We start from the raw sequence: 144,179 nt of genomic DNA, 5'->3' as shown, positions 1-144,179 counted from the left end.
TCAAGCCTTATCACATCAGCCATTAAGTATTAGTTTTAGTTGTTTCAAAGCAAACAGCTTATGTGGTTTGACTTCCTCATTCATTGTGGAACACCTGTAAGAATTTGCACTGTAAGCTTTCTTGGCCTCTCACGCCATCTTGGAAATAAAACTGCAAGGCTCAGTATTTGCTAACTGCAGAGCTGCTCTTGCTAATTTTATACAGTACATTTTGAGGCATAGTCTGTAAATGTCTTGTTGCTAAATCAAACTCTCAAATTCATTTTCATGGTAATTGTCACATAAGACTGGAATAGAGCAAAGGTTTTGAATTTGGCGAAATACATGTTTTCATATTAAGGGTATCATCATCATTTGATTGGTCAAAGTGGCATTTTAACTAATACCATTCCCCTCTCCCTAATAAATATATTCATAATTTGCTAAAGTGTTGAATGGTTCAAATCCTGTCAGCTGTCAAATAAATCAACAGGAAATATTTGGCTGTTTCAGCTATACATGAATATACCTTTTGAGGAAAAAAATAATGTAATATTTGTTGATTTTATTTTCTTAAACAATAAAAACTAATCATAAACTGGTGATTTCCATGTTAATGGGAGCTGTCTGCAATCCTCAAGGTGAAATATAATGCTTGGCTTTTTTCCTTTCAGCCTTTCAGTATTCAATGAATTTAAAGCCGTCCTAGTTTAAATCAAAGAGTAATGAATCAGAATATGTACCAGAAAGTCCTATCTTTTAAGAAGTTCATCGTATCATCAGGATTTTTACTGAACACACGTACATTTCCAAGAAAAGATTTTACTAAACTCTTGGAATTATCAGTAAATATTAAGATTATCTGCAAACCACAAATAGAAGTAAGATTTAGGTCCTCTACACAAATGCTTAAACTCCTACATCCCAGAAAATGAATAACTAAGTGTTTCATAAGACAATATAAAATATTCTCCAGCTTTATCTTACTGACAGATTAATTTAAATCTAGGCTTGAATTTGAAGAGTCCCATTCTTAGACATAAAAAGGGAGCTTTGTCATACAATTGGCCCAATTTAATAAGGTGTATTCAGAAACATTCATCTGTAATTTTGCTCAATTTTTTTCTAGTATGCTAAACAAAGTATTTCAACTCTCTGTCAGCTCATTTACATATTTGTAGATACTTTAGTAATTTATGTATGGAGTAATGTGTTTATAATAAAAGTGTTTGGTTAATACCCATATATGCCTAGAAGCAAATAAACACTATCACAGGAGTTGAGATTCTTGTTATTTGTTAATTATGAAAATGATTTGAATGTGCGTGCACAAGATTGATCAGTAAATTTGTGGATGATACAGAAGTTAGCTGTTGTTGATAGTGAAGAAGACAATTGTATATTATAGGGGTATTTTGATCATTTAGGGAAGTGAGCCGAAGTGTGGCAAATGGAGTTCAATACAATTTGAAGGAGGAGATTCATTTTGGAAAGTCAAAACAACACAGGACGTACATTGTGAATGGTAGGGCACTCAGGAGTGCAACGGATGTTTGTATAGAAGTACAATTGCATGGTTCATTGAAAGCTGCATCACAGGTTGACAGTACAGAAAAAAAGCATTTAGCATGTTTGCCTTCATCAGTCAGGGTAATGGATATACAAGCTGGGACATTATGTTGCAGATATTTAAATCACTTGGGAGTATTACATAAAGTTTTGGTCTCCCTGCTATAGGAAAGTTAAACTAGAACGACTGCAGAAAAGATTTACAAGGATGTTGCTCGTACTAGGGGGCCTGAGTTATAGGGAGAGGTTGACCAGGATAGGTCTATTTCTTACAGCATATGAGAACGAAGGGTGAACTTATGGAGGTTATTACATCATGAAGGGCATAGACGAAGAGGATGTTAGCAGTCTTTTCCACGGGGTGGGGGAAATCTAGAACTAGGGTGCATAAATTCGGGAGTGAGGTGAGAAAATTAAAAGGGAATTGAGGGGCATTTTTTTACACAGAGCGTGTTGACTAGCAGCCAGAAGAAGTGGTTGAGACAGGTACAATAGTATTGTTTAAGAAGCACATGGGTAGGTGCATACAGGGGTAGAACGTAGAGGGATATGGGCCGAACACAGGAAACTGGGACTGGATATGTGGGCACTACGGCTGAAGGAGCTGCATCTGTGCCACATTACTCTATGGTGTGTACCATATTTTTGTTGAATGCCTACCAGGGGTCCCTATGATTTGCGAAATGATAAGAAATAGACTGATGGCAGTTGGTGTCTGTGCGGGGCTGCATGGCAGTTTTGCATTGTGGCATTCTGTTGAGGCAGTCGGGTAGCATGATTGGCATTTGGGTGACTTGTACGGACACTGAATGGGCTTAAAAAAACACCAACAACAAGAACGTGCTAGGCATCCAGGTCAGCAACTGCACCAGTCTTGTTGGATTGCCTCCGCTCCTCCTCATTCCTTGAAGAGCTCAGCTATTCTCAGATTTGTACTTCCTACAGATCCAAATCCTACTATTGTGTGAAGTAGCAGAGAGTGCTGTATAAGGTTATCACGCTGCAAATTGTATTTGGTGCACACTGATGGATGGCTTCAGATCTCTCAGGACACCTGATGTTCTCCTCAGTGTGCTAATGGTTTGCACCGTGATGAGTCTAGCTGTCAAATGGATTTGACTATGCTACTCTCAGACCTTTTTTGATGTGCATCTCACAGAAGCACATCACCTTGTGCTCATCACTTGTCTCTGAGCTGAGCTGATAAGGCTGCTTCAAAGTGAAAAGAAATCAGGGAGAGTGGACTGCAGCTGGACTGCAGTGTCAGGGCAGCTTCCTGGGAATCTTGCTCACACACTCTCAAGCCTGCATATCTCTCAGCTTGCTCCTGTTGTTGCAGGAAACCTGAGTCCATCGAGTTAAACCTCAAAGGTCCTCTTGAAGTTTTTCGAAATGTTTTGTTCAAAAAGTCAACATTGCCAATAAGACTTTCTGTCAGTATTGTTCAACCTGCATATGGTCAGCGTATATCTGCAAGAAGATAGATTGGAGACAACTTTCTGAAAAACTCTCACTTAACTGTTGACTCATTCCCAAAGACACCCACTCAGAGAGGCAAATTCCAGAGTATTGTAGAGGAGCTGACAAGCTTAACAATTCTGAAGGCATCATGGTTAAACAAAATATCATCTCGCCATATGTTCTCAGAATCAATAGTAATACAGAAAAATATGCAGTGCCTGTCAGAAGTATTCACCCCCCCCACCCCCCGCCGGAAGTTTTCGTGTTTTATTGCTTTACAACATTGAATCACAGTGGATTTAATTTGGCTTTTTTGACACTGATCAACAGAAGAAGAACCTTCCGTGTCAAAGTGAAAACAGATCTCTACAAAGTGATCTAAATTAATTACAAATATAAAACACAAAATAATTGATTGCATAAATATTCAAGCCCTTCAAGTCAGTATTTAGCAGATGCACCTTTGGCAGCAATTACAGCCTTGAGTCTGTGTGGATAGGTCTCTATCAGCTTTGCAAATATGGACACTGCAATTTTTCCTCATTGTTCTTTACAAGACTGCTCAAACTCTTTCAGATTGCTTGGGGATTGTGAGGGAACAACCCTTTTCAAGTCCAACCACAAATTCTCAATTGGATTGAGGCCTGGACTCTGACTTGGCCTCTCCAGGACATAAGCTTTGTTATTTTTAAGACATTCCAATGTAGCTTTGGCTTTATGCTTGGGGGTCATTGTCTTGCTGGAAAGCAAATCTTCTCCCAAGTCGCAGTTGTCTTGCGGACTGCATCAGGTTTTCCTCCAGGATTTCCCTGTATTTTGCTGTATTCATTTTACCTTCTACCTTCACAATCGTTCCAGGGCCTGCTGCAGTGAAACATCCCCATAGCATTTACAGCTGAGCCATATTCTTTCCATTTCTTGATGATTGACTTAACTGTACTCCAAGGGTTATTCAGTGACTTGGAAATTTTCTTCCATCCATCTCCTGACTTCTGATTTTCAATAACCTTTTGCAGAGTTGCTTGGAGTGCTCTTTTTCCTTCTTGATACTGACTCACCAGGTGTACTTTTACTACAATTAACTGAAACACCTTGACTGTGCACAGGTCTCCAAAAACAGATCTCCCTTTAACCACTTATGTGACTTCTAAAACCAACTGGCAGCACCAGGGATAATCTGGTGTGTCATATTAAAGGGGGTGAACACTTATGCAATCAATTATTTTGTGTTTTATATTTGTAATTAATTTAGATCACTTCTTAGAGGTCTGTTTTCACTTTGACACAAAAGTGTCTTTTTTCTGTTCATCAGTATCAAAGAAGCCAAATTAAATTCACAGTGATTTAATGTGAAACAATAAAACATGAAAACTTCCAAGAGGGTGAATACTTACGTGAATTTTTTTTTCTGAGGCATATTTGCTTCTCATGAATCATAAAGTGTGCATACTAAGAAGTGAGGATCTAAGCACAAAATAATAACATTTTGTGATTTGACAGAGACAAAATACCAATGGTAACAAAGCCAATAATGCACGGAAAAAGTATTGTTAGTAAAACAACAACATACAAAACACACAAAAAAAATTTCTCAAGGCTATTCACAAAAAAAAACTTAGAAAGAGCAGGAAAATAAAACTTATCAAGAGCAGAAGGTCAACTAGAAGAAGAAAGTGAACTGAAGCCAAAGATGCTTTGGAAGATGAAAATAGATGAAACAAGGAAATGAGCTTGAGGATCCAATATTCTGTATCTATGACGAAAGTCTACCATTGAAGGGGTGGAGCAGAGGATTGGATGATAGGCCCATACATAGTAGAGTGAAGCACGTGGTGAGTTCCAGGATTATAATTCTCTATCTGTGTTGGGGGTGGGGGGTGGAAGAGTGCAGTAGGCAGTGTGGTAAAACCGATGAAGTCAATGCATACATTTCTAAACATGGGGAAGTACTTGCAAGTGAATTCATTGGAGATGGGGGACATAGGGAAAATGAAAACATTTCTCTCATTTCCTTAGGTGTTGTTATCTCCTACAGCTATAATTATTTTCTCCTATTTTAATATCAGGTGAGTCTGCAGATTGTGGGATCAAGTACAATACCAGGCACTAAAATTTTTACAACCACTCCAGTGAGTGTTGACAGAGTACTGCACTGTTATTGGTGTTATTGAGATATTAAGCAGGAAAAACATAAATAATCTATTGCATCCTGATCAGTATTTAGCTCTCAGTCAAATTCACAAAAATACCTATATTATAAGATTTCACTATGCAGGTAGATTGGGAAAATCAGGTTGGTGCTGGATCCCAAGAGCGGGATTTTGTAGAATGCCTATAAGGTGGCTTTTTAGAGTAGCTTGTGGTTGAACCTACTAGGGAAAGGGAAACTCTAATGTGAAATGAAGCAGATTTGATGAGGGAGCTTAAGGTAAAGGAAACCTTGGGAGGCAATGATCATAATCTGATATAGTTCAAAATCAGATGTATCAATATTCCAAAGGAGTAAAGGGAAATACAGGGGCTTGAGAGATGAGCTGACCAAAGTTGATTGGACGAGGACGCTGGCAGGGATGACGGCAGAAAAGCAAAGGCTGGTGTTTCTGGGGGAAATTCGGAAGGCACATGAAAGATACATCCCAAAGATGAAGAAGTATTCTAAAGAGAGGATGAGGCAACTGAGGCTGACAAGGGAAGTCAAAAAAGGGAAAAGAGAGGGTATATAATATAGCAAAAATTAATGCGAAGTTAGGGGATTGGGAAGTTCTTGAAAAACAGATGGGTATGAAAAGATCTATAAGGAAAAAAAAGATGAAATATGAAGGTAAGCTAACCAATAATATAAAGGAAGATACCATAAGTTATTTTTTTCCAAATATATATAGAATAAAGAGAGGAAAGAGTTGTTAGACTGCTGGAAAATGATGCTAGAGAGGTAGTAATGTAGGATAAAGAAGTGGTGGACTGTGGACAAACTTAATAAGTATTTTGCGTCAGCCGTTACTGTGGAAGACACTAGCAATATGCCAAAAATTCAAGAAGGTCAGGAGGGAGAATTGAGTGTAGTTAAACTTACTAAGGAGAAGGTGCTTGGGAAACTCAATAGTCTGAAGGTAGATAAATGGACCAGATGGCCTACATCCCAGGATTCTGAAAGAGATAGCTGAAGAGATTTTTGAGGCATTAGTATGATCTTTCAAGTTTCACAAGATTCTGGAATGTTTCCGGAGGACTTGAAAATTGCAAATGTCTCTCCACTCTTTAAGAAGGGAGGGAGGCCAATTAGCCTGACTTCAGTGATTGGGAAGATATTGGAGTCCATTATTAAGGATAATGTTTCTGGGCACCTGGAGGCACATGATAAAACAGTCTAAAGTCAGCATGGTTTCCTTAAGTGTAAATCTTGTTTATTTTGATGGCTCTGAGCCTGTGCTCACTGGGTTTTAGAAGAATCTGTTGTAAATCTTTGAGGAAATAACAGGCAGAATAGACAAAGGAGAGTCAGTGGAAGTTGTTTACTTGGATTTTCATGAGGCTTTTGACAAGGTATCACATATGAGGCCATGGTATTACAGGAACAATACAAGCATGGACAGAAAATTGGCTGATTGGCAGGAGGCAAAGAGTGGCAATAAGGGAGGCCATTTTTTGGTTGGCTGCTGGTGACTAGTGGTGTTCCATGGGGTTTGCTGTTAGGACTGCTTCTTTCCTCATTATATGTCAATGATTTGGATGATGGAATTGGTGGCTTTGAGGCCACGTTTGTGGATGATACGAAGATACGTGGAGAGGCAGGTAGAGTTCAGGAAGCAGGGAGTCTACAGAAGGACTGACAGATTTGGAGGTGGTAAAAGAAGTTGCAGATGGAATATACTGTAGGAAAGTATATGGCCATGCATTTTGATAGAAGAAATAAAAGTGCTGACTATTTTCCAAACGGTGAGAAAATTTAAAATTCAGAGGCACAAAGGGACTTGGGAGTCCTCCTGCAGGATTCCCTAAAGGTTAACTTGCAGGTTGAGTCGCTGGTAAGGAAGGCAAATGCAATTTAGTATTCATTTCAAGAGGTCTACACTATAAGAACAAGTTTGTATTGCTGAGACTTTATAAGGCATTGGTCAGACTGCACTTGGAGTATTGTGAGCAGTTTTGGACTCCTTATCTAAGAAAAGATGCGCAGGCCTTGGAGAGGGTCAGAGGAGTCTCATGAGGATGATTCTGGGATTGAAAGGGTTAACATGTGAGGAGCATTTGATGCTCTGGGCTTGTAGTTGCTGGGGTTTAAAAGAATGAGGAGGAGATCTCATTGAAACCTATTGATTATTGAATGGATGCATGGATGTAGTAACACTTAAAGTCCAGCAAGGTAGATGGATGACTACAGGTGATTCTGCAGATGCTGGAAGTGCAGAGTAACACACACAAAATGCTGGAGGAACAGCAGTTCAGGCAGCATCTATCTGAGAGGAATAAAGAGCTGATGTTTCGGGTTGAGACCCATCGTCAGGACTAGAAAGGAAGAAAAGGTAGATGGGTGGGGGACGGACGATGCCCTGTCTGAAACAGGGAGGATGTCCTGGTGGTCAACCATTTTAACTCCACTCCCCGTTCCCATTCTGACATGTCGGTCTATGCCTCCTCTATTGCCATGGTGAGGAGTCTCTCTGGTTGGAGCAGCAACACCTCATATTCCATTCAGGTAGCATCCAACCTGAAGGCATGAACTCAATTTCTCCAACTTCCATGAATTTCATCTCCCCCCCCCTCCCCTTTCTGTCCTTTTCCATTCCCTGTTCCGGCTCCTCCTTATCCTTTCTCTTTTTCACACCTGCATATCACCTCCCTCCTCCTCCTCCCCTTTTCCCCAAGATCCATTCTCCTCTCCTATCAGAATACTTCTTCTTCAGCTCTTTACCTTTTTCAGCTATCATCTCCCAGCTTCTCACTTTATCCTCTCCACGATCTTCCCCCTCATCTGGCTTCAGCTGTCACCTTCTAGCTTGTACCCTTTCCCCTCCTCCACCTTCTTACTCTGGCTTCTTTCCCCTTCGTTTCCAGTTCCAATGAAGGGTCTCAGTTTGAAACCTTGACTCTTTATTCCTCTCCATTGATGCTGCCTGACCTGCTGAGATCTTCCAGCATTTTGTGGGTGTTACTGCCATGAAGGGTCCACATAGGAACCACCTTTGGCTATCCTGCTCTCAAACAAGTATACCACCTTAAATACTATTGTTGGGGGGGGGGTGGAAGAGGGGAATTTTCTCTCAAGGGAAAACATCAGTATTTGCCAGATCAGCTAGCACCACACTTACTCTATTGCACAACAGAATAGACTGAAATGAGCAAACAGTGATGATAAGTCTGCAACCAGCAGTGGTTGTCAAGGATCAGTGCTGGGTCCTCAGTTTAAATGACCTGAATGAAAATGTAGCTGGCTCTGTTTAATAAGTTTACAGATGACACTATAATTAGAGGAGTTGTTGGTCGTGAGAAAGGTTATCAAATGATACAGCAGGTAATATATCAGCTGGAAATTTGGGCAGAGAAATGGCCATGTGAGTTCTTGCACTTTGGGAGGTTAAAAGCTAGAGGAAAGTATACAGTAAATGGCAGGACTCTTGGGAGCATTGATATACAAGGGGATCATGGAAAGGCCCTCAGATTGTGCAACATGAGTGGTAGTAAAAACCCACACGGCAAGCTGGATTTCATCAGTCAGGGCACTGAATATAAAACTTGGCAGGTAATGTTGCAGCTGAATAAAACTTTATTTAGGCAACATTTGGCGTGTTCTCTGCAGTTAGGAACTGGAGACTTTGGAGAGGATGCAGAAGAGGGTCACCAGGTTGTTGCCTGAATTACAGAGTATTAGCTATAAGGAGAGGTTGGACAAACTTGTATTTTTCTCTGAAGCACTGGAGGCCAAGGGACATCCAGAATCTACTATACACAATTATGAATGGCATTGACGGTAGGTAGCCAGAGTCTTTTTCCCAGGGTGTGCAGTAAACGTCAAATATTATAGAGCATTGGTTTAAGATGAGAGGAGAAAGTTTAAAAGAGGTTTGTGAGGTAAGATATTTACATGGAGAGTGAGTGATACATGCCTGGAACACACAGGTAGAAACAGATATGACAGCAGTGTTTAAACGGCATTTATACAACCATATACACAAGCAGGAAAATGAATGACTTAGACCATTTGTAGACAGATGCAATTAGTTAGATTGCTATCATGGTCAACATAGGGCATGTTCCTATGCTGTACTCTTCTATGTTCTACGTCATTCTAAACTACCCTGCCACACTCTTTTGAATTGGCATAGTTGACCATATGATGTGCCATTAACATTCCATAGTCATCAGTTGGTTGGAACTGTCTATTTCTAGTTTTCAGTATTACAGTACTGCATTCTCTCCTCAACAATCCATCTCCATTCCTTTCCTCTCCAGGATCTGCATACTTCCCCCTCAGTACAGTTCCCTAAGTACACAAAGTTAGAATCCTCAGAAATGCTAATGACAGTTAACTATATCTCACAGTACCTCTTGATTGCCAGGACCATTCTCCTCAAAAATCCTTGTTTCTCAGCTAACAATCTGTCCAACCTCCCTGGCTACTTCAGAAGCTGAGCAGATTGTTGGAGTTCTGTCATTCTAGTTAACCCTGTGTTAGGTTTCCAAATGTGTTCACACTTGCTCTTGCATTGTTAAGTTTACCCATGTCCAGACCTGTAACAAAGCCTATATCTATCACTGCATTGTTTAAGTCACATCTAAACTTTCCGGTATTCTGCTGGCTATTTTCCTCTCTTCTTTCGAACATCCAAAACTCTATTTACTGTACTAAACAATACCAAGTCTTGACCATTCGCTACTATTGTGCTCACTGATTTACACTGATGCCCAATCCAATAGAACCTTAATGTCAAAAGTTTAATCCTTGTTTTCAAATTATTATGTAGCCACTTCCCTGCCATTTTCTAAAGGGTTTCCCAGTCCTCTACATTCCTCTATTTCTGCTTTACCCTGGTGTCTAAGCTCCAAAGGTCCAGGATGAGTAGTTCTGTATTGGAATTATTTCCTTAAATCTCCCTACTTCTCTTCCTTCAATTCACCCCACCCTTTCAGTCCGCTGGAGACCACGTCTTCCCATTTTCTCCAACTGTGGGGCTTTGTGTGGAAAAGGGCTGTCTGACAGAAATCAAGTGCCCTAAAGGTGCTATATAAATGCAAGCTATCGTCGTCGAAGCCTTTTTTTTCAAATCGTCTCGTTTTGAACTTGCCAATTCGTTTCTGACAATTAAAAGCAGGCATGTTTATTTGCTCGAAGTTCGAAGTTCTGTATGAAGGGTGTTTCAAAATTCGAATAAACTATCACGATGCGGCGCAGCGGCTCAAAATCTCGGCCAGATAAATCAATAGTTCTGAAAGGCTGCAGTAAACCACACTCGGGTCGGTCTGCTCATATTTCCTGTGGCGAACAGTCATGTCCCTCGATCTAAAGCAAAGGTTGCCTTTGAACATTTTATTTTTCGATAACCATTTCTGGAAGAACTATTTTAAGAGGACCTTTGGCGCTTTGATTAAAAATCGGCCGGTGTAAATACGATTGAACCTGTATCTCATCGATCCTCCCACTTCAAAGGGAGTTTCCTGCTTGGCGTTAGAGTATCCCGTGTTGACTCGACCTTTCAAGAGAAATCGACACGAGAAGGGGTGACTACCCTGCCTTTCCATGCGATTTATCGAGGAAGGCAGCAAGTGGGAGAATGGATCGTCTTTTTTTTTCGAACAGATCGAGGTACGGCTGGTATTTACCAATGTAAGCGCGCATGTCTGTACACAATACCTGCAATCTGTTGAAGAACTGCTGTCTTTCTTTAAGTGTGATTCTCGTTCTAAAAATATTAGTATCATCGTGCGAACCGTGAAAAGAATATTATTACCATCGTGAGAACCGAGACATTGCATACTTTAAATGCATCTAAGAAAGATTCTGATGCTTATCAACAAGAGGAAAATCTTTAAAATATCTTCGGCAGGACTCACGAATTCCAGCGATTTGGCACCGGGACAGAATCCGATCCCGAAACGTCACATTCTTTAATCAGTGAGAATGATCAATAGTCTGGCGACGTCTCCTAATGAGGTTCCAGTGGCGTCACTTGGTGGGGTACTTAACCTTAAAGACTAACTGCATAACCTGATCGCCCTGAGAATCGCTGTGATCAGAATGACAGTGCCTGAGGTGAAGAGTGGGAAAGAAGGGCGTGCGTGCGACCGGCAAGAGACTGGTAGGAACGACACAGCTCAGACCACAATCCTTGTTCGTGAGACTCGTGATGTTAATATGTGAACCCAAATGTTATTTGGCAAAGTATTGACAACGTTGGACGTATGGTAGGTGCATGGCGATTCTTCAAAGTATGTAGGGATGTTGGGTCGTCAAACATTTCGAAAGTTTTAAATTGGTATTTACGTTGGGGGTAATGTCTAAAAGTGTTCTGAGTTTGGTAATCTGTTGCTAAATCAGATTTGCTGGGCTGTTGTGATAGTGTTAACTGGATAAAATTAAAAGCAACTGGGACACCTGCGGTTTTGCAAAGAAATAATGTTATGTGTTACTTTCTTGCTGAACGCTGTCACTCAGCTGGCAATTTGCTTTGGGTGAACTGGTTGAAGCATGTCTAACTTTCCAACGTTGAACATTTGCTCGTTTTAGATCGAGGGCTTCGATCCAGCCGTTCTCGCCATGGGCTCGAGGAATTCGTTATGAGAAAGAGAAAATTCTGGGAGCATTCGTTTCAACTGGCCTGGAGAATGGAAAGTGAAACGACGTCCACTTTGCTGCCGGCTGTAGACCCAGCCCACCATGGCATGACTCTCGAACAGAAAACTACCTTCGCTTTTGTAATCTTCCTTTTTATCTTCTTGGGAATTCTCATCGTAAGATGCTTCAGGATCCTGCTGGATCCGTACAGGAGCATGCCCACGTCCACATGGGCGGACGGGCTGGACGGTTTGGAGAAAGGACAGTTCGACTATGCATTGGCTTGAAAAGGAGCTCGTAGTGAAAGTGGCTGCTGGATTTTAGAGATAGTCGTTCCCACTGTGCGACTGCAAGAACGCATTGCCAATAGGATTTTTCGCCAGCTGTTGGCTGTGAACTATCTTCAGAATGGACAGCTGATTTAACATTTGAAACTCTCATTGGTACTATGCAGTTCTCTGATCGGACTGGTTGCTCGCCAAGAGCTGTGCACAGTCAGCCCACAAAAATCATGTCTTAAAAATCTGGAGATGTGTTTGACTCTCTTCTGTCGCCACATTATTGCCTTTCCAGCGCCGAAAGGGCGTCAGTAAAACGTACGTAGACGCTTTATATTCTGCAAGAGTGAATGATAAAATCGTGGACATCTCGATATATTTGGGTCGAGGAATCCATAACTAAACGTCGTGGCATAATTAAGAGATTAATACATGTCATTTTAGGAGAGACTTATGCGGGTTACGTAAACGCTTTTGTTCGCAAATTTGAACTATTTACGTAAAAATCTCATGAACACATTTGATGTAACTTAGTAACACTCTTAGAAGCTTCTTTATTCTTTCCTAGTGCTGGTCTTGAAGTTGACCAAGGTTTTGATGAAGCTTTTAATAAGATCTAGTAGGAGTTATGCATCACTCAATGAAGAGAAAGGATGAATTTATTTCAGAATGCCAATTTTGTTATTTCCCCCATGAATCAATAAATAAAAAATAAAGCCTACCATTGTTTGCTTAGGGTATTTAGATGGCGTCTTGATTCTCAGTGTCAGATCGTGAATTTCAGTGAATTTCCCTCCTCTAGTAACCCAGCAGGTACAGAAACACATAATCTCCATCCAAGCTGATAATCTCACACGTCTCTTTGAGTTTATTCCAAGCAGTTTAGACTGGGTTGGCAGTGCAAACATATGAGCTGCTCCAGTTTACCTGCCAAAATTTGCAGTCTACCAACACAACAGAAAGATTTTTATAATTCTTGATGCAACTCAAAACACTCCTTCATTGGATTTTAGGTTATTCATAGTCAAATAGCAAGAAACACACCTTCTTTGCCATACCTAAACCTTAGGTATTTTAATTGTGTGGTCAATCATCAACCATGTGCTTAAAAATAACTAATTTACAAGTTCTTGTTGACTGATTTGTTCTGAAGTTCTGTTGCATCTACAAGCAAAAGGGTTTTTTTTAAGAGACTCTTAGATAGGTACATGGACCTTAGAAAAGTAGAGGGCTATGTGGTAGTGTAATTCTAGGGAGTTTTTAGAATAGGTTACATGGTCGGCACAGCATTGTGGGCTGAAGGGCCTGTAATGTGCTGTAGATTTCTATGTTTTATGTTCTAAACTGGGAGTTACTTTCCCAAGGAGACTCTGGAAGACACCATCTCCACTTACCCAATACCTAGCCTCCACAACCCCAGGAATGAATTGGCTAACAAAGAGAAAATTCACAAAACAAACCATGTACTTCATGAGGTATGAACATGTATCACTGTAAATAATAATGCAATATTATATTACATGATGAAGGGTTTTGGTCCAAAACATCGATAGTTTATTTCCCTCTATAAATGCTACCTGACCTATTGAGTTCCTCTGGCATTTACTGTGTTGCAAATGTAATACAATGTACTTCCATATTGTGATGAACTTATGGATATATCTCACACAAGCAATGGAAATTTTAAACTGTGATGATCCCAAGATCTGTCTAACTTCTCCCATGAAAGATTCTCCCTTTCTTAAAAGTTCAAAACAAGTAAATTGTAATTGATTTCTGTAAATTGTTAGTTGATGAGTTTGTCGGTGTTTATGTTAGCAGACGAATATATAACACAATAAATAAAATGACTTTCTGTAAAAATATAGCAGGCTTTGCTCCAGGCTACATACTTTTTGATTCTTCTGTAGTTCTTAGAACAATAGCTATTAACAGTCCAATAGGTAGGGAACTAATATTATGAACGCAAACACGAGGAAATCTGCAGATGCTGGAATTTCAAGCAACACACATAAAAATTGCTGGTGAACACAGCAGGCCAGGCAGTATCTATAGGAAGAGGTACTGTCAACGTTTTGGGCCGAGACCCGAAGCGTCAACTAATATTATGATTTTAGTTTCTTAAGACTAAGATAAATATATTGTAAAATAAATATTGAAGGTGGATAATTTGCACATCTGATGTTGGCAAGTAATGCGTTTAATCTACTTATAATTACAGAAGATAACACTCCAGTCAGAGCAGCTAATGACAAGTGGTCAGCACAGATTATTGGTCTGCAATTTGTAGGCATAACAGCCAATTTTCTGTCTATGCATTGAAATTGTTTACAAAATGTATACAATAGGAAACAATACAATAACAATACAAATTGTTTACAAGAGGATAAATCTACATTTCAGTCCATGAAGCAAACTACTTTCGTTCTGTATTTTCTTCAGCATTTACAGTTCACAGATGGCCAAATGTGTAAGAAAAACATGTTATTATGTGATATTTTGCGACTAAAAGAAATTTCTACATGGTAGATTAAATTAGAAAACATTGGAAATTTTCACTGAGTCAGGTAATATCTGTGGACAGAAGTAAGCTGAGAAAGTAGTTAATAGTCTTACATTAGAAATGACCGGTTCCAATGTAAGATCAGAATTTATGTTTAGTTATCTGAAGTATTTGAATTCAATATTGTGTCCTAATAGTTAAAACATGCATAGATGGAAATGTAACGCTTTTCCTTGAACTAACTCTGAGCTCCATTTTCTTTAAATGTAGCAGCCCTGCTACCACAGTTGACAGGGCATACACTCCATTTTCGACACTTCTGCTCTCAAGCAGTCTCCTCCTATCCCAACTATGGTTCCTACTGTCCTTAACCTCAACTTCACCAGCCTTCATATTCAACAAATCGTTATCCATAATCTCTACCAGCTTCTGGATCATTGCACACTGACTTTCGTAAATCACGGCATTGAATACAGGAGCTGGGATGTTATGCTGAAGTTGTATAAAACATTGGTGAGGCTGAATTTGGAGTATTGCGTGCAGTTCTGATCTCCTACCTCCAGGAAAGACATCAATAAGATTGAAAGAGTACAGGGAAAATTTACACGAATGCTGCTAGAACTTGAGGATATGAATTATAGCTAAAGGCTGAATAAGCTTGGACTTCCTTCACTGGAGTGCAGAAGAATAAGGAGAGACTGTATCGAGGTAAGCAACATTATGAGTGGTCTAGATAGGTTGAATGCATGCAGACTTTCCCCCTCGGGTTGGCTGAGACAAGAACTAGAGTTTAGGGTGAATCGGAGGGGGATCACCTTCACTCAGAGGGTGGTGTAAGTGTGGAATGAGCTGCCAGCAGAAGTGGTAGATGTGGGTTCAATTGTAACATTTTAAGAGAAGTTTGGATAGGTACATGGATGAGAGAGGTATGGAAGGCTACAGTTTGGGTCTAGGTAAATGAGTCTAGGCAAAAGACCATGTTGATACAGAGTATGTCGACAGAGGGGCCTGCTTCTGTTTTGTAGTGATCTATGACTCTAAGAGTAACACCGACAATAATAGTGTTAATAGTATTACTCGGATTCTTGGTTCCTGTCCAATTACGGACATTCCCTTGCTGTCTTACTCCTCCCCCTTATCAACAACTTGAAACACACATGTTTTCTCACTTTTTCTGTTCTTGTAAAAGGTCACAGACATGATATGTTAATTATGCCTTTCACTACACAGATGCTGCCTACCTTGCTGAATGTTTCTACCACTTTCTCCTCTGACTCTCAGTGTGAACAGTTATTTTTTGCCTTTCCTAAATTAGAAGTAAAATAGAGACAGATAATTAGAGCATGATGCAAATGAAATTTGGAAGAGGGTAAGAGGAAGGAACGTGGCAGAGATAAGAGGTGGTATAGTGAAAGGAATAGGTACCATTCCTTTGAGACATGGTTCCTTAAAGTTGTTATAGTGGGGAGTAGTTATAAGGATATGCTCCCACTACCTATTAAATGCTCCCAATCATGTGCACATCCGATAACTATGTCTAGCTTCTGAACTTGATGTGTGGTTTGGTTACCAAGTCTGGCAGAACCATTTCTACTCACAGAAGAAGGGCAACATTGGGTTACTGGTGCCTTAAAACCAGTCACTTCAGACAGATGGGCTTGACAGCTGTGGCTGGCAGCTCATCTAGGAGAAGAAAAACTCTGATCTCAAACCTCTGCTGCCTTGCAGCTATACTCACTTAGGGGAAAGGCTTCGGGAGTAAACCCTGAGGCAAAAATTCAGAGCTGGAGTCCCTAAGGCAATCCTACATTGAGCACAACACCGACTGGCAACTCCTGCAACGCTCCTGGTGCCAAACTGTATCGGCCCCTGCCATTCCTTTGGGTTAATCAGCTGCATGGAGAGGGGAAGCTTGCTACATTGGCAACAGCTTGCTCTTCACATTGTACTGTCCTAGCCTGCATATCTAGACAGCTGGGACACAACATCCCTGCTTGACCCTGACCTCGAAAATTTTGAGACATGATTGTGAGGAGATCCAATTGTCATGGATCATGTATGAAAAGGCAATAATGCAATGAAAAACCAAGTGTGAACAGTGTACATCAGAATGGAGCAGGGTGTATAAGCCTAAAGAACACAGGCAAGTAAAGCCAGAGTAATGAAGAAGATAAAATCAATGCCAAAAAAAGCAAAAAAAAAAGAGAAAGACAATTCATACTGGATTTGATCAGCAAAATTATTTCATTGGGGTGAAAGGAAGGTATTTTTTATGTGAATGTAGAGAGTGTGGTGAACTTTAAGTGCAGTAGGTCACATGGGAATTTGATATAGTTGTGATGACAGAAACTTGTCTACATGGGATGGGATTAGGCAATACGTATTCACTCCAGAAAGGAAAGAAATTAACAGAGTAGTCATACTGATGAAAGAGAATATTACAGAGCTGGAGAAAAGGGTGGCACAGTGCTCAAATCAAATTTTGTTGGTTAATATTAAGAAAAAGTATGCAGAAGAACCGTTACATTATTGGATTCTATAATAATAAGTAAAAGAGATACAGGGGAGGAAATAGAAAGGAAGGTTTTAGTGAATGAAATGCAAAATCTATGGGGTAGGTATTTTGGGGAATTTTAAATATCCCAGTGTAAATTTGAATTGCAATAGTGTTAATGGAAGAGTGGGCAATTTCTAAAATGTGTCCAGAATATCTTTCTATGAAAACATTTATCGTCTGATGGGGAATGCGGCATTGCTAAATCAGGTTCTGGAACGTGAGCAGGGTGAAATGCACCAGAATCAAAATCAGAATCATGTTTAATGCAGTAGCAAAAACTAATCCAAAGTCAAAACAATCATCACTAGCCCGTGACCGCCACAGGGCTGTTAACTTGCACGTAACTTCTTCCCTTTGCTTTTACCACACCCCCCACTCATGTGACTAGTTACCATAACAAACATCCTAAACGCACAACACAGAATACATACCAACAGAGAACAGATTCCTGGCTCCTACATTCCAGCCCCCTAATAATTAAACTATAATAATTACAACTACATGCTACTAAGACTTTGGAGACTTGAAATCTCAACATTTATACAAATGTCCTCTTTTGATAAGCAGCCTATCCTGGATTGTGATTTTCTCCTGCCAAACCAGGTTGTCCCTCTTGACTGCACTGAGGAAAATCTGTCTTGAAATGCCGCAGCCAAAGTTCATCCAAGCACAAAACTGAAGTCCCATTAACTGTCAGCTCTGGCCGAGTGTAGTCTCTTCCACCATCACAGTCTCCTTTCAATGGTCCATTCACAGTCCAACCTAGCATTGGTCTGATTGCGTAGGTCTATCATTAACACTGCAAATCACTGGCAACATCTCCAATGCCTGAGGCACGCTCATCCCTACCAACAGTTCAACTTCCTAATTAATTTCTGGCAGATAAACATGCTTCAGGTGAGACTATCCCTGAAGATCTTGCTGACAAGGAACGTTCCCATTGCGGACAGGCATACATTTCTGTGTATAGACTTTAGGCAGTTCACAATAGTTTTCACGATTTAAGCCAGACATTCCCAATGCTGAAATGATGTAGCTACTCACAACGTTCTCTTGACCCATGGAGTGTAAGAGAATGCACGTTCCATTTCCCGTCAGGTTGAGCTTGTTCATGGAGCCCACTGTGCAGAATACTGCTGTGTCTCCTTGATCTATGAAAGCATAAGTTGCCACTGTCTTGCCACCCCTCTTAGACTTCACCTGAACTGGAATTGTAGGAAGTTTACAATCATGATCACCAGCCCCTATAAGACCATTAGATACTAGAGCAGCTCTCGCTGATATGTTTGCTTCATTCACGGCTTGTTTTGAAATCTGCACCTTTTCATCAACTTTGGGCTAGTTTCACTTTCCACAGCAGCTACAGTGGACTATTTGACACTGTTCGATGGCTGCCAAAATCTTCATTCTTGACTTCAATGCTGTTCTTGAAAGCCCTCATAAATTAATGATCCTGCAATTGATTGCCATTGAAGATTTGAATCTCTCTTTTAGGCAGCGATGTAACGTGTTGTTGTTGCATCACTATGCTTGTTATTTCCTTTTGTCCTCCAGTGTGGCACTTAGATCTTTATCATCTGAAAGACGAGCACCACCATACTGTAAGCTAATGTCCTCCGAAGCACCTTGTGCCATTGGGTATGGCATAGGTTCAGAGTACCTCCTTGGGACAGGCTGAGAGTGAGCACCCAAGCACCCTGAAATACCACTGGCGGTTCAAACTTGTGATCAAATACTTTTGATTCTCAAATGTATCCACCTTGACATTGAGCATGCTGGATTTTCTTCGTTCCATGTCAATATAGGAACTCTCACCAGAGAACTGCTCTGCTGGAGCATGTTTAGCATCCATGGCACTTGACACCCTCAGTACTTTAACCCTGGCCATCTTGGCTGCTATTTCCTCCTGCGACTTAAGTTGCTCTATCTGCCTTAGAGGCTGCTTTGCCTGTTCTTCCTGGTCTTTTTGAAGCTGTTCCATCTTTTCTTCCAAAGCGTGTTTATCCCTCCACACCTGTTGCCTTGCATATAACTCAGTGTAGCGATGTGGTATCAGATGCACGGGAAACCTTGCTGGTAACAGAATGTGCTGCACGTACGTTATGCAGGCTCTCCTCAGAGTGTACATCATCCTATAACTCATCACCTTTATACATAGTGACAGCCCATTCTTTGTCTTTGTAAATATCATTATTTCCTCCAGGGAACTGACCTTCAACATCACATGTTTGTTTCAACCTTTGTTCAGCCTCTGCTGTGACTGTACCAGTAACCGTATCAATGTTTACAAAGTCTTCAACCTGTTTATCTCACTTAGAGATAGACATTAAAGAAAGCAGCAAGTTATGTTGCCTAGTAGCATCTTCATGAAGGGATTTTAAATCATCCAAATGAGACTGCACTCCCAAAATATCTGCTTGTTCTTCCTGCAAAAGATTTCTAATTGATGGTATTAAATCTTTAATCCTCTTAACAGATGTATTATAGTCAATTCTGTTCGCTAAAGCTTTCCCAGTAAGTTTAATTTCTCTCTCAGTCCTGCCTCCAAGGTTAACTCCAGCCTGATTCATTTTGTCTTCCAATGCATGCAAACAAGACAAAACCGCGGCAGTCTCAATTCAGTTTTTCCATAATGGAAGCAATTTTTTCACTTCTTCAGCGTTTCAACAGAATGAAGGGCCGAACACTTCAGGCATACATCACTATAGAGTTGTTCAGTTCAACCTAGTTGGACAACAATGTTGACCACTTCAAAGCTGCATTTCACATCCAAACACACAGCGTGAAACAACAAACAAGGTCGTTACTTGTCACAAGCCGCTGCAGGATGTTGCTTCCAATTTCTTGGGCAAGTGTTGATGTTCATTTGGTATAAGTGTCAAAATCTTTGCTGACAAAAATGTATCAGCAAAAACTAGCACAAGATCAAAGCAATTGCCGCTATCCTGTGACTGCCTCGGGGTTGTTATACTTGCATGATGCACCCTCAGCTCCAATGAAATGATTGTTCCAAAGACTCTTTTTCCTTATTTCAATCCTTTATTAGCAATTAACAAACTTGAAATGACATTATGTGGGCAGCAAAAATATGACTCCTGCCAGTCCCAAGCCACAAATTGCCATGAAGTAAGCAAGAATATGTAACTTATTTCCTTTGCTTTACCACTCCCCCACATTGTGACTAGATACCATAATAAACTTGATAGACGTGCAACACAGGGTAGATGGCACATACATTTAATATCATGTGTCATGAAATGTCTTGCTTTGCAGCAGCTCTATAGTGCAATACATTAAAACTATAAATTACAATGGTAAATATATAAAAGATTCTATTCAGAAATCTTTTGCTGGAGGGGAGGAAGCTATTCCTAAAAGATTGAGTGTGGGTCTTCAGACTGCTGTACCTTCTCTCTGATGGTCGTAATATGAAGAGAGCACAGCCTGGGTGATGAAGTTCTTATTGGTGCATGCCAGCTTTTTGAAGCATTACCTTTTGAAGACGTCCTCATTGCTGGGGAGGCTAGTGCCCATGTTGGAGCTGGCTGAGTTTGCAGTTCTCTGCAGCTCTCTAATATTCAGTAAGGAAACATAACATGGTAAGATTTAAGAAAAGAAGAAAGAACAATTCAAATTAAAAATAATTCACTGGAGTAAGGCCAATTTCAAAGAGAATGCTCTAGTCCCTAGAAAATTGGCACCAAAAGATGCAAAAGTATAACAGAGTAATGGTCTGGCTTTGATGAAGAGTCACTTCAGTGAGAATTGGGGCATATTCCCATGAGTAGAAAAGGAAGGAGAAACAATTGCAGGATATAAGAGAAGATATAGCAAAAAATAAGTCTACTTATGACAAGTTTTGTGTTGTGTGGAAGTGAAAAATAAAAGAGGGAATAAAATAATAATAAAAAAAACAACTAGCTGTCAACTTAAATGGGAAGCCAAAGATATTCTGCCCTGTTCTGCATCTGTCTTCAGCAGAAGGAGATTTCTAAAATATTAATTAAGGAGATAGTTGAGATACTAGATGCGTTAAAAATTGTTTGCATGGATTTATTAAATATGGTGGTTAATCTTAAGGTGGATAACGCACCAGCATTGGACAGAATGCATACAACGAATGTGAAGGAAGCACAGGAGGAAATCTCAAGTTTACTGGACGTAATCTTCCAATGCTCCATGGATACGGACGTGATACCAGAGGAACAAAGAATGGCATAAAAAGGAACAAGGATAAGTGCAGCAATGACAAAGCAGTCAGTTTATCCTTGGTGGTGGAAACATTTTAGAAACATTGATCGGTGACTAAAATGCTACACAATACTCCTAGTGCAGTCTGACCAGTGCTTTATAAAAGATGTCAGCATGATATCATTTCTCGTATATTCTAGTCCTCTTGAAATGAATGCTAACATTGCATTTGCCTTCCTCACCATTGACTTAACCTGCAAGTTAACCTTTAGAGAATCCTGCACATGGACTCCCAAGTCCCTTTGCACCACTGATTTTTGAATTTTCTCCTTGTCTAGGAAATAGTCTACACCTTTGTTCCTTCTACCAAAGTGCATGACCATACACTTCCCTACACTATATTCTATCTGCCACTTCTTTACCCATTCTCCTAATGTCTAAGTCCTTCTGCAGACTCCTTCCTTCCTCAACATTACCTGCTCCTCCACCTATGTTCATATTGTCCACAAACTTGGCTACAAAGCCATCAATTCTGTCATCCAAATCATTGACACATAATATGAAAAGAAACAGTCCCACAATCAATTCCTGCAAAACACCACTAGTCACCAGTAGCCAACCTGAAAAGGTCCCTCTTTGCCTCCTGCCAGTCAGCCAATCTTCTACCATGCTACTTTCTTTCTGGTAATACTCTGGATTCTAATCTTCTTAAACATCCTCAGGTGAGGCTCCTTAACAAATGCCTTCTGTAAATCCAAATAAATAACATCCACTGGCTCTGCTTCGTCTATTCTGCCTGTTATTTCCTCAAAGGATTTGAGCAGATTTGTCAGGCAGAATTTCCCTTTAAGGAAATTCCCTTTTATCATGTGCCTCCAAGTACCCTGAGACCTCATCCTTAATAATGGACTCCAACATCTTCCGAACGACTGAAATCAGGCTAACCAGCCTATAATTTTCTTACTTTTGCTGTCTCCCTTCATAAAAAGTGGAATGACATTTCCAATTTTCCAGTCCTCTGCAACCATTACAGAATCTAGTGATTCTTGAAAGGTCATTACTATTGTCTCCACAATTTCTTCAGCGTGCTCTTTCAGAACCCTGGGGTGTACTCCATTTGGTCCAGTTGGCTTTCAGCTTCCCAAGCTCCTTCCCCTGAGTATTAGCAACTACACTCACTTCTGCTCCCTGACACTCTTGCATTTCTGCTATACAGCTTGTGGTCCCATGATGAAGTCTGACACAAAATACTTATTAAGTTTGTCCCCATTACTACCTCTCCAGCATTGTTTTCCAGCAGCCTGATATCCACTCTCACCTCTCTTTTACTCTTTATATATCTGAAAAATCCTTTGATGTCTTCTTTAATTTATAGGCTAGCCTTCATTCATATTTCATTTTTTTCGCTCCTTATGGCTTTTTTAGTTGCCTCCGTTGGTTTAAAAAGCTTCCCAATCTTCTAACTTCCCACTAATCTTTGCTTATTAAACACCCTCACTTTTAAGCTGTCTTTGACTTCCCTTGTCAGCTACGGTTGTCTCACTCTCCCTTTAGAATACTTCATCATCTTTGGTATATATCAGTCCCGTGCCTCCTGAGGTTCAAACTGCAAGGTAAATTCTATCATATTATGATCACTGCTTCCTTAATGGTTTAATATTGTGCTATTGGATATTTCATCTCTGATTAGCAAACTTACTTTATATTTAAGCCTTTATAAGGATGCTTTTATGTAACATATTACATCTGAATTAAAAACAGACATAATGAAAATTTATATGCACTCTTCAGCAGGATTTATATTGAAAGCTTGCCATTTCCTATTAGCCGTAAATGTATAGATTCAAAGTATAGGGAAGGGAGGGTCTTTCTAAGATTTTATCCTTGCCTGTCATGCAGGAGAGTAAGGTTCACTTCTGTGACGGGGAGACAATTCTTTGAGGAAATAACAGGCGGATAGATGGAAGAGAAAAGATGTTGTTTACTTGGATGTCCAGAAGACTTTTGACAAGTGCTGCATATGAGGCTGCTAAACAAGACGAGGGCCCGGGCTATTACAGGAAAAATGGTTAGCATGGACATAAGATTAGCTAACTGGTAGGAGGCAAAGGGTGAGAATAAAGGGTCATTTTCTAGTTGGCTGCTAATGACTGGTGGTACTTTGCATGGGTTGGTGCTGGGTCTGTCATTTTTCACGTTATAGGTTAATGATCTGAAAGATGGAACTGATGGCTTTGTGGCCAAATATAAGAATGATACAAAGGTAGGTGTAGGAGCAGGTAGTGTTGAAGAAACAAGATCAGGAAAATTCGCAGAGAAGTAGCAGATGGAATACAGAAGGGAAGTGTATGGTCATCTGCTTTGGTAGAAGGAGTAAAGGTATACACTATTTTCTAAACATGGAGCAAATTCAGATTTGGAAATGCAAAAGGACTTGTGAGTCCTAGTGCTAAATACCTTAAAGGTTATCTTGTAGGTTGAGTCGGCAAAAAGGAAAACAAGTGTAATGTTAGCATTCATTTCCAGAGACTAGAATATAAGAGCAATGATGTAATGCTGAGGCTTTTAAGACATTGGTCAGACTGCATTTGGAGTATTATTTACAGTTTTGGGCCTCATGTGTAAGAAAGCATGTACTGGCATTGGAAAAGGTCACAGAAGGTTTATGAGAATGACTCCTGGAATTAGAAGGATTAAAAGGGATGAGGATCGTGGAGTGTTTGATGGCTCTGGGCTTGTTCTCGCTGGAGTTTAGGAGAATGAGATGAGATCCCATTGACACCTAGTGATTATTGAAAGCCCTAGATAGAGTATACATAGAGAGAATGTTTCCAATAATGGGAAAGTCTAGGACTGGATGGGACAGGCTCAGAATATAATCATCCCTTTAAAACAGAGAGTGGTGAATCTGTGGAATTCATTGCCACAGACAGCTGTAGAGGCCAGTCATTGGATATATTTAAAGTGGAGGTTGATAGTTTATTGATTACTTAGAGTGTCAAATGTTACGGGGAGAAGGTGGGAGAATGAGTTTGAAAGGGAAAGTAAACAGCCATGATCAAATGGCAGAGCAGAGTCAATGGTATAAATGGCCTAATTCTGCTCCAATGTCTTATGTTTTACAAATGAATAAGATTGGTGTGGAGTCCACTATGATCTGCTGCATTTGACTGCAGTACAGCCTGGTATAACTGGCTGCTGCAGAGACATCTGCAGAAGGTCCTGATACAGGATGTCTTCCCAAAATATAGACTATCTCTCCACTGCCATCATTGCTGCCTGACCTACTGAGTTCCTCCGGCAGTTTGTATTTTTGCTGCTTCAGATGAGAGCATCTGCAGTTTCTTGTGCTTCCATTTGCAAACGTTCCATGATTTCATTTAAGAACTATAGCAATTCTGTTAATATGGAGACTTTAAGTGAAGGATGGCAGACTCTCAGTGCCAAATAGCTTGCCAGTATGTAGGGCAGAAATTCAGAGAGACTGGAGAGTGTTTAGTAACTGCGTCTCAATGAGTCATCTTACTGGAGTGAGGTAGGTCATCTAGTTGAGTGGTGCCATAGAAACAATCTCTTGCTCAACATCAGCAAAATTAAAGAGCTGATTGTAGACTTCAGGAAGGGAAAGGAACATGTGCCAGTCTACCCTGGGAAATAGGTGGTGGAGAGAGTCAGCAAGTTTCAGGGCATTGACATATTGTATGAGCTGCCTGTGTCCAGCGCATCATAAGGAGAGGGTCGTTAATTTCTTTGGAGGTTATGTTGCAACAAATGAGGTGAACCCAAGCACAGGACACAGGCACGGAGATTTAGTTAGGATGCAGATGCAGGTGTGAGCGTTGAACGGCAAATAGGAGCGAGAGCGGGAAGGCAGGAGACAGCCAGAATTTATCTTGACACAGAGAGACTGGGTTTCACAGATAAATCTCGGTACTGAAGCAAAACTTAGGACACACAATCCTAAATAGCCGGGAAGCGTTAATTACCACACTGGCAAAACCAACGATCTGGCAACTGGTGGGTGTAAAGCCGGGGTTCTTATGCTGCAGGTCTTGATGAAAACCAGGTGTGCCGTCATCAAAGGGAATTAGGAGAAAATCAGGAATTAACGGTCAGGACTGTGACAGTACCCATCCCAGCCCCAAAGGGAGCTGCCAGGCGAACCACCAGGCTTGTCTGGATTGTCTCAATGAAAGTCACGGATGAGGGAGGGGTTTAAGATGAAGGAGCGGGGAATCCAGGTGCGCTCCTCAGGACCGTAACCCTCCCAGTCGACCAGGTACTGGAGACCCCTGCCTCGGCAGCACACATCCAGTATTCACCGGATGGTGTACGCTGGGTAGTCGTCAATGATCTGGGCGGGTGGAGGAGGTTCAGCAGATGGGCACAAAGGGCTGTCAGAGACAGGTTTTAATTGGGAGACATGGAATGTGGGATGAATGTGCATGGATCTGGGCAGTTTAAGTCTGACCACCGAGGGGTTGACAATGCTCTCAATCTCGAGGTAGCGAGGGGCAAGTTTCTTGGATTCATTCTTGAGGGGATGTCTTTAGAAGAGAGCCAAACCTTCTGACCAGGCTGATAATTAGGTGCAGGAATTCGATGGCAATTGGCAATCCTCCGGTTGCGGTCGGCTGAGTGGAACAGGGCTGCGTGTGCATCCTTCCAGATCTTGTGGCACTGGCGGAGATGGGCCTGAACTGAAGGCACAGCAATGTCATCCTCATGTGCAGGAAACTGAGGGGGTTGGTAACCGAGGGAGCATTCGAAGGGAGACGTTCCAGTGGCGGTGCTGACCAGGGAGTTGTGGGCGTACTCGACCCAAGTGAGATGGGTGCTCCAGGATAACGGATTGTTGGTGGTTATGCAGCGCAGTGCTTCTTCCAAATCCTGGTTTGCTTGTTCTGCTTGACCATTAGTCTGCAGATGGAAGCCAGAAGACAGGCTTACTGAGGCTCCAAGGGCTTGACAAAAGGATCTCCAGACTTGAGAGATGAATTGGGGGCCCCGGTCAGAAATGATGTCAGAGGGAATTCCATGAAGGCGGAAGACGTGATAGACAAGGAGGTCGGCTATTTCAAGGGCTGTAGGGAGTTTGGTAACACACAAGAGGAAGATGTTAAAGAGCACTGCCTCTAGTACACACCCCTGCCTCACCCCTGTGCGTACAAGGAAGGGCTCGGACTCTTGTCCTCCTATGGTCACCTGAGCAGTCATCCCATCGTGGAACTGGCGGAGGATGTTAAGGATGTTAACATCTTCCTCTTGTGTGTTACCAAGCTTCTCCACAATGAGATTGAAGACAGTAGCAGTGTGGCAGTGGACGTCAAATTAGATGGCAACCTCTTTGACATCAGGAGGCTCCACGCAACCACCAAACTCCGTAGAGAGCGGGTCCTGCAGCTGCAGTATGCAGATGCCTGTGCTCTTGTGACCCATACTCCGGAGGATCTTCAGACTGTCCTTGCTGTGGCGGTGAGAACATACAGCAGGATGGGGCTGACTGTCAATACCACCAAGACAGAAGTGGTTTGCCAATGGAGTACCAGTGTCTCACCCACTCTACCTGTCTTCACTGTTGGTGATGAAAAGCTGTCAGTAGTGCCATCTTTCAAATATCTGGGGAGCATTCTCTCTGAGGATAGTGGTATTGACAACGACATCCAGAGCCGCATTAAACAGGCATCAGCTGCCGTTGGGAGATTTCGGCGTAGAGTCTTTCAGAACAGGAGCCTTCGTCCCTCCACAAAGGTCACTGTAAACCAAGCGGCCTGTGTCACCACCCTCGTTTATAGCTGTGAAGCTTGGGTAACCTACAGCCTTCACATCAAGTCCTTGGAGCGCTTCCACATAAGCTGCCTCCAGCGCATCCTGGGAATTACCTGGCGTGAGCGGGTGCCTCACACTGAAATACTTGTAAAGACCAACTGCAGGAGTATTGAGGCCATGATCACCCAGCGTCAGCTGCTGTGGCTGGGGCACGTGATAAGGATGCTCCCATGTCGGCTACCCTGCAGAGTGTTATATGGCCAGCTACATCATGGTCGATGCTCAGCTGGTGGGCCGAAGAGCGCTATAAGGATCAGATGAAGAATGCTTTAAGGAAATGCAAGATCAGACCCGAGGACCTGGAGGAGGTTGCTGCTGACCGTACCATTTGGCGACAGCTGTGTAGGGACAGGATTCATATTCTGGAGGTGGAAAGAACAACCAGAAGACAGCAGAAGAGAGCCAGGAGAAATGCAGCCATGGTTTCCACCACTACCACCACCACTAGTCATCAAAGATCTCACCGTTGAAGGAGTGGACGTTGTCATCAGATTTTGATGGACAACCGAAGAGGGAGTTTGGGAAGGGCTACGAAGTGCACGGCTTTGGAGAAGAGGTCCACCACGGTGAGTACAGCAGTGTAACCATGTGAAGGGGGTAGTCCAGTAACGAAATCCAGAGCAATGTGAGGCCAAGGACGGCTAGGGACAGGTAGGGGACAAAGCAACCAGCAGGTGGTCAATGGAAGGCTTTTCCACGGGCACACACAGAACAGGCAGAGACGAAGGAGTGAGTGTCAGCATCCATGGTGGGCCACCAGAAATGTCTCCTCAGAAGGGACAGAGTTTGATTGATTCCGGGATGGTAGGGGAAACGAGAAGTGTGCCCCCACTGTAGAACCCGAGACCGAACCAAATCAGGCACGAAGAGGTGATTGGGGGTCCATTGCCTGGGTCAGGTTGAGTCCGTTGGGCCTCTTTGACTATGGATTCGATCTCCCAGCTGAGGGCAGCCACCACACAGGATGGTGGAAGGATGGTCTGGGGGTTCAGAAGACCCTCCTCAGAGACGTATTGACGAGAGAGTGCATCGGGCTTCCCGTTCTTGGAGCCAGGACGATAGGTGAGTGTGAATCTGAAACGGCCAAAAGAAAATGCCCAACGGGCTTGGCGGGAATTTAGGCGTTTGGTGGTTTGGATGTATGCAAGGTTTTTGTGGTCCGTCCAGACGATGAATGGATGTTCAGCTCCCTCCAGCCAGTGCCTCCGCTCCTCCAAAGTGAGTTTGACGGGCAGTAACTCCCGGTTCCTAACGTTGTAGTTCCGTTCGGTGGGGGATAGCTGACGAGAGAAGAAGATGCAGGGATGGAGCTTCTGGTCTGGGCCGGGGCATTGGGAGAGGACCACTCCCACCCCAGAGTGGGAGGTGTCGACTTCCACAATGAATTGACGAGAGGGGTCAGGTTGGGCCAGGATGGGAGCAGAGGTGAAACACCTCTTCAGCTCCGAGAAGGCTGAGTCCGATTAGGGGGTCCAGTGAAAAGGGGTCGCAGGAGAGGTGAGTTGAGTAAGGGGTGCTGCCACCCGGCTGTAATCCCTGATGAAGCGATGGTAGAAGTTTGTGAACCCCAGAAATCGCTGGAGTTTGAGCGCCGTGGGTTTTGGCCACTCCACCACCGCCCGGATCTTTTCGAGATCCGCCCTCACTTGCCCACTCTCAATGATGTACCCCAGGAAACTGACAGAAGGGACGTGGAACTCGTACTTCTCTGCCTTAACGAATAGCTTGTTCTCCAAAAGCCTCTGAAGAACCTGACGGACATGGTGGGTGTGTTCCTGAAGACTGTGGGAGAAGATTAGGATGTTGTCCAAATAACCGAAAATGAAACGGTTAATAAAGTCCCTGAGGACATCGTTTACTAGGGCTTGGAAAATAGCCGGCGCATTGGTGAGACCAAATGGCATGACCAGATATTTGAAATGACCAAGAGGGGTGTTAAAAGCTGTTTTCCACTCATCTCCCTCCCTTATCCTGACCAGGTGATAGGCACTCCGCAGGTCCAACTTAGAGAAAATGATGGCTCCATGAAGGGGCTCGAAAGCAGAGTTGATAAGGGGCAGTGGATAATTCCTCTTTATGGTGATGCTATTCAGGCCATGGTAATCAATGCAGGGGTGCAGTGAACTGTCTCTCTTCCCCACAAAGAAGAAACCTGCGCCTACAGGGGAAGATGACGGCCGCGAGAGAGTCATTTAGGTAAGCCTCCATTGCTTCCCTTTCTGGTCGGGACAGGTTACACAGCTGACTGGTGTGTAGGGGGGCTCTGGGGAGAAGGTCAATTGCGCAATCGTATGGGGTGATGTGGAGGCAGGGAAAGAGCCCATTGTTTGCTAAACACTTCTCCCAGATCGTGATACTCTGCTGGAACCTTGGATAAGTCGGGGGTTCAGAGGCAGACAAGGTCGCGGTGACTTCCACTGGGGAAAGGGCAGATTGTAGACAAGTGGAGTGACAGAACGAACTCCAGCTGACTATCCTTCTGGTGGATCAGTCAATGTGGGGGTTATGACGGCTTAACCAGGGGTAACCAAGAACTATAGGAGCTTGAGGAGTGGAAATTAAATTGAATCATACCTGTTCCCGATGGTTCCCAGAGAGAAGGAGAGACAAGGGTGGTGTGCAGTGTGTGACTTGGGCCAGTAGTGTACCATCCATTACCCGGGCTTCTGGGGGGGCACTCAACAGCTCACAAGCAATTCTGGCCCAGAAAGCTAAGTCTTCATCCAAAAGGTTTCCCTCAGCACCGGAGTCTACTGGAGCTGACAGAGGCAGGGACTGTTTGTTGTAACGTAAAGTAGCTGGAAGCTGCATCCGGGTTCGGGGAACGGAAGGAAATGCTGTCTGGCTCACCAGGGTCCCCCTTTCCACTGGTGAGTCTTCCCTTTTTGGCCGAAGGGGACAGGTAGCACGGAAGTGGCCGGACTGGCTGCAATATAGACACTCACTCGCTCTCAATCTCCGTAGTCGTTCTGTGGGGGAAAGGCGGTTCTGTCCCAGCTGCATGGGTTTCTCTCCCGGGGCAGTGGAAACGGCCAGGCTGGGAGATACTCTAGGAGCAGGAGGAGGAGAGGTGCTTGTTGTTGCGGGAGGTGGTAATGAATGCCGAGGAGTGGCCAAAGGCGGTGGACGACCAGTTCTTTCTTTATGACGTTCTCAGAGACGATTGTCCAACCTGGTGGCTAGGGAGATCAGGGAATCCAGGCTGTCGGTGTCATCTCTTGCCGCCAACTTGTCTTTTACCATGTCACTGAGACCATTCTGAAATATTCCTTGGAGTGCCTCATCGTTCCACCCCAATTCGGCTGCTAACGTCCGGAACTCCACGGAATATTCGGCAACACTGCGTGAGCCCTGGCAGAGAGTGAGTAGACACTTGGCGGCATCTTTACCATGGACATGGTGGTCAAAGATCTTCCTCATTTCCGCGATAAAGGTGGCGAAGGAAGAGCAGATATCAGGTTGGTTATCCCAAACAGCTGTGGCCCATGCTAAGGCACTTCCTTGCAACAACCCCACGACGTAAGCAATCTTGGACTTATCCATGGAGTACGTGGACAACTGCTGTTCGAACACCAAGGAGCACTGAAGAAGGAAGGCCCGGCACTTCCCCAAATCCCCAGCATAGTGCTCCGGTTCAGGTACGCGAGGCTCTCTTGGTGGGGGGGGGTTGCTGAAAAGTAGGGGGTTGCCGCTACAGGCTGTCTGGGCTGGTTAGACAGGGTCCCAGCAGTGGATGGGGTAAAATGAGTAGATACACGGTCCACCTGGTCACCGATGTTCGTTACATCAGCAGACAGGGGACGAAGGTGCTCCATGACCTCCCAGGGGAGTTGGTTGTGCAGACCCAGTAGGGAACCCTGGCTGGCGAGGGCTTGTTGAAGGTTATTCATGTCCGCTGAGTCCATAGTGGCCAGATCGTTCTGTTGCAACGAATGAGGCGAACCCAAGCGCAGGACACAGGCACAGACATTTAGTTAGGATGCAGACGCGGGCATGAGTGTTGAACGGCAAATAGGAGGGAGAGCAGGAAGGCAGGAGACAGGCAGAATTTATCTTGACACGGAGAGACTGGGTTTCACAGGTAAACCTCGGAACTGGAGTAGAACTTAGAAAACTGATCTTGACACGGAGAGACCGAGTTTCACAGATAAATCTCGATACTGAAGCAAAACTTAGGACATACAATCCTAAGTGGCCGGGAAGCGTTAATTACCACACTGGCAAAACCAACGACCTGGCAACTAGTGGGTGCAAAGCAGGGGTTCTTGTGCTGTAGGTCTTGTTGAAAACCAGGCGTGCCATCCTCAAAGGGAATGAGGAGAAAATGGGGAATTATTGGTCAGAACCGTGGCACAATCAAAGGGAATTAGGAGAAAATGGGGAATTAACGGCCGGGACTGTGACAGGTTAAGGAGATTCAGATTGTTATTGACCACCCTAACAGGAAAGGAAGGACAGGAATGTTCAAAACTGCTGAATGCATCACCAGCACCTGCCTACCTGCCGTTAAGGACATACGTATATACAGAAAGGTGCCAGTAACATCATGAAGGATCCCATCCACCCTGCTCATGGACTGTTTACCCCACTCTCATCAGGGAGGAGGCTACCCAACTCAAAAGCAGATAGTTTCCCCAAACAGTAAGGCTGATCAACACCTCCACCCACTAACTCTACCACTGCTTTATCATTTCCTGTCAGTCACCTTATGTACAGTCTTGTGTCACATTATGAACATACTGTACAATCTATCTATGTATATAAGCTATTTTATGGATTTATATTTATTGTGATTTTTATTATTGTAGTGTCACAGACCCCGTGACGGGGATAAAGAACCAGCAGAGATGGAAAACACTTTGGAGTCTTGTATTGCTAAACTAATAATATTCATTAGTAACTACGCAATACAGTAATATAAATGTAAATAAATCAAACAGGTTAGCAATGATTATATATAAAAGTAAGTGTGGAATATATATGTATGAAAAACCAAGCTTCTTTAGGTCTAGGGGTAAAAAGATACAGTCTTACGATGTTGAGTAAAGTTCAGTTCAGTTCAGTTTGTGGTATTCAGTTGAGTAGTGATGGAGAGAGAGAGAGAGAGAGAGAGAGAGAGAGTGAGTTGAGTCTTCAGGTGAGCTGATGCCATCGATCTTCTCGCTGTCCTCCGAAATCTTTTACAAGTCACCGACTGTGACTTTAACCAGGGGACCGGTCTTCTGTGGTGGAGCTATCACCCAGTCGAGGGTGGACACATAGACAACCTCCCACCAGTCAACCCCTTCTTCACCGTTGGAATAGCAATTTGGATCGATCCGCCTGATCGATCCTCCAAAACCCACTTTCTCTGCGGGCACAACAATGCTCAATCAGTGTCCAGAACATGTGTCTGAGGTCTGTACCATCTGACCTCCCATTTATTTCACCAGGCTGAGCATCACCTGTTATTCAAAGAGTCCCTCCTTCCTTTGTCTGTAAAGGAGTGCAAGCAGGCAACAAGTTCTTGAAAGTAACATCAACGATGTGCTGAAAATCATAACATCGAGTGTCCATTAAATAACACTGCCTTCGGTCACCATAGCAACTTTCGAGCTGCTCGGTGCTGTCTCCAACTCCAAACTCAGTAGAAATCCAAAGTTACTTCCAATGCCTTAAAGTGACAGTCCACTGTTAATCTTTGTCTCTCTCTCTCTCTCTCTCTCTCTCTCTTTTCCAAAAGCAACATATCGGTGGTAAATAACTCTGTCTCTCTCTCTCCTTTCCAAACAAACCATCAATGATAAATGTCTCTGTCCAAACAGTTAATAGGGGCACTCCAGGATCCCCTCACAGTAGGATTTTGTGAATAAAATATATGAGAGTCATTTTATGTGCTTAACAAAAGCCGCAGCACTTTACTTCCATTGTGAACAAACCAAAAGCAGTCGCCTGACATGGATGTCAGACACTGACTCAAAGTGAACACAACTCAATGACTGTGTTTGTGATTTATGCAGAACAGTTCCTATTATGAACAATATGTGTCAGCTGTCAGCCATTACATTACCCTACACAGGCTCCCCCAAGAATTCACCAAAATCAGCATGGTGAGACTGTCTGGAGCTCACACAGGCCACCCAACTCAGGTCCTTGGTTAGAGTAACAGCAGGTGCCTCTCGCTCGTCCACACATATGGTCATGCCTGAATTCAGGTCTTGCTGGACCAGTTTCTGGGCCAGAAGTACATTCAGGTTTACCCTTCCTATCTACAATAGAAGTGTTTTCACCCCGTTCCAAAACACAGAAAGGTTTATTGTAAGGGGGTTTAAGGGGACGTTGATGCGCATCATGGTGGACAAAAACGAACCGGATAGAATACAGGTCAGCTGGAACCCAAGACTGCTGTACACCATGATGGGAAGTAGCAGTAGGTGAAAAAAAGAATTGAGTTTACTGAAGAAGGTGGAGCACTGCTGAATTACTGACCAGGCAGTCATGGCCTCAGGAATAAAGTCTTCCAGCACACGCACTCTACTGCAGAGGACTGCAGGTCCTGTTTTGAAGCCATTCTGAGCCCCAGAAAGAGCCACAGGAGGCAATTGTGCCAACACTCATTCATCAGGAAGGTCCTCAGAGCAGGCTTTAAGGAACGATGAAACTGCTCACACAGGCCATTGGACTGCGGGTTATACACCATGGTGCGATGCCAAGGTTCCGGGCCATGTGGTCCAGGGGTCTGATATGAATTGGGGGCCGTGATCGGAAGCAATATCAGATGGGGTGATGAACCGAGTGAGCCAGGTGTTGATAAACATCTGAACCACGTTCGCAGCTGTCGTTGATGCTGGAGGGACAACCTCTGGCCACCTGGTGCTACGGTCCATCATGGTAAAGAGATACATGAAACCACAGGAAGCGGGTAGAGGACCAACCAGCTCCACATTGATGTGGTCAAACCATTGCCCAGGGACTTTGAAAGGTGCCGATGGCGCCTGAATGTGACAATTAATTTTTTGCCCACTGACACACAATACAGGCTGCAGTCCAGTCTGGCACGTCCTTCCTAAGGGGGTGCTACACAAACTTTAAAGCAACCAGTTTCTGTGAAGCCTTCCTGCCCAGATGTGAGAGGCCGTGACTGGAGTCAGGACAGTATGCCTCCAGTTTGCAGGCACTAAGGGGCGAGGGTGACCGGTTGAGACATTGCATAGGAGAGAAACTTCTGTGTCCCCGAACCTGATGTTGGCCAACTGCAGGCCCGTGACTGTTGTCCTCTAAGCCTGGACCCCTGGGTTGCTAGCTTGGTTGACTGCTATGATGGCTTGGTCAATCCCATTGTGTATGACTTCGATGGTGGGTCATGAGTGGCTATCAGCCACAGCATTATTTTTCCTTTCAATGTGCTGCATGTCAGCCACGAATTCTGAAATGGAGGCCAGGTAGTGCTGCTGCCGTGCAGACCAAGGGTCTGACACTTGGGTCATTGCATGTCCGAGGGGTTTGTGGTCAATGAATGCAGTAGAAAATGAAAATGGCGGATGGCCAGATGGAGATCGAGAAGCTCGTGGTTAAATACGCTGTACGTCCCCTCAGGGGAGCGGAGCTGCCAGATGAAGAAGGCGGGCAGCTGCTACACGCCCCCAACCAACTATTTGTGCACAGCAGCCAAACCATAGTCTGAGGTGTCAGTAATGCTGGCTATAGGTGTGTTGAGGAGTGGGTGCATCAGTAAGGTCGTGTTTGAAAGAGCTCATTCGGTGTCATCAAGTGCTCTGGTTATGTCCACTGACCACTTCAGCAGGCGATTAGGGATGGTGATTAGAGGTGATTAGGGACAGTGCCTCTAAGGGAACTATACAAAGGGAGCATAAGTTCGGCATCTCATGGAATGAAATGGTGAGAGAAATTCGCCACACCTAAAAACTCTTGCAGAGCTTTGGTAGTGCAGGCAGTGTATAGTCCTTAACGGCGACGACCTTTGATGGCAGGTAGTTGCATCTTCTGCGGAAATGCGGTGGCCGAGAAAGTCAATAGTAGATAACCCAAAATGGCTTTTAGTGGGGTTAATAATCAACCCATGTTGACTTTAGGACTTGAAAAGTGTGCAGAGTTGTGATAAGTGTTTGGTTTTGGATGTGCTGGTGACAAGTATGTCATCCAGGTAAACATAAAGAAAATCTTTAAGTTTTTGACAGCGCATGAGTCGCTGTAAAGTCTGTACTGCATTTTTCAGCCCAAACCACATGCACAGGTATGCAAATAAGCCAAATATGATTATAACAGCAGTTTTGGGAACGTCCTCAGTGCACACAGGCACCTGGTGTTAGTCCCTGACTGTCTATTTTTTTAAAAATTTTTCTTTCTAGTCAAGTGTGCTGAAAAGTCTTGAATATGTGGGACCGGGTAATGATTGGGATTGGTGGCTGTGTCAAAGTGGCGGTAATTGCTGTATGGACGGCAACCACCATCGGGCTTAGGGACATTGTGGAGGGTGAAGCCCAAGGGCTATTTGACCTGCATATAGTGCCAAGCATTTCCACTTCAGCAAACGTAGGCTTCGTGCTGGCCAGCCTTTCTGAGACCAATCTATGTGCAGGGATGTGGATCGTTGAGCTACTTGTGGAAATGTGGTGCTCGACCACATGCTTTGTGATGTCATGGAATATGTGGGCTTGGTGAGGTTTGGGAATTCACTCAGCAGGCGAGTAAAATTCACATGTGGTGATACATGCGCTAGACAGTCGTCATGTGGAAATTACTGAGGAGACAGTGCAACGATCCAAAGTCCTGAAGAAGGGTCTTGGCCCAAAATGTGGACTGTTTATTTATTTCCATGGATGCTGCCTGACCTGCTGAATTCCTCCAGCATTTTGTGTGTGTTGCCTTGGATTTCCACATTTGCAGAATTTCTGACACAAGGTCTTTTGCGTCCACAAACCAGCAGTTCTTAAGTTCTACTAACAGTCCTTTGGCATGCAGGAAATCCCTGCTGAGCAGAGGTCTAGCAACTTTAGCCAAGGCAAAAGTCCCATGTGCAGTATTGACCACTGAACCAGAGCATCACGTGGCGTATCCTGTAAGTCCGGATCCTACTGCCGTAGGCAGCCTCCAGCGAGGATCTGTCGCCCTGTGCTTTATAATCAATGGGTGATGCTGGCACCAGACTCACTTGGGCGATGCTGGCACCAGACTCACTCGAGCGCCCGTGTCACCCAGGAAGCATCGCCCTGAAAGGGTGTCCATAATAAATAATATACAACCCTGGTAGCTGGGACCCATAGTGTTCACAGATCTCCAATGTCCCAATGCACTGGCACTGTCGAAGCTGCATAGTGGCCAACTCTTCTTGGTGCTCGTGCCGAAGATTGCATGGTAGAAACATGGACCTGGTGTTGTCTGGTTCAGAGCCACGGGTGTGAGTCTGCCGACAGGGCTTATTGAGACAGGGAAAGAAGGAGGAACGATGCATCTCTGCCTGACTGAGTGTAGACTATCAGCCATTTTAGCAAGCTCCCTATAGTCCTTCATGGGTACATTAGCAACGGCTGTGTGAACTTGATCAGGCCTTTGTCTGCATAAAGAGTTCTTTAAAAATAAAATAAGGATGGTGATTGCCCCGGAGAGACAGCATGTGGTTCATTTGTTCTGAAGGCCTATCATCAGCCAGGTCAGGCAAGGAGAGCAACCGTTTGGCATACTCAGACTCAGACATTCCAAGTCTATCATAGGAGTTTTCAGAGTGACATGTTTATCATGTGCAGGTGGGTATTCTAGTAAACTCACCGCTCAGGCTGCAGTGGAACTACATAGTGATGCTACAATGAAGTAAAATTTGGTAATGTCTGCAGTGATCTCTTACAGCATGAACTGGGCTTCTGCCTGTGCAAACCATGTGGGTAGCATGGTGCTCCCAAAATTCCGTTAGTTTCAGAGTGACTGCATTGGTCGACGTTTCATTGAGTAAATCTGGAATCATCCAAGAGCATTGGGGTCACCAATGTAGGATTTTGTCATGGTCCCGACCGTTAATTCCCCATTTTCTCCTAATTCCCTTTGATGGCGACACACCTGGTTTTCATCAAGACCTGCGGCATAAGAACCCTGGCTTTGCACCCACTAATTGCCAGATTGTTGGTTTTGCCAGTGTGGTAATTAACGCTTCCTGGCCGCTTAGGATTGTGTGTTCTAAGTTTTGCTTCAGTACCGCGATTTACCTGTGAAACTCAGTCTCTCCGTGTCAAGATAAGTATTCTAAGTTTTACTTCAGCACCGAGGTTTACCTGTGTAACTCCGTCTCTCTGTGCTAAGAAAAGTTTTGTCTGCCGTTTTCACTTCTATGCTCCATGTCAAGATAAGTTCTGCCTGCCTCCTGCTTTCCTGCACTCCCTCCTGTTTTCCATTCAACGCTCACGCCCGCGTCTGCATCCTAACTCAATCTCCATGCCTGTGTCCTGCATTTGGGTTCATCTCGTCCATTGCAACAGATTTTGTGAATAAAACATGTGAGAGTTGTCTCATGTGCTTAACAAAAGCTGCAGTCCTTTACTTCCATTACAAACAAAGCAAAAGCAGTTGCTTTACACTGATATCATTACGTCAGACACCTTCCATAGGACGGGCTCTGTGTCTATAGGACACACAAAGATGCTGCGCAGATTGACAGTGTTGTTAAGAAGGCATAAGGTGTGTTGGGCTTCATCAACCGTGGAATTGAGTTCAAGAGCCGTGAGGTAATGTTACAGCTATATAAGACCTTGGTCAGACCCCACTTGGAGTACTCTGTTCAGTTGTGGTCACCTCACTACAGGAAGGATGCGGGTACTATAGAAAGAGTGCAGAGGAGATTTACAAGGATGTTGCCTGGATTGGAGGGCGTACCTTAATGAGAATAGGTTGAGTGAACTAGGTCTTTTCTCCTTGGAGTGATGGAGGATGAGAGGTGTATAAGACGATGAGAGGCATTGATCGTGTTGATAGCCAGAGGCTCCTTCCAGGGCCGAAATGGCTGACACAAGGGGGCACAGTTTTAAAGTGCTTGGAAGTAGGTGCAGAGGGGATGTCAGGGATAAGTTTGTCACACAGAGAGTGGTGGGTGCATGGAATGCACTGCAGGTGACGGTGGTGGAGGCAGATATGGTAGTGTCTTTTCAGAGACTCCTAGATAGGTACACGGAGCTTAGGAAAATAAAGGGTTATGTGGTAGGGAAATTCTAGGCAGTTTCTAGAGTGGGTTACATGGTCAGCACAACATTGTGGGCTGAAGGGCCTGTAATGTACTGTAAATTTCTATGTCCTATGTCTCTTAGAGTGAACACAACAACTCAATGATAGTGTTTATGAATTACAGTATATAGAACAGTTTCTATTATGAACAATATGTGTCATCTGTCACCCATTATATTTTCCTACATTATTATTCTGTTCTTTATTTTATTTTGTTATTTTTGTGCTGCATTAGATCTGGAGTAACAATTACTTCATTCTCCTTTACACTTGTGTACTGGAAATAACATTAAGCAATCCTGAATCCTGAATAATAGGAAAAAATGCAGAGGGAAATCTAGACCTAAAGATGACCAAAAATATAACAGGAAGCATTGCCACAATTAGCAACAATTAAACCGTTCCAAGCAACCACAAAAATATGCTTCTCGGAATGACAGGGGTCCTTGCTACCACACATTCTGTGGTTATCTTGGATCATATGCAATATTTGAAATATTGTGGGACAGTGCAATACTGATGGCACCACTAACAACACACACTTAAATGGCATTACCATTGAAACGTGACCTTAGCAGTCAACAGCTGAGGATAACAGGTTGTAATTTACAATGCACTTCCATATCCAGATATGTTCTCTTCATAAAAATAAACAATCTGCTGAGGTTGTTGTTCTATGTATATGGACCTAAATTGATTTTAATCCAGAAATTAGTAGCTTTAAATAGCTAGATGTTATTTTTAATTCTGCTACATTATGGGTTACAGTTGATGAATGATGAATTCTTTATTTTAGAATGTTTACTTGTTTGCAACTGCAAGAAAACTTAAATTGGAGTATTATAGGCATTATTTATAAATCTTTCATTGTTATCCACATTGCCTACGAATTTAATGTGCCCGGAAAAGTATGTTACAATAGCACTGTGAGGGTGTTCTCTGGCTTTGAGAGAGATCTCTAGGTAATAATACACTATCTGTGCATAAGGCCCAATGTGTTGTATTTCATCAAGTCAATCTGGCATAAAGAAACTGGAAAAAGTTTCCTTCCTCCAAATATCTCAGCATTGCAGGAAGTGAAGTTGATGAAGGAAATGACTTGAGGTGTAGAATAGGGTTAATGAGGGACTTTTTAATGAGGGACTTTGTGGCTTGAGAACTTGATTACAGGGTCAAAGTGCAGCAACTGGATACTGATGTGGACATGGTGGAGGAAGGGACATAAACTGGTGTGATGGTTGGGTAGTTGTAGGTCAAGGGATGTTGGGTGATGATTACAGGAGATAATCACAAAGATTTATCTTGGGCCCAGTACATAGAAACAACCATGATGAAGGCATGCCAGAGGCTATACTTCATTAGGAGTTTGATGAAATTTGGGATCTCACCAATGGACTTGCTGATTATATAGATGTGCAGTGACTAGTTATATCACTGTCTGGTATGGAGGCTCCAATGTGAAAGATCTCAAGAGGCTGCAGGGAGTTGTAGACCCAGTCAGCTACATCATGGGTACAACCCTCCCACTATCGAGGGCACAACCCTCCCACCATCGAGGGTCAGCCCTCCCACCATTGAGGGCACAACTCTCCCACTATCGAGGGTCCAATTTCCCACCATCGAGGGCACAACTCTCCCACCATTGAGGGTCCAACCCTCCCACTATCGAGGGTACAACCCTCCCACCATCGAGGGCACAACTCTCCCACTATCGAGGATCCAACTCTCCCACTATCGAGGATCCAACCCTCCCACTATCGAGGGTACAACCCTCCCACCATCGAGGGTCAGCCCTCCCACCATTGAGGGCACAACTCTCCCACTATTGAGGGCACAACTCTCCCACTATCGAGGGTCCAATCTTCCCACCATCGAGGGCACAACTCTCCCACCATTGAGGGTACAACCCTCCCACTATCGAGGGTACAACCCTCCCACCATCAAGGGCACAACTCTCCCACTATCGAGGGTCCAACCCTCCCACTATCGAGGGTACAACCCTCCCACCATCGAGGGTCAACCCTCCCACCATTGAGGGCACAACTCTCCCACTATCGAGGGTCCAACCCTCCCACCATCGAGGGCACAACTCTCCCACCATTGAGGGTCCAACCCTCCCACTATCGAGGGTACAACCCTCCCACCATCGAGGGCACAACTCTCCCACCATTGAGGGTCCAACCCTCCCACTATCGAGGGTACAACCCTCCCACCATCGAGGGCACAACTCTCCCACTATCGAGGGTCCAATCCTCCCACCATCGAGGGCACAACTCTCCCACCATTGAGGGCACAACTCTCCCACTATCGAGGGTCCAACCCTCCCACCATCGAGGGCACAACTCTCCCACTATTGAGGGTCCAACCCTCTAACCATTGAGGGCACAACTCTCCCACTATCGAGGGTACAACCCTCCCACTATCGAGGGTCAACCCTCCCACCATTGAGGGCACAACTCTCCCACTATCGAGGGTCCAATCCTCTAACCATTGAGGGTACAACCCTCCCACCATCGAGGGTCAACCCTCCCACCATTGAGGGCACAACTCTCCCACTATCGAGGGTCCAACCCTCCCACCATCGAGGGCACAACTCTCCCACCATTGAGGGTCCAACCCTCCCACTATCGAGGGTACAACCCTCCCACCATCGAGGGCACAACTCTCCCACCATTGAGGGTCCAACCCTCCCACTATCGAGGGTACAACCCTCCCACCATCGAGGGCACAACTCTCCCACTATCGAGGGTCCAATCCTCCCACCATCGAGGGCACAACTCTCCCACCATTGAGGGCACAACTCTCCCACTATCGAGGGTCCAACCCTCCCACCATCGAGGGCACAACTCTCCCACTATTGAGGGTCCAACCCTCTAACCATTGAGGGCACAACTCTCCCACTATCGAGGGTACAACCCTCCCACTATCGAGGGTCAACCCTCCCACCATTGAGGGCACAACTCTCCCACTATCGAGGGTCCAATCCTCTAACCATTGAGGGCACAACCCTCCCACTATCGAGGGTCCAACCCTCCCACTATCGAGGGTCCAACCCTCCCACTATCGAGGGTACAACCCTCCCACCATCGAGGACTTCAAGCGGCAGTTCCACAAGGAAGTGGCATTCATCATTAAGGGCCCTCACTTGCCCTCTTCTATTACTACCTTCAGGGAGGAGGTACAGGGGCCAAAAGACACACACTCAATGATTTAGGAACAGCTCCTTCCCCTCCACCATCAGATTTCTGAACAGTCCACAAATACATAGACACTACCTCGTTAGACCTCTTTTGCATTTTTTTTGTAACTTATAGTAACTGTTATGTCTTGCACTCTACTGCTGCCACAAAACTCAAAATTTCATGATGTATGTCAGTGACAATAAACCTAATTCTGATTCTGATTTTGACTATAATTGTTATGTTCCAGAAGACCCCTAACAGAATTGGCAATGCTTGAGGATAGGATTGTGTGTGAAGGTGTGCAGGTTCTTAAAAAAAACATCTGTCTAGAAGAAGATGGAGCCCCTGATGCCTAGGCCCAATATAGGCAGGTAGCTTGTTTCTGTATGCAAGGCTTGCTTTATAAGAACGTAAGAAGTAGAAATAGGAGTACATTTTTGGACTCTCATTCCCAGTCTGTCATTCAGTAAGAGCATGCCTAATTATTTACCTTAAACCAGATTTCCTTCACCAAAACCAAATCACTTGATTCACATTACTAGATTATCAGATTAGATTATTAGATTATGAAGACACGCAGTCCTCTTTTATTGTCATTTAGTAACGCATGTAGTAAGAAGTGATACAATATTCCTCCGGTGCGATATCACAGAAACACAGGACAGACCAAGACTGAAACACTGACAAAAACCACATAATTATAACATACAGTTACAACAGTGCAAGCAATACCATAACTTGATGAAGAACAGGCCATGGGCATGGTAAAAAAAGTTCAAAGTCTCTCGAAAGTCCCACATCTTACGCAGACGGGAGAAGGAAGAAAACTCTCCCTTCCATGCCCGACCACAGTCTGACTCTGAGTTGTCCGAAAATTTCGAGCCTCCGACCAGCTCTCTGACACCAAGTACCAAGCACCATCTCTGCCGAGCGCTTCGACTCCAGCCCCGGCCGCCAGCAGCAGGCAAAGCCAAGGATTTTGGGGCCTTCCCTCTGAAGATTCTCGATCGTACAGTAGCAGCGGTAGTGAACTGGGCATCTCAGAAGTTTCTCCAGATGTTCCTCCATGCTTCTCACGGCTGTCTCCATCAAATCAGAAATGTGCATGGTACCCTATTTAACAAATACAATATCATTTTCACCGGAGAGGCTGCGCACGCTTCATCGCGTCGCCATCTTCTCCTCCTTATATCAAAATATTGAAATCAAAATATCTATCGGTCCCTGTTTTGAGTATGCTCAGAGAATGATGTTGGTATGCTAGCTTCTGCTTTCTAACCAGAGGTTTCCTATCTCTGTCCTAAAAGCTTGTATTCTTCTTAAAAGACATCAGTCCTTAATACAAGATACTCAGGCTGGGGGAAATATTATCTCCACATCTCTGTTCAGCCCTTAAGGGTTTTGTACTTTTCAATGAAAGCAGCATAAGATCATTAAGATATAGGAGCAAAACTACGCCATTCAGCCCATCAAGTCTGGTCCACTATTAAATTATGGCTAAATTATTTTCAGCCTTTTCCCCTGCCCTCTTCCTGTAACGCTTAACCCCTCCCCCTTAACCAATCAAGAATCTATAAATCTCTGCCTTAAGTACACAAAATAACTTGGCCTCCACAGCCATCTTCCAAAGATGATTTATCACCTTCTTGCTGAAGAAATTCCTTCTCATCTTTGTTTTAAATGGATGTCCCTTTACTCTGAGGCTATGCCCTCAAATTCTAGATGTTCCTACTAATGGAATATCCTCTCTATGTACGTCCTATCCAGGTCTTCAGTTTACCTCTCTCATACCTTTGCAGAATGCTCTCTCCTATATATGGCATCTAGATCCGTATATAATATTCCAGATATGCTCTTGTTGGGACTCTATGTCATTGGATTAAGATCTATGACATTTTTTGTATCCAAATATTCTTGTATTAGATTTGCCATGTCTTTTTGTTAACTTTCAGTGACATGTGCATTATAACACCCAGTGTGAGCACAGACTTTTCAGACTCTGACCTTTCAAAAAATTCTCTGCTTTTCTTTTCATTTTAGTTAAAGAAGCCGATTATGACGTACTACTCAAATCCAAAACCTTGGTATATATTGTGCACAGCTTGGGCCACACCAATTCCTGTGATATCCCAATAGTAACAATCTTACAATATGAAAATGACATGTTTATTCCTACACTTTTTCTGTCAGCTAATCAGTCTTCAATTCACACCACCTTACCATCCAAAGACTATGCGCTTTAATTTTGATTCAAGGACTCTACAACTCGTAATTTATTTATTTATCTATCTGTTTGTTTGTTTATTCTATTGCATTTCTCTAATCTACTGTGAATGATAGCAAGAAAATGAATCTCAAGGTGACATGAAGTATATGTACTTAAATAACAAATTCACTTTGAACTTTAAACTTTAATTTTCAGTGTTGAAGACTGTTTAAAAGTCCAAATACTCCACATGAACTTGATAATTCTTATCCTGTCCAAGTTTTTTTAAGAGTACATGTGAAGTTATGCTTCCCAATTGCTGCAAACCCACAACAATAAGTATTTTAATGTAGGTTCATTTCAAATCATTTTCATTTTGAATACCTGCTGATTGACAAGCTATTTGATTAAAAAGGAGAAAGGAGAGTTACATTGCCCACTTGTGATCTTTGTTTTTTATATTGGAAAACAAAGTCCAGAACAGAAATTTGTCATCAGCTAAAATTGTCAGAAATGACCATGTTGATACTGGAGAGACCTACAGAGTCTTTAGAGTTTCAAAATCAAAGTAGCATTGGTCTAATTTTCATGTAGATTAGGTAAATGAACATTTTTCTTGTTCTTTCTATAACCTAGAGATTAATTTTGTCAGGCATTGTATGGTATATGTATTTTTGTCTTCTGGGATTTCTGGAAAAGTGGGTAAGTGTCACATATGTTCCCTGATAAAAGTAATTTATTAAAAAATGTACTGCTAAAAGGAACTTGCTGAGATTCTCCAGCATCTTCTATTTTCTTTTTCACTCCAGATTCCAGTATCTGCAGTTTCCTGCGTTTCTATGGTAATTAGTTAAGTTATTATAATCAGCATTTAATTTATAAACTTGCATTAAAGTTATTATGCTGATGAGATTAAAATACAGTAGTTCATCCATATTGGACTTTGTCTGCTTAAGAGAGCTGTAATCTCACTGTGAGTTCAAATCCACCCAAAGCTTAACATTTCCTATCCCTGCAACCTTTATTTCAATAACCATCACAGAACTGTACTTCAAAGTACTCTAATTGACAAAATTGCTCATCAAACCTGCGTTAATTTAGGATTTAACATTAAAGATACAATTCCACATTGATTGTGATTTCTGCATTTCCTTTTGCTCCCCGTGACCAAAGATATTACTTACCCTGGCCTTGAACCTTTCCAACAATTTATCACTCACATCACTCTGGATAGAAAACTCAAAACATTCACAATTTTCTAAGTGAAATCCGCTTCTCATTTTGGTGATAAATGTCCGACCCCACTTTTTTAGACCATGGTCCCAGAAATGAAAGCATTTTCCTGTTAGGGCATATTCTGGAGTTAGAGTATATAACAGAGTTAGAGTTCAACAGCAACCAATCTTCAGACATGAATTCTGTAGATAGAATTTAAAATGCAGCCCTGTACAATAGTTTTCCGGAAGCTGTGGACTGGAGTTGACTGCAAACCAGACAGTGCCGATTAACATTAATTTCGCGTGTCTGGAATGTGTGTGTGAAGAAGGAGGTGTATGAAAATCATATGTAATTCAAAGGAAGCATTGTAGATACATTGCAACAATAGAATTGTCCTGCTGTTACCTTTGACCTTTAGCACATAAAAATGTCATGTAATATTAGGTCAAGAGGCCTCTTCCTCCAAGAGTGTCTCAATATGATGCCGGTTGCTTGTTTTTGTTAAATAAACACTTCTAGATCCACCAGCTTCAGTGTCTGTCCTGTGACTTTGTTCATGTTACAGCATATCCATTTACTCTGTCAAGTCCGTGAGATGTGATTATGCATATATTTCAATGAGATCATAATTCACTTCTAAATCCGGAGAATATAGACCCATTCTGCTCTATCAACAGGGTTCTCATTCCAGGAAACAATTCAGTGAGCCATTGTGGCACTCTCTCTGTGATTGCCATGTAACTTCTGTATGCAGGAACTACCTTTCTAAACCTTTACACCTCTCCACCTTCAGACATAAACCAAGTTACATCCCCTTCTTAACTTGGAGAAATTTTTACCTGCTTTGCACCTGTTACATATCTTGGGATATTTTCCACTGTTAGATGTAAGTTATTGTTTACCTAGCTATAAACATGAGATACATTTAGAAAAACAATCCCACACTTAGCCACAAGCCACTAATACTTTCTTGTTCCATCTTTAGCATCCTATCAGAACAACAGATGGCAGGAAGGAAGAAATTAAAAATAGAGAAAGGAAAAGCCAAAGGGAGGAGACACACAGCAAAGAGAGAAAACAAAATAATCAAATGAAAAACAAGAGAGGAACGAAGTTGGAAGAAAATACTGTTGAATGAATTATAAAGAAACTTGGAAAATTACTAGCGATGAAAAACAAAATCCAGGACAAGACAGGAAAATAATCTTTGAATCAAAAAGAGGAACAAAGATAGGATAAACAATATGGACCGTAGTTCTGGAAAGTGGTGAAAAAAAATGGCGTTAAGATATTTACACCCGACCAGAAACTTGAAATTCCTGTCAAGCCTCACCCTTTATAAGTATACCACAACCTCTGCAAACATGACAAATGACAACATAATCAATCAGATTGAAGAATCATGTTGAAAACAAAGAACATAGAAGAGTACAGGCCCTTCGGCCCATGATATTGCGCTGACTTTTTTAACCTACTCCAAAATTAATCTAACCCTTCCCTCCCACACAGCCCTCCATTTTTATTTCTTTCATGTGCCAATCTAAGAAACTTTTAAATATTCCTAATGTATCTGGCTTGACTACCACCCTGGCAACGTGTTCCATGCACCACCACTCTCTGTGTAAAGAACCTATTTCTGACATCTCCCCTAATTCTTTCCTCCAATCACCTTAAAAATATAACCCTTCACATTAGCCATTTACACCCTGGGAGGAAGTCTCTGGCTGTCACCCTGTGCTTCTTCTCATCTTATACACCTCTATCAAATGAACTCTCATTCCCTCCGCTCCAAAGAGAAAAGCCCTAGCTTACTCAACCTGTCCTCATAAGACGTGCTCTCTCGTCCAGGCAGCTTCCTGGTAAATCTCCCCTGCACCCTCTCTAAAGCTTTCACCTCCATCTCATAATGAGGTGAGCGGAACTGAACATGATATTCCATGTGTGGGCTAACCAGTGTTTCATAGAGCTGCAACATTAACTTGTGACTTGTGAACTCAGTCCCTCGACTAATAAAGACTATACACCTTCTTAACCACCCTATCAACTTGTGCGGCAACTTGGAGAGCTCTATAGACCCCAAGGTCCTATTGTTCTTCCACACCGCTAAGAATCTTGCCAATAACCCTGTACTCTGCCTTCATGTTCACCCTTCCAAAGTGTATCACTTTACACTTTCCTGGATTGAACTCTATTTGCCACTCCTTAGGCTAGCTCTCCATCCTGTCAATGTCCTAGTTTAACCTACGACTACTTTTTACATTATCCATAATACCACCAAACTTTTTGTCATCTGCTAGCCGATGAACCCACCCTTCCACTTTCTCATCCAGGTCATCATGTCAAATAACGTAAGGAGAGCAGAATCAATGGAGCTGTAGTGGAGTGTGTATCAAGCTTCAAATTCCTTGGTGTCCACATTTCTGAGGATCTCACCTGGTCCCTGAACTCCTCCATCCTGATCAAAAAGGCACAACAGCACCTTTATTTCCTGTGGAGCATCAAGAAAGCTCACCTCTGTCCCAGGATACTGATGGACTTTTACCGCTGTACCATTGAGAGCATACTCACCAACTGCACCTCAGTGTGGTATGGCAATTGTCCTGTATCGGACCGCAAAGCACTCCAGTGTGTGGTGAAAACTGCCCAGTGGATTATCGGCAGCTAATTGTCCACCATTGAGAACATCTACCATAAACGCTGCCTGGGCAGGGTGAAAGACATTATCAAGGATGCATCTCACCCTAACCATGGACTTTTTACTCTCCTCCCATCCAGTAGGTGCTACAGGAGCCTCTGCTCCCGCACCAGCAGGCACAGGAAGAGCTTCTTCCCTGAGGCTGTGACCCTGCTGAACCTCACATCACAGCGCTAAGCAGTATTGCATCCGTATCGTACTGTCTCAGTACTTTTATATTTGTGTGCTGTAGCACTTACTGCTTATTCCCAGTTATTTTGTAAATAACACTATTCTTTGCATTTCTGGTTAGATATTAACTGCATTTCATTGGCTTTGTATCTGTACTTGGCACAATGACAATAAAGTTGAATCTAATCTAATGATTGGATTAAGAGAGTGGAGAATAGGCTCAAATTTAGGGAGCATGTGAAAAACCGAGACCATATGGTGAATTTATTCAGAATGTTAGAAAAATTGCTAGATACAAAATACATTAGACATGAGAGCAGGGATGTGGTATTGAGATAGAGAATGGCAGGGCAGTTTTGAAGGAATAGGTGGCTATTCCCATCTCTGTTATTGATGTAGAAGGCATTGTAAGTGTCCATGATGGAGATAGAATAATACAATACTCCAGTGGTAAGTGAATCTATTTAGGTATTCTATTTAAGAAAGCCCTAATGAAGGGCTTTGGCTGAGAATAAGGAAGGACTTCATTCCTTTTCATAGATGCTGCCTGACCTGCTGAATTCCTCCAGTATTTTGAGTGTGTTACCCCATTTAAGAAAAGCAACACACATCAAAGTTGCCAGTGAATGCAGCAGGCCAGGCAGCATCTCTAGGAAGAGGTACAGTCGATGTTTCGGGCCGAGACCCTTCGTCAGGACTAACTGAAGGAACAGCTAGTAAGAGCTAGTAAGAGACAGGTTTAACAGTTTCCTTCTAAGCTCAATCATTTTATGATGCTAAGAGTGGTCTTCACTTTTCCATCAGATAGTATCAAGTAAAACAATAATCTCGTTTGCCCTCCAGCTCCTTTTGCGACCAGCTCCGGGGCGAAGAGATACTTAAAGCTTCCAACAGAGGGAGCCCTTGGGACGCGTAATTATTGACCGATGATATCACCGCTGTGCGGAGACTTTCGTTCCAAAACAGGAGCAATTCTGCAGATGCTGGAAATTCAAAGCAATACTGTACATACAAAATGCTGAAGGAACTCAGCAGGTCAAGTAGAATCAATTGAAATCAATGTTTCGAAACGAGACCCTTCTTCAGGCCTGGAAAGGAAGGGAGAAGACGCCCGAATAAAAAGGTGGAGGGAGGGGAAGGAGGCTAGCTAGACGGTGATAGGTGAAGCCCGGTAGGTAGGAAAGATAAAGAGCTGGTGACAAAAGGAATCTGATAGGAGAGGAGAGTGGACTATGTAGAAAGGAAAGAGGGTGCGGCAGCAGGCTGCGCCGATAGGCACGTGAGAAGATGTAAGAGGCCAGGGTGGGGAATAGAAGAAAGCGAGAAGGGATTTTTTTTACCTGAAGGAGAAATTGATATTCATGCCACAGGCTGGAGGCTACCCGAACGGAATATGATGTCATGCTCCTCCACCCTGAAAACAGTCTCGTCGTGGTAGGAGGCCATCAAAGTTTAAGTGCAAAGGAAATTTATTACCCGAGTATATATATATCACTGAGATTAATTTTCTTACGGGCATACTTAATAAATCCAATAACCACAATAGATCAATGACAGAACGTACCAAAAGGGCGGACAACCAGTGTACAAAAGACAACAAATTGTACAAATACAAATAATAAGATAAAATAAGCAATAAATATCGAGAATATGAGATGAGAGTCCTTGAAAGTCAATGGACCGACACGTCGGAACGGGAATAGGATTTAAAATGTTTGGCTGCCGAGAAATTCCGCTTTTGGCGGCTGGAGCGGAGGTGCTCGACAAAGCGGTGCCGCAGTTGCCGACGGTCTCACCGATGCAGAGGGGGCCGTGTCGGGAGACCCGGACACGAGAGACGACCCCAGCAGATTAGCAGGTGTCCACACCTGGAAGGACTCTTTAGGGCCCTGAATGGAGGCGAGTAGGCACTTTGGCCGCCGGCAGGGAGAGGGGCGAGGAGAGTGATTAGTGGGGGTGGACGGGTGGACGAGGGAACGACCGAGGGAGCGATCCCTGCAGGAAGTGTTGAGGTCATTCCTGTTGCCGGGCAACGCTCTGTAGCAATAAACAAAGGTGGCTGCGGCGAGCACTCACGCATGCGCTTGGCAGTGAGTGCGGTGCTATGGACGGCAACAGGCAGCGGGCAGATGGGGAATGCAGTCAGCGGGCAAGTTAAAGTGATATCGGTTAAACCTGATAAAAAGGAACGTGTGTCAAACAGCGTCACACGTCTAGAAGTGCACAGGTAATACATTTCAGCACGGCCCCTTTCTCGATTGGGGCTCAGTGGAAAGTTACTTTGATGGATTGAGATAAATATAAAAGCGACCGGATAATGCAAATCTCTAGTGTAGAATCAGTGGCAGCAGTTTTCTTTGATGTAGAGGAAGCTTACGATATGTTATGGATACAAAAAATGCTGCTTAAACTGTAAAATATGGGAAATGATGGTCGAATGGTAGATTCAAGTTTCTTTATGTACAAAAGATACAAATTAAGGTGGAACAACATTCTCTGAGAGGATTATGAGATAGTGAATGGGACTCCACAACGGAGTGTGTGTAGCTCACTCCTTTTTAATGTTATGATTAATGACATGTTCTTAAATGTTGGCTCAGACAGACATCGTAAAATGCAGTGTGGAAGAGAGGGAGGAATATAAATTATATAGTTATAAAATGCAGAAAGCTATTCATGAGGTAAAGGAATAGAGCCGTCGGTGGGAGTTTAAATTTTCTGTTGCAAAGACTCAGGTTATTTGTTTTTTCTAAAAGGAACATTACGCCCACAATGGTTCTCAAGTTATATATTAAATCTCTTAAAGAGGAGTCAGTGGTAAAGTTTCTAGGTATGTGGATAGACACATGGCTAATGTGAAAGGTGCATGTAAATAAAATTCTAGAGAAGTGTGAAAAAAAAGCTCTTAATGTGCTCAGCTGCTTACTTGGGTGTGATTGGGGTGCAGGCTCACTTAAATGTTGCTTTACTCAGATCTGTCTTTGTTTGTGGATGTGTTGACCATAAGATATAGGAGCAGAATTAGGCCATTTGGCCCATCGAGTCTGCTCTGCCATTTCATCATGGCTGATTCATTTCCCTCTCAGCCCCAATCTCCTGCCCTCATCCGGTATTTCTTCATGCTCTGACTAATCAAGAATCTATCAACCTCTGCCTTAAATATTACCCAGTGACTTGGCCTCCATAGCTGCTTTTGGTAATGAATTCCACAGATTCACCACTCTCTGGCTAAAGAAATTTCTCCTTGTCTCCATTCTAAATGCACATCCCTCTATTCTGAGGCTGTGTCCTCTGGTCTTAGACTCCCCCACCATAGGCAACATCCTCTCCACATCCATTCTACTGAGGCCTCTCACCATTTAATAGGTATCAATGAGATCCACCCTCACTCTTCTGAATTCCAGTGAGTACTGGCCCACAGCTTTCAAAGGCTCCTCATATGATAAGCCTTTCAATTGTGGTATTATTTTTTATGAATCTCTGTTGAATGTTCTCCAATGTCAGCACATCCTTTCTTAGATGAGCAGCCCAAAACTGCTCATGATACTCTAAGTGAAGCCTCACCAGTGCTTTGTAAAGCCTCAAAATTACATCCTTACTTTGATATTCTAGACCTCTCAAAAGGAATGATAACATTGCATTTGCCTTCCTCACCACGGACTCCACCTGCAAATTGACCTTTAGGGAATCCTGCACGAGGACTCCCAAGTCCGTTTGCACCTCAGATTTTTAAATTTTCTGTCCAAGTGTGAGGTGTTGCACTTCAGTAGGTTAGGTCTTACATAGAGAATGGGAGGGATTTGAGGAGTCTAGTAGGGCAAAGGGATTTGGGAATATAGCTCCATGATTCATTGAAAGTGGCATCACAGGTAGATAAGGTCATAAAGAAAGCTCTTGGCACATGGGCCTTCATAAATCAACGTATTGAGTACAAGAGATGCGATATTATGTTGAAGTTGTATAAGATGTCGGTGAGGCCTAATTTGGAGCATTGTGTGTAGTTTTGGTCACCAACCTACAGGAAAGATATAAATAAGGTTGAAAGCATACAGACAAGATTTACAAGGATATTGCTGGGTCTGGAGGACCTGAGTTATAAGGAAAGTTTCAATTGGTTAGGAATTTATTCCTTAGAGTGTAGAAGATTGAGAGGAGAATTGATAGAGGGGTATAGATGGGGTAAATGCAAGCAGGCTTTTTCAGCTAAGGTTGGGTGGAACTACAAACAGAGGTCATAGGTTAAGAGTGAAAGGTGAGAGTTTAAAGGGAGCATGAGGGGAAATTTCTTCACTAAGAAGGTCGTGGGAGTGTGGAATGAACTGCCAACACAAGTGGTGCATCCGAGCTTAATTTCAGCATTTAAGAGAAGTTTGTTTGGGAAATGGATGGCAGGGGATATGGAGGACAAGAGTCCTAGTGCAGATCGATGGGAGTGGGCAGCTTAAATGGTTTTGGCATGGACTAGATGGGCTGAAGGGCCTGTTTCTGTGCTGTAAAATAGTCCACGCTTTTATTTCTTCTACCAAGGACACTGTATTCCATCTGCCACTTCTTTGCCCATTCTCCTAATATGTCTATGAGTCCTTCTGTAGCCTCTCTGCTTCCTTGATACGACCTGCTCCTTCACCTACCTTTATATTGTCTGCTTATGGGTCAGCCTCACTGTGGTCTTAAAGCCCCGAGATAAAGTTCAAGCTTGAGCATTGAGATTATGTTGTATTTCTATTAAGTCATTCCCAATTTCGGCATTATTGGTAGACATGGGTGAAGTCCCTTTACACCTACACAGGTTATAGTTAGCAATGGTTTATTGGTTTAGCTTCAGAGAACATCAAGTCGGTCATCTAATATTGGCAACATTAGTAGAATATTGAGAGAACTACATTCATAAGATCTTCAGTTTTGGATTAATAGGACATAAATGGGCACAAAGTCTTGGGTTGTTTAATGTGAAGTATAGTCCCAGTGTCAGTCCTCCACAGTTTTTCTTTTGCCTGTGATTGATTTGGGCCTTCTAGAAAAGATCAAGATGAGGATTGATTGTATCTCAGTGGCACAGGAAGTTCAGCAATGTATGCAAGGCAAATATTATGGATTCTTACATATCTACTCAGATGGATCAAAAGATCCAGAGACAGGTCATTGAAGCCTTTCTGTTTATATTCCAAAGTTTCAGGTGACTGTTAAGAAAAGATAGTCAGATGAAGTATTAGTATTCATGTCTGAGAGGTTGATATCATTTTAGCCTTGGAATAGGTTGAAGGAGTACACCCTGATTTCTGTGCTCGGTCTTGCCATCTATTAAAACAGGTATTTCAAATTGTAGGCCAGACATTCTTCTTGAGGTTGGACAACATCTGTTGAGGCTGCAGGGTCCAGGCCTGTGTACACATTTCATATGGGCTCCTGCCCACGTTGGGTTGAAGGAGATGAGGTGCCAGACATGCTTACCAAGCAATCACTTAAAATTAACGATAAATTTGCATAAGGTGGAGATGAAAGTCATAATTAAAAAGTCTATTCAGTCACTGTGGCAACAAAGTTGGGATCAGGAAAAGAAAAGAAATGGAATTTATATAAAATTCAGAGGAGGGGGGGAACTCAACTCAGATAGGTGTCAAAGGAGGGAAGAAGTTAATGTATTGGACAAACGTGGTTGCATAATTCCTTGTTCAGAATTAATATGCATGATACGGGCATTTGTAGGGACTCTGCCTTTCAAGAAACGGTGTGGTATATGTCATTTGAATGCAGTTCCTATAAGAGGCAAAGGAAACATCCAATTGCTAAATTGAGATTTTAGGGACAGACATGGTTTAACATGAAAAGTTTGTTAGGATACCACTGGCCATTGTAATGTATATAAGTGCATATTTGACTTTCTGAAAAAACATTAGGCTTTTTGATATTTTTTGAGATTTTTTTGCCGGGGGGGGGGGATTTAGTGAGTATATTTCCTGTCTCTTTGTTCTACACAGTAACTCAGGAGGTGCTGGTAATGCATCTGATGTTGGTCTGCCAAACACCGTTATACCTTAGAAGAGGATGAAGAATAAATCTCTAGTCAATTATTGCAGGGGTTGGAATTATCATTTATTACATCTGATAAGATTGCTTTGCCCAAGTAAATAAAGATCACTGGTCACATATTATTTTCTATTTTCAGCTTAGCAAAGACCAACAATAATGCAGAGGAAAATCCAAATTGCATTAATGACATGGTAAGATCAAAACTATCACCTTTCGAGCTATTTCAGTTTAGCTTCAGTGTAATTATTACAGAATATGTAATAGTTTCACCACTATATTGTGTTGAAGCAAGGACAAAGAACAATGGCTTGCATGCACAATATATAGACTTATAAAAGTAGCAAGCATGTATAAACACAAGAGCTTTTGCAGCTGCTGGAAGCCCAGAGCAACACACACAAAATGCTGGAGAAACTCAGCAGGCCAGGCAGCATCTGTGGAGAGGAATAAGCAGTCAACGGGACTGAAAAGGAAGGGGGCAGAAGACAGATAAAGAAGATGTGGGGGGAGGGGAAGGAGTACAAGTCGGCAGGTGATTGGTGAAACCAGGTGAGGAGAAGAGTGGATGAGTGGGGAAGGGGGATGGAGTAAGAAGCTGGGCAGTCATTGGTGGAAGTGGTAAAGGGCTGAAGAAGAAGGAATCTCATTGGAGAGGACAGTGAACCTTGGGAGAAAGGGAAAGAGGAGGGGTATCAGATGGAGATAATGGGCAAGTGGAGGGTAAGAGGGGAGCCAGAATGGGATATGGAAAAAGGGAGTAGGGAAGGGGGGGGGGGAGAAATTACTGGAAGTTATAGAAATCAATGTGCATGCCATGAGGTTGGAGGTTACCTAGATAGAATATGAGGTGTTGCTCCTCTGGTCTGAGAGTGCCCTCATTGTGACAGTAGAGGAGGTCATGGACCGACATGTCAGAAAGGGAATCGGAAGTCAAATTGAAATGGTTGGCCACCGGGATATACTGCCTTTTGCGGTAGACGGAGGGAAGGTGCTCGACAAAGCAGTCCTCCGATCTACTTCAGATCTTGTTAATGTGGAGGAGGCTGCACCGGGACATTAGATACAGTGGATGACCCCGAAAAACTTGCATGTGGAGCATTGCTTCACCTGGAAGGGCTGTTTGGGCCCTTGAATGGTGGTGAGGGAGGAAACGTAGCTGGTGTAGCACTTGTTCCACCTGCAGGGAGGGAGTTTAGTGGGGAGGGACAAGTGGGCAAAGAAGTCCTGTAGAGGGTGATCCCAGCAGAAGGTGGAGAGTTGGGGTGGAGGGAAAGATGTGCTTGGTGGTACGATCCCTTAGAAGATGGCAGAAATTTACAGAGAATGTTGTGGTGGACATGGAAGCTCATGGGGTGTTAGGTAAAGAAAAGGGCAACCTGTTACAGTGGTGGGAAGATGGGGTGAGGGCAGCTGCATGGGAAATGGAGGAAATGACTGAAGAAGATAGTCTGTCTTGGGGTTACAGGACTGCGTGTGAGTTGGGGGGAGGAACAGGGTTTGTCTTCCTGTGGTTGTTTTGCTGCTTGTTGTGTTCTGTTTTGTTGTGTCCTGTGTCCTGCCAAGCAATGTGCAACCATGATGGAATGGCAGAGCAGAATCAATGGGCTGAATGGCCTAATTCTGCTCCTATTATTCTGTCTAAGATCTTATGCTATGTTGGTGCCGGAATGCGTGGCGACACTTGTCGGCTGTCCTTAGCTGTGTTGGCGGTCAACACAAATGGTGTATTTTACTGTATATGCGAAATGTTTCAATGAATGTGTGATAGATAATCTTGCATTTTGAGATGAGATTAGGGCAGCATAGATGATAACAGAAGGGAAACATTTTTTTTCAAGTAGTAAGATGGGAGGAGGTATAGTCAAGATGGATGTGAGAGTCAGTAGGTTTATAAAAGATTTCAGTAGATCTTAGAGGTATTCAGAGAAGGTTAAAAAAGGGGGAGAGAGGTGTCAGAGATGGACCAAGTAAATATGAGAGGAGGGTGGAAGTCAGAGGCAAAGTTAATGAAATTAACAAGCTCAACATGGGTGCAGGAAACAGCACCAATGCAGTCGTCGATGTGGCATAGACCGAGTTCTAAAACGTTACCAGTGTAGGTGGAACATGGACTGATCCACATAGTTAACAGTAAATTAGGCACAGTTGGGGCCCACACGGGTGCCCATGGGTGCATCTTAGCTTTGGAGAAAAGGGGAAGAGGCAAAAGAAAAATTATTGAGGTTGAGAACCAGTTCCACCAAACGGAGGAAGGTGGTGGAGAATAAGTTTTTCTCAGGCTTTCGGCTGGGTATGGGCATCAAAGACAAACACTGCCATCTTCTTCAGGGATGATACCTAGGCACATCTAGTCCGGTGGTATTTATACCCCCATAGTCTGTCCCTCATGATTGGTTAGTCCTCGTCTAATCAGGTTTTCGCTCTCCCTCCTTGTTTGCAATTGAATTTCAGTTCTTACTTAGGTAAGACCTTCATCTTTGTTAAAATTCTTTTCCTCTGGTTTTATTTCAATGGCTTCCTTTAAGAGGTGGTCCCAAAAGCCATTGGCATGGCACAGTAGTTTGGTGCCATCGAAGTCAATCCTGTGGCTGTTGCGAATACAGTGTTCTGCTACCACCAATTTCTTTGGGTAACCCAAGAAAGGATACACCTCCTGTGCTCATTGATGTGGGTTTCCACCGTGCATCCTGTCTAGCCAATATATGCTGCTCTGCATTCACAGGGAATCCTATGAGCGCCAGCCGAGCCAAGTACCGGGTCACCTTTGACCTGCATGAGCTTCCTTACAGGTTTGTGGATGGTCTTAATCCAGAATTCTGTCATTTTCCTGATGATCCTTCCAGAAACCATGGAAACAGGCAGTAGCAATAGGTTTCTCCTCCTTGTTAGATTTCCTGGGTTTTCTGTCATCCCTTTTAAGGGTCCAGTTGATTTCCTTCACCTTGTAGCCATTCTGCAGGAACATCGTGCATAATTGTCTTATCCTCGGGGAGACTCTCCGGGTCTGAAATAGTTTTTGCATGGTCAATCAAAGTAGAAAGAACTGCTTTACATTGGGAGGCGTGTTGGTGGTTGTTATTGTTGAGGTACAAGTCCGTGTGAGAAAGTTTCCAATTGACGCCATGTCCGAGGCTACCATCCGGTTTGTGTTGTATTAGAATGTCATGGAGTGGGAGGCAACCATTCTTCTCCATCTCCATCACAAATTGAATATGTGGATGTCTGCTGTTCAGACGGTCGTGGAACTGTTGGAGTGCCTGGAGCCCACGAGGCCACACTTTGAAGGTGTCATCGATGTATTTTGGGGGGTAAGGGCTATGAACTCGGAGCTCTCTCTTCAAGGTCTTCCATGTAGAAATTAGCAATAGCCAGCAACAAAGGTGGTCCCATGGCCACTCGGTCTGTTTGTTCACAGTAGTTCCTCTTATAGAGGAAGTACATCGATGTAAGGGTGTGTTCAGAAAGGTCAAAGGTGCCCTTATCAAACCTTGACCACAGGGGGACCAGGCTGTCCTTAATGGGAACTCTCGTGAACAGGGGCGGCACGTCGAAACTGACTGTTAGGTCCTCCAGGTTCAGCTGGATGTTGGTTATTGTTTTAACGAAGTTGGTTGAATTTGTGATGTGATGTTCACAGCCTCCAACAGGGGGAGAGAGCATAGTCGTTAAATGCTTAATGAGGCAGTAAGTCGGAGAATCTATCCTATTGACGACAGGCCTCCTTGTGTATCCTGGAGAGTCTGTAAAGTCTTGGTGGTACCGGTGCCTAAGGCAGAACTATCCTCGTATGTCTGCTGGCAATCCGGATTTCTTCAGTAAATTGGAGGTCATCCACACAATCAAATCCATGGGATCCTGCTGAGGAACTCTGTAGGCAGGATCATTGAGAATCTGTTGGACTTTCCTGTGGTATTCCTCAGAGGACATGAGGCCGGCTGTATGTCTTTTGCCTGCTGGTAAAATTGTGATGTCTGGGTTTCACCATAGTGCCTGGAGGGCCAGTAGCTCCCCTTTTGTAATGTTCAGTTTCGGTAAAGCAGTTCTTTTGAGGGCCATGCAGACCTCTATCCTCACCTCCTCCGTGTCTGCTGCGCCAGGATCCACCAGAGCCTCCTGTTGTGTAGAGCCATCAGGGTGTGAAGAAGGACAGGGAGAGTAAGTCTGTCCATCTATCTCAGCAACACATACAAAATGCTGGAGGAACTCAGCGAGCCAGGCAGCATCCATGGGAAATGTACAGTCGATGTTTTGGGCTGAGAATCTTCAGGAGGACTGGCCCGAAACGTTGACTGTACTCTTTTCCATAGATGCTGCCTGGCCTGCTGAGTTCCTCCAGCACTTTGTGTGTGTTGCTTGGATTTCCAGCCTCTGCAGATTTTCTCCTGGCCATCCATCTATCTTTTTCTTTTTTATACTGCCAAGCCTACTAACTTAATTACAGAAACTCCATCTGAATTTAGTTAAATGGACAAGGACATTTTTTCTGTGATAACATGTTTTACTCACTGTATTAATGACCTGAATGCCACGGAAAATTACCCCTTCAGCAAGTATGCACAATTAATGATGGAATGGATTGTCTTTGCAATAAAGAATACCATGAAGAAGCATAAATGATGATCTTCTTGTCTTAGAAGAATGGGGGTAGATTACGCTGAGCAATGACAAATGATACGGAGAAAAAAAGAACTTGTGGGAATAGTTCGAGAGAGCATTAATCAAATGACAGGAAGTCATAGAGAATGTTAACTTTTTATTGACTGGTGAGAAGAAATTGGCAAAATTTAGCTCATATAAGTTCGTGGGGTGTATTGAACGATTGATTTCCAACTTTAGATCTTATTTTATGTAATGAAGTGCTTAATTATTCTTATTGTGAGGGATACAGAAGTGAAAAACAGTCATAATAAGATGCTATTTTATATTCCGTTTGAGAAGGACATAGCTAATGTGGAAACTTGAGTCCAATTTATGTAAAACCAATTACATAGGTATAAAGAGCAAAATAGATATTGCGAATTAGATTAGGTTTGTAATTGCATCAAGAATGGCAAGCAATAAATCAATATTTATAATTTCAATGAATATGTAGTCCATTGAGAAATAAAAGTGTTCAACTAAGCAGTTCCAGATATGCGTCATACCTGTGCCCAAAGCAGTTCTCACTTCAGGATGCATAGGAGGGTATTGTGCAACACTCCACTTGGAACATTACACAATAAGTAACTGTCATTAGTTAGTCACAGGATTTCTATCTTTCTAGTGCACTGTTGGATTGGGACCCTGCTATTTAAGTCCTTTATATCTTTGTATCCCACCCCATGCATTGTGAGTCACCTTCCCATGCAGCCACTAACCCCTGGTCCTCTGAACTTGGGACCTCAGGACCCAGGTGGAAGCCTCATTACCAATGCTTTCCATTCCCACCTAAATGCTGACCCAGTTGTGGTCTTCCTTTCCCAACCAAAATTCAGAGTGTCAATCATGATCAAATAATCATCCTTCCTTCACAATGCAGACAAGAGCAAGTACACAGAGCGTACCACTCCTTCCCCATGCATTATGTCCATGCCCTGTCAATTGTTGAGGGTACATTGCACAGAGGTAGGAAACAGGGAACAGAAATAATGGTGTCATTTTTCATGCTTAAAGACTGTTTCTTAAAGTGCACCACGGAAATCACTACTAGGCCCTTAGGAATTTACCATTTACAATAATGACAGATGAAAAGATACCCACACCTGCTGTTGATATGATACTAGGTCAAAAGTTTGTAGCGGATACAAAGGATGCCTTGTAGATGTGCTATGCAATAATTATACAAACATTACACGATAGACCTTTATGATGTTCTTAGTATGTTATAAATGAGAAAATTACTTTCTTGAAGGCAAAATGTGTAATGTAGAAATGCTGATCAATTTATTTTTTTCAGGTAAAAGGTTTGAATGTCCCGCAGATTAGTTCAATACTAGATAGATCAGAAACTGATAGCAGGCTTCATGAAGCAGAGGAAAAAGCAAGGACACTGACAAAAGAGGTAAACAATGCTGGAATTGGTTAAATAGAATTTTGTCAAAACGTAATTAATCTAGCTTCTCTTTTACTGTGTTACAGAAGATATAGTTTTTTACAAGCTGAATGTATTGCTACAGCAATCAACCTAAAAGGGTGAAAATTAAAGTAAGATCTAAACAAAGGGATCAATTGGCCACTTGGACTTAGGTTATGTAGTGATGTCATGCCAAACCTACATTACATTTCAATACTAATTAATTTTGAGCTGATTGTTCTTACTTTTAAAATATAATGTCCACAATGAGATCAAAATCCCTTTAAAGTCAGATTTACAATTTGAACATCTGCTGTTCACCATCACTCTGATTACAACACCTTTTTGCCTTACAATTAGTTTTGACAATGAACAAAGATGGGACTGTGGATGTAGTACAGTCCTTGCTGCTTTTACAGGCAGTGCCTAGTTGGATATTTGCCTACAATGGCACTAACCTCTTTCCATTACCATTAAATTAAATAACAAAGGCACCAATTATGTTACAGTTTACAGAGTTGCGGACCTAATGGTAGTTGTCACTGTTATGATATTGGATAACCGGAGGAGAGAAAAGATACAGCTGTATCGTGAAATTTTAATAATCTGGCCTTTTTCCTGTTCTCTTTTCACTATACCTTTCAGGGTTAGAGTTCTTACAGCTGAGGAAAACATCACAAATATCTTCCATTTATTGTTAGGGTATTGTCATTTATAAGCACATTTACAATTGGGAAAGGCAATAAAGATGTCGTACAATCTGGAAGTAGAACAGAGAACACCTATTAATCAAATTAATTTTCAATGATTAAAATCGTAGTTAAAATCTCTATTGCTAAACAGCTTATTAATGTTGTGTTTGTATTGAGTTGATTCAAGTCAAGTTTTTCTGGTATGATCGCTCATAAATAACACTCCACTTATAATAGTGAGGCAATTTAAGACCAATTCATTTACCGCAAGCGGTCAGTGCTTTATTGCATTGTGATAAGGTAGGGTTGTGTTACTTGAGAGAAGATAGTAAAGTTGTCTTGTGAGTGGAAAGTTAATGTGAAGGAGCTAGTACTGATCAGCTCAATTTATTGATTTAGAAAGTCAAAACTAAATTGATTGAAACATTCAGCATTCTTTTGTAGATTACATAATAATGACGTTAATGTTTAACTATTTATTCATCACAATTTTCTAACTACTTCCAATTTAGTAATTCATTAACATGTTAGGATTTTTACTTTGAGGCCAAAAAAGATTTGTATTTTAGTTCATTATATAAATCGGATATGTAATTGGATTTACTTTATGAAGATTTAATTCTTCAGCATTCTTTTTGACTTGACATTGACTTGCTTGTAATGAAGGTGCTGTGCAGGACAATTTCATACTGTTTACAGGAAAATGTGGATGAGGGTAGACATCAAAGGTAGATATCATTACTGTCTTCACAATGCTATCACAGTTTTTCGTCAATAGAGGAAAGGGGTATTTAAAGATCAAAATCTCAGACCGTCCCCTCCTTCTGAGACTTGGACTAACCATACCAGTCACCTCAAGGCTCTGGTAAAATGCCACCACACTGACTCTGCAAAATCCTGTAAATTCACTGGAAGGATAAGCAAACCAATGTCAGTGTCCTTCCCCAGGGTAACATATCCAACAATGAGATCCTAGTTATTCTCAGTCAGCTACATGGGACAGGAAATGTCATTCACAAACCTAACAATGGACTTCTGAAACAGACACACTGTTCCTACCTCTGACACGGGAGGAAATTACTGGTTGAACAGAAAAACAAAATATTCAGCACGTACTCAAAGTTTCCTTGAAGTACAACATCCCCACTGCTGAAAATTCTCAGATCCAAAATTCTGTTTTCCTTACATCGATAATGCCTGTTCTGCTGAGTTTTTCTAGCATATTCTGTTTTTATTTTGGATTTCCATCATCTGCAATATTTTTGACTTTTCATCTCTGTTCATTCCTGTGGAGAAGGAGCAACATGAAGAAAGAATATTAGTGATGTCATCGAGAAATTTGAGGCCAGGCACTGCGACACAGTAAAATCCTGCATATGTGGCAGAGGTAGACAATGCCTCAAAGGCTACCCACCTGCCCACCTCAACACCCAGCACTGTCCAACTGTGAAGAAGATGTAGTTCCCACATTAGCCACCACAAAACCCATGCTAGAGGGTGGAAGCAAAATATCCTCAAACTTGAAGGACTTCCAAGAAGAATAAAACTTCTTGATTTTTGTGTCAATGAACAGTCACAGAGCATGAGCTTCAACAATTGCCAGCTTGATCATGGGATGTTTTCCAATTAATATCTCTGTAAGAAGACATAGATTAATACATCAAGGAGAAGTGCAGCTTTTTAATCAAGAGGTAACTTTGACTGGTATTTTGATGAGCAAACCCTCAACATACAGAGCTAAAGGGTCATTCTGGTGAAAGGTCAGGACTCTTTCCCTTTGTCTTTGGATAAGAAAGTCTGAGGCAGACACAGATTTACTCCTCAATATGAGTAGTCTGTAAAGTCTGTAACAAAGAAAATCAATTTTTGTCAACCACTTAATTCTTTGATGGTCTAACGATAGACTTAGAGAACAGGTATACACCACTGTAAAATGGCATCTATTCCCTTATGTAATTGATGGGCTTGGTTTACCAGTTTGAAATAAATTTTAATGAAATATTGAAAGATATAGTTCTCACAGCCACACTAAAGATTCATTAAATAATGGCCAGGTCATTCTAGATAATTAACTAGGTAATGCACTGTAGCAATGGGCTTTAAGTCATAGAGAGCAGTGAGATTACCGGCTGTAGTGACAGTGAACCAATTTACTGGAGAGACGTTGAAGCTAGTGATAGAAAAATCTTCATTCATCATGACAAGCAGGCATTTTTCTAGAGACCTTTTTGGTAGAGTCTCACAAACTAACTACATCACATTTTTAGACTCTTAAAGACCAAGGTAACAGCCCGTGACTCAATGCAAATTCAATAGCTGCGATGACTTTGTTCAAACACCTTTGCTAGGACAAACCAATTCACGAGGATAGTTTAAAACTTAAGGACAGAGATCCCAACCACCCAGAATTAAACGCAAACAACAGGAATTCTGCAGATGCTGGAAATTCAAGCAACATACATCAAAGTTGCTGGTGAACGCAGCAGGCCAAGCAGCATCTGTAGGAAGAGGTGCAGTCGACGTTTCAGGCCGAGACCCTTTGTCAGGACTAACTGAAGGAAGAGTGAGTAAGGGATTTGAAAGTGGGAGGGGGAGGGGGAGATGCAAAATGATAGGAGAAGACAGGAGGGGGAGGGATAGAGCCGAGAGCTGGACAGGTGATAGGCAAAAGGGGATACGAGAGGGATCATGGGACAGGAGGTCCGGGAAGAAAGACAAGGGGGGGGGGTGACCCAGAGGATGGGCAAGAGGTATATTCAGAGGGACAGAGGGAGAAAAAGGAGAGTGAGAGAAAGAATGTGTGCATAAAAATGAGTAACAGATGGGGTACGAGGGGGAGGTGGGGCCTTAGCGGAAGTTAGAGAAGTTGATGTTCATGCCATCAGGTTGGAGGCTACCCAGACGGAATATAAGGTGTTGTTCCTCCAACCTGAGTGTGGCTTCATCTTTACAGTAGAGGAGGCCGTGGATAGACATATCAGAATGGGAATGGGATGTGGAATTAAAATGTGTGGCCACTGGGAGATCCTGCTTTCTCTGGCAGACAGAGTGTAGATGTTCAGCAAAGCGGTCTGAACATCTGAACATTTGCTGAACATCTACGCTCTGTCCGCCAGAGAAAGCAGGATCTCCCAGTGGCCACACATTTTAATTCCACATCCCATTCCCATTCTGACGAGTCTATCCACGGCCTCCTCTACTGTAAAGATGAAGCCACACTCAGGTTGGAGGAACAACACCTTATATTCCGTCTGGGTAGCCTCCAACCTGATGGCATGAACATCAACTTCTCTAACTTCCGCTAAGGCCCCACCTCCCCCTCGTACCCCATCTGTTACTCATTTTTATGCACACATTCTTTCTCTCACTCTCCTTTTTCTCCCTCTGTCCCTCTGAATATACCTCTTGCCCATCCTCTGGGTCACCCCCCCCCTTGTCTTTCTTCCCGGACCTCCTGTCTCATGATCCTCTCGTATCCCCTTTTGCCTATCACCTGTCCAGCTCTTGGCTCTATCCCTCCCCCTCCTGTCTTCTCCTATCATTTTCGATCTCCCCCTCCCCCTCCTACTTTCAAATCCCTTACTCACTCTTCCTTCAGTTAGTCCTGACGAAGGGTCTCGGCCTGAAACGTCGACTGCACCTCTTCCTACAGATGCTGCTTGGCCTGCTGCGTTCACCAGCAACTTTGATGTATGTTGCACCCAGAATTAATCTTGTGAGGGTTGACTCTCTGAGTACACAACTATCCCTCTATTGATAGAACAAATATTTCTATGACCAGGACTGCAAATTCATTGAACTTAGTCACAATGGTGCAAAATAGCACAGCCAATGTTGCCTGGTTTGTTGGCAAGTCCTTCGGCTGATACACAGAAGAACATTTCATGGTCGCACCGCTATAAAAAAAATGTTTTTGCAGTATCAAAATATTTGCAAATGGCTTACATAATGGTGAAAAAAAACCACAAAAGCAGAATTGAAACATCCTTTATATTATTCAAAATTTTACTTTTGGTGTTCAATCTACAACCTACCACAACTGAAACATTGTAAATCGATTTTGATAATCAATAACATCATGGTCACTGTAAAGCTTGTGTGTTTGCCCTAAATCTGTTGCAAGCTTTCTGAGTGGTTTATATGTTTTATTTCATAACTGAAGAGCATGGAATCAGGTGTAACCACTTACTCAATGAAGAAATGAATGATATGTATCTTCATTACCTGCCCAGCTAACAAAAATCTAATTGTCAAAGCTGAAATTAATAACTGTGCCACAAACAATTATATCTTGTGATAAAGAATTCTACAGTTTTCTCAGTCTGTGCATAAAGGATTGTCTCCTAACTTCTCTCCTAAATAATTACGTGCCCTTTCCCTGGAATTCTCCATCAACAGAGAATCAAATCCTTTCAAAGTGCCGAGATCAATCTCATAATCCCTATTCTAAATGTCAGGGAATACTGTACAAGCGGGGTTTATAATCCAGGGTGTTAAAAAGTTATATTCTTGAAGTTCTATCAATAAGCTAGTCCCATCTGTGGTAAATAACCAAGACGCTCACTGAAAAGTGATTCTGGGAAATGTAAGTGCTATGTCAATTCTGCACACCTGTTACTACATTTAAGTGACACTTGGACAGGTACTTAAAGAGACATGGAATAGAAAGATACATACTAAGTACAAGCAAATGAGATTAGTGTCATCTGGCAAAAAGTCAGCATGGATGTGGTGGGATGAAGGACTTGTTCTATCGGTCTGTGACTCTATAATTACATCAAGGTTAAGTTATGGGTAAGCCTTGCATAAACATGGTTTTATTCCAATTTGGAAGTTGAGTTACATTAAGGTATATAGTTTTTAAACTGATAAGGCTTCGATAAACAAGATGCCAATAAATTATTTTTTCTTATGATGCTATAATTTTCCATTGGAAGTTAAATAATTGAACCACTTAATATTTATTCAACGTCTATTTATTCAAAATATTTTCATTTGCTGATAACATTTTCCCATGTAAGAATCAGTGATATTTCTCCATTTCCATTGTCAATGAAAGCAATCTATAGTCCTCTGAACAAGTACTGATGCCTGGTTGAATCAGGTACATTAATAACATTTAAAAGGAATTTGGAAGGTAGATGGAAAGGAATATTCAGAGGGATATGGGTCAAATGTGGCCAATTGAGATGAACTTTTATGGGAACCTTGGTTGGCATAGACTACTCGGATGGAGGAATCTTTTTCTGTGTTGTATCATTCTATGATTAGACTATATGACTCTATTTACTTAAATCAGCAGTGCAATTAATGCTGGCAAGATGCTGAACCTTTATAATGATCAGACAGCTGAATTTGATTTGAATGGTTTAATTGAATGTGCATATCTTTCTTTGTGATCTAATTTTACAGCCATATTGTTCCATTTTGTGAATGTAGAATTCTCATTTATGCCGAGAAACATTTTTGAGTCTTTTTTATGAGTGACCAAATACTTTCTTTCTTTCTTTCTCTCTCATAGATGAAAGAACAATGTTTGCTTTATTAAGAAATCTTGGACTCTTCAGTATCACTTAAGCATCACTTACATTCAGACTTCTATGCTTGAAAGCACTAAAGCTTTCTAAATCTTCCAGACGCATTCCTAAAATATCCTTGAAAAGATTTAATTTTGAAACATAGAAGTTCTGGAAAAGATCACAAATTATTCTATTGGTCATTTCAGTTAAGTTTCTGGATGGCTTCTCCTTGAATTAATCCGCAATATACACTCCTTGAATTAATCAGCAATATACAATTGTCTCTTTGGTAGTTCATTACAGTACACATATGGCAATGAACTATTCCATTGGCCTGTTTGCTTGATTTATCAGACTCTTTAATTTTGCCCCCGGTATCTAGCAACAACAAATTGACTCAGTCTTCCTGCCATTACACTCACTGTTTAATATCTCTTATATTTTCAAAGTCATCTAGCAATTATTTTGACACAATTATTTTTGTGCTGTACCTTGGTGATTTCCTTCTCTAAAAGTAAGAATTAAAACTTTTTCCTAGCATGGCATAGGAGAAATATTCTTTTCTGTAAAAGAAAATTGCCATGGGACAGACAGAACACTCCTTGGCTCTCTGACTATGTTAAGTTTTCTTGATTTATATTAGCCTCTGTATGGGACGTCACTTTTTTTATCACTGTCTGGTATGGAGGGGCCTCTGCACAGGATTGAAAAAAACTGCAGAAAGTTGTGAACTTAGCCTGCTCCACCATGGGCACTAGCCTCCGCAGCATCCAAAACACCTTCAAAAGGTGATGCCTCAGAAAGGCAGCATCCACCATCAAGGACCCCCATCACCCAGGACATATCCTCTTCTCGTTGGGACCATCAAGGAGGAGGCACACGAGCCTGAAGAAACAGTTTCAGGATCAGCTTCTTCCCGTCTGTCATCAGATTTCTGAACAGACAATGAACCCATGAACACTTCCTCAGTATTTTACCCTCTCTTTTTGCACTACTTTAATTATATATCTTCATGTCCAGTCTCGAGTTTCCTGAAGGCCACATACCAGATGCACAGGACAGCTACAAATATTTGGGGATCCTGCAGGCACATGGAAGCCACAATGAGGACTCAAGGAAGGCTGCAACATCCAAGTATCTCCAAAGAGTGAACCAGGTCCTAAAAAGCCAGCTGAATGGGAAGAACAAGATCAAAGCTGTCAACACTTTCCCCCTACCAGTCATCAGATACCCAGCTGCAATAGTGGCTGGCCAAGGAATGAACTGGAAGCCGCTGACATCGAAACCCGGAAACTACTAACGATACTTGGAGGATTCCTTCCAAAGTGCAATGTTGAGCAACTGTACACCTGTCAGAATAAAGGAGGATGGAGACTTGCAAACGTCAAGCTCACAATCCCGGAAGAAATGCGAAATATCCATGAGTATGTCAGGAAGATGGCCCTTAAAGATGACCTGCTAGGAGAATATCTCAGACAGTAGGCAGGGGATATGGAAATGGAAGCGGGTGAAGCAGAGCCAGAGGACCAGAGGCCACGGCAGGATATGTCACTGCACAGGACGTACCATCGCCAAATATCAGAGGTGGCTGACATCAGAAAGTCCTACTAATGGCTGCAAATGGCAGGGCTGAGGGACAGCACAGAGGTGCTGCCCACGGCTGCCCAAGAACAGACGTTGAGCACAAGAGCAATAGAAGCAGGGGTCTATCACACCAGACAAGACCCAAGATGCTCTGTGTGTGGAATCTGCTGAAACCATCCAGCACATTGTAGCAGGTGCAAGATGCAGGCAGTGACAGCATACTCTGAACGGCACAACCGAGCTGCAGGAATTGTGTACAGGAACATCTGTGCTGAGTATGAATTGGACACTCCCAAATCCAAATGGGAAACATCCAAGAAAGAGAATGACAGAGCTGATACCCTATGGGACTTGCAAATACAGACTGATAAGCACCTTCTGGCCAATGAACCAGATATAGTAATACTGGACAAAGGACAGAAGAAAGCAATAGTAATAGACATCTTTGACCTCTCACTTTGGTAGTCTAAGGTATGAACCTGCATCAAGCAGGCCTCACTCATACTGGTGCCCAAGGAGAATGTGGTAACCAGCCTCAATGACTATTGTCCAGTAGCACATCCACAGCGATGAAGTGCTTTGAGAGGTTGGTTATGGTGCGTATCCATTCCTGCTGGAGGAGGGACTTGGATCCACTCCATTTCGCCTATTATCGCAACAAGTCAGCAGCAGATGCTACTTAATTGTCTCTCCACTCTGCAATGTCTGGATAGCAAAGATGCATACATCAGGATGCTCTTCATTGACTACAGCTCTACATTTAACACTGTCATCCCTTTAAAGCTAATTATAAGCTTCAGGAGCTAGGGTTCAGTTTTCCTTTTGTAACTGGATCCTCAATTTCCTCGTTGGTAGAACCCAGTCAGTCCAGATTGGCAACAACATCCTCTCCACAATTACTATCAGCACAGGTGCCCCACAAGACTGTGTGCTTAACTCCCTGCTCTACTCGCTTTATACTTATGACTGTGAGGCTGTACAGCTCCAGCGACATACTTAAGTTTGCTGACAACACAACTGTCATTGGCCGAATCAATGACAAATTGGCATATAGGAGGGAGATTGAAAAACCTCTCACTTAAAGTCCTCAAAACCATAGAACTGATTATTGACAACAGGAGGAAGAAACTGGCAGTCTATGAGCCAGTGCTCATTTGTGGATTGGAGATGGAGAGGGTCAGTAACTTTAATTTCCTGGGCATTATCATATCAAACAATTTGTCCTGGGACCAGTGTGTAAATGCCATTTCAAAGGAAACGTGGCAGTGTCTCTACAGACCAAGTCAAGATTGCCACCATCATCTCTCTCTTTCTCAACTGGGCAGGCTCTGACCTTGTGAGACAATAAAACCACCATTTGCAATAAGTATGGGGACTTCACTGCTGAGATGCACCAGGGTTTTGATCACCTGGGATGTGGTGGGGGGCAGTGAATCAGATACTTCACCTACATCAGGACTCATGCTCGGAGCTCGATTACACCGTGGAGTGGAAGACCCTTGATGCTGGGACGTGGAAATGCTGCTGGCCGATTAACATCAAAGCGGATGAAGGACATACTGCCTACCTGGGAGATGCACATTGACCTTAAAAATTTCACTCTGGCTGACCGACTTGAGAAGCTTCTTAAGGAACAACCCGCCAGGTCATCAGTCAGAACCCCAGATCCATCCCTAGAACAATATCAGGCTGCAGGACCTCATTGTCAACACCTCCGGAATCCATGCAGTTAGGGAGAGATCGCTTAATCCCACCCCCCACCCAAGAGCATGAACATCGGTAGAAAAACAACTCATCACCCATGCATCAAATGCCCACTGTACTTGGGGACAACAGACAGAGACAAAGGGCCTTTTATCTGGTAGCTTCCCTCCATCCCCCTCATTCCAGCACCATAGCTCAATTCACTCTTTATGGTCTCCACACCCCCATGGCACATTGTGCATTTCTTTAGTCTTCGACTATAAGCACTGAACATATGGAATTCAAGCAACACACACAAAATGCTGGTAGAACGCAGCAGGCCAAGCAGCGTCTATAGGAAGAAGTATAGTCGACACTTCGGGCCAAGACCTTCATCAGGACTGACTGAAAGAAGAGATAGTAAGAGATTTGAAAGTGGGAGGGGGAGGGAGTGATCGGAAATGATAGGAGAAGACAGGAGGGGTAGGGATGAAGCCAAGAGCTGGAAAGTTGATTGGCAAAAGGGAATCAGAGCTGGAGAAGGGGGAGGATCATGGGACGGGAGGCCTAGGGAGAAAGAAAGGGGGAGGGGATCCCAGAGGAAGATGGAGAGCAGGTAAGGAGTGATTGTGAGAGAGGGGCAGAGAGAGGGAAAAAAGGGAGGAACATAAAAATAAATAAATAAGGGATGGGGTAAGAAGGGGAGGAGGGGCATTAATGGAAGTTAGAGAAATCAATGTTCATGCCATCAGGTTGGAGGCTACCGTCTTTGACCCTCCTCTTCTTCATGGACACCCCGCTCTGGTCTTCTGCCTGCTCTGGATCTCTTTATTGCTAACTGCCGACGGGACATCAACCGTCTCGACTTCACTACACCTGGTTCCAATTCCAACCTCACTCCTTCCAAACGCTCTGCTCTCCACTCCCTCCGTACTAATCCTAACCTTACTATAAAACCCGCTGATAAGGGGGGTGCTGTTGTAGTCTGGTGTACTGACCTCTACCTTGCTGAGGCACAACGACAGCTCACTGATACCTCCTCTTATTTACCCCTCGTTCATGACCCCACTAAGGAGCAACAGGCCATTGTCTCCCACACCATCACCAACCTTATCCGCTCAGGGGATCTCCCATCCACTGCCATCAACCTCATGGTTCCTGTACCCCGCACCTCCCGTTTCTACCTCCTACCCAAGATCCACGAACCTGCCTGTCCAGGTAGACCCATTGTCTCAGCTTGCTCCTGCCCCATTGAACTCATTTCTGCATACCTCGACACTGTTTTATCACCCCTTGTTCAATCCCTTCCCACCTATGTTCGTGACACTTCTCATGCTCTGAATTTTTTCGATGATTTTAAGTTCCCTTGCCCCCACTGCTTTATTTTCACCATGGATGTCCAGTCCTTATATACCTCCATCCCCCAGCAGAAAGGTCTCAAAGCTCTCCGCTTCTTTTTGGGTTCCAGACCTAACCAGTTTCCCTCTACCACCACTCTCCTCCGTCTAGCGGAATTAGTCCTTACTCTTAATAATTTCTCCTTTGGCTCCTCCCACTTCCTCCAAACTAAAGGTGTAACCTTGGGCACCCGTATGCACCCCAGCTATGCCTGCCTTTTTGTTGGCTTTGTAGAACAGTCCATGTTCCAAGCCTATACTGGTATCTGTCCCCCACTTTTCCTTCGCTACATTGATGACTGCATTGGTGCTGCTTCCTGCACACATGCTGAGCTCGTTGACTTCATTAACTTTGCCGCCAACTTTCACCCTGCCCTCAAATTTACCTGGTCCATTTCCGACACCTCCCTCCCCTTTCTTGATCTTTCTGTCTCTATCTCTGGAGATAGCTTATCTACTGATGTCTACTATAAGCCTACCGACTCTCACAGCTACCTGGACTATTCCTCTTCCCACCCTGTCTCTTGCAAAAATGCAATCCCCTTCTCACAGTTCCCCTGTCTCTGCTGCATCTGCTCTCAGGATGAGGCTTTTCATTCCAGGACGAAGGAGATGTCTTCCTTTTTTAAAGAAAGGGGCTTCCCTTTTTTCACCATCAACTCTGCTCTCAAACGCATCTCCCTCATTTCACGCATATCTGCTCTCACTCCATCCTCCCGCCACCCCACTAGGAATAGGGTTACCCTTGTCCTCACCTACCACCCCACCAGCCTCCGGGTCCAACATATAATTCTCCATAACTTCTGCCACCTCCAACGGGATCCCACCACCAAGCACATCTTTCCCTCCCCCGCCCTTCTGCTTCCCGCAGGGATCGCTCCCTACATGACTCCTTTGTCCATTCGTCCACCCCATCCCTTCCCACCGATCTCCCTCCTGGCACTTATCCTTGTAAGTGGAACAAGTCCTATACCTGCCCTTACACTTCCTCCCTTACCACCATTCAGGGCTCCAGACAGTCCTTCCAGGTGAGGCAGCACTTCACCTGTGAGTCGGCTGGGGTGATATACTGCGTCCGGTGCTCCGGATGTGGCCTTCTATATATTGGTGAGACCCAACGCAGACTGGGACACCGCTTTGCTGAACACCTACGCTCTGTCCGCCAGAGAAAGCAGGATCTCCCAGTGGCCACACATTTTAATTCCACGTCCCATTCCCATTCTGATATGTCTATCCACGGCCTCCTCTACTGTAAAGATGAAGCCGCACTCAGGTTGGTGGAACAACAACTTATATTTCGTCTGGGTAGCCTCTGACCTGATGGCAGGAACATTGATTTCTCTAACTTCCATTAATGCCCCTCCTCCCCTTCTCCCCTTATTTATTTATTTTTATTTCCTCCCCCTTTTTTTCCTCTCTCTCGCTCTCACAATCACTCATTGTCTGCTCTCCATCTTCCTCTGGGCTCCCCTCTCCCTTTCTTTCTCCCTGGCCTCCCGTCCCATGATCCTCTCCCTTCTCCAGCTCTGTATCCCTTTTGCCAATCAACTTTCCAGCTCTTAGCTCCATCCCTCCCATTCCTGTCTTCTCCTATCATTTCAGATCTCCCTCTCCCCCTCCCACTTCCAAATCTCTTACTATCTCTTCTTTCAGTTAGTCCTGACGAAGGGTCTTGGCCTGAAATGTCGACTCTACCTCTTCCTATAGATGCTGCCTGGCCTGCTGCGTTGCACCAGTATTTTGTGTGTGTTACTTGAATTTCCAGCATCTGCAAATTTTCGCGTATATGGAATTATTGACCCATTTAACAAATATTTTGCTTTGTTTAGCACAGTACATTGTTGGTTAGTTTTATCATCTGTATCCTAGTGTTTTGCAGATCTACAAAGTTTATAGAATTCACGTACATAGACGTACACAAACACACACACATGCACACAAACACAGATATGCACACAGTAATAATATTAAATTCCATTGGTATTATTATCTGTATAGATGAAACAAGTTTAATATTTTCCCTGCACTGCCAAGGAAACTGAGTTGTTGATATCCCTCCAGCAGTTGATTTTGCATCTCAGCATTGTACTAATGTTGAGTGGGAGTCAATGCTAGTAACTATCTTTAAGACTGGTATCAAGGAGGCTGCTTTGTCCTTCATTAATTGAAGTTTCTATGTCTTTTGAGCTTTGCTCAAAGAGGCAAATAAAGGTGTCATTTCTTTAATTCACTCCCTGCCTAATGTCCCTTCTTTTTGCTCCTTCTGCCGGACAATGGATTAACCTTTATTATCACTAGATAATAGGGAAAGCAGCAGGCTAGAAGTCCACAGGAGTTACTGCAGGGCATTCTATCATTCCTTCATTACCCTGTCAAGCCCATTTGCATTTTGAACATTTCATTGAGATTGAAATTTTGACCATTCTTCTAAAGTCAAGGAAACAGATGGGCAATTTGCCTATTCCTTGCTCTTATAACAAATTCACTATCCCTAGAATCAATCATCGCAGCAGCCAATATTGGAAGTGTAATCTCCTTCTGAGATCACATCTGAGCATAGTATTCCAGGGCTCTACATAGTCAGTGTGTGGGCACGTGGCTAATTAGTTAAGGCGTTCAACTAGCGATCTGAAGGTCGTGAGTTCGAGCCCCAGCCGAGGGAACGTGTTGTGTCCTTGAGCAAGGCACTTAATCACACAGTGCTCTGCGTCGACACTGGTGCCAAGCTGTATGGGTCCTAATGCCTTTCCCTTGGACGACACCGGTCTTGTGGAGAGGGGAGACTTGCAGCATGGGCAACTGCCGGTCTTCCATACAACCTTGCCCAGGCCTGCGCCCTGGAGAGTGAAGACATTCCAGGCACAGACCCATGGTCTCGCAAGACGAACGGATGCCTTTTACATTGTCAGAACAAAATGCTATTGCTCTCATGCTCAAATGCTTTAAGGCATTTGACAAGGTCCCCCACAAGAGACTCATCCAGAAAGTCATGAGGCATGGGATCAGTGGAACCTTGGCTGTTTGGATAAAATATTGGCTTACAGGAAGAAAGCAGAGGGTAGTAGTGGAAGGAAAGTATTCTGCCTGGAGGTCAGTGACTAGTGGAGTGCCACAAGGATCTGTCCTAGGACCCCTGCTCTTTGTGATTTTTATAAATGACCTGGATGAAGAGGCTGAAGGATGGGTGAGTAAGTTTGCGGACAACACGAAGATTGGAGGAGTTGTGGATGGAGCTGTAGGTTGTCGAAGGTTACAAGAGGATATAGACAGGATGCAGAGTTGGGCAGATAAGTGGCAGATGGAGTTCAATCTGGATAAGTGTGAGGTGATGCATTTTGGAAGGACAAACCAGAAGGCTGAGTACAGGGTTAATGGTTGGTTACTTAAGAGTGTGGATGAACAGAGGGACCTTGGGGTTCAAATCCATACATCCCTCAAGATCGCTGCACAGGTTGATAGGATAGTTAAGAAGGCCTATGGGATGCTGGGCTTCATTAATAGGTGGATTGAGTTCAAGAGTAGAGAGGTCATGTTGCAACTCTACAAATCTCTGGTGAGACCACACTTAGAGTATTGTGTTCAGTTCTTGTCCACTCATTTTAGGAAGGATGTGGAAGCTATGGAGAGGGTGCAGAGGAGACTTACCAGGATGTTGCCTGGATTAGAAAATAAATCTTATGAGGCAAGGTTAGCAGAGCTGGGACTTTTCTCTTTGGAGCGTAGAAAGATGAGAGGGGGCTTGATAGAGGTCTGCAAGATTATGAGAGGCATAGATAGGGTGGATAGCCAGTACCTGTTTCCCAGGGCATGAATAACAAACATCAGAGGGCATATGTATAAAGTTAAGGGAGGGAAGTTTAGGGGAGACATCAGGGGTAAGTTTTTTACACAGAGGGTTGTGGGTGCCTGGAAGGACTTGCCAGGGATGGTGGTGGAGGCTAAAACATTAGGGGTATTTAAGAGCCTCTTGGACAGGCACATGGATGAAAGAACAATGGAGGGTGGGTTTAGTACTTTTTTAAAGGAATATATGGGTTGGCACAACATCGAGGGCCGAAGGGCCTGTACTGTGCTGTAGTATTCTATTGTTTAGTGTCAAATCATCCCGCGTTGGAGTCCAATATATTTGGTAACTTTCCCAAGGCTTGTGCTTCTCTTTTATCATTTCACTGACTTTTCTTGAATGCTCTTTTGTCTTAATTTTGATTTGTTAAATATCTACCATACTATTGGACCTTACAGAGAGAGGGGGTATTTATTCTTATGAATTCATTGAAAACAGGTAATCTTCCAATTTTCTACATCAACAAATTGGGTGAGTTGTTAAGGTACTACAGGTTTCCCCCGCCATCCGAAGGTAGAGCATTCCTATGAAACGGTTTGTAAACTGAAATGTCATAAAGCAAAGAAGCAATTACCATTTATTTATATGGGAAAATTTTGTGAGCGTTCGCAGACCCAAAAATAACCTACCAAATCATGCCAAATAACAATAAAACCTAAAATAACAGTAACATACAGTAAAAGCAGGAATGATATGATAAATACACAGCCTATATAAAGTAGAAATACTTTTCCACAATCATTACTGAACTGTTCTCCGAAGCGAAAATCTCACGCAAGCGCCGTTGGCAAGAACACTCTCTCCAGTAACCTTTAGGCTATGAAGCTGCCAAATCATAGCAAATAACACGTAAAAATACACAGCCGATATAAAGTCGAAATAATGTATGTACAGTGTAGTATCACTTACCGGAATCGGGACAGCACCGAGCACACAGATGATGGTGTGTTAGACTGAGTTGTCGCAGGCTGGGTCGGTGCAGTGACCCCCCACCCTCCAGGTTGCTGAGCGATACATTGCCGCGAAGAACGCAGGGGTCCAGCCGTAGCCGGGAGGTACACAGCACATCTTTAAGAAAGAAGCCGAAACAAACATGCTAATTAATTAGGTGCCGCCCCTAATTGTCGGCCCAGATCGGTGCCGATTTCAGATTGCGTCGTCTCTGATCTGGGCCGATAGTTACGTGTTGGCGGCACCTAATTAGTTAGCATGTTTATTTCGGCCTTTTTCTTAAAGATGTGCTGTGTGCCTCCCGGCTACCTTTGCATTCTCCGCGAATCGGTATCTGTCCTTGGCCTGGGGGTTGGGGTGGTGGGACACTGGGGTGTCTTCTCATCGTCTGTTTCCATTAGAGCAGGCAGCTCATCTTCTTCTATCTCTGCCCGCCTCGATGTCGAAGGTCGAGGTTCGTCGTCTGCTGTGGCTGATGTGGAAGGCTTGCTTGACTGCTGAGCCTTGCGCATTTTTCTATCACACAGTTCTTTAATAAGGACTCAAACCATCCTGCAAATATCCCCTAAACCGATGTACCCTTTCAAAATTAAAGTCATACTTTATCATTACTCATTCGTTTCGATTGTTATCCTTTTTTCTTCCAATTGCATCAGCTCTTCATCTGTCAGTTCTTGGTAATGGGATACCAAAACCTCTTCAACATCATGGTCGTCAGCTTCCACAAGCCAAACTCACTTTGTCCTTACTTCGTTCACCACGATCAAAACGCTTAATTATGTCTAGTTTTACCGTAAGTGTAACACCCTTACAAGCTCTTTTAGGCTTTTCCGATACCATAGAACTCATCTTGCAAACGGCTGCTCACAGGCTCGTGTTAAAGCAATGCCATTCCAAATCCGGGGGAGAGCAGCTGCTCGGAGCGTGCGCTGTCTTTTATCGCGCGCTGAATTTTTTTTTCGTAACAGTGAAAACACCCTCTGAAAGCAAAAACAGGGTACTAATGTAGGTCTTTTGTAACAGTGAGGTTTCGTAAAGCGAACGTTCAAAAAGCGGGGGATACCTGTATACAGTATTGCACCTGAGGAAAGGTAGTGTAGTAATTACAAAAGGGATGAATATTTTTTCAGCCTCACAGTTTTGTTTTTTAATTTCTAGTAAATTGTTTCAGTAGGTACATTCGATGTCAGAGAAATGTATACAATATACATCCTGAAATTCTTTTTCTTTGCAAACATCCACAAAAAAACAGAGGAGTGCCCCAAAGACCCATTGACAGGTTTTGGAATTTTTCTTTTGATTTGAGATGATGCACAATGTTTTGTAGGTAAACTCAAAAAATCCTACTTCGATATATTTTAAATTTAGAAAATGGGACAGTAATAGATGAAAATAGTTATGAATACTTTTTGAAGGCACTGTGTATTTATAAACCCTAAATATTTCAAATTTGAAGAGAGAATAAAAAAATTTAAACCATGAACATATGACTTTGGCCATAATTTTAGGGAAAATAATATAATTATTTCATTATATTGGGAGTATATTAAAGTGAAAATAATAAGGCTGTGAGGAATCCCCATTATTAAAAACTAAATTTAAATTTTGATGCTTCCTGGTTTAGGCTTTTTGTAATTGGTTTATTTTTGTCTTGTGTACCAAAATAAAGAGCTTTTATTTACATGTCATCCAGACAGATCATTCCATGCATAAGTACATTGAGGAAGCAAAGGGGAATAAAATAGAAAACAGAATATAGTATTGCAGTTACTGAGAAAGTTCAGAGAAAGTAGAGAAGTGTCAGGACCATGACGAGGCAGACTAAGAGATCAAGAGTTTATCTTAGCGTAGATGTTAATTCAAGAGTCTTATAACAGTGGGACAGAAGTTATTCTTGAGACTGATGGTATGAGTGCCCTGGCTTTTATATCTTCTGCCCAATGGGAGGAAAGAGAATTGAGAATGACTGGGGTAGGAGATTATTTGTTCCTCAAAAGGAAGGTTCTGCCTGGGTTATACGGATCCCGGATGCTCTGTGTTACACTAAAATGAATTTCCATTCAAGACAAATTACAGTACAAAACTACACAGAAGAGCAGAAGGCATTTGTCATTGTAAAGAAGAAGCGATGTCATTTATTCCTTGTTTATTGTAAATCTTGGATCATTATATCATATATATTTCACAGGTCATTAGAATTCATTTTCATCATTGATCTGTAGTCCACATTTTATTGTAAACCGTCAGTGTGTATTGTAGTCTCAGCAAAATAACCTGTGCATTTGGTTCAGAGAAGTATGATTTATTTGCAATGCTTACTTTGTTTCATTTCTGCATTAGGACATAACTGTAGTTTTAAATTGAACTACATGAAATGCAAACAGAAGCTTGCTATAAATAGGTCATTATAATGATAGCATGTTGATTTAATATTTGCTTTCATAAATGAAAGAGAATTATTGTGAGAAATGAAGCTGTTATTACGAAAAGGAAAAAACAACTAGGAACTATTTTTGAATTTTTGTTTGTATTACAGCTGACTGAGATGGAAATGTGCAAAGTAGAGCTCAGTGACCAGGTCATATGGTTGGAAGAGCAGCTGGAAATCATGGGAAACAAATTAAGTTCTGCAGGATTATATGAAGAAACATTAATTGCCAAGGACAAGGTATAGTATACATTTATCTTCTGTGAAAATAACTTACCTTTGCGTGCTTTTTGTAATACGGGTCCAGCTGGCACGTGAAATAGCGTTCTGTAGAAATCTATCATGTATGTGCAAGCTGAAGCTAAATTGTCCATTGCTATTGAAAAGTTAAAGAGATACTTACTCTAAAAATGTTTAAACTGACCATTTATTAATTTTATATTCTACACCAGTGGTCCCCAACCTCGGGGCCGCGGATCGATACCAGGCCGCGAAGCATGCAGGGGTGCAGCAGTAGCCGGAGTGCATCCAGCACATCTTTAAGAAAAAAAACGAAATAAACAAGCTAATTAATCAGGTGCTGCCCGGCATATAAATGTCAGGCCAGTTCAGAGGCAATTGCTGATTTCACTTGTTCTACGCAATGTTCACTCCTCTTCTCAGGGCGCTGGAGCCTTTAGCTGTTCCATTGTTTGGTCAAGTTAAACGCCAGCCCAGACAGGCTGAAAAGACAGAGCTGTCAGGATCGAGGTGACATGTTGAATCTACACAAACTTCTAATAAAGTATAGGCGCTGCCGTGCTTTCTTTGTAATGACAGTTACGTGCTGGTCCCAGGCCAGATCCTCTGACACCTTTCAGAGAGAGAAACGTCAATCCTTAATGCCGAAGAATTTAAAGTTATTGACCCTCTCCACAGTTCCTCTAATGAATACTGGCTTCTGGGCAGCACCTAATTAATTAGCTTGTTTATTTCAGCTTTTTTCTTAAAGATGTGCTGGGTGCGCTCCAGCTACCGCTGCACCCCTGCATTCTTCGCGGCCCTGTATCGGTCCGCGGCCCGGAGGTTGGGGACCACTGTTCTACACACTCAAATACTAGAAATAAAAAATATTTGCTGTTTCAACAAGGTACTTATCCAATGAATACTACTATAGAATTTTGCACAAGAAAGAATCAAAATCCGAATCAAAATCAGGTTTATTATCACTTACATACGTCATGACATTTGTTGTTTTGATGGCAGTAGTAGAGTACAAGACATAAAAATTACTATAGGTTACAATAAAGAAATAAACAAAATATTGCAAAAGGGAAATAGTGAGGTAGTAATCATGGGTTCATGGACCGTTCAGAAATATGATAGTGGAGGGGAAGAACCTGTTGCTATAACGGTGAGTGTGCCTCATCAGGCTCCTGTACTTCAATCCTGATGGCAGTAATGGGAAGAGGGCATGGCTTAGACAGTGAAAGTCCTTAACTATAGCTATCACCTACTTGAGGCACTGCCTTTATAAGATGTTCTTGATGGTGGGGAGGATTGTGCTTTCTGAGTCTACAATCTTGTGCAGCCTCTGTCGGTCCGGTGCTGTGGAATTTCCATACCAGTCAGCAGTGTAACCAGTCAGAATGCTTTCCACAGTATATCTGCAGAAATTTGCTAGAGTCTTTGGTGATGTACCAAATTTTCTCAAACCCTTAATGAAGTAGAACCACTGGCATGCCTTCTTTGTAATTGCATCAATATGCTGGCCCAGGATAGATCCATTGAGATGATGAACTGAAACCGTTCTCCTTTTCCACTGCTGACCCCTCAGTGATGACTCGTGTGTGTTCTCTGGAATTCCTCTTGCCAAAGTCCACAATCAATTCCTTGGTCTTGCTGAAGTTGAATGTAAGGTTGTTGTATTAACAAGCAAACTTCCAATCTCTCATAGTCTGTACACCCCCTCATTACCATCTGAAATCCTGCCAACGGTGTGGAAATTTCCTTCCCCCGCCTTCTTCTATTCCCCACTCTAGCATCTTATCTCTTTTGTTCACCTGCCTATCACCTCCCCCATTGCCTCTCCTCCTTGCCTTTCTCCCATTGCCTGCTCTCCTCTCCTACCAAATTCCTTCTTCTCCAGCCCTTGACCTTTCCCTCCCTTCTGGCTTCACCTATCATTTTCCGGCTGGTCCTCCTCTGCCTTCCCCGACCTTTTTATTCTGGCATCTTTCCTCCTTCCTTTCCAGTCCTGAAAAAGGGTCTTGGACTGAAAGGTTGACTGTTTATTCATTTCCAGAGATGTTGCCTGACCTGCTGAGTTCCTCTAGTACTTTGTGCATGTTGCCCTAGAAAATTACTCTGTATGCTGTCAGTGGGATGACACTTCTCATGTTAATTTATCATGAAAACATAAAGTGCAGAGAAAATTTAGCAGGTCAATCAGCGTCTGTGGAAAGGGAAACAGTTCCATTTCAGGTCAAAGGCCTTTCATCAGTACCCTTCATCAAATCTTCAGCCTGAAACATTAGCTGTTTCTCTTTCTACGGATGCTGCCTGACTGCTCAGTTTTTGTAATATTTTATGTTATCTCAGATTTCTAGTGTCTGCATTTGTTTTGATTTGCAGTTTTATTTTTATTTATCTTTGCAGCTGATAGTAGGATTTATAGGTAGTATGGAGAATCATATGTGAGAAAGCCATGTCCATGATGCATTCTATAGACAACTCATCTGAAGTTGCCACACAAGTATTTCCTCCTATGTCACATGAAGGACATAGGTTTAAATATTTTAAAATATTTTTAAAATGCATTTTTAATTTCTGTTCAACAAAAACCGTATTGCGAAACTAATTTCTCGTACATCAAATTTTGAAAGTGATGGTTTAGCGTAGTGTCTGAGGTTGCAATGACAAATATTGGATGCAAAAGTATTTTGCAATCTTGTCTTTGAATTTGTTAGAGAACTTGCTGCAGGATATGTTCTAGTATTATAGAGTTTGTTAAACTGGTACATGTAAATAACATTGGGTTTAGGAATTTTGTATCTGCACAATGAAATTGTTGATGATGGGCCATGGAATTGAAGAAATTATAAAAAGGAGACAGGAAAACTAAAGGGAGCATCAGCACACCTTGATAGCATACACATTTGTGGAAGTTGATTACCAGACCCTGTTCTCAATGGAAAAATAATTATTGCCTTATCTACAATTTTAATTATTATTATCTCTTGTGGGTAATCAATGAGAGCACCTGACTTCATTTTAAGTGTTTTTTTTAATTGTTTTTCTTCTGCAGCAACTTGAGAGGTTTTCTGCAACTCAATGCACTCGTGGGACTTTCACCATGGTCAACACCATGGGGATCAACACCATAAAATTATGAATTGCTTAGCTATATCTCCCAGGGTAGTTTTGAAATGATTGTATTTTGTTATCAAAACTAAGTAAAGCATTTTCCTTTCTAGTCACATTAAGTAATGTTCCAAGTGAATTATCTCGCTCTTTACATATGTACCTAATTTTCCAGTGAAAACTTGAATGAAAGAAAAAAAGCAGTTATAGTGAGTTTTAATATGCTTGTATCTTAAACGTACTTGCTTATTTGGTAGGTAAGAGTACCCTCTTGAACACTGGCTTCTGAAAATGACGGCAAGAATGTGTCTGAAAACTGATTCTCTGTAAATACTGTTGCCCAGAAATTCATCCCGTAAACAAGGATGATTCAATGGAATGAATTTTGGAGTCAAGAGTACAAGACATCCTCACAGCTGAATTTCTAGGCAACAATATACAAAGCTGAATGTTACAATTAATTGTCATCTGGTTTGATAAATTTAGTAATTTCTCTGAGAATTTTAATCAAGCTTCATTGAGAAACTAATCCTAAACATATGAGAATGTTACAGATTAGATAGTATCTGGTCATAAAGTAGTCTTTACTCTCAAAGATTTAAACAATAATTTTAGCTGATACTGTAACAATTGGGGAAAATATAAGTTCCATCCATGTGAACATGAATAATGAAGAGAGTGCTTGTTTGATTACAACAACCAATCTAAATTTGTGTAGTTTATTTAACTGGATGTAGAAAATTACAGATGGTGCGGGAGTGCTTCTTCAGATGACATTTCACAGAATGCAAATGTGAACCCTTTTTACCAGGCTTCTCTAGAAACACGGCTGGTTAGCTCCTCATTTACAAGCCAATGATCTCAGCAGTGAGAAAAAGACCTTTTCCGAATTCTGTATGTCGAGGGTCAATGTGACTTGGGTCACTCCAGTCCAGGAGAGCCAGGATGTCTCGCCCATCCGCACCACATTCAGAGTGAATACTGTGGAAATGCTGCCCGCTTGCGATTACCTGTCGGCAAGAAATAACAGATCAGACACTGCGTACAATTACAAATAAAGTATATTTACAATTTCAGCTCTATCAAGCTGTTAGTAGGTAAAGAAAAAGAAAAAAAATAAAAAGGGCCCATTACAATTAACCCAGTCCAAATGTGCACATAATTTGGTGCTCATCTTGAAGTTGTCTTTAACTCAAGTGCTGGATCCACGGTCTGCATGAAAGCACACATTACCCTCCGAATGTTGCTCAAAATTTATCTCAAACAAATGGGCTCCCCATGGGTTTACTGGCCCTTCCTCCTTGAAACCATTCATCTGCACAAAGCACCTTGTGCGACAGGGGTGGTATCCTCAGCCATCTTCCCCCCCATCTTCTCCCAGTTCCCGCCAAAAAGACCTCCTCTCACATCAGTGTCTGTCATGAAAACCTCTCTGCCCAGCGTTCTCTAGAACCTTCTCTCAATTCCACCATCCCGATTGGATGACAGTACATTCCCAAGCATGAACATTACAACCCCTTATCTGTAGCTCAAACCCAAAGATCCTGAAAGCAGAACAGACTGCTGTTACAGAACTGCTATAATGAAATACCTACAGCACAGCAGTAAGCATCTCAGCCAGGGTGTTTTGCAAGTCATCTTCACCTACCAGCTTAACAAACACCCCAGTCATCACCAGTTTCTTCCTCAACCATCATATATGATGGTTCCCACCATTCCCACTTCCACTGTTTCTTTTTTATTCAGCAGCAAATACCATGGTCCCATTTAACCAAATGACTTCCTGAACAGGATTAACCCATGATAGTGAGGGAGAGTCATCTTTTCCAGAAGCGAAATAATACAAGGGGTGATTGATAAGTTCATGGCCTAAGGTAGAAGGAGATGAGTTATACAGCTCTTGTTACATGCACGAGCAGTTCAACTCTTTGAGTGATTATGCAGAAAGTTTGAAGTTAACTCATCTCCTTCTACCTTAGGTCACAAACTTATCAATCACCCCTGCTGTGGACCACTTTCTGGAGGTCCAAGATGCCGACTGCTACAAAGAAGGGATCTGTATGCTCCATAACCGCTGGACTAAGTGTGTAAATGTAGGAGGGGACTATGTTGAAAAATAAATGTGCTAGGTTTTCTAAAATTGACTCCTTCTACCTTAGGCCACGAACTAATCAATCACCCATCATAAATATTACCCATTGAACTGTGACAATATACTGGAAACTAACTTGTTGTTTGTGGCTGCCATGTAACTTTGCCTCATGCATGAAAGTGTTGCAAAACAATTCATTGATATTAATAGCCAAACCTCATTAATTTGCAATGCTAATTTACCAAAACTCCCAGGAAGTTTTAATGAGAAACTAGAGACTGCCTAGGTAAATTAGTAGCCAACACAAGCTGCTGGAAGGGAAACCAACTTGGAAGTAAAGAAGCCTGAAGAAGGAAAGGTACAGGGTTGATTTGCATTCTTGCTCCACAGGTCTACAAGAGCACCTAGAATAAATTCGTAAAGATTACGTTATTCTTCAGGCTTTGGCTGGTGTTCCCGATGTGTTGTTGCATGGCATGGAAGACATATTAAGCCTCAGATTAACACCTCATCAGTGTCAGATCTGCACATTTAAAGAGGGAAACTGTACATTAAGGTTTCAGTAATCTTTTCATTGTAATAGTCTCTATGAAATGGGTAAGGGGAAAATAGAGGTCTACATCCCTAATAAACATTTTGGTATGTTATCAATAATTTAGCTGTTCCTAATTCTGACTTTTTTGACTATAGTAATCACGGCCTCTCTACAATCCATGGGGGGAATCTCCGAGCCCTGGAAGTCATAGGGTCATTCAACATGGAATCAGGCTTTCTGGCCCATGTGGACCAAAATTCCTATCTAAGCTATTCCCAGTTGCCTGCACTTGGACCATACCCCTTAAACACTTTGCTATCCATGTTCCTGCACAAGTAACTTTTAAACAATGTTAATATACTTGCCTCAACCACTTCCCCTGGAAGCTCATTCCACATACTGATCAGCCTCTGGGTGAAAAACTTGCCCCTCCAATTCCTATTAAATCTGTCCCCTTGCACCTTGAACCTATGCCCTCTCATTCTTGATTTCCCCAAACCTTGGAAAAGGACTGTGCATTCACCCTGCCTATGTCTCTCTTAATTTTATACACTTCTATAAGGTCATCCCTGATTTTGCTGCACTCCAATGAATGAAGGTCAAACTTGCTCAGTCTCTCTCTATAACTCTGTACCTCAAGTATCTGCAACTTCCCAATAATATCCTCTGTACTCTTTTCAGCTTAATGATATCTTTCCTATAACCAAGTGACCAAAACCGAACATGATATTCTAAATGCAGCTTCTTCAATGTCTTGTACAACTGCAACATACACTAAGTGGCCATGTTATTAGATAGACCTGCTCATTACTGCAAATATCTTATCAGCCCCAATCATGTAGCAGTAACTCAATGCATAAAAGCATGCAAACATGGTTAAAAGGTTCAGTGGTTGTTCGGATCAAAGATCAGAATTGGGAAGAAATGTAATCTAAATGACTTTGACAATGGGGTGGTTTGAGTATCTCAAAAGCTGCTAATTTCCTGGAATTTTCATGCACAGCGATCTTTAGGGTTTACAGAGAATGGTGCAAAAAACAAAAAAAAACACACACACACACAGCGGCATTTCTGTGGCAAAAATGCCTTGTTAATGAGAGAGGTCAGAAGAGAATGATCAGACTGTTTCAATCTGACAGGAAAGCAACAGTAGCCCAAATAACCATGTTTTTGAACAGTGATGTGCAGAAGAACATCTCTGAATGCACAACGTACTGAACCTTGAAGTAAGTGGGCTACAGCAGCAGAAGATCACGAGCATACACTCAGTGGCCACTTTATTAGTTACAGGGCGTACCTAATAAAGTTGCCACTGAATGTAACATGCCAATGTTTATACTCATTGTCTTGACCAGTGAATGACAGTGTTCAGAAAGTTTTCTTCATCATCCTGTCTACCATTGATGGCACTTTCAGCGAACCATGTACTTGTGCTGCAACACTCCCCAGGGCCCTAAATTCCCTGTGAAAGTCTTAAGCTTATATGTCTTCCCAAAGTGCAAGACATTGCACTTATCTGCATTAAACTCCATTTACCATTCTGCAGCCCATTTACCCAGCTGATCAAGATCAGAGCTGTTAAATAAGAGGCTCATAAAACACATGCATTGCTGTAATGGAATTGCTAGTCACCTCAATGCTTTAGTGAAAGTTTCTTAAAGAGCGCGAATTTCAGTTACAAATCTTAGAGAGTAGCAGTGTTGGTTATCCTGTATACGTTGCTTTGAACTGGCATTGCCTGTCTCATTGTATATTCCCTATTGATGTGTTGTTTTATTATTTCGGCTACAAGCATTTAGCCCACCTGGTACATGACGTCAGAAGCACCCTTCCAGCCACAGGGGAGTGTTCCCATTGAATGACCGGTGCTGAATGAAAGTGATGGGACTGTGAGGGTGGTGGAGTGCTCCCAGCCATCAGAGGGATCTAGACAGGTTATTAAAGGCCAGTGCCAACACAAAACCATGTATTTATTGTAAGGGGAACCATAGAAGTCCACGGGGACATAGCAGGGGATTTCCTGAAAGAAGGATTGTGTGAGTGGAGTCCTCGAAGGCCTGGGTTCAGGGGAAGCCAGCAAGGCAGTAACTGCTGTGTGTGGGATGAAGAAAAAATTACTCTTTTTTTCCCCTTGAGTATGAAGCTTGAATTACTTTCTCAAAGCAGCAGTGAGCTGCAAACTGCGATATGGCAAAGATCAGCAGCAGCAGCCTGCAATAATCCTGAGGCAATGAAGATGAGAATGACCTGTGATATAAACCTTGAAGCAGGTCATATGAGAATTTGTCTTTAAGGTCATGGACCTCAGTGAGGCCAAGGAACATAACTTGAATTTTGGGCATTTTAAAATAGCAATTTCAATGGTAGTAAAACCTGGTTGTTCTGTGAGCCTGAATATCTAACTGCAAACAGAATTTGTGTGTCACCACTGTTAATAATGTAATTTGGGAGAGTTTTACATGGAAAATACATGTTAAGACAAATTAAAATCATGATTAAAAGGAGTGATCTTTTTCTTAAGAATGCCAAGTAATGCAGCAATGTGCTCATCTTGCTAGATTCAAGGTTGAACTAACTTTCCCCTGTGCAGCAATGGATTTTTGGAGCTATCTGAATGAATTTCTAATTCCTGTGTTTTAGTACCATAGAACATAGAATATTATAGTACAATACAGGCCCTTCGGCACACAATGTGATGACCTTTTAGCCTGCTTAAAGATCAATCCAACCCTTCCTTTCTACAGAGCCTTCCATTTTTCTAGCATCCCCATTCCTATCTAAAGGGGGATGACCCTCCTGGTGGAAGCCGCAGCAACCAGGTCTCTGGCACTGAGTTTGACTGGTGGCTCAGAAGTGAAGGGAAGAGAGGATGAGTGTGGTGGTGAGAGGGGTTCAGTAGTTAGGGGAACAGACAGGAGTTTCTGTAGACATGAAAGAGATTCCTGAACTCCAAATATGTTGCCTCCCGGTTGCCAGGTCAGGAACATCTCAGACTGGATCCACAACATCCTTAAGGGGGAAGATGAGCAGCCAGCAGCCATGGTAAATGTTGGTACTAACAACATGGAAAAAGGGATGAGGTCCTGAAGGAGAATATACGGAGTTATAGTGTCTAGGAGGCCAAAAAAACAGGACCTCAAGGGTATTAATGGGCCATATGACCCACCATGTTCACACTGTCGGCATATATCCATATAAATGTGATCTTCCATCACTTTCATGACTTGTAGCCTTTGATGTCTAGGTGCCCATCTGGACTCACTTAAACACTGTAGGCATCTTTGCTTTCAGCACTCACATTACTAAGCACTGGGTGACAAAGATTCCCCTCAAATTCCATTAAAGGTATCGTCAATCTTCGCCCTCTTGTTTAATTCATCACTGCCAGGTGAAAAGATTCCTGCAAACTACTCTTCACATTCTTATATTCTTCAATCATTCTCCCTCTTAAACTCCACTATTCCAGGAAAGCAGACCTGGCATCTTCAGTCGCTCCTCATAACTAAATTACTTCATCCCAGGCAACATCCTGGTGAATTTCATTTGCGTCTTCTCCAGCATTATCATATCTTTCTGAGAGTGTGGTAACCAGAACTACACGCACTACTCCCCATGACGTTGACTAATATTTCATAAGGCTGGAACAAAAATCTCCCTTTTCTTGTGTTCATTGCCCAGACTAATGAAAGCCAGAATCTCATGTGTCTTCCTAACCAAGTTATCTACTGCACTGCCACATTCAAGGATCTTTGGACTTGCTTACCAAGGTCCTTCTATTCTTCAGTACTCCCTGGGACCTTGATGTTCATGGTGTTTGTCCTTGCCTCATGAGTACTCCCAAAGTACATTACTTCACATTTATCAGGAATTTATCACATTTATTGCAGAAATGGGCTGAGACATTGCAACCTCCATTTGCTGTGTCTCAGCCCATTTCACCAATATTTTGATATTGCCTGACTAATCCCGACACCATCAACAACTCCACCAGTCTTCGTGTCATTTGCAAATCTACTGATTATGCTATGTCATTCACGTATATTACAAACAATACCCATTGATCCCAGTGGAGCACCATTAGTCATAGGTTTACAATCACAATAGCAAGCTTATACATCACCTTCTGTTTCCTATTGCCAAGCCAGTTCTGATCCAATTTGACACTATGCCCTGGATCCCATGGGCTCTAACCTTTTGGACCAGTTTCCCATGTGGGGTCTTGTTGATGGACTTCAGTGTAAATCAGAACTACTGACTTGCCCTATCACTTTGCTGCTTCCTCATAAAATTCACCAAGACTGTATTTTCTCTCTTTTCCATGACCCATCTTCTGTAGGTCTATAAAAATATTTCTGTTTAAGTTCAAATCTCTTTGAATGTGATTTGTTGGTCAATTTCCACTGTTTTAAGACAAATGGATGTTTTAACTCTAAGTATGCATGGTTACCTTATATATAAGCATGACGCTGAAAGAAAAAAGAATACAGTTCTATTCATCAATGATGATTACTGCCACCTGTGTAAAATCTAGCCTTCTTAAAATCTGATTCTAATTATATCTGGTTACCAGCAGGACATGTGTTAAAATAGCTAAATCAGAATCTCCCGCCAGGTGAAATGACCCAAAGAACTTTTCACAGAATCATAGAATTGTTACAACAAAGCACAAGACCATTTAACACCTCAAAACAACACTATCTCCTTGCAGAACTATCCATGCAGTCCTATGTGCCTTGGTTTTAAGAATCCTTCTAAATTATCCATGTCCCCATAATCCTTGTAAATTATTTTCTCCTGAATGCCTGTTCAATTCTATTAACTGCTTGTTTAGACTCTGTCTAAAGTAAATGAGTTACTATCTCCTTTTGTAATATTGGATGGATACAAACAGATATTTCTAAGATAATAAGAAGGAGAGGCTGTGTTTCATAAACCCGCTTTTCCTTTCTCTTTTTGTAGTACATCCAGAGGTTAGAAGCAGAAAATAAATGTTCCAATGCACAACTGGTACAATTAGTAAGTATGTTTATTTCTTGTCATTTGATTTAATTATCAGAATTTGTTGTCTGCCCTTACTTGTGCATTACTAAAGATTTATTTGTTGTTGACATACAGTGTCAGGCCCTTCCAGCACTTTGAGCCGCGCCATTGAGCAACCACCAATTTAACCCTTGCCTAAATGATGGGACAATTTACAATGACCAATTAACCTACTAACTTGTATATCTTTGGAATGTGGGAGGAAACCGGAGCACCCGGAGGAAACCCATGCATTCCGCAGGAAAGATGTCCAGAATCCTTGCAGATGATGCCAGATTTGAACTCTAAACTCCAATGCCCCGAGCTGTAATAGCGTCATGCTAACACAACACTACGGTAGCATTCTGTAACAGACCACCATTGAAATGGAGCACCATTGTACTAAGTGGTCTCTTACATTTCTTAAAATGGCTTCTGTTCCCATATGATACTAGATGCCATGAAACGTTAAATATTTCACAAATCAGTAATTTTCTCAAATAATCTGCTGTTAATAGATGATCAAGATGTTCTGTGAGCTATTGCTCTTTATGTTGTTCAACTTTACTTTGCTGCCATGGTGTGTTCCAGTAGAGCCTACAGCTGTAATGGTGCGCACACGTAGGAATAGCTCTTAAATCCTATAGCATACACAGCATGAATATTATTTGAAATGGAGCACCATTACATTAAATGGTCTCTTTCCATTCTTAAAATGGCTTCTGTTCCTATATGATACTAAAACTGGTGCCCTGCACCCTATAAATAATACTTGAACTGGCCTATCTGCTAGGATCCCTGCCTTTGTAAAAATGGAGAAAATACTTCTATTTATGGGGAGACCAAAAAAATAGTTCTGTAAAAATACAGCAACCATAATAAACCCAACTGGGAATCCAAGAAACAGATATTTATTTAAAAAATATTAAGAATAAAGAACTTCCTGGCACATGGAGTGATTGAAATAAATTGAACAGTTACACTCAAAGAGAGCTAGGTAACCACAGAAGGGGAAAAGGAATAGAAAGCTATGAGGCCAAGATTGGATGCATGGAGCATAACCTCTGGCGCAGATCAATTGGACTCATGTCTTGTTTATCTGCTATGGATCTGAGTATTTCAGTGTTTTCCTGTACACTCCCATCTACTATTCACTGGAAAATTAGGATTGCAATGAGATGTTGGAAAATTTAGGTTAGTCCTTGGATCTCCATGATGCCCTGTTACAGCAAGTTGCAAAATTTAACCTCCTTTAGGGACTTAACAAACTTTCAGAACATCTGTGTTTAATACCTTGTGAGATTTTGCCAGTCATCTCTGTTTTTTTGGCATGGCAGTGTTAAGCTCTGAACAATGATTTCTCTTTGTGTCTGCTAGTAGACTTGAGTAGCTCAACATTTCATATTTATGTTGAAAACTGAAAGGGGGATGTCAATAAAGTGCACTCAGTCTTTTTCCAGCTGAGTAGATGCTATTTAAATGCATGATCAACATCCACTGTAGTGGAATCTATTCTAAAAGCACTTGAAAGGAAACTAATGTGATGTTGTTGCTTATTTTAGACAACACCCAATCTTACTGCCCATTTGGTTCCACCAGAATGTTACGCTTGTTGCTATAAAATGAATAATGGATCTGATCAATCAGATAATTGCCACTTACAAGAGTTTAAAATTATCCCATAGGATGTTAGTACATCAACCTTAAAATGGTACTGACAGTAATATATTACTTCCTCCGGGTCCCCTCCTCCTTCCCTTTCTCCTATTGTCCACTCTCCTCTCCTATCAGATTCCTTCTTCTTCAGTCTTTGACCTTTCACACCCACCTGGCTTCACCTATCATCTTCCAGCTCACCTCCTTCTCCTCCCCCCACCTTTTTAATTGGACATCTCCTCCCTTCCTTCTCAGTCCTGAAGAAGGGTCTCGGCTTGAAAAGTTGACTCTGTTCCATAGATGCTGCCTGACCTGCTGAGTTCTTCCAGCATTTTGTGTGAATTTCCAGCACCTGCAGACTTTGTCATGTTAGAGAAATACATTGTTGGAGATGCCATGCTTTAGCTTAAAAATCTTCCAGTTTAGTTAGATATTAAAAATCTCGTGACAACTTTTGAAGAAGGATAGAAAATTATTCCAGTAATTTAGTTAACATTTATATCAATAGCATCTCTGAAACATAATAATTTTGACATTTTTCTTGTAGCTATTTGCAGGACCTTGGTGTAACTAAGATGGTCGGTATGTTTCCCTGCCTGATATACTGTCACTTCAAGAAAACTAAACTTAGGAAACATGTTTTGAGGGCATTGATGTTGTAATGCTTGCTGATTCTAGTATGTGACTTATATATTTCATATATTTTATTCCAGAAACAAAAGCACAAACGAATTGTGAGGAAGCTACAAATTAAGTTAGCTCAAGTCAAACAAGATTCTGCAATTAGTGTGACCAAAGCAAAGGAGAGAATCCAAGCATTGGAGAGTGAAATTAAACTCACCAAGGGTCAGTATGAGCTTTGTTGTGCAACAGCACTACTGCATACAATATATGTACTTGCACGGTTTATTGAAACACATGGAGCACTCTATCCATATTGTGGTAAATGTTAGTTGAAATTTGAGGTAAATGGTGTTAGAAAAGCAACTCATGAAAATCACTCTTATTGGTTCCTGCTGCAATCATGCCTTTTACTGTTTAATTAGTATGAAAGGTAAATAAAATATTTTCGTCCGTCCAAAGGCCAAATAAAATGATTAACTTTGGTATCCACTGCACTAGTAGTACATAGCATCTTACATCTTGTTATGTAAGATGCTCCAACCCAGGTAATAGAGAAACTGGTGGAGGAAACTGGGATTGGCTCTATTTTTTGACCTAATTCTCAAACATTCCACCAGATCTATGGTAAGTGATTGATAAAATGTAGGTACTTGGCCCCACTAAGACCATTTTCAGATGTTTGGCGTACCCTTGTATCCTCTTCTTCTCAGGCAGTCCTTCAGACCAAGAAGGCTAACTTTCAGTCTAACCTCCAGTCTAAAGTCCTGATGAAGGGTCTCGGCCCGAAACGTCGACGTCCTAGAGATGCTGCCTGGCCTACTGCGTTCAGCAGCAACTTTGATGTGTGTTGCTTGAATTTCCAGCATCTGCAGAATTCCTCGTGCTTGCGTTTTCAGCCTAACTTTTTGGGTTCTATGGTGAGTGATGAGGCAAGTATGGCAACTCCAGACTTTCCATAGTGGAGCATGACCCGACAGGTAAGTTGATAGTTTGTGAGGTAGTTCACTCTTTCCGCCAGTTAAGCAGAGCTTGTATGAGCTTCTCAGCTGGACTTGAGTTCCTCTGCATCATTTCTCAATTTTGTGTGGTTGAGAGCAAGGACTTCCCAGAACAGAAAGAGATTGCTGCATTTTTCCAGGACTAGAGCACTTCCTTGAATCTTTCCTCTCTCTGCCTGGTAATCAGCTTGTGTGACAGAGCCTGGAACAGGGTGTCTGTTTTGGAAGTTCAGTGTTCGACATGTGAGTGTGCTCAGTAAAGCCAAATGAGTGCAGCTAAGGGCTCAGTGCTGAGAACATTGGCCCTGTAGAAGATACTCATTTATCCTTTCCTAGTAAAATTGGCAGAAAATATGCTGCGTGGTGCTTTGAAATCACTTCCTTAATTAGTTTTGGTTTCAGAAGCGTATAGGAGGACAGAAATCACTACTGCCTTGTAGATCATGAGTTTGTGCTACATCTGAGTTCTTAACATTTAAACAATCATTTCCTCAATCAGCAACAGATTATGCTGGTGCATTGAAGGCAATGGTGAATTCCAGTATCAAGGTTTGCCTTTGCAGAAAATTGCTGCTGAGGTGTTGAAGTGTTAGTGTTTCTCAAGGTCTTGTTGTGAACCTTTGTTACCAGAAATTAGTGTTTAGTGCAGCAGGAAAAAAACTGGTAGAATAGCTGTGTCCTGCAGGTATTGAGTAGAAGGTCCACCCTCTCATACAATTCAGTGAACAAGTCATGATGTGCACACTTGACTTCGTCCCACAGCAACCAATTGGTACAGCGCTGCCACTACTCATGGCTGTCAAGTCACTAGAAAGGCTATGCTCTTACTAAAATAAAACAACTTTGGAAATTTTTAGTAGATCTATAGAAGTTCTAAAACTCTGCAGTGAAGAGTCTCAGTAACAAATTCACAATCTGATCATGAACCCATGTGAAGAGCAGGATATATCAGGGGACCTCAGAGATGTAATCATCACCATCTTTGGCCATTTAAGAATGTGGTGATCACAGAGGGTCTCTGAAACCAGAGAAAATCTGCAGATGTTGGAAGCCCAAGCGACACACACAAAAGGCTGGAGGAGCTCAGCAATCCAGGCAGCATCAATAGAAAGTAGTACAATCGATGTTTTGGGCTGAGTCCCTTCATCAGGCCTCACAGTGGGCCTCTGTGCTGTTTGTTGTGGATAAAGTTATCAGCAGAGTCCTCTATAATCACCTTTCCCCAACGGCTGAAAGTCTGCTCCCCAAATCACAGTGTGGATTCCATCCATTTAGAAGCGTAGCAGACATGTGTGATAATTCTAAAAGAAGTGCAGAGAGTATCACTTACAACTATAAAACTATTCCTTGTTTTTCCCCTTGTTATTGGCTCCATCAGCAGGGGAGAATGTGGTCAACACCCTAACATCTGGCTCACTGCGGAAACTTGTCTTGATTTTCCCAGGGTCCAAGTGAGCCAATCTCAATGAGGACTTGTGGCAAGCAAGGTCATGTTATCACCCCAACATTTTTCTCAGACCTTCTCACTGCAGTGCTCCACAGTGCTTGCGGGAGTGACCTAATGAGAACTATTCACCATTCGGTATATGGACACCACAGCCAAAGTTACTTAAACTGCAGTAGCTGAGCTATAGTATTGAAATAGTACTTGAATTGTCAATTTGTTCACTGAAACATATTTGTGTAGCCAGGAGATGGCAGCACTGTATTGAGTAGAGCTGTATTCTTAACAGACCTTTTATCTTTTGATTTTAGTGGCCATTCATTGTTCTAATGCTGTGCTGCTTGTTAGCTGAACATATCTTGTTGCTACTCTCCATGTGCTTCTTAGTAACTTGCAGCCCGGAATGGCAGCTTCCCTTGCAAGTTCACTCCGTCTGCAGATGTGTTTAGTGTAACTCTGAATATTGTACACAATCACAGAACACACAATGTTATTTAATATAGGCTTTCCTTGCAATATAATGGCAATTCAGCTGCAGTTGGGTTACATGGGAACAGAATACTTTACATTATTCAGCTCCCTCCAGAAGTTAAAGATAAACACTGTCAGGGGTGAGGGCACCAGCAAGTGGAAAGAATTCACTTCTAGTGCAGCATGGGTTACCACGCAAAGACAGTAAAGGGAGTTTCCTGCAGGGAGATCCACCAGTAGCACTGACAGTTGTCGTGGGAAACAAGGATGACTCATGACATTTCCCATAAAGGTTTGTGAGAATCATGAACAGCACAGAAAAGAAAATTTAAAGGATATGAAGAAAAAAATGGTTAGAAATTGTACCAAGATTGTCCACTGATCTTTTTATTTTACTTTCTCACCTTAATTCCATATGTAGCTCAGTGCTCATTAATCCTGTGCATGTTAATTGCTTTGAGGATTTGTCATTGAAACTTTTTCAGAGTAATAAAGGTAGACTTGTTACACATTGAAATTATACCATCATGATGTCAATGCCAAGACATTGCAACTTAAATAAAGAGGTGAGAAACTTAGTGGCAAGCTGCAGAAACATAAATCCATGTCAAAGCTCTTCTCTATTGTGTCCTTAAAACAATATGACTGATGTAATAGGAGCTTGATTCAGCTCTACATACATTCTCTAGTCTTAGTCAAATATTCCTCTGATTGTTAAAGCTCTTTGAAAATTCAATATAATTTTAAATTAGTAAAACTCACTTCTATTTGCAGTACAAGTTTTTTTTATAACAAACCCAGAACGTAAAAATTTCATTTCTCTTTCAACTCAGACCTTCATATTTTTAAATTTGGAATCTATTTTTTGAGAAATATAGACAGAAATATTGTAAAGAGCATATAGGGGAATTTGTGGAAACAAAATAATATAGTGAACAATATAGAAATGGCAACCATATCTGACAAAACTAGAAGGTATAGAAGGAAGAGTAGGTTATTCGACATTTGAAGCCTGCTCCATCATTCGTTAAGTTCGTGGCTGACTTTATCTCCTCATCATTTTCCTCCACCATCTTATTTTACATCATCGTAATTTCTCTTGATTCCATTAATATACAAAAAGCTGTCCAATTTTTATTCTAAATGAGCTCACTAAATGAGCCTCCACAGTTCTTCTTAATGAAATTCCGGTTGTGTGAAGAAATTCATCCTTGTCTCAGTCCTAAATTCTCCATCACATATTTTCAAACTGTACCCCCTCATTGTATACTGCTCAGCAGGAGAAGCATCTTGCATCCTTTAAGTATTTGGTACTTTATAGGGAAATTTCTTCATATTCTTAGAGTACAAGCTTAGTTTAGTTTTTTTTCCTTTGTGGGGAGTTTATTCTTTCTTAATTAAGGAAACCAAAGTTATTCATTTTATTCTAGTACTTTCTCTCCAAGGCTTAATATATTTGCAGTAAGAGATTTTTATTCTACTACTCTCATAATAAACATACAGTAATTTGCCTTCCCAAACTTTCACATTTGACTTTGAATGACCTGTGTAAAAGGATACCCAAGTTCCTTTGAACCTCAGTATTACCCAATCTCTTTCTGTTTTAAATAATACTCTCAAGTAAATAACTTGATAATTTTCCATGCAATATTGCACCTACCCTTTCACTGTAATTTTCTCAATTTATCCTTTTTCATTGAACAAATTACCAAAAGTTTGACTAGTAATCCTCAAGCATTTCCTTGGGTCAGGATCACTTTATTGCATACATGCACTCAGCAAGATTTTCCCTTCCAGCCCTTCCGGAAGGGAGCCTATGGATGTGTTGAAGAACGAAGTGGGGACACAGATAACATTGGTGGCTATCCTGCGGTAATATAAAGAATTTGGCAGTCATATAAAAGGATCAGGTGCCATTAGGCCAGCTAACTTCTTATGTGCTGTCATGGGGCAAAGAAAGGGAGGATCAAAGGTGAGTGCAAGGAAGACATATCATACCATTCAAATATATACAACTCATTGTGGTAGGATATCAATTGCACATTAAGTTCTTGCAAGTTGAGATATGTTATGAGGTGTGAAGTGATACCTTGGACACAGTCTGCACATACTGCAAAGTCCTAAGTAACACACACAAAACGCTAGAGGAACTCAGCAGGCCATGCAGCATCTATGGAAAAGAGTAAACAGTTGACATTTCAGGCCGAGGTCCTTCTTCATGACTGTTCTCCAACATCTGCAGATTTTCTTGTGTTTGTGATTCTGCAACAAGGTCCTAAACTGATTGCTGCTGGGGAAAGAGATGAAAACGTTTGCTTTAGTATTTGCCGCCTGTTTTAATTCAGTAGCAAAAGATTGCAGATGCCGGAATTCTGAACTAAAGGTAGAAAATGGTGGGACTACTCAGCTGGTCGGACTGCATCTGTTGGACGAGAAGCAGAATTAATGTTTAAGATTCTGACGGAATGTCTTTGACCTTAAACGTTAATTCTTTGCCTTGCTCTGCAGTTGCTGCCTGACCTGAATAATTTCCCCATTCTTGTTTTAATCCATTAATTCTAAAAAATGAATGGATCAGAAGTAAAAGGAGTGTGAAATCACTGCAGAGTTCCCCTGTAGCCAGTTCCAAGGCTCAGCAGGGAAGAGTAAAGTTAGACAGCACAATAGTGGTGGGAGATTCAATAGTTAGGGGGCCAGTCAGGGTGATTCTGTGGCCCATAATGGGACCTCTGCTGTTCTTAATAAGTAAGTGACCTGGATGAGTGGGTTAATAAGTTTGCTGATGCTGCAAAGATTGGTGGTGTTGTTGATAGCATAGAAGACTGACATAGAATACCAGGATATAAATCAGTTGCAGGTGTGGGTGGAGATGCATCTTAACCTGGCCAAATGTGAAGAGTTGCATTTTGAGAGATCAAATATAAATGGAGAGTACACTGTTAATGTCAAAACCCATAACAGTGTTGATATGCAGAGGGATTGGGAGCCACATTCATAGCTCCCTAAAGTGGCTACTCGGATTGATAGGGTGGTAAAGAAGTCATATGGCATGCTTGCGTTTATTAGTTGAGGAACTGAGTTCAAGAGTTGGGATATTGTATTGCAGCTTCATAAAACTCTAATTAAACCGCATCTAGAGCATTGTATTCACTTCTGGTCACCCCATTATAGGAAGGATTTTGAGGCTTTGGAAAGGATGCAGAAGAGATTTACCAGGATACTGCCTGAATTCGAGGGTATATGCTATAAGAAGTGGCTGGACAAACTTAGGTTATTTCTTTGGAGTGTTGGAGGCTGAAGGAGATCTAATAAGATTCTGACAGGCCTCAATAAAGTAGACAGGCAGTATCTTTTTCCCAGGGTCAAAGTGCCTAACACTAGAGGGCATGCATTTAAAGTGGGAGAGGGTAAGTTCGAAAAAAATGTCAGGGCAAATTTTTTACATGGAGATTGGTGGTTGCTTGGAATGCTGCGCCTGGGCTGGTGGTGGAAGAGGCAAATACAATAGAGGCTCTTAGTTAGGCACATTTGGTCCAGGAAATGGAAGAATATGGACATTGTGTAGGCTGAAGAGATCGGTTTAGATGGACATTTGATCACTAATTTACTTAGGTCAGCACAACTTCGTGGGCCAAGTGGCTTGTTCCTGTGCTATACTGTTCAATATTCTATTTCATCCTCCTGAGGTTGGCAATCCTCTTTCTTGAATTGTCAGAAGGCTTTTCATTTTGCTATGTCCCTTAAAATTCTAGATGTTCATAAAGGTTAATATCAGCAACAAAACTCTTCCAAAATCAATGGAAAACAAATGAAGATAGAGCAGACGATTATCTATTGAAATAACGTCCATTGTTAAGCTATACAACTGAAAGTGTTAGACAAGTTAAGGAAGAGGCAAAGACAGCATTGATTTCCTGAGTCAGTGCAGGAAGCCTACCCCCACCTGCATAGGTACTGAATTGTATTGGTCACCTACCCCACTCATACATTTCCCATTGGTGCAGTTACTTAGAGATTCCAACCTGTCTTAGTTATCTTAGGAAAGTCCATGTGGTGCACCCTGAGGCCCTGTTTCTGGACAGCTTTCATAGTATTTTGGTGTTAAAGGCCTTTAAGTAATGATGATCAGCATAATTTCAAAATAGTATCGGTTAAACCATGAACATTTTTTAAAACACAAAAGTAAAGTAATTTTACTTGAAAACACTTTGAATCGCTAGAGGTTAATTAAACACTTGAAGAAAAATAAACAACTACTTATTTTTGCTTGACTTTTCAATTAATATCATTGACCTTATTGAAGTGAATGGAGTTAGGCTATTAATGCCAATCATTGTGGAGCCAAACATGATGTGCTTCTAAACCTTGTTGGTATGTCAGTACCTTGCTGCTGGATTCCGTGTGCTGAATTCAGCAACATAGTGCCAGTTTGATTGACTGGTGCCTGACTTCTAGCTCATCTTTAAACTTTGCCTGGCAATATGCAGGCGTGGAAGTCAGAGCCAAGCTGGCATACAAGGAAGATGTTGTTGGAGGATTCCTGCTGAACCACCAGCAAATAGTAACTACTTTACGCTGTGTTCTTCCCTTTGGATTGGAAGTGAAGGCTGATTTCAAAGAGTGCATGCAGATGGCTGAAATAATCAAAGGGTAAAAATTGCTGAGGCTGGACATCTGAATGAAAAGTTGAAGAGACTGGAGACCTTGAACAGGCCAATCAACATTGGTGCAGAGAGAAGCAAAATTAGCTTACAGGTGTTGATTTATCAGCAGATAAGATGGACGAGTTAACATTAGGAGGATGTTAGTATTCTTTATTATTTTGTTTGTCCAGAGTTTGTTGTAATTTGCATAAAATTATGTTTTATGCTTGTGATGTTGCTGCAAGTAAGATGGTGGTGCACTTGGACACAGTAGCCAAACAGGGTCTGATCACAGGTCCTGTACGTTCTTTTTTGATTGCAAGTCACTGCTGGAGACTAAGAACATCAATTACTGCAGGACTATCTGATCAACGAGTTGCTGGATAGTGATGGAGCTGGACTTACTGTGTACAGTTGTGCTGTTGTCTGGACTTGTTTTGTACTGTTTTGGCAAGACAACATGCAATCCAAAAAATGGTCCAAGCCATTGTCTTGGACATTTTTATAGTCATTGCAAGACACTACTGGACATTGGTAACATAGAATACTGTGGCCCAGTTCACTGGTTCATTGGTGAGACTGATGGTGGGGTGCTGCATTGCCTCAACTGTTGTGCAGACAAGCCTCTCGCGCTTGGAGTTGCCCATTGCAGTTACTGGTGAGGGAGATGCTGAAGCTGGCTGTGTGCCATTGGGTTTCACACTGGGTTGGGGAGCTGGCTCCTCCCTTCATTGCTGCTCTCCAGTGCTTGCTCAGTGCTGCCCTCCAGTGTTTGCTCAGTGATGCCCTCCAGTGCTTGCTCGGTGCTGTCCTCCAGAGTTCACTCACTGGAAGAACAACCTGGACCAGGACAACTTTTCTCTTTGTGACTGCATGTTTTTTCTGAAATTGTAACCAAGTGTGCTATTTGTGCCATGTGCTAGGTGCAGAGTGCTGCGTGCTGTTGGTAATGTATTTTGCACATTAGCCCAGAGGAGTGCTCTTTCATTTTGTTATATTCATGTCTGGTTCAACGATAATTAACCTTGAAACTTGGAACTTGAACTTGAAGTAAGTTTTACACAGCACCTGTGCATCGAAGATCGTTTTGGATGTTGGTAACATAGAATACTGCAATCCATTTCACTGGTTCATTTGCGAGACCAATGGTGGGATGCTGCGTTGCAGGATCTGCATATGACAATAAACTTGACTTGTATCTTTATTCAGTGAAAATGCACATAATTTGATTTTGTGATAATCTGATGAAGGGTCTCGGCCCGAAACGTTGACTGTTTACTCTTTTCCACAGATGCTGCTGAGTTTCTCCAGCAATTTGTGTGTGTTGCTTGGATTTCCAGCATCTGCAGATTTTCTCTTGTTTGTAATTTAATATTAACGGAGTCTTGGGGGAGCAGTAATGAATGACAGTGCTGTGTTTAAAGAGACCATGGATTAAAATAAGAGCCACAGCACTGTCATGTTGATTTCTCAACTTGTGGTATCTTTGACTATGACTAACCTTTGAGAATACAAGACTGATGAATTTACCAGCACAATCCAAAACTTGAAGGCTAATGTTTACAACAAAACACAACAAGTGAATGAATCGATACAACAATGAAAAAGCATGAGATTCACCAGTGTCAACAACAACCACAAATACCTGCACAGCAGAATTGCTCATTGATAAACAGTAGACAATAATGCGAGGTATTTGCCAGCACATTTGTGCAAAACAAAAGCTGTGGAATAGGTTCATATGCTGTGGATGGAATTGCATCCACTGCTTTTAAACATTGTCTAATGTACTGTTATTAATCCTTGGTGGGACATGTCCTTCTCTGTGCTCACATCCTCATTGAATACGAAAAGCATTTTCATTTGAATTGCCATAGATTAAACCTTCCAGAAATCTCCAAGCAGACAGTGGCGAGGTGCTTTCTGAAGAGTTAGTGCCCACTGTTTTCATTTGCAGCTGTACAGATATGGCCATAGTCATACAAAATGAATTTACTTGATACTGGATAAAAACAGTGAATGCGATGACATGGGTAGTGTGAGAATCTGCTCCACAGCCTTTTTGTGTGACTGAACTGGAAAGCGCATCCCGTGATTGTCTGTGTCTGCGGATGATGCTTTGTGGTCTGTCAATTCTTTCTATTGTTTCTAATTTAAGACCAGCATTGGAATTGGTCATGGAAACCGCTACTATAAATGGCATTCTGCCAGTTAGCAAACTCTAATTTGATTACGGGGCATTATTTGCCAAATGTTTCTTTCAACAAAAGTTGCACAAATGAAGCCAGAGATTATTTTATTCTGTTACCATAATTAAGTACAATGATAGACAGTGAGAAAAATTAAAACAAATACCTTGTTTACGGTTTATTTTCCTTTATCTCAAGAAATCTCCCCACTCCACCCTAATTGTTTTTCCATACATTTTCCATTTTTATCCGCCACCTCCAACGGGATCCCACCACTAAGCACATCTTTCCCTCCCCCCCCCCTGTATTCTGCAGGGATCGCTCCCTACACAACTCCCTTGTCCATTCGTCCCCCCCATCCCTCCCCACTGATCTCCCTCCTGGCACTTATCCGTGTAAGCGGAACAAGTGCTACACATGCCCTTACACTTCCTCCCTTACCACCATTCAGGGCCCCAAACAGTCCTTCCAGGTGAGGCATCACTTCACCTGTGAGTCGACTGGGGTGATATACTGCGTCCGGTGCTCCCGGTGTGGCCTTTTATATATTGGTGAGACCCGACGCAGACTGGGAGACCGCTTTGCTGAACATCTACGCTCTGTCCGCCAGAGAAAGCAGGATCTTCCAGTGGCCACACATTTTAATTCCACATCCCATTCCCATTCTGACATGTCTATCCACGGCCTCCTCTACTGTAAAGATGAAGCCACACTCAGGTTGGAGGAACAACACCTTATATTCCGTCTGGGTAGCCTCCAACCTGATGGCATGAACATTGACTTCTCTAACTTCCGCTAAGGCCCCACCTCCCCCTCGTACCCCCCCATCTGTTACTCATTTTCATGCACACATTCTTTCTCTCACTCTCCTTTTTCTCCCTCTGTTCCTCTGAATATACCTCTTGCCCATCCTCTGGGTCACCCCCCCCCGTCTTTCTTCCCGGACCTCCTGTCCCATGATCCTCTCGTATCCCCTTTTGCCTATCACCTGTCCAGCTCTCGGCTCTATCCCTCCCCCTCCTGTCTTCTCCTATCATTTTGCATCTCCCCCTCCCCCTCCAGCTTTCAAATCCCTTACTCACTCTTCCTTCAGTTAGTCCTGACGAAGGGTCTCGGCCTGAAACGTCGACTGCGCCTCTTCCTATAGATGCTGCTTGGCCTGCTGCGTTCACCAGCAACTTTGATGTATGTTGCTCCATTTTTATCAATTGTTTTTCAACTCTGGGGTTTACTTTTAATTTTACTGACACTGAGTCAAGAACTGCAGAGTTGAAACTTTTAGAAGTCAAAGTCAAATATATTGTAATATGCTCAAGTGTAATGAAAAGCCACACACATCAAATGCTGGAGGAACTCGGCAGGCCAGGCAACATCTATGGAAAAGAATAAACAGCCGATGTTTAAGACTGTGGCTCATCATCGGGACTGGAAAGAAATGGGGAAGGCGTCGGACTCAAGCTATGTCCACACTAGACCGGATAATTTTGAAAATGCCGGTTTTGTGTAAAAACGATAGGTGACCACACCAGGCGTTTTTGAAAATAGCTCCGTTCACATTAAAACGGGTATTTGGGCAAATCACCTCCTACTGGGCATGTGCAGGACACATCTACAGAAAACAAGCGAAGAGGAAACGGTATACTTGGTGTGCATTTGTCCAGTTACAGAATCTAGAAAAAACCTAAAAGGAAATTGCCAAACGATGGACAGCTATTGGCTCTCGCGCAGGAGGACTTAAAACTAAAAAAACAAATACTGAAGCGTATGGAGGCAACCGACAGGGAGTTCATGGACAGTATGACCCGACTGATGACAAACATTGAAAAACTGACACAATACCAGCCTCACATCCACTACAATAGCTCCACATACGGACACACAGACCCCCGGGTGGCCCTGCCAACATCTTCCCCACTCCCACAGAGGGGTCACCCTGGAAACGTTTCCTACAGCCACAGTCTCTTCACCGATGAAAGGGTTGACAGGTTTTTTAAAACCTCTGGTTACCCCGTACACACTACAACGCCCAACCGGCGTTTTCAGATTTAAACACCCTGGAGAGTGTTTTAGAAAAGCTCTGTTTTCAGGGGAGGAAAATGCCTTTTCAGTGTGGACGGAGGGTCAAAACAAAGAGAAAAAGCTCCAGTTACGGATTTATTTGGTCTAGTGTGAATGTAGCCTCAGAAGGTGGGGGTAGGGGAGGAAGAAGTACAAGGCGACAGGTGATAGATGAAACTGGGAGGGGGGAGGAGTGAAGTAAAGAGCTGGGAAGTTGATTACTGAAAGAGATACAGGGCTGGAGAAGGGGAAATCTGATAGGAGAGGACAGAAGACCATGAAAGCATGGAAGAAAGGGAAGGGTGAGGAGCTCCAGAGGAGGCGATGGGCAGGTAAGAAGAGAGGCTGGGAGAGGGAAACAGGAATAGAGAATGGTGAAAGGGGGAGGGGGGCATTACCGGAAGTTTGAGAAATTGATGTTCATGCTGTCAAGTTGGAGGCTACCCAGACGGAATTTAAGATGATGCTCCTCCAACCTGAGTGTGGCCTCATCATGGCAGTAGAGGAGGCCATGGACTGACAAGTCAGAATGGGAATGGAAAGTAGAATTGAAATGGGTGGCTATCGGGAAATCCCACTTGTTGTAGTGGACAGAGCGAGGGTACTCAATGAAGTGGTCTCCCAACCTATGTCGGGTTTCACCCCAAACAGTCCTTTCAGGTGAGGTGATACTTCACCTGCGAGACTGTTGGGGTCATCTACTGTTTCCAGTGCTTCCGGTGTGGCCTCCTGTATATCAGTGAGACCCAACGTAGATTAGGAGACAGCCTTGTCGAGCACCTTCACTCCATCAGGTGTGGATTTATGATGATAGATTTTGTCCTCTTGAGGCAACCCCTCGTGTAGACCCACCGATGGGGCACACGATCTACTGAGTTCTGGCACGATATCTAGTTCATATTTGTTCTTGGTTGTTGCTTCGCATCATCTGTGTTGTGGGAGCTCACAAGAACAACCTCCCCTAGAGGAATGGCCCCACTATTAGCTAGAATAAAGGTAGTTGCAGATGTGGAAGAAGTATTAATATTGTAGACTGCCTGGGTATACATTCACAATTGGTTTATTCCACAGCAAGTTTTATGCATCTGTTGTATGATAATTTAAGATAATTCAGATAGACAATCTTATTTACAGTATATGCACTCAGTTCCCACTTTACAACTTGCACCTAGTAAAGTGGTCATTGTGTTCATGGTCTTCTGCTGCTGTAGCCCATCCGCTTTAAGGATCAATGTATTGTGAGTTAAGAGATGCTGTTCTGCACACCACTGTTGTAATCTGTTAATGTCACCTTCCTGTCATCTTGAACCAGCCTGGTCATTCTCCTCTGTCTTCTCTCATTAACAATACGTTTTCACCCACAGAACTGCCAGTGACTGGATTTTTTTTTTTCACATAATTCTCTGTAAAATCTAAAGACTGTTGGATGTGAAAATTCCAGGAGATCAGCAGTTTCTGAGACACTCAGACTACCTCAACTGGTACCAACAATTATTCCATGGTCGAAGTTACCTAGATCATATTTCTTCCCCATTCTCATGTTTGGTCTGAATAAAAACTGAACTTCTTGATCATGTCTGTATGCATTGAGGCTGCCACATGACTGGTTGATTAGGTATTTACATTAACAAGCAGGTGTACAGGTGTACCTGACAAAGTGACCACTGAGTATATACTTGGAGTTATTATCAGGAACATCTTGTAGCCACACTTCCACACATAGTTAAAAGAGTTGTTCAAAACAATATTAGTCTTCACTTGCATTTGGTTTCCTGGCAGAAAAGGAACTTTGCTGCTGGGGAGGGGTGGTGGCGAGGTGCTAGGTGTACGTCTGACCTCTGACGTGATCACCAGAGAGTTGCTTAAGGTATGTTTACTTGTTCTGAATCTGTTAATCTGGGACCACCTGAGAGACCTCCAAAATAAACTGTGGGAAAAGCTAAAGCCAGCGATGGTGAGTTTCATTCCTTAAAGGGACCACTAGACACCATTCCCATACAAGGCAAGTAACTTGCCTTTACACTTTGCTTTAGACAGGAACCTTCCTCCATGTCCCACAGCACCTCTGAGCATTATTGTGGACATACATTTGTCTGTTCCCATTTTTGCGAATAGTGACCACGTGGTAGTTAAATTATTGCCTAGAAACTCACAAGACAATCCAGAGACAGGGCTCAAGTCTCATCATGATGCAGTGGACATTAACTTCAGTTAATAAACTGGAGTTTAGGAGAATGATGTGTACAAAATTATGAGGGGTATAGATAGGATGAATGCACACAGGCTTTTCCCCCTCAGGCTGGGTGAGACTCAAACCAGGGATCTTTGGTTTAGGGTGAAAGATGAAATATTTAAGGGAAATCTGAGTGGGAATTTTACACTCAGAGGGCGATGCAAGTGTAGAATGAGCTGCCAGTAGAAATGGTAGATGTAGGTTCGATTGCAACATTTGAGCGATGTTTGTATAGGTACATGAATGAAAATGGCTTGAAGGGATATGATTTGAGTGCAGCTAGATGGGACTAGGCAGAAGATTGAATCGGCATAGGCTGGATGGGCTGAATGGCCTGTTTCTGTGCTGTGGTATTTCATGAATCTATGACTCTGGAATTTTGAAAAGCAGCAACAACTAATCTTAATAGCAATGGCTATGAAAGCTCATCTGGCTTACAAATGTCCCCAGAGGAGACAACCCGCCAGCTTCACAGGTCTGTGCATTTAGTGGTTCATAACGCAGCTCCTGTGGTGATCAATCTAGTAAGCCAAGCAACTAAACTATTACTGCTACTTTCAGCTGTTGGCCGGATGAGTATTGCTTAAACAACTCTTCAGAAGCCCAATGTCAAACAGGACAAAATAACTCTTTTGATTCATATCTCCTTGAACATCATTCTCTCTGTAACTGGTGCACATTGGTTGCAGTGTGTCCTATTTACAAAATATCCTATGGCTACTTACCCAGACTGCTCTGACTATCCTTCCCAGAACTGTAAACTTCTAATGCCAGGAAGGATAAGAGTGACAGGTGCTTGGGAACACTATGCAATGTATGTTCTCCTCCATACTGTCATGGAAATATCTTGCTGGATATAAATCCTGGAACTCCCTACACAACAGTACTCTGGGAGTATCTTCAACAGATTGGTTGCTCATCTGGCAGCAGTTCAAGAAGGCAGGTCACCACCACTTTTTCGAGGGAAATTAGAGATGGGAATTAAATACTGTCCTTGCCAGCAAAGCTGGATCCTGAAAAATGAATAAGAATATACATACCCCACTGTGCCTTTGTCAGGTAGATCATTCTACCAATTTTTATCTTTATCCAACAGATATTTGAGTGTGTGCAGCTTCAGAGTAATATTTTGATAAGACATAATCCCCATTCTGTACCCCAGTCCATTGCTCATGCTATCTATATTAGAGTTGAACGGAATTTTATTTTACTTAGAAAGGTATGATCGAAAGTGTTGATTGAACTATTTGTGATGGGCTGCGTGAAGGGATGAAGTACAGCTGAGGGAAAGATTTGATGCTCTTTGTTGAATTTGAAGTGGTTATTAAATGAATGAATTACATTTATATTTTCTATTAGGCCTGCAATACTGACTGCTCAACTCACTTGTGTCCTGCAGAGGTGTTATACCTAGATCTATCTCAGTGTTTGCAAGCATCTGATGCTACAAGAATTCCTTTTATACAACTGTTTGTCATGGAGTGACTTCCTTTCATTCCTTATTTACATCAGGATTTTGGTGATGACCCACCATCAGGGAGTGAGTGGCCAAGACCATGTCCCTTCCGATGCTATTTGTGAAAATCTGTGCCACATTATGATCTTTGACCAGGAATTTATCGTGCATTAACATTTTGCTTAGCACCTCTCACTGTTTCAGGTGGATCAAATTTGAGTAATGCTGAGGAAGTTAACAAGAGACTAATAATTAAAAACAAAAAATAGCTAAAGTGGGAAATCAAATTTATAAACAAAAAAAAAGGCTGGAAGTACTCAGCAGGTCAACTCAGATCTGTGGGAAGAGAAACAGAGTTAATGCTTAGGTCAAAGCCTCCTCATGAGAACTGGATTAATGAGCATCTTTTGACTCTTTCCCAGTCATAATGAGGAGTCTTCAATTTGAAACAGACCACGAATGTGGTCTGAACTGTTTTTTGTTTTTATATTTATAGACTTGCTGGAAGTAGCCTTAGCTTAATGAAATACCATAAAAATAGAGAATCCAAATTGGAAAATAGCAATGAGCAGATAATACGTTGAATTATATTATTCACTGAAATTCCTGAGTAGATGGTGTCACAGCGTCCACCCTGGTAAAGTGGTTCATACATTCCAGGGTTAAATAAATTAGACAATGGCTTCTGACTAATACCTTTGGATGAAAACGTGAGGCTACATCTGCTCTCTGTTGCATGTAAGATGTCCCTTGGTACAATTAAATGAAAAACATAGAAGCTCCCTTAGTGTCTTAGCTAATATTTATCTTTGAACAACACTGCCAAACCTGATAACCTGTTAATTTCCTCATGGATATTGGGGAACTTCACGAAGCACAAATAGGGTGCCATCATTCTCTTTGTGATAATGAATACAAGTGTACTTTTGAAAGAAGTTTGGCAGGTTTTTAGATGAACGAATGAAGTGCTTTGCTGTCAAAACCTTTATGAAGCACACTTGAATGCAAGTTGTATCTAGCAGTAAATGCAAATATAACATCTTCAAATCCAGCCATACCAACAACAGATTAAATTATCCATGTAACTTCTTTTGGCTAAAAGAAGGCCTGACAGCTGGCTATACATAGGACATGACTGTAATAAGCACGTCACTGCATCTCTGAACTTTTAACCATAATTGTTCCAATTATTGATGTCACTTCCATACAATTAAAGGTTTGACTCATTGCCAAGGATTAGTTTTACCTCACGTCCTCATGCCTCCTGCATCTTGCTGCAATGGGAACAAAGTTAGCAATTTTTTTCCCTCCATGCATCATATATTTACTTTGTGGCTTTAACTCATTTGTGGACACTGGATGCAATGTGTTGCCCGGAAACAGAGCGGCTAATACCAGAAGTTAAACTTTTAACTTCCCACAGGCTTGGAGCAGGGGAACAGGGAGTGTCTCTTCTGCATCTCCTTTGTAATAACAACTTTTACCTAGCTAGGGCACCTAGCTTTCTTACCAATTGGGCTAAACGGGCTTGGAGGCAAAGTACACAACACAGTTTTTACTATTGAGAGGCACATTTTAGTTTGACATTTGTTGCTGGATGAACACATAATGGCAAGCCTGCCTTAGGACTTGGCGGCTTTTTTTGCTGAATGCTACGTAAAGGTCTTGGGGCTATTATATTCCTTGATATTAGGAAAAAGAAGCCAGGATTACAAGACTTGGAGGTCCTCACAAAACTGAGTGAGGAACCCCCTATTTAGCTTGTGCATTGAAAGCAGTTTATTGACCTGCTCAGATTAGAAAAGCTGAGCACAGTGACGCAATCAATGGACGTTTCAGTTTTCCCTAGAACAACAACATTCACCTTGCAGTTGCACCCTTCCTATTTCCCTGAGTACTTCCTCAGAAGCTCATCTATCCAACCATCTTCATGGGTTGTCATGCCTGTCCCTCATCCTTCTGCCTCTCTCCCTCGTTATCAAAATGTCCGCATGCACCACTTCTGCAAAGCACCCAACAGCTCATTGTTCGAAGGAAAATGCTGAAGTGCCAGGAGAATGCAAGAAAATAAAGCAGGAGTAGGTCACCTGGTCCCCCAATCTCACCCTGCCATCCAGTATGACCATGGGAGATCCGTGCTTGCCTCTGTTTCTCTTCTGTGTCTGTTCCCCATAACCCTTATTTTCTCAATTTACTTATCTCCATCTTCAGAAAAAGATGGATAATGGTGATAGGGAATTTGGAAGTGAAGGCTCTGATCAAAATAATTTTTGCTTTCATATGTTTCTGTCCATACCCACTCACCACAAGTCAGTAGCCACCCATGTCCTTATAGTTGTCTTCTCTTGTATCAGGAGAAGGCATGTCAGTCTCTAGGAAGGCTTTTAGGGGATGGAACAGGAATGAAAGTTAGATCAAGTCAGTTTGCTTCTCTCTGCTAAAATCCCTGTGGTTTTGGCATATAGTGTGTATAGGAAGAGGAAATTTAAACTTTTGTCATTGTACAGAAGATGTGCGCATGTTCCTTTTCACTATATTTTGATATGTTAAGTTTCCGTGCTTAGAAATACTTAAAAATGATTTACTGTCAGCAGTTTTCTTTTGTCTGGAGCATTTTTGGCTTGTGATCAGCAATTGCGCTTTGATTTGTGCAAGCAGAACTGCTGAAATATGGAGTAATGCTTACCAATGGGAGTAGGGTGGGCAAAACAGAAATGGTTACTATGACCTATTGGTAGAAATAAAGCCAGAAATTGAAACCTTGACATCCAAATATTATACAGGTGAACAAAACAATCCTTGGAGTTTTCAGGGAATCCCAGGCTCTTCTGTATTTGACTTGCCACATTTCCTTTTTCCTCACATCAGGAAGCGAAATCAGTGTTCCGTATAGGCCCAGTCCTCACTGCTGCACAATTTTGATTGGAACACATGTTGCCACCACTGCTCAGTAGGCCTTGGCTCATGAAAATTTATGACACCACTATATCAAGATACCTAAGGCAGACCTTTATCATCTTAACTTTTCCAGGTAGCACTCATAGTTCCATTCCTGGGTCTTATTGTCTGTTAGCCTCTCCCTGTATGTCAAGCTAGATTGCAAGAAGGTTCCCATACCTCAGTACCTCTGCATGGACATGTGAAAAGATTATGTATGTTAGACAGCAGCAGGATGAAAGCTTCATAGTTCTTGGGTTATCCAGGGCAGACTTAATCAGTACATGTATGTAATGATTGTTACTTTGTATTGGGGCAACATCAGCAGAGCAACAAACCCAATTTCCATAGTGTCAAGGTTGGTAATTGGCTTCCCAGGCATCAGATACTGTCTGTGTTAAGGTCAATTGTGATATTGTGAGCATAGGAAGGGTAGGTGTTGTGCTGGTAGTAGAAGCTGAGGAACAAGTGAAATAACTACAAAGCCTATTTATGCTATTAGACCCTGTCTATGTCAGGGTTTCTCAACCGGCGTTTCGTGAGAGGTCACTAGCAGTTCGGCGAGAGACCGTGATAAAAAAAAATAAATATTGTTTTTGAACTCAGTGTAATGTGCAATGCTAGAGCTAGGGCAGTGACCGATCAGCCCGTTACCAATCTCGTCAGAGGTCTCTCAGTCCATTAACGCAGTCCACAGTAGGACCGTGTTTATTTGGTTGAGTCCATTCTCAGTTTTTGACGCAAGTTGGCTAGGCCACTGACAATTAGCGAGCACTGTATTGCATGAAGGGGAGGATGGTAGGCTGATAATTGGTGAGTGCTGTATTGCACAGAGGGGAGGGCAATAGGCTGATGAGGAGCATGAAGTATGTTTTCCAAGTATTGAATAGTCTTGCTCAGTTTGGGCTGTGACATCAGCCTCTCCTTCCCAAATTACCATAGGGAGATGTCTCCTTTCATAGCTGTGGCATCTATGGACATATGTGGTGCAACTAGATGTACTTGTGTGGCATTTGATAGACCCAAGACTAACCTGTCAACTCATCTATTGAAAAAGATCTAAACCCATCAAAGGTAAACTTTTGAATTAAATCAAATAAACTCTTCTCATGCTTCCATCCGGGGGCAGGTATTGATTTTAACTGACGCTTTGATGACAAACTCTGCCATCTTCATCAGGGATGGCACCTTGGCATGTCCAGTCTGGTGGTATATGTACTGTACTTGTGGTGGTATAGACATGCCCAGGCATCACCCCTGATGATTGATATGTCAGTTAGAGTCGATACTTGTACGTGGCTGGAAGCCCGAGAAGAGTTTATTCATCGTATACTTCAGGAAAGCACTAGATCCTTTTTCATTTGAATTAAGTATTTTATGAGTAGCACTACAATGTAATCTTTCAAAACTTGCCCACTCTGCCTCCGTCAATCACCTGCATCCTACATTGCAAGGGTCGCTTATTGAGGCTCCACATATGTGCCTCGACAAAGACTTACCTTTGGAGCTGTTCTCCCAGACTACAAGCTCCGGAGGAATTAGTTGTTAATTTTTGCGGCGTGTGCTACTCCCATAATGGCCAGAATCTCACACTGCAGATCTCCATGTCTGTTAAACTTAACTGTATGTGGCTGAGGGCAAGTCTAGGGTAAATTATATGCCCACATGCCAGTGGGCAAAAACTATTATTGACAACAGAGAATCATAAAATTATCATTTTTCATATTGAACATACTAACAATCAGCTTGTTTATCCCTGCTTAATTTCACAGAGCAAATATTTAACAATAAACACCTTAAAGAAGATTTGAGAAGCCATGCCTCTGGTGCACACAAACTTAGTCTTGGAGAAGAGAGTCGAATGCGCCTGGTCCTTGAACTGTCTATGCAATTGTCACAGCAGCAAGAAAAGATACTCCTTCTAGAAAAAACTTTGGAAGAGAAGGACCGGCAGCTGACTGGACTTGCAGCACAACAGTTCACTCAACCAGCTGCTAGAGGCTTAGTACACTTATTACTGCAGCCTGATTTACCAACCCTACTTCAAAATAACACCTGCACAACAAAGTGTGATCAAAGGTTAGGAGCAGTGCCATTTTTAGCGAGTGACTTGACCTCAAATCGGTCTCAAAATAGCCAAGTGAACCAAAGCTAATTCCATCTCTGGATACAAAGGGGTTACTGTGTCACAGCAGTGTATTTGAAGATCAAATGAACAATTTTGCTACTTTCTTCATGCCCATGAAGAGCAGGATATCCAGGACAGCAGATGAGACTGGTGGTGTGGGAAAAGTAAACAATATGAACTAAAATAGATTCCCAGTTCAAAATAATCAAGGCATCCAACATATAACAGAGAACCAAAGTTCCATTAACCTTTGAGGCCGAAGCTACACTACAGCTAAGTTTCAGCATGAGTGGTACATTTTTAATTTTAGAGCAACTTTTTACTGAATATGTAGTAACAGAATTCTGAAGTGTGTTATTTATCACCATGAGAGAGAGTGTCTGCACAACTTCATCATACAATGTGTTATTAAAATAATTAGATGCATTGTGTTGTATTTAACTTATTATTAAAATTAATATTATACAAGCAGGCACAGATCTATGGTCTCATGAGACTAACGAATGACACCACCACCATACAAGTCTAAGGAAATTTAAATTCACTTAGCATAATTATGAACATTGATACCCATGGTTGAAGTTTAAGTTCTATGTATTGTATAGATTTTACTTAAACTTATTGCTATTGGAGATCTTTGAATATTTTACATTTTGTTTTTCCAGATTCTTACTTCCAATACTATAGAACTCAATTCAGAGTTCTAGAAATTTCATGTCTTCTTAATGAACCTGCTTTTGCCTTATTACACATCCCAGCAGTTTAAACATTAACACACTCCAGAGCACATTGGCAGCTGATTTGATTGAGCGTGTGATGACAGTGTGCTTCTGTGTAATAGGGCTACATCTGTTATTTTCAACACATTCTCTGCAATAAATGGCTGGCCTTTGCACCTGCTCACTTCTAGATAAATCTTCTCCCTTAATATGGTCCTTTAATATCGTCTTTAAGAATTAGCTCTTTGTCAAACGTAATTCGACTCTCAACACTATATTTAATCAAACTAAATATAAATTTCAAAATATTCAGAAGTATTTGGTTTAATTAAGAGGTTTTGTAATACACAATCACCAAATTTACAGAGCGTTAAGAAGGCATTGCATCAATGTAACACTTTTCATACTGTCTAACAAGTCAGACATAATTTCTTCGGATAATTCAGGACACTCTTTTGAAGTGTGGGTAAAATAGTAATGCAAATTGGTTTTATACAAAGTCAATTTGCATAGAAGTAAGAAAGTAATAATGTTCAATTAGTAAAACCTACCACAGACAGCAACATGAAAATTCTCCTCATCACTTGTATCAAAAGTGAGCACCAGTCTGATTCTCCAACCGAATGTGAACAAAAAAGTACACATATAATTTAAAGAACTCTTACTGTTCATCCATTACCAACATGTTATGCAGATGTTTTCCTAGAAGCTTGTTCACTTGTGAAATGATCCCTGGCAAACCCAAGCTAGGTTAAGAGATTGTTCCCTATAGTGATGTGCGTGGATTTTCAGATCATGAAGCTGATCATGGCTTGTGGCCATATTTTTAAAATAGACCCTTTAGCCTCAATGAGAAGTGAAAGTGGCACAGAAATATTGCCTTAGATAACAACTTTAGAATGATACAGAAGGAAAAAGGACCTTACAGAAGGTCTAATAAATTATTTTCTATGTTCAGGTATGGTTTTAAAGTTTCAAAGACTGTGCACTTATCTTCTGATACACATAGCTATCTCATAGGGATCCCAGTACAGGTGGGATGAATTCTTGGAGGGATCAAGTCACCTTATACTTTCAACAGTTTTTCTCCCACTTCCCCTAGCAAGCACTCAGCATCCCAGTCACAATGTCCTATCAGCATAAGCCTTTCCAGACCAAGTGGACAAACAAAATTTCACTTGTATTGATTGTGACTCTGTTGGTTGCATTCTTGCCTCTAGGAAGGTGTGGGTTCATGTCTTACTCCAAAGACTTGAACACACCCACATAGGCTTTTGTGCAGGAGTTGAAGATCTGCCTTACCAAAGGTGATATCTTCCAAAATGAAGCAGTAAACCAGGGTCTGTTGGTTACCCCGCAGCTAAATTTAAAAGGGACCATGGTACAATTTTGAAGGAGAGTAAGGGAGTTCAACATTTATCTTCAGTCAATTTTACAAAAGTAAATTACCACATTAGTTATTACCATGTTGAATTTTATGAGTAGTTCTGCATGTAAATTAGTTGCAGCATATACTACGTTGTGACAGTGTCCAAAAGCACAAAAAAGATGCTTGCTGGAGGAACTCGGCTGTTCTGACAGCATCTGTAGAAGGAAAGGGACAGTTCATGTTTTTGGTCAACACCCTTTATGTGAACTGGAGGAAATCTTCAAAGTGGGCATACCTTGAAGAGATTTTATAGTGGAGTGGTAAAATGAAGACACGAGAGATTGCAGGTATGGAATTTGGAACAGAAAGCAAGCTGCAGGAGGAACTCAGTGAGTCAGGCAGTGTCTTTAGAAGAAAATGGATAGTCACCACTTCAGGTCAATTTTGCTCCAGTTTCTAGTATCTGTAATCTCTCGTGACACTGAAATGGCTGAAAAGTTCTTTGGATTAACTTGGCTAGTAAAGGGGGCAACATTAACCCTTTATAAACAAAACCCACTTAAACTGAAGACACTTTATCTTTGTTCCAGACAGATGTTTCTTGATTTTCAGTCCAGATAACCTTAAGTGCATTTCTAATATCCCTATAAAGAGAAGCAAATAATAAAAAAGTATATCTTTGCTGTGCTTTTGATTTTGTCTCTTGAGGATTGCTTGAAGCAGTGTCCTAGATATTAATCTTCAAACGCTGCAGATTCTAGATCCTTCTGAAAGATTTGGCATTGTGGTTCCCCACAAAGTGATCTTCCTCAGGGAGATGCTGCAATGTATGGGGATTAGAATTCCTAACATTTTGCACCTCAGCAGTTTTAAAGCAGTCGCAATTATTTAAAAACATTCAAAATTTGAACAGGAGTGGCAAACAGCAAAAATAAATGATGTGAGAAATGCCTGTTAATGAATATTCGGCCTACTGTAAAATGAGCAAGTGAGCTTGTGCAGTCAATGAGCATTGCAAGCCCGTAGCTTTTGGAGTACTGCTAAATTACCTTCCAAGCAAACCCTAAGTTAATAATTAAAAAGTAGTTGCCATAGTTATCATTAGTTTAAATGTCTGAACCTGGAAACTGGATAATGCGTTTTAGCCACTGCATGGTTCAGTTTCAACTTCACGCAGAATAGATCTTGCAAGAGTTAATTTTCAGGTAAGATTGCACTGATCGTGAAATTGGACCAGGGTTTTCGGTGTGCTGATCATGTTAGTACATCTGATGTTTTCATAATGTTAGCAAGTTAATGAATGACAAGTTAATTTGCATATACACAAGAAGACAGGAAAATAGGAGCAGGAGTAAACTCCTTGTCCCCTCAGGCCTCCCTGTCATTCAATATGATCATGGCTGATCTACCTTGTCCTCAAGTCATCTTCTGTTGTAGTTTTCTATAACCCTTAATTCATCAGTCGAAGGGTTTAGATGGGGTGGAGTTTGTTAGGTGTGTTCAGGAAGGTTTCTTGACACAATACGTACATAAGCCTACAAGAGGAGAGGCTGTACTTGATCTGGTATTGGAAAATGAACCTGGTCAGGTGTCAGATCTCTCAATGGGAGAGCATTTTGGAGATAGTGATCACAATTCTACCTCCTTTACCATAGCATTGGAGAGGGATAGGAACAGTCAAGTTAGGAAAGCATTTAATTGGAGTAAGGGGAAATATGAGGCTATCAGGCAGGAACTTGGAAGCATAAATTGGGAACAAATGTTCTCAGGGAAGTGTACGGAACAAATGTTGCAAATGTTCAGGGGATATTTGCGTGGAGTTCTACATAGGTACGTTCCAAAGAGACAGGGAAAGGATGGTAGGGTACAGGAACCGTGGTGTACAAAGGCTGTTGTAATTCTAGTCAAGAAGAAAAGAAAAACTCACGAAAGGTTCAAAAAACTAGGTAATGATAGAGATCTAGAAGATTATAAGGCTAGCAGGAAGGAGCTTAAGAAAGAAATTAGGAGAGCCAGAAGGGGCCATGAGAAGGCCTTGCAAGCAGGATTAAGGAAAACCCCAAGGCATTCTACAAGTATGTGAAGAGCAAAAGGATAAGACGTGAGAGAATAGGCCCAATCAAGTGTGGACAGTGGAAAAGTGTGTATGGAACTGGAGGAGATAGCAGAGGTACTTAATGAATACTTTGCTTCAGCATTCACTACGGAAAAGGATCTTGGCGATTGTAGGGATGACTTACAGCAGACTGAAAAGCTTGAGCATGTAGATATTATGAAAGAGGATGTGCTGGAGCTTTTCGAAAGTATCAAGTTGGATAAGTCACAGGGACTGGACGAGATGTAACCCAGGCTACTGTGGGAGGCGAGGGAGTAAATTACTGAGCCTCTGGTGATGATCTTTGCATCATCAATGGGGGTGCGAGAGGCTCCAGAGGATTGGAGGGTTGCGGATGTAGTTCCATTATTCAAGAAAGGGAGAAGAGATAGCCCAGGAAATTACAGACTAGTGAGTCTTACTTCAGTGGTTGGTAAGTTGATGGAGAAGATTCTGAGAGGCAGGATTTATGAACATTGGGAGAGGCATAATATGATTAGGAATAGTCAGCATGGCTTTGTGAAAGGCAGGTCGTGCCTTACGAGCCTGATTGAATTTTTTGAGGATCTGTCTAAACACATTGATGAAGGTAGAGCAGTAGATGTAGTGTATATGAATTTCAGCAAGGCATTTGACAAGGTACCCCATGCGACGCTTATTGAGAAATTAAGGAGGCATGGGATCCAAGGGGACATTGCTTTGTGGATCCAGAACTGGCTTGCCCACAGAAGGCAAAGAGTGTTTGTAGATGGGTCATATTCTGCATGGAGGTCGGTGACCAGTGGTGTGTCTCAGTTATCTGTTCTGGGACCCCTACTCTTAGTGATTTTTATAAATGACCTGGATGATGATGTGGAGGGATGGGTTAGTAAATTTGCTGATGACACAAAGGTTGGGGGTGTTGTAGATAGTGTGGAGGGCTGTCAGAGGTTACAGCAGGATATTGATAGGATGCAAAACTGGGCTGAGAAGTTGCAGATGGAGTTCAACCCAGATAAATGTGAGGTGGTTCATTTTGGTAGGTCAAATACGATGGCAGAATATAGTATTAATGGTAAGACTCTTGGCAGTGTGGAGGATCAGAGAGATCTTGGTGTCTGAGTCCATCGGACACTCAAAGCTGCTGCGCAGGTTGACTCTGTGGTTAAGAAAGCGTATGGTGCATTGGCCTTCATCAGTCGTGGGATTGAATTTAGGAGCCAAGAGGTAATGTTGCAGCTATATAGGACCCTGGTCAGACCCCACTTGGAGTACTGTGCTCAGTTCTGGTCGCCTCACTACAGGAAGGATGTGGAAGCCATAGAAAGACTGCAGAGGAGATTTACAAGAATGTTGCCTGGATTGGGGAGCATGCCTTATGAGAATAGGTTGAGTGAACTCGACCTTTTTCACTTGGAGCAACGGAGGATGAGAGGTGACCTGATAGAAACGTACAAGATAATGAGAGGCATTGATCGTGTGGATAGTCAGATGCTTTTTCCCAGGGCTAAAATGGCTAGTACGAGAGGGTACAGTTTTAAGGTGCTTGGAAGTAGGAACAGAGGAGATATCAGGGTAAGTTTTTTACACAGAGAGTGGTGAGTGCGTGGAATGGGCTGCCGGTGACGGTGGTGGAGGCAGATACGATAGGGTCTTTTAAGAGACTCCTGGATAAGTACATGGAACTCAGAAAAATAGAGGGCTCTGGGTAACCCTAGGTAATGTCTAAGGTAAGGACTAATTCGACACAGCTCTGTGGGCCAAATGGCCTGTATTGTGCTGTAGGTTTTTTATGTTTCTATGTTTCTAATCTTTCAAATATTTATCGGTCTCCTCCTTAACTATTTCCAGTGATCTGACCTCCACCACCCTTGGGGTAGAGAACGCCAGAGATTCGCTACCTGCTGAGAGAAGAAATTTCTGACCACTTCAGTTTTAAATAATTGGCCCCTTATTGTGCAAAAATAGCCCCTTACTCATGAATCCCCATTGTTAAAAATATCCCACACATCTCCCTTATTAAGCCCAAACAGAAATTTATATGTTTGAATAAAGTCACTTATTAAGTCTACTAAATTCCAAAGAAACTGTTTAGTCTCTCTTGATATGACAACCTCTCATCCCAGGAATTCACTTATTTGACTTGACACAAATGACACATTTCACTGTATTTTTAAATGTTTTGATGTCCATGTGAGAGAGCTAATCTTTAGACCAAAAAGTTCCGACGTTTGATCATCATGAAACAAGCTTACCCAAACTAGGAATGCTTTGCTACAGTTAATTGCTGTCTTCAGATCTTAAAAGGCCCTCTTGTGACATTGAGGGATTAGACTGGGCAACTTCAGTAACGATTTAGTCAGCTGTTCAGACACCTTCTACCAAGTGTATTTTCCACAAGCCCACAGAATGTGCTGCAAGTAAAACCAGTTCTTTTATTTATGTTTCGATGCGGAACAACTCGTTCACTGCATGGGGGGTGCTGGTGCTACTGCACAAGATCAAAGTAAGCTCTAAAGTTAGTCAGCTCCAAGATGAGTAGTAGCCTCTGTCAGGTGTCCAACATTAAGGATCCCCACCACCCAAGACATGCCTTCTTCTTATTGTTCCCATTGGGAAGGAGGTACTGAAGTACTGAGGTACTGAGGCCTGAAGGCACACAGTCAACGATTCAAGGACAACTTCTTCCCCTCTATCCTCCGATTTTTAAATGGACGTTTAACCTCTGAACACAACCTCACTACCTTTTTATTTCCATTTTTTTGCACTACTTTTTTTAACTTAACTATTTAATAAACATATTCTGTATATACTTACTGTAATTCTGATTTGTTTTCTCTATACTTACCATGTATTTCATCGTACTGCTGCTGCAAAGTTAATAAATTTCACAACTAATGCCAGTGATATTAAACCTGATTCTGAATCGAACTTTGATTCAGTAGAGCCTCAGTAGTTACGTTCAGACATGGCTTTGTTACTATAGGCACTGCTATGGCCATGGCTGGCCAGTTAAACTAGATCAGGGACATTGGATGCAAAGATGTACCATCAATGAAGAATCTCCTCCCAGAGGATCTCCAGAGACATCACATCTCACCTTGACTTGCCTGATGAACACTGTATTCACAAGCTCAGGTTATCCGTTGGTGAGCATGCAACATTCTGCACTGAGACCTTCAGTCAAATTTAGTGCCTGACTGCTTTTGTCCATTGTGAAAAAGATCACTTTTATTTTCAACCCCTCACCACAGGACCTTTCTAAGCTGCCACAGCAGATCCCTGTGTTATCCCCCAATCTGCTGCTCACCACTGTGTCATTGAAGTCAGCGAGGCATTGTGTTTGCAAAGAAACAACTTCATCTATTTTGATTATGGCAAGCAATAGGTGGCAGCTTATCATAGAGATTTACCAGTACTGCTGGCTTTCCAGAGTGCAAGTGTTGACAGTTTTCCTTATTCATTGGTAACATGAGGGGGAACAACTTTACTCAGAGAGTGGTAGCTGTGTGGAATGAGCTTCCTGCAGAAGTGGTTGAGGCAGGTTTGATGTTGTCATTTAAAGTTAAATTGGATAGCTATATGGACAGGAAAGGAATGGAGGGTTAGAACCATAGAACCATAGAAACTACAGCACAGAAACAGGCCTTTTGGCCCTACTTGGCTGTGCCGAACCATTTTCTGCCTAGTCCCACTGACCTGCACACGGACCATATCCCTCCATACACCTCCCATCCATGTATCTGTCCAATTTATTCTTAAATGTTAAAAAAGAACCCCCATTTACCACCTCGTCTGGCAGCTCATTCCATAGTCCCACCACTCTCTGTGTGAAGGAGCCCCCCCCCCAATGTTCCCTTTAAACTTTTACCCCCTCACCCTTAACCCATGTCCTCTGGTTTTTTTCTCCCCTTGCCTCAGTGGAAAAAGCCTGCTTGCATTCACTCTATCTATACCCATCATAATTTTATATACCTCTATCAAATCTCCCCTCATTCTTCTACGCTCCAGGGAATAAAGTCCTAACCTATTCAACCTTTCTCTGTAACTGAGTTTCTCAAGTCCTGGCAACATCCTTGTAAACCTTCTCTGCACTCTTTCAACCTTATTTATATCCTTCCTGTAATTTGGTGACCAAAACTGAACACAATACTCCGGATTCGGCCTCACCAACGCCTTATACAACCTCATCATAACATTCCAGCTCTTATACTCAATACTTCGATTAATAAAGACCAATGTACCAAAAGCTCTCTTTATGACCTTACCTACCTGTGACGCCACTTTTAGGGAATTTTGTATCTGTATTCCCAGATCCCTCTGTTCCACTGCACTCCTCAGTGCCTTACCATTAACCCTGTATGTTCTACCTTGGTTTGTCCTTCCAACATGCAATACCTCACACTAGTCTGTATTAAACTCCATCTGCCATTTTTCAGCCCATTTTTCCAGCTGGTCCAAGTCCCTCTGCAGGCTTTGAAAACCTTCCTCACCGTCTACTACACCTCCAATCTTTGTATCATCAGCAAATTTGCTGATCCAATTTACCACATTATCATCCAGATCATTGCTATAGATGACAATTAACAATGGACCCAGCACTGATCCCTGTGGCACACCACTAGTCACAGGCCTCCACTCGGAGAAGCAATTCTCTACTACCACTCTTTGGCTTCTTCCATTGAGCCAATGTCTAATCCAATTTACCACCTCTCCATGTATACCTAGCGACTGAATTTTCCTAACTAACCTCCCATGCGGAACCTTGTCAAAGGCCTTACTGAAGTCCATGTAGACAATGTCCACTGCTTTCCCTTCATCCACTTTCCTGGTAACCTCCTCGAAAAACTCCAATAGATTGGTCAAGCATGACCTACCACGCACAAAGCCATGTTGACTCTCCCTAATAAGTCCCTGTCTGTCCAAATGCTTGTAGATTCTGTCTCTTAGTACTCCCTCCAATAATTTACCTTCTACCAATGTTAAACTTACTGGCCTATAATTTCCCGGATTACTTTTCGATCCTTTTTTAAACAACGGAACAACATGAGCCACTCTCCAATCCTCCGGCACCTCACCTGTAGACAGCGACATTTTAAATATTTCTGCCAGGGCCCCTGCAATTTCAACACTAGTCTCCTTCAAGGTCCGAGGGAACACCCTGTCAGGTCCTGAGGATTTATCCACTTTAATTTTCCTCAAGACAGCAGGGACCTCCTCCTTTTCGATCTGTAGAGTTTCCATGATCTCACTACTTGTTTCCCTTAATTCCATAGACTTCATGCCAGTTTCCTTAGTAAATACAGATGCAAAAAACCTGTTTAAGATCTCCCCCATTTCCTTTGGTTCCGCACATAGCCGCCCACTCTGATTTTCAAGAGGACCAATTTTATCCCTTGCAATCCTTTTGCTCTTAATATACCTGTAAAAGCTCTTTGGATTATCCTTCACTTTGACTGTCAAGGCAACCTCATGTCTTCTTTTAGCCCTCCTGATTTCTTTCTTAAGTATTTTCATGCACTTCTTATACTCTTCAAGCACCTTATTTACTCCCTGCTTCCTATACATGTCATACAACTCCCTCTTCTTCTTTATCAGAGTTGCAATATCCCTTGAGAACCAAGGTTCCTTATTCCTATTCACTTTGCCTTTAATCCTGACAGGAACATACAAATTCTGCACTCGCAAAATTTCTCCTTTGAAGGCTTCCCACCTACCGATCACATCCTTGCCAGAGAACAACCTGTCCCAATCCACGCTTTTTAGATCCTCTCTGATTTCTTCAAATTTGGCCTTCTTCCAGTTAAGAACCTCAATCCTAGGACCAGATCTATCCTTGTCCATGATCAAGTTGAAACTAATGGTGTTATGATCACTGGAACCAAAGTGCTCCCCTACACAGACTTCTGTTAGTTGTCCCAACTCGTTTCCTAACAGGAGATCCAATATTGCATCCCCTCTAGTTGGTCCCTAGTTGGTTATGGGCTGAGTGCAGGTCGGTGGGACTAGGTGAGAATAAGCATTCGGCATGGACTAGAAGGGCTGAGATGGCCCGTTTCCGTGCTGTAATTGTTATATAGTTATATGATTATAAGAAGGATAGCCAGAAGATGATAGATGAAACCAGGTGGGTGGGAAAGGTAAATGAAGGAATCTGATAGGAGAATAAGGTGGACCATGGAAAATAAGGAAGGAGGAGAGTTAACGGGGGAATTGGTGGACTGTTGAGAAGAGCTAAGAGGCCAGAGTGGGCAATAGAAGAAGAGGGAAGGGGAAGAGTTACTGGAAGGAGAAATTGATATTCATGCCATCAAGTCGGAGGCAACCACATGGAATATAAGGTGTTACTCCTCCACCCTGAAGGTGGTGTCAGCACCTCAGGATGACCAGAGGCTCCTCCATCCTGAGGATGACGCCTTTGATGCTGTCATCCATTTCTCCACCATTTTTTGGGTAACTATGCTCACCCCATCTTCCTGCTGCCTTAATAGTGATAGAGTTCCTCTTGTCCTTACCTACCACCCATGAGCTTTGCATCCAACACATCATTCTCCCCAAGTTCTGCCATCTCCAAAGGGATCCTACCACTAAAGATATTTTTTCCTCCCCTTCCCCCTCTCCAGTTTCCACAGGGATCACTCCCTCTGTGATTCCATTGTCCAATCTTCCCTCCCGGCACTTATCCCTGCAAGCAGCCAAAGTGACCTGTCCATTCACCTCCTCCCTCACCTCTATTCAGGGCCCCTTTCAGATGAGGCAACTCTTCACCTGTGGATCTGTTGGTGTTGTCTATTGTGTCCAATGCTCCTGATGCGGCCTCCTCTACATTGGTGTGACCTGTTGTAAATTGGGAGACTGCTTCGTTGAGCACCTCCACTCCAGTCACCAAAAGCGGAACTCCACGATGGCCCAACATTTTAATTCCTATTCCCAGTCCCATTCCCATTCCCATTCCCATTCCAACATGTTGATTCATGGCCTCCTCTTGTGCCACAATGAGGCCATTCACAGGGTGGAGAAGCAACACCTTATAGCAACACCTGGGTAGCCTCCAACATGATGACATGAATATCGATTTCTCCTTCCGGCGAAATAATTTTTCCCTCTCCCTCCCTCTTCTTTTATTCCCCACTCTGGCCTCTTACCTCTTCTCACCTGCTTATTACCTCCTTCTGGCGCCTCTCCTCTTTCCCTTTCTCCAATGATCCACTCATCTCTTCTCAGATTCCTTCATCTCTGGCCCTTTAAGCTTTCCACCCACCTGGCTTCAATTATCTCCTTCCAGCTATCCTCCTTCCCCTCTCCCCACCCTGTTAATGCTCGTGTCTTACCCCTCTTTTCCAGTCCTGAAGAAGGGTCTCAGCCCAAAATGTCGACTGTTGTTTATTTCCATTGATGCTGTCTGACCTGCTGGGTTTCTCCAGCATTTTGTGTGCGATGCTTTAGATTTCCCACATCTGCAGAATGTTTTTGTGTTTATCTATTCATTTATTTATCTATTAGGATCTCGTCATTGCTGACCAGCCCAGCATTTATTGCCTATCCTTCTTTGCCCTTCAGAACATGGTGACTATACTTTGTTGAATATACATTATGTTTACCCATGTTGCTGGGAATTATTATCTGAATTCATGGACAGAGTATCAATCAATCAGTTGTTTCACCTTAGGTGGTGTTCACTTTGTGTGTTGTACTCATCAAGGTAAGTGGAAGGTGTTCCATCCCACTCCTGGTGTATGTCTTGCAGATGGTGGAAATCCATTTGGAAGGAACGGAAGTGAGTTTTTACGACAGTGTATCCAACGTCTGACTTACTTTGCATTTATACAGCTGGTCTAATTGAATTATTGGTCAATGGTGAACAGTAAAGTTTCATTTCCCCATTGTGAAGTTTAGTATGGATCCTAAACAGAATTTACTGATAAATTTCCATATTGCTGGGTATCACACAAGATTCCTTCATTTTGAGGGAGACTACACAGCTGATGATCTTCATTTTCTGGTGCTGTTTAGTGGATGAGTCTTGGGGGCCTGGGAATACAATTTGTTTCCTAACGTACTCACCTCAGTGTGCTCTCAACCATGGGCTCTGAGGACAGATCCAATGAGAGTCAAGCCAGTACCAGGATAATTGTGGAATAAATCAAGTGGTGTCCTGGAGATAAGATTTGGTTGTCTGCATTCTTGTGGGGGAGCCAAATCTACACAAAATGCTGGAGGAACTCAGAAGATCAGGCAGCATTTATGGAAATGAATAAACAGTCAACGTTTCAGGCTGAGACCCTTCATCAGGACTGGAAAGTCATAGTAACAGCTGGGGAAAGGGGAAGGAGGACAAATTACAAGGTGATCGGTGAAGCCAAGTGGGTGAGAGTGGTGATAGATGGAAAAGTCGAAAGGGTTGGAGAAGAAGAAATCTGATAGGACAGGAGAGTCACCATGTGAGAAAAGAAAAGAGGAGGGGCACCAGGGGGAGGTATTAGGCAGGTGAGGAGAAGAGCTAAGAGGCCAGACTAGGGAACAGAAGAGGGAAAGGGAGACGAGAAAATACATTTTTCCAGCATCTGCAAGATCTCTTGTGTTTACACCAAAATCTAATTGCCTTCTACTGCATTTCATGGAACATTGTGAATCAAAGTGAGTTGTAACCGGAAGGAGACTGAGGCTGATCCTAGTCAGCAGCAGGGACAAGAGAAGCATTATTAAGGGGAAGCTACGAAGAAGATGTCTATGCTCAGCCAAAGCCTCAACATCAAATAGAATGGAAGAGTCAGTTACTGGTTTAATAAGATGTAAGAAACTCCCTAACTGACAGCTTTTGAAATGATGCTCCAAAATAAAATTTTGCCTTTGCAATCGAAGTGACCCTCTCCACACTGCAATCTTTAATATGAACGTCGTAGACCTTGGCTGATCCATAATACCCCTCAAATGTTGCGGTGTGTAGCTCCACCTGTACTGAGTATATGACAGGAATGAATCCGTACTCCAATTACTTAAGTGGCTTGTAATAACATCACCATAGTCCTTGATGGGCAAGTTCTCCCTTAAAGAATTTGGATAGCTGTATAAAAGGGTCAGTAACTTTAAATTCCTTGGTGCTATCACACCAGATCTGACCTGAGAGCAGCACTTACAGGCAATACTGAGCCTTACTTTCTCACAAGTTTGCACAGATTCAGCATGTCATCCAAAACTTTGTCAAGATTCTACAGATGTACAGTAGAGAATATTGTGACTGGTTGCATCACAGCCTGGTATGGAACCACCAATTCCCAAGAATGGAAAAGCCTACAAAAAGTGATGTGTACAGCCCAGTCCATTATAGGGAAAGCCCTCCTCTCCATTGAATACATCTGAAAGGTGCATTGCCACAAGAAAGCAGAGTCCATCATGCAGGACACACACCATCCAGACCTTGCTTCTTTTTCACTGCTACCATTGGGAAGGAGGTTCAGGAACAGTTATCATTCTTCAACCATCAGGCTCCTGAACCAGCGGGGATAACTTCACTCACCTTAACAATGGAGCGATCACTGAACACAACCTGTGGACTGAGGACATTCTTGCTATTGAGGGAGTGCAGCGTAGGTTCACAAGGTTAATTCCCCAGATGGCGGGACTGTCATATGTCGAAAGATTGGAGTGACTGGGCTTGTATACTCTGGAATTTAGAAGGCTGAGAGGGGATCTCTGGATGCTTTCAAAAAAGGGATGGATAGAGCTCTTAAAGATAGCGGAATCAAAGGTTATGGGGATAAGGCAGGAACTGGATACTGATTGTGGATGATCAGCCATAATCACAGTGAATGGCGGTGCTGGCTCGAAGGACCAAATGGCCTACTCCTGTACCTATTGTCTTTTGTCTATTGATTCTTCAACTGATGTTCTCAGCATTTATTTCTTTATAATTTGTATTTGCACAGCTTGTCTACTTTTGCATATTGTTTGCTTGTCAGACTCCCTATGTAGTTTTTCATTGATTCTATTGTATTTCTTTGTCATACTGTGAATGCCTGCAAGTAAATGAATCTCAGGGTAGGATATGGAGATATATACATGTTTTGATAATAAAGTTGCTTTGAATTTGGAACACTGAATTTTAAAATAAATGTCCTGTGAGGTTCCCCACTCTACAGGTGGAAACTGTTGACATATCTTGTGAGATTATGAAATTTCCCACTGCACTGCTCCACAAAAGGGATTTCCCACCTCATGCTAGGGTGTTCTGAAAATGGGTCAAACAGCTGTTCTGGTTCTCCCAGTGTCTCTCATGTATTTCTTTAGCAAGGATGTCCACATCTCTATCTCCCTGTAATCTTGGCCTCTCTTCTGACAGCAAAAGTATTGAATTGAATTTAATGAATTTATTTAAATCTTACATCCATCCCAGCAACATGAGGGGGTAAAAATCTTTGAGTTATGACTCCGTTGCAATGTACAGACATGTGAATTCATAAGTCTAATGGCTTGTAGAAAAAGGCTGTCTTGTAGCCTGTTGGTCCTGGCTGTGATACTGCTGTAGCATTTGCCAGCTGGAGGCAGCTGAAACAGTTTAGGTTGGGTTCAGGTGTCCCCGATGATCTTCCAGGTCTTCTTTACGCACCTACTGCTGTAAATGTCCTCAATGGAGGGAAGTTCACATCCACTCAATGTAATGTGATGCTGGTGTGAAAATACATTCCAGGGCTGATGGCTGTCCCTGAATGCAAAATGTCCGTGGAAGCTGACATCCTTTGGAAATTGCATACTGCTATTTTAGTTCTTGTTTTGGGGGGACAAATATCATAACAATGTTTCAAATTGGATCCTGAAAAATTTCCAACTTTTCCCCTTAAGACATTTTCACAATATATAGTTATGTTCCACTGTGCTAAAATGAGTGTAATCCAATTTTGTGACACTGACTTTCCATTTAGTTATAGCATTTTGCAGGAGTGAATCTTGTTTGAATATATTATTGGTAAAAACCACTACTCTGTACATCACCATATGTTTACAAGATGCTGTATTTTCTGAAAAACATAGAAACTCTATGAAAAGATTCAGGTGTGTTTAGCCTAATGCAGTTTCCTATTCCTAACAGTTTTGACAAACTGCAACAGGCTTTACCCAGTATTTACCAATATTTTTGATTCAATTTGTTAGCATTTGATGAACTATAAAGTAGTACTTTAATTCGGCTTTGCAACAATTTATTTTCTAGGTGCATCACAACCTGGTATGGAAGTTGTCCTGTCTAAGACTGAAAGAAGCTGCAGAAGATTGTGAACACATAGAAACATAGAAAATAGGTGCAGGAGTAGGCCATTCGGCCCTTCGAGCCTGCGCTGCCATTCAGTATGATCATGGCTGATCATCCAACTCAGAACCCTGTACCAGCCTTCCCCCCATACCCCCTGATCCCTTTTGCCACAAGCCCAGCACAGCACACAAACCAATCTTCCGTCCTTGGACTCATTTTACACCGCACACTGTCGGAGCAGTGCTGCCAGGATAATCAAGGACACAACCCACCCAGCCAACACACTTTTCGTCCCTCTTCCCTCCAGCAGAAGGCTCAGGAGCTTGAAGACTCATACGGCCAGATTTGGGAACAGCTTCTTTCCAAGTGTGATAAGACTGCTGAACGGATCCTGACCCACATCTGGGCCGTACCCTCCAAATATCCGGACCGGCCTCTCTGTTTTTTTTGCACTACCTTACTTTCCATTTTTCTATTTTCTATTTATGATTTATAATTTAAATTTTAATATTTACTAATTTTTACTATTTTTAATATTTAATATTTGTAATCCAGGGAGCGGTAAGCACAGAATCAAATATTGCTGTGATGATTGTACGTCCTAGTAGCAATTGTTTGGTGACAATAAAGTATAAAGTATAAAATAAGATTGAATTTGGCTCATTCAGCTTTAAGCTGGCACATGATAAAATATTGAGGAAAGAGGGTGCCCACTTGAAAACCCCTGTGTGTCAACCCTGTGCCACTCCCAACATCAAGACAGTCTACAGCAAGTGGTCACAACCCATTGGCACAAAGGACATTAACACCTTATTCTATTTTTTTTTGGTTTTTGAGAATTTTCAGACTGAATTTAAAAGATATAACATTAAGATGGGGTCATCATGCATCTCATTAAAATTAATCGATATTCAATACAGAAATGTTAAGGCAGTTCAGCCTGTCATCAAACACCCTAACAGACTTCTACAAACGTACTATTGAAAGTATCCTGACTAGTTGCATCATGGTTTCAAATGTGCAGGAATATAAGAAGCTGCAGAGAGTATGGACTCTACCCAATACATCACAGGCACATCCCTCCCACCATTAGTAGAATCTACAGGAAGCATAATTTACCATCAAATATCCCCACCATCATGGTCATGCCATCTTTTTGCAGATCCCATTGGGCAGGAGATACAGTAGCCTGAAGACCCACATACCAGGATCAAGGATAGCTATTTCCCTTTAACCATTCAGTTCCTGAATCAAATTGTAAAACCTTAATGTGATCACCCTGCACTGGCAGGCGCCTCCCAGTCTCCACCCAGCTAGCAGGAATCACCTGCCACTGTTCTCAAACCATCACCTGCAGCTCATTTAAACCCAACTCTCATCCACAATCTTTGTTCACTTATACAAACAGGCCAACCTCAACCAGTTGCCTGCAGTTACCTTGATGTGTTAACTATTTGTTCTTTCTTGCTTTGTTGATCCTTATGGTTTGTTACTTTGCAGTTTATTAGTAAAATATTGTTTACTGCTAAATCATCTCTGCTGCTGTGCTTTTGGGTGAAGCCTCCTCTACATTCCCTGATAGGAAGATTGACTAGGCAGAGTATGCTCGCTTAAAGGATGTCATGAGTCCACAGGAGCACATGATCCTAAAGCAGCAGGAAGCCATTGGCTATCTGCTAGGGAATACTCCATCTCAGTACAGTAACTCTGCACCAGTCAACCTCCACCCTTGGAGCCCCAGATTCTGGTGTCTGAATGCTTTGATGGATCTCCAACCTGTTACTGCAACTTTCGGTTGCAGTGCATCTTACACTTCAAGCTCCAGACATTTCTGTATGTTACAGACCAAGCCAAAGACAGCTGTTGTTGTCTTCTTTTCTGAAGCTCTGGCCCAGGCTGTTGCTAACTGGGATAATAAAGCCACCATTTGCAAATTATATGAAAATTTTATCAAAGTTTAATTTTTGTTGTCAAAGTATGCATGTACAATCCAACTCTGATATTTGTCTTCGCCAGATAGCCAAGAAATACAGAAAAACCTCAAGAGTTGTTAAAAAAGACATCACACCCCCTACATGAAGCGAAAAACGAAACAAAACTCGCAAACCCCCAAATCCCCCACCCCATCCTTTGCACAAAAAAAACTAACAGATTCCCCACATGGAAAACGGCAGCTGGAACATCAAATCCCCAAACCCTCAACCCCTCCCTCACACAAAAACCAACAGATTGCCCACCCAGCTGACAGCAGCCAGAACATCAAAAACCCCAAAGCCACACCCCCTTCCCTCACCAAAAAAAAGCAACAACATCAAACCCCACCCCTCCCCCACAAAAAAAGAACAGTGCCAACAGCACGAACCCCCAACCCCTCTCCCACATTCAAAACCACCAGATCGCCCACACAGAAAAAACAATAAGCATATCAGACCCCAAATCCCTAACCCCTCCTTTGCACAAAAACCAACACATCACTCACTCGAAACCCCAACCCGCCAATCGAACAATAAGAAAGAGTACACAGAAAACTGAGGGAAATATAAACTACAGTCCAGTAATCATATAAATCTCAGAATTTCAAAACCATCCTCCCACTAGAATTGAGGAGAGCGGCCATTTGAACTCAGTCCTTCCTCAAAGAGCGACTGCCCCACCACTGACCTGCGGCCTGCTGAACGACGTTGACCCGGCTACCAACCTCTCTCAACATGTGGCCTCCGTGGAGAGCTGACCTCCTCAGTTGATGCTTCAATCTTCCTCAATGCCTTAAAATGGAATTGATCCTGGCCCCACACCCTGTCTCTGGTCACGAGGCAGCTTGTACTCACAGTCCTCTCCAGGGACAACAGAGTGCCACATTATTCGATTGAACTCCAAACTGCACATCACAGGCCCCAACAGTCTCCAAACCACAATCAAGACAAAAAGAACAAGCAGAAGGTGTAGAAAAAGTGAAATAATTGAAGAGATTGGCCATCTGAAAGATGTCACCTGAGGAATCATTGTTTGCTGGTGCTATCTTGACCACTGGATTGTGCTGTATTCTCAACCATCTGGGAAGTGGATGGGAGGCAGCACATTGGTACTGTACCTATGTCAAGGCTCATGCTTGGTGCTGGATTACATCATGAAATTCAGAACTCCTGTGGTGGTGTGTGTCTGCAATGTGGATGCTCTGCTGGCCCATTACCATCAGGACCTCTCAGAGCACTTGAAAGACAACCTGTCTACCTGTGAGATGCCCACTGACCTCGAAAGCCTCATCACTCTGGACCTCCTCATTGCCAAGCGTCTTATGGAATGCCCCTCCAGATCCCATGCATGTAGGGAGAGCTCCCTTAACACTACCACCCCCACCCCAAGAACGTGAGCATAGTTGGAGAAACAACTTGTGCGCTGACTGTGGAGTTGCTGATCACCCATGCATCAAGTGCCCATTGTGTCCGCAAAAACGGCACCACCAGGTAGAGATGAGGGGCCTTCCATCTGGTAAGCACCACCCAGCCTCAGTCTATCACATCCATTCAGTCCTTCACGTCTCCTAAAACAAAATCAACTCTTCTACAAGTTAGAGAAACGCCAGTTCCACACACTGGTCATTTCCTTCCCGCGTTACATCCTATAACCCCAAGCCATAACCATGGACCCCCCGAGAAAGTGCACACCATTGTTGAATGGCCTCAAATGTACTCCCTCAAACAACTACAACGTTTCTTGGCCTTCTCCAACTTCTACAGCCATTTCATCAGGAACTACAGCCAAATCACTGCTCCAGTCCTCACTCACCAAATCACTTACCTCATGGATAATCTGGTCCGCTAGCATGGACTGTGCTTTTCAGGAGCTCAGAGGACTCTTATTCTCCGCCATCCGAACCGTCCGGACGTTTCGTGGTAGAGCTGGGCAATGAGCCATCCTGTCCCAGCGAAGACTGGGTGAGAAGACTCCCCCTTGCACTTTCTCATGTAGGTTTGGAGGGGTGGGTGCGGAGTGGGCAGAGCAAAGTCAAGATGGCATGAAACGGTAACTTCTTTGCTTGCATCTTTGGAAACTGCTCTATTCCTATCTTTGATATCTCCTTTTACCCTTTTCAAGGTTCTTTTGAAGACTCCAACCTGGAGTTACAGTCTGAATTTGGTTCTTTGCGGGAATGGGACACACTCTCAGGGCCTCACGACCGACCGCTTTTCGATATCCCAAGGACATGGCTTGGAAGACTAGCGCGCCTTCAGGGTTCCAGATTTTCGTGGCTCTGGAGACAAGCTGATTCTAGGCTGGTGCCCCTGACTGATGCATCGTGGGAGAACATGGTACATCGGGAGCAGTGGGTTAACTGTCGGGGGTTGTGTGTCCGGAGAGCTACACCTTTCTGGGGCCAATGAAAAAGCGATGCAACTGGCTTTTAACGTTGTAAATCAGTAAGCTGTTTGTTATGTCTTCCGTCTCGCTGTGAAACGGGGACACCTCTTTTTCCTTATTAGGAAGAGAGAGAGAGAACCTGTGGTATGTCGAATTAACGGGTGAACATGTAGTTTTTGGGTTACTGCGAGTCTGTCTTTATTGATGCTTTGCTGCAGGCTTGAGTGCTCAGTGGAGGACGCTGATGCTTTTTTGCTGGTGGGGGTGTGGTGAATTGTTGCCTTGCTGCTACTTGTGCATGGGGGGGGAGCTGGGGGGTTTTGGGGTTCTAACGTTTTAACCGTCATTCATTCTTCGGGACACTCCTCTGTTTTCATGGATATTTGCGAAGAAAAATAATTTCAGGATATATATTGTATACATTCCTCTGGCATTAAATGTACCTTTGAAACCTATTGAAGTTCAACTTTTTACTGTGCCTTTATAGAGCAGGAGATAGGGAGCTACTTACTATCAAATAGGCTTTGGAGGAATGGGGTCATTGGCTGATGGGAAACACCGAGCCCTTCCTGATCTGGACTGGTCACCAGACCCTCAGATCTATTCAACCAACTCAACCCACATCAGGCTTGTTGGGTCCTCTTCTTCAAGCAATTCATCTCCTATCAATCTGGCTCCAAGAACACGAAGGTGGATGCCCTTTCATGGCAATTCGACCCAGCTGAAACTGAGATCGACACTCAGCCCATTATTCCATCCTCCCAGATCCTGGCCCTGATCATCCAGGACCTTGAGAACCAGACCTGACAAGCCCTTTAGCGTGAGCCTGTTGGCTGACACACCTGACAAATGCACATACTTGCAGGGTGCCGAGCACGCTGAAGCACTCCAGTGGAGCCATTCCTTACCTCTCTCCTGCCATCCAGGCACATAACAAACCCTGGATTTTCTGCAACGCCAGTTCTGGTGGCCCACCATGACTGCAGATGTACGTCAGATTATTGTTGCCTGCCCTCAATGTCTACAGTCCAATCCATCTAACCGGCAGCCCTCTGGGCTTCTGCAGCCCCTGCTGGTCCCTCGACGACCATGGTCCCATCTTTCATCATGAGTTTTCCACTTTCGAATGGGCAGCGGTGATCATGTCAATGGCGGACCAGTTCTCAGGGAGGCCTACTTTATCGGCCTCCCCAGACTCCCGGCAGCCCCTGAGACGGTGGACCTGGTGCTTCAAGTTGTAGTTTGCCTCCTTGGCTTCCCCCAGGGCATTGTGTTGGATTGGGTACCACAATTCATCTCCCACTTCTGGCGCACCATCTGCTCCCTCCTCTGCAACTCAGTGAGTTTGTCCTCTGGCTATCATCTGCAGGCCCATCAGCAAGTGGAGAAGTTTCTACAGTACAGGTGTCTCCCACTTTTCAAACGTTCGCTTTATGAAACCTCACTGTTATGAAAGACCTACATTAGTTCCCTGTTTTCGCTAACAGAAGGTGTTTTCACTGTTGCGAAAAAAGGCAGCGCGCGAAAAAAGCGGCGCGCGCCCCGAGCAGCCGCTCTCCCCTGGATTCGGAACTACATTCTCGCCGGCATTGCTTAAACACGTGCCTGTGAGCAGCCATTAGCAAGATGAGTTCTAAGGTATCGGAAAAGCCTAAAAGAGCTCGTAAGGGTGTTACACTTAGTGTAAAACTAGACATAATTAAGCATTTCGATCGTGGTGAACGAAGCAAGGACAAAGTGAGTTTGGCTTGTGGAAGTTGACGAAGATGATGTTGAAGAGGTTTTGGCATCCCATGACCAAGAACTGATAGATGAAGAGCTGATGCAGTTGGAAGAGGAAAGGATAACAATCGAAACCGAATGCAGTAGCGAACGGACCGAAAGTGAAGTCATCCAGGAACTGAAGCAACTGCATGAAATTTTCACTGCAATGATTGCAGAAAAGTATGAGTTTAGTTTTGAAAGTGTACGTCAGTTTAGGGCATATTTGCAAGATGATTTGAGTGCTTACAAAGAACTGTATGATAGAAAAATGCGTGAGGCTAGCAGTCAAGCATACTGTTGTTTTTCAAGCCTTCCACATCAGCCACAGCAGACGACGAACCTCAACCTTCGACATCGAGGCAGGCAGACATAGAAGAAGATGAACCTGCCTGCCCTGATAGAAATGGATGACGATGAGATGACACCCCAGTGTCCCACCACCCCAACACCCTGGCCGCGGACAGATATCGATTCACAGAGAATGCAGCGTTAGCCGGGAGGCACCCAGCATATCTTTAAGAAAAAAAGCCGAAATAAACAAGCTAATTAATTAGGTGCCGCCCGGCACATAAATGTCGGCCCAGATCAGAGGCAATTGCCGATTGCATCAAGTTATTCCCCATGTGAGAAAATACACTGATTGATTCCTATTTCTGTTTACACATATCTGATTTTGCTCTTTCCCCTCCTTCGATTGCATCATCTTCATCATGTTCATTTTAAATCCATGAGCTAATGAGTCCATTGCCATTAAGGAAAGATTATTATGTTGAAAGAGATAAACTATTATCACACAACTGTGTTTTAATGGGAGAAGTTTTGAGTCGAGCAGCATTTTCATGATGGATTTCATCCCAGCAGCAATCTGAGCATTAAGATTTCCAAATGTTTTTGGGAATGTATCCAGACATGAAACAAAGGTTGCTACATTTCTGTATAGAGTCATACATCCTGGAAAATCATCCTTCAACCCAACTGTGCTCATCGCATCAGCTCGCGCTTGGCTGACAGCCCCCCAAACCCCTTCTGTCCATGTAATTATCAAGATGGTTTCTATATGTTGCTAATGTAATTCCCTCAACAACTATTTCTGAGAGCTCATTCCAAATATGCTCCACTGTTTCATGAAGAAGCTCCTCCTGATGTCTCTTGTAAACCTCTCATGTCCGATCTTCAATCTATATCCTTTTGTTTTTAACACCCTCCCTGGTAAAAGGACTACACACTTTCACACTGTCCATGAACCTCATGATCAGTTTCCAGTCACCTTTCTCCGGTCACCCTCAATCATGGACTGAAGTCCTAATTTACACAAAATCCATGTAACATGGTAAATCTTTTCTGCACTCATTCTAATTTAATACCTTCTTTCCAGTAGCACTTGACCAAAACTGCACAACACTCCAAGTGCAGTCTTATATAACTGCATCATAACTTCCCAATTGTTATACTTGTCTCCCCTAATGCTGTGGACAGAGCAATATCTGTCTCTCTCTTGTTAGTGAGAGGCAGAGCCTGTGGGACATCGAAATGTTGGAGCGAACAGTTAATTTCTGATGAACTATAGACCATAGTCTCTTTCTGGGGGCTCTGCTGTTGCTTGCATAGTGGATGGTGGGAACGCTGAAGCTTTATGCTAGAATGTGGGGGAGAGTGGTAGGGGAGGATTGATGCAGCTTGTGGGTGGGGGTGGAGGAGGCTTTGGGGTTCTCACATTTTTTGCTGTCACTCATTCTTCGGGGTTTTTGCCTGTTTCGAGGATGTCTGTGCTGAGTGAGAATTTCAGGTTGTATATTGTACGGAACCATTGAAACGTAGAGGTGACTTGACCCAAGTGCAGAGTAGCGTGGATGATTTACCAGTGAGTGATAATTTTAACTTGCACCATACAACAGGGTGCTCTCTTCAGTTACCTAATGAGGTAACCATAACCTTTGACCAAGAGCAGAGTCGTCAGGTGCTGCCCGACCCTCATAGAGTGTTTCAGCCCTTAACACCTACACTCTCCAGTTGGCGGGTCAGTAGTGGTGGCCAAGTCACTGCGCATCTGCTCCTGATTTCCAGCTCAACTCCTCTCTCCTGGTTCATATCCAGCAAGAGGCTCTTTCTGCTTCCTCCCCCATCCTGTGAGCTGCTTGGTTCTTGCTCCTTTCATCAAGGCCCAGCGCAGACAGCAACCTCCATGTCGATCTTGCTGGGAACCCTCCACAGCTGATCTCCACAGGGAATAGCCACATCTGCCATCCTTTGTCCCTGCACTCCTGGACCAAGGACTGGTGTTCAGGGCCTTCCTCTCATGAGCCTCCTCGCATCCTTCCTCCCATGGTACTGTGAGCTCCACCAGGATGATTTTCTTGTCTTTGGTGGACCACAGTACAAATGTCTGATCAAAGTGTGGTTCGCACCACCTCCAGCTTCCTCACCAGATTGACCCTCATCTCCCATGATTAGGCAGTTTGCAGCAGATGGGATTTAGACCTCCTTTATATGACTGGTGTGGCCCTCTCCTTGCTGAAAATGACTGCCGTGTTTGCCCCTCTGCCAGCTAGTCTCTTTTCACACCTCTCCTGCTCCAGTGTGTCAGCAAGGGACGGTAGGGCCTTGTCACCAATTATGCCATCCTTGTGTTAAAGCTGTTTTGTATCCTCACCGAACCCCACTAACCACAAAGCTTGCAGTTAGGGTCCTCTCTTGGCTCCCACGTGTGCAGCTGTGATGGTGTAGGGACAGTGTCATACACAGAACACAGGAGGAAAGAAACGCAGAAGGGCTGCATTCTCCAGAGCTCTGCCCAAGTGATCTTGCGCTTGGGAAGTCCCATTTCATGCAGATGCCCTGTGACTCCAACTCCACTACCTTCGATAACTGCCTTTCATCCTCACGGTTCTGTACCTTAGAATAAACTGCAAAATAACAAGCCATGAGGGGCCATAAACTAAGAGGGAACAGATGCTTAACACAACAAGAAAAACAAGGTAACTGAAATCTAGGATCAATTGGTTGGGGCTCACTGGTTTGTTGAGTGAACAAAGCATTTGGATGCGAGCTGGGTTTAAATAGGTTGCAGGTGACGAGTTGGTATCAAGTGGCAGGTGACTCCTGTTAGCTAGGTGGAGACTGGGAGATGTCTGCCTGCTCAGGGCTGACAGGATTCCACATCTACAGCCAGCACCTGAGAACCCAGAGTGATCCGGATGGGTCCGGCGGGACTCCTCGATGAACGATGAATTCAAGACAAATCTGAACAGCACTCAAGACCTCTCCTCCAGGCTGTACCCCTTCCAGTTGACCAGGTACTGCACAAACTGTCCATGACAACGTGAATCCACTAAATGGAGAACTATACACTAGACCACCTACCACCATCCTTGGTTAAGGAGATGCAGGCTCACCTGCGTTGTGTGGTCCATGGACTGTCACAACCGCGGATTCGGCAGTGCAGTAAATATGGCAATTGCGCTTGTGAATTTGCGCGTGTAGGGTAATTATTAGTTAATCGGGACAGTACTTAACTCCATTCTTGTCATTGTAGTGCTTGTCGAGACTTGGACCGAGCATAGCAAAGCTTTGCTGTTGCTTTGCATTTGGCCTTCCCTGAGATATTGGACTTTCAAAACCAACTGACTCTGAAGACTAGCGGTATTCGTTTAATGTTTAGATGTTCTTTTCAGCCACAGTGTAGGCTTCGTTTTCCTCTTGAGAGTTTTAGTTAACGGCCTTGTTTGGCCTGGCATTTATTGTTTTATTTTCCCTTTTTCATATTAAAGTCTGTGAACTATCGACCTGCTTCAGTGTCTCTCACTCCGCACTTGGGCCATATCCGAACCGTGGTGACATGGACATTGGGACTGAGGCAGAACACGTGGAAGGTAGATGTGATCTTGAGGGACAGGGCAGCAGTTGGTAAGTGAACGGATTGATGCAATGCGTAATCTCGAAAAGACAAATGAACCTGGGCGAGAGCTTGTGGGAGTTGGTGCACATGGGCATTTCTCAGGTGGACAGCCAAACACCGTACTGACGGAGTGTTTAGAATGCACTAGCTCTGGCTGGGTGCAATGGGCAGCTGGTCCAGTGCCAGTCGACATGGTTGGCAGCGAGGATGCTCTCTGTGCCCTCTTCCACGCATTCTGGCCGTGACAAGCAGGGCCTTGGCAAACAGGACCTCCACCATTGGGGAACAACAGGAGTCGGTAGCCATGAAGCACTTCAAAGAGTGACAAACCCGTGGCAGAGGTGGTGTGTAAATTGTGTGGAAGTTCAGCTCAGGGCAGTTACTTCTTCCATGTGGAAGGGTACGAGGTGGAGAAGTACTGCTGATGCTTCTCTACTTGCTGATGGGCACTTCCCAGCTGCCCATTGGTGTGCAGATGATAGCCAGTGGACAAACTCATTGGGGGACGGATGAGGGGATAGAAGACTCAGCAGAAGTGGGAGACAAATTATGGACTCCGGCCCGACACAATGTCCTGAGGGAAACTGGAAGCGAACTACACGTTGGAGAACCAGGTCCATCATCTCAGCAGTTGACAGAAGTCTGGGGAGGGCAATGAAGTGGGCCCCTTTGGAGAACCAGGCCACCACTATTGTGATCACCATGACCTTCAGAAGATGACTAAATCCATGGTGATGAGAGACCACGGTTCTCGATGGACCAGTAGGGGCTGCACGAGCCCTGAGTGCCGCTGGTTGGAGGAACTGAACTGAGCAGCGACGAACTGACATACATTTGCGGTCATGAGTGATTCCAACACTACTCACACTACTGGGGTGTTAAGGGAGCTCTCTCTAGCTGCCTGGGTTCGGGAGGGGTTGCTGAAGAGGGTCCTGCAGCCTAAAATGGTTCTGGCGGTCTGGCTGACAGTCTAGAGGGTCACAGTGGTCAGAGGTATCTGCTGGGTAGACAGCTCACCTTTCAAGTGCTCCGAGATGCCATGATAGTGAACCAGCAGGGATTCCGCATTCCAGCTGCACTCAGCTGCGAGGGTACTGAATTCAAAGCGTAATCCAGTTCCAAATGTGAGCCTTGATGCATGCGAATTATCCAATCCACTGCTACCCTTCCACTTCCTGGGTGGTTGAAAACCTGGCACAACTCAGTGGTGAAATCTTCATAATGGTTGCTTATGGTGGTTTCATTCTCCCAGTTAATGACGGCCTAGGTCAGAACTTGTCCAGTCAAGAGAGAAGTGATGAAGGCAATCTTCAAGATTCAAGATTCAAGTACATTTATTGTCAAAGAAGGTATAAACTATACAACCTTGAGATTGTTTTGCTCACGGTGGCCACCAAGCAAGAAACCTGAAAGAATTAAATTAAAGAAAAAGAAGAAAAATAAAAATAAAAGACCAACACTCGATGTGCAAGAGAAAGAACTTTTTTTTTTAATCATACCAACAATTGAAGTGAACAACAGCGTTCTGAACCAGAATTGAGTCCTCAGATCCAAACCCTGGAACAGCCTGGAGCAGGCCCAAAGCCTCACTTATCAATTCATCATATTAGCGGTCACGGAGCACAGCAGCCGGGGGAGTCTTCATAGCCTCAACACCATGGAGATGACCACCACAGAGAATGAGTGAAATCAGCTCTTGTCCTGACAAGCACCTTATCTTTTCAGTCTCTCTGGGCCAGTGTTCAAATTTCCCCAATGGAACAGCAAAAGGCTCCAACGCCCCGGAGAGAGGAGTAAAACTCATGGAGAGTGAGGAAAATCGGCTCTTGCCTTCAAGTGGGGCTGATGTTTAAATTGTCTAAACAGAGTATCGTACCTCGCACTTGGACCCAGGCACTGCTGCAGTGTAAGGCTCTGGGCCCAAATCACATCACCTAGCCTGAAACCAACCTCAAGCTCATCGAATTAATTCAGTACCCAGAGCGAATTCAACCTCGCACCCAGGCTAGTTGAACAAGCACCGGATCTTCTCTGCCTGGGCCTCAACTTCTCCTTTCAGCACCCACTCACTCCCAGGCCAGCTGTAAAGGCATCAGAACTCCATTTGCAATGAATCTGCAACCTACCATCTCACCTCGCCATCATTCACCCCGTTACTGCTTGCGGTGATACTTCAAGACAATTTACCTCAGAAAAGGCTTTTTTTAGTGATGTTTTTAGCTGGATTTCTCAGCTATTTGACTACCAGAAGCTGTCACACACATTCGTTAGTGCCATCTTAACCGGAATTTAGTTAACTCCATAAAATACAGAGATGACTGTAGCTCAAAGTGTAAGAAGCACAGGGACAGATGGTTGCAGCAAAGGTTGGCATCCATCAAACATCAGGGCACTGGACTCCTGGGCTCAAAGGGAAGTTGAATGGCATGGGTTGCTGTATCGAGATGAAGCGTTGGTTGAGAATAGTGAACAGATGTTCAGTGGTTTCCTGCTGCTTCAGGATCATATACTCATGTCAATGGATGACTTCCTTCAGGCAAGCAAGCTCTGCTGTGTCAATTGCTGTTCACTCATCTTGACAGGAAATGTAGAGGAGGTTTACCCCAAATCCAGAGCAGCGGAGATGATTTAGCAGTGACCGACAACTCTAATAACCAACTGGAAAATAACAAGCCGTGAGGGGCTACAAAACAAGAGAGAACGCTTAACATGACAAGGCAACAAAGCAACAGAAGGTTCGGAGCAACTGGTTGAGGGTGTCTGGTTCAAATGAGTGAACAAGGATTGTGGACAAGAGCTGCATGTAAGTAGGCTGCAGATGATGAGTTGGAAACGAGTGGCAGGGTGACTTCTGTTAGCAGGGTGGCGACACAGAGGTGCCTACCATTGCAGGCCTGACAATACTTAGTGCCCTGCTGATGAAGACCAGCATGCCAAATGCCCACTTTACCACCCTATCTACTGTACCTGTGATGCTGTTCCTGAATCAGAATCAGAATCAGGTTTAATTTCACTGGCATAGGTCATGAAATATGTTGTTTTGTGGCAGCAGTGCATTGCAAATGTAATTTAAAAACCTATAAATTACAATCAGAAATCGGAAATGTATATATACATTTATATATATAAAATTACATAAGCAGAGCTAAAAGAGAGCAAAACTGGGTGCCATGGCAACGTCATGGTTAGCACGACACCATTACAACTTGAAGTGTTCTAGAGTTCAGAGTTCAATTCACACTGCTTGCTCACTGTGAAGGTCCTACCTTGATTTGACTTTCCAAAATGCAACACTTCACACTTAGCTGAATTTTCTAATTCTTGTGGATAGCTAGGCCTCTGGGTTTCAGAAAAAAAAACAGGATCAGGTTGGGGAGTTGCTTTTCGACAGCCATAGAAATAATGGGTAAAGGGATGTCCTGTGTCACACGATTCTATGCTTGGACTGGAAATGAGGAGGAAGGCTTGAAGGTCATGTTGAGAACTTGAAAGAACAGAGAAACACTACTTTATTTAAACTCTTTGTTTATTGTTAACATTTCCTTCTGCATCAGAGACATCCGACGCAGACTGGCCTCTTAAATTGCCACAGGAGCAGAAATCTTTAAGTGGAGCCTTTTCCTCTCTTGCAGGTGTGAGGCAAGTGCTGAGATAAGCACATCAGGAGACTGCAAAGGGAATCTGACCCATCGCTTTTGCTGCTGGTGATGGTAATAAGCATGAACAAGAAATGCCTATAGATGCAACAAACACTGTAGTAAAGTTTGTTTGTGAAAATAATAAAATACAAACTAATGTTGTTTTTGAACAGAAGAATAGTCATTGTAAGTGGCAATATTAATAGCAACAACCTGAATGCAGGCCCTAGGTAAGTCATAAAGGATATTTTACGAATGGACAAGATCATAAGGCAAGAGGTGCATGACTTGCTTAAGTCCGTAACAAATTAGTTTTCAGAATCTCAGCCACTGTGACAAGCTTTTTAGAAAGTAGTCCTTCATTGGAAGTTGTTACAAACTCTCTAAGGTCTCATTATGTTGCTACTTTCTTGGATAACCAACCATTTAGATCTACCCTGCACCACGCTGCCAAACGATGCAGCATTGCTGCTCTTTCAAATGAAGCACACGCTTAATGGTCATGTCAATCTGCTGTGAAGAACTTTGAATTGGAAGGCTATTTCAATGATATAATTTCTGCAATTATTTGCCAAAGTTCAGATGTAGATGTAAAATGAAAGTTCATGTGCTTTAAGTTCAGAAGAATGAGATCACAGGCTGAATCTACATGTTATGCCAGGACTGCAAACACTCATTCTCCCTGGTACCATCTGCACTATTTAGCATGGAGCACACAACTTCTAGCAGCACTCTGGCTACATTTCTTGCATCTACTGCTCAGTATATTCAGTGAGTATGACGACTAGATATTACCCTCAGCTCCATGATGTAAAACCTGATGTATATTTTATTTGGTCTCCTGTGAATGAAGCCGATCATAATTTGACATTTTAGGGAGTCCAGGCATGGACACTCTCTCTACTCATTGGGACACATCAATGTCACATCAGTCAGTGCACCAGCTTGTTGTACTATGCTGAGACTTTAGCGCTCCTTGCATACAATCTACTTGCTATCATTCTCTAAAAATTCTTACCTTATTAGAAATTTGGATGGGTTACAAACAGGAGAAAATCTGCAGATGCTGGAAATCAAAGCCTTTTCCTTCTCCCTGGGCCTCCTGTCCCATGATGCTCTCATATCCCTTTTGCCAATCACCTGTCCAGCTCTTGGCTCCATCCCTCCCTCTCCTGTCTTCTCCTATCATTTTGGATCTCCCCCTCCCCCTCCAACTTTCAAATCTCTTACTAGCTCTTCTTTCAGTTAGTCCTGACGAAGGGTCTCGGCCCGAAACGTCGACTGTACCTCTTCCTAGAGATGCTGCCTGGCCTGCTGCGTTCACCAGCAACTTTGATGTGTGTTGCTCAAAATACACAAAATACTGGAGGAACTCAGCAGGCCAGGCAGCCTCTATGGAAGAGAGTAAACAATCGATGTTTCGGGCCGAGACCCTCCATCAGGACAGATGGGTTGGATGGGTTATTTTAGGATGGATTCTACCATTTGCTGAATTTATACATAATCTCTGCAGGCTTTCACAGTCAATGAGTTTGATACTCAGATTATAATAACTCAGATATTTTAACAGTTTCTTGCTACAGCAGAAGATCGTACTGACAGTGCTTAGATTGTATTGCACTGGTGCTATTCCAAAATCCAGGAGGTTTTCCACCACGGGTGCTGGCATTGGTGCTCCTGGACTTTTATGTCTTTATGACCCAGTGCTGTACTGCTGTTACAAAGCAATAAATTTCCTGTCATTTCGATAATAAACCTTCTGATCCTGAACATGTCTTTGAGGACAGGGCAACAGATGAGGCAGTGATAATCGACCTGATTCCGATTCTGATAGTATTCTTTGAAGACGTGGTAACAGATGATTGAAGACATGCATGACCAGTGGTTTCACGAGGTACAATGAGAGAAGGACATTGCTTCCTTTCACTCACTCACTCACTTTCTCACTCTGTCACTCGTACTTTGCCAGGACTTGAGGGACTGGGTTAAAGGGAGAGATTGGACGGGATGGGACATTTTTCCATGGAGCGTAGGAGAATCAGGGTGATGTTACAGAAATGTATAAAATCATGAGGGATGTTGATAAGGGAAATACCCGCAGTCTTGTTCAGGATTGGGAAATCAAGAACTAGAAGCCTAAGGTGAGAAGGGAATGACTTAAAATGAATTTGGCAGACAACATTTTTACACAAAGAATGGTATAGGTATAGAATGAGCTGTGAGAGGAAGCAGTTGAGACTGGTACAATATCAATTCCTAAAAAAGCAGCGGGACAGGTGCATGGATAGGAGAGGTTTAGCTTTAACAGGACATGGGCCACATGTGGTTAAGTAGGACTAGCCTGAATGGGAATCTTGGATAGCGTGGACCTACTGGGCTGAAGTGTCTGTTTCTGTGCTGTCTGTTCCTGTAACTCTATTTTAGCACCCCAGCATGCCCGCATAATATGCTGATATATTTAATATATTTGAAGGAGTAAAATGCAGCCAGCATTCCTACATACCTTCCTTTGCTGTTTCTATAGGGGGCCTCCGAGAACAGGCAGCAGCTGCCAGTCTGACTCAAGCAGCATTTCCAGCCCTCCACATCACTCGCTGCATCTGTAGCAACAAACTAATCCATTGTCGGGGATTAGAGATCATCTGATAAAACACAGAGTATTCAAAGGAATATGCATTTGTTCAGCATTTATCGCCACCTAGTAACCAGGCTCCAAGAAGATTTTTGTTCTACTAAAATAAAGTTATAGATAACTATCTTAAAAGGAAATAATTGGAACTGAGACAGGCATTGATGTAGGGAAGTCTTTGCAATTCATAAACACCATGACCAGATTGGCCGCATGTGCATTTTCATTAACCCCTGAGCATTATAGAATCAGGTATCAATACCGCAGTGACCTCTAATACCAATAATAGATTGATGAAGTAAGGATAATGTGAGATTCTGACATTCAGTAACAAAATCTAACAAAAGGGAAGTTGGTATTGACTTGCCTACAAAGTATCATTCCTTGCAAGCTCAGATTGTCCGTGACTCAGATATGAATAGCAATCAAAGTTCAAAGTTCAACGTAAAGTTATTATCAAGCTACGTATATGTCATTATATACTGCCCTGAGATTTATTTTCTTGTGGGCGTTCACATTAGAATGAAGAAATACAGCAGAATCAATGAGAAACCATATGGAAAGTCTGAACCAATACCAGACCATGAACCAGTATGCAAAAGGAGACAAACTGGAAATACAAAAATAAATAAATAAATAGATAGATAGATAGTATTAAGAACATGAGT

The 144,179-nt window shown here is 42.7% G+C and overlaps 2 protein-coding genes across 5 annotated transcripts; both read left to right on the top strand.

The window, feature by feature from the left end:
* Window positions 1-10,494: 10,494 nt before the first annotated feature.
* On the top strand, window positions 10,495-13,891 carry LOC134357582 (cortexin-3). 2 transcript variants are annotated; one of them, XM_063069209.1, is made up of 3 exons: window positions 10,495-10,831; window positions 11,052-11,303; window positions 11,732-13,891. In XM_063069209.1, exons 2-3 carry the CDS (start codon window positions 11,243-11,245, stop codon window positions 12,064-12,066), a joined length of 396 nt encoding a protein of 131 aa, XP_062925279.1. In that variant the 5' UTR covers window positions 10,495-10,831; window positions 11,052-11,242; the 3' UTR covers window positions 12,067-13,891. The 2 variants fall into 2 exon arrangements, with proteins under 2 accessions (XP_062925279.1, XP_062925278.1); XM_063069208.1 differs by having other exon boundaries at window positions 10,495-11,303.
* A 36,032-nt stretch (window positions 13,892-49,923) lies between these two features.
* LOC134357580 (coiled-coil domain-containing protein 192-like) lies at window positions 49,924-127,455 on the top strand. 3 transcript variants are annotated; one of them, XM_063069207.1, is made up of 7 exons: window positions 49,924-50,041; window positions 53,981-54,035; window positions 59,780-59,884; window positions 78,103-78,234; window positions 88,923-88,979; window positions 91,352-91,484; window positions 127,188-127,455. In XM_063069207.1, exons 1-7 carry the CDS (start codon window positions 49,944-49,946, stop codon window positions 127,250-127,252), a joined length of 645 nt encoding a protein of 214 aa, XP_062925277.1. In that variant the 5' UTR covers window positions 49,924-49,943; the 3' UTR covers window positions 127,253-127,455. The 3 variants fall into 3 exon arrangements, with proteins under 3 accessions (XP_062925277.1, XP_062925275.1, XP_062925276.1); XM_063069205.1 differs by lacking the exon at window positions 127,188-127,455 and adding an exon at window positions 111,464-112,232; XM_063069206.1 differs by lacking the exons at window positions 59,780-59,884; window positions 127,188-127,455 and adding an exon at window positions 111,464-112,232.
* Window positions 127,456-144,179: the final 16,724 nt, after the last annotated feature.

This window comes from Mobula hypostoma, chromosome 16 (genome assembly GCF_963921235.1).
Source record: "Mobula hypostoma chromosome 16, sMobHyp1.1, whole genome shotgun sequence".
Taxonomy (NCBI): domain Eukaryota; kingdom Metazoa; phylum Chordata; class Chondrichthyes; order Myliobatiformes; family Myliobatidae; genus Mobula; species Mobula hypostoma.
This window is presented reverse-complemented; position numbering and strand designations above follow the sequence as displayed.

What these genes read in the sequence shown, in the direction of transcription:
- LOC134357582 (XM_063069209.1), top strand. Translation starts at nt 11,243, where the DNA reads ATGACAGTGCCTGAGGTGAAGAGTGGGAAAGAAGGGCGTGCGTGCGAC. An exon ending in GTGCGACCGGCAAGAGACTG is followed by an intron (nt 11,304 to 11,731) that starts GTAGGAACGACA and finishes TGCTCGTTTTAG; the next exon opens with ATCGAGGGCTTCGATCCAGC.
- LOC134357580 (XM_063069205.1), top strand. Translation starts at nt 49,944, where the DNA reads ATGGGGAATGCAGTCAGCGGGCAAGTTAAAGTGATATCGGTTAAACCT. An exon ending in ACACGTCTAGAAGTGCACAG is followed by an intron (nt 50,042 to 53,980) that starts GTAATACATTTC and finishes TTCTATTTTCAG; the next exon opens with CTTAGCAAAGACCAACAATA. An exon ending in TGAAATTAAACTCACCAAGG is followed by an intron (nt 91,485 to 111,463) that starts GTCAGTATGAGC and finishes TTAATTTCACAG; the next exon opens with AGCAAATATTTAACAATAAA.